At 37.5% G+C, this 144,179-nt stretch overlaps 5 protein-coding genes and 1 pseudogene across 12 annotated transcripts; 1 reads left to right on the forward strand and 5 right to left on the reverse strand.

The window, feature by feature from the left end:
• Positions 1-5,890: 5,890 nt before the first annotated feature.
• Positions 5,891-11,757, reverse strand: LOC148864002 (binding partner of ACD11 1-like). 5 transcript variants are annotated; one of them, XM_088979633.1, is made up of 7 exons: positions 11,537-11,757; positions 11,089-11,408; positions 10,046-10,120; positions 9,514-9,617; positions 9,359-9,434; positions 9,138-9,221; positions 5,891-6,672 (listed from the first exon to the last, which is right to left on the reverse strand). In XM_088979633.1, the coding sequence occupies exons 3-7, from the start codon at positions 10,112-10,114 to the stop codon at positions 6,100-6,102; spliced, it is 906 nt and encodes a 301-aa protein (XP_088835759.1). In that variant the 5' UTR covers positions 10,115-10,120; positions 11,089-11,408; positions 11,537-11,757; the 3' UTR covers positions 5,891-6,099. The 5 variants fall into 5 exon arrangements, with proteins under 5 accessions (XP_088835759.1, XP_088835758.1, XP_088835762.1 ...); XM_088979632.1 differs by lacking the exon at positions 11,089-11,408; XM_088979636.1 differs by lacking the exon at positions 11,089-11,408 and having other exon boundaries at positions 10,011-10,120; positions 11,537-11,756.
• Positions 11,758-15,081: 3,324 nt separating this feature from the next.
• Positions 15,082-18,186, reverse strand: LOC148864003 (uncharacterized; annotated as a pseudogene).
• A 1,897-nt stretch (positions 18,187-20,083) lies between these two features.
• Positions 20,084-22,831, forward strand: LOC148864004 (PHD finger protein MALE MEIOCYTE DEATH 1-like). Its single transcript, XM_088980244.1, has 3 exons — positions 20,084-20,541; positions 20,709-20,952; positions 21,053-22,831. Exons 1-3 carry the CDS (start codon positions 20,247-20,249, stop codon positions 22,533-22,535), a joined length of 2,022 nt encoding a protein of 673 aa, XP_088836370.1. The 5' UTR covers positions 20,084-20,246; the 3' UTR covers positions 22,536-22,831.
• A 9,768-nt stretch (positions 22,832-32,599) lies between these two features.
• On the reverse strand, positions 32,600-34,798 carry LOC148864005 (protein RGF1 INDUCIBLE TRANSCRIPTION FACTOR 1-like). Its single transcript, XM_088979287.1, has 4 exons — positions 34,607-34,798; positions 34,047-34,319; positions 33,289-33,432; positions 32,600-33,174 (listed from the first exon to the last, which is right to left on the reverse strand). The coding sequence occupies exons 1-4, from the start codon at positions 34,607-34,609 to the stop codon at positions 32,911-32,913; spliced, it is 684 nt and encodes a 227-aa protein (XP_088835413.1). The 5' UTR covers positions 34,610-34,798; the 3' UTR covers positions 32,600-32,910.
• A 9,355-nt stretch (positions 34,799-44,153) lies between these two features.
• LOC148864006 (protein POLLEN DEFECTIVE IN GUIDANCE 1-like) lies at positions 44,154-97,118 on the reverse strand. 3 transcript variants are annotated; one of them, XM_088980104.1, is made up of 13 exons: positions 96,889-97,118; positions 95,084-96,776; positions 90,581-90,732; positions 89,995-90,098; positions 85,515-85,603; positions 85,280-85,353; positions 85,012-85,162; positions 84,760-84,927; positions 47,966-48,063; positions 47,734-47,856; positions 44,857-44,925; positions 44,577-44,734; positions 44,154-44,475 (listed from the first exon to the last, which is right to left on the reverse strand). In XM_088980104.1, coding segments are annotated over exons 2-13 (1,854 nt in total). In that variant the 5' UTR covers positions 95,751-96,776; positions 96,889-97,118; the 3' UTR covers positions 44,154-44,474. The 3 variants fall into 3 exon arrangements, with proteins under 3 accessions (XP_088836230.1, XP_088836228.1, XP_088836229.1); XM_088980102.1 differs by having other exon boundaries at positions 44,154-44,734; XM_088980103.1 differs by lacking the exon at positions 96,889-97,118 and having other exon boundaries at positions 44,154-44,734; positions 95,084-96,110; positions 96,193-96,232.
• Positions 97,119-101,778: 4,660 nt separating this feature from the next.
• Positions 101,779-106,844, reverse strand: LOC148864007 (G-type lectin S-receptor-like serine/threonine-protein kinase At5g24080). Of its 2 annotated transcripts, none has more exons than XM_088980100.1 (2): positions 103,473-106,844; positions 101,779-102,098 (listed from the first exon to the last, which is right to left on the reverse strand). In XM_088980100.1, the coding sequence occupies exon 1, from the start codon at positions 106,285-106,287 to the stop codon at positions 103,882-103,884; it is 2,406 nt and encodes an 801-aa protein (XP_088836226.1). In that variant the 5' UTR covers positions 106,288-106,844; the 3' UTR covers positions 101,779-102,098; positions 103,473-103,881. The 2 variants fall into 2 exon arrangements, with proteins under 2 accessions (XP_088836226.1, XP_088836227.1); XM_088980101.1 differs by lacking the exon at positions 101,779-102,098 and adding an exon at positions 102,154-103,247.
• Between the last annotated feature and the right edge of the window lie 37,335 nt (positions 106,845-144,179).

Consider the following 144,179-nt stretch of genomic DNA (forward strand, 5'->3'; position numbering starts at 1 on the left):
TTCAAGGGAAAAGTACACACATATTAAAGGCATCATCTATTCCACATTACAATGGAGCATTTGGCAAATAGAGAAAGGTAGCTTCTCTGTCTCAGGTTATCCAACAAAGTCTAATATGATAACCAACAATCCAATCCAGATCTCCTACCCACGGGACACGGAACATCTTATAAATGTTAACATGTAAATACTGAAGATGTTCCCCAGCTGTAGTGTCCTGTGAGGGTAAGAGATCCGAGCTCGATAACCAATTCATCCAATTCCAATTAGGGTATGAGAGTCAACATAGAGGCCCACCAGAAAGGCATGCCAAACCATGTGAGTGATTGGACAAGAGAAGAGGTGGTCCAAAGATTTTTCAGCTTCATGGCATATAAACTGCATACTGGATCAATATGTGTATGTCTCTTAACAAGTTGATCAACACTAAACGAGAGAGAGAGAATGAATAATACATTGCCAAATGAATATATGAACCCTCGAAGGTATATGATTAAACTTCTAAAAGCATCACCAAGAAGTACCATAAAAAACTATTGAGTAGGGGTATAATTTGGGCAGGTTGGGCTGGGTTTATGGTTAATCCAGGCCCGGCCTTAAAACTTGGGTTTAAGGCCCGAGCCGAAGGTCAAGTCCGAATTTTCCAATTCAAGCCTAACTCGCACTGTAATTTGATGCACTCAGTTTGTATTTGGGCCCGGGCCTGCTTCAGGTTGATCAATGGATCCATTCTAAAATAATACATGTATATATAATATATAAATATGTGTGTGCGTGTGTGTAAATGTTTATGCAACATTTACATATATACACATATGTATGTATAAATGTATATAGTTGGATTGAGCTTAGGCCGGGTTTGAGCTACCTAAGGGCTAGGCCCAAACCCAACCCAAAAAATAAAAAATTCCGGCTTTTTGAACTTGAATCTAACCCGAAGACCAAAAATTTAAGCCCATCCTATGTAAAATTCTGGATTGAGCCAATTCGGACTCAGGCTGGGCCTGCCCATGTTACACCCTAGCATAGAGAAAGCCAAACTCTGTATAGATTGCTGCTTAAGGAGCTTGCATGTCGATGAAGGAGTAAATTTATCATAAGGGTTTCGCATTTCCAGACCAGGGTATCCTCCAAAACTTACCCTTGAGTTGGCAACACTAAGCAATAAATAGCTTCTAAAATCTAAGTGGTTAAGACTCCTCCAATAATCTCTTCTTCCATTGCATGGTATCATGGTCAATAAATTATGGAACCAACTCTACAACTAATAGTAACTCCAGTTTATTTCACCACCTTAGGATTCCAATCTTCAACCTATGGGTGCTCTAAAGCATGGATCAGCAATCCAAACCCAACTACCCATTGCAATTCAAAATTCCTTCATTTGACCTTTTGATGGATAAAGATTCAAATCCAACATCAACGATAAGAAAACAACAAAGAAACAAACAATGACAAATTAAACATTGGAAGGGAAAGAAAAACTGTGGTGGCTGAACTGAATTCGGATTAGCTGAACACTTAAGCTCTTCAGCCGGCTGTGGACCAATCATGAGGTTCTATGCTAATAATAAATTCATGGGCCCCACTATAAAAGATATGAGCCTCATGTATTTAAATACTGGCATGGAACTGCTAAAGCGTTCAGCTAAACTTTTCTTGGCTGAACCACCCTGCTATCACAAGCACTACCATCAACAACTAAGGGCGTCAATTGGACTGGATTTGGTCCAATCTGATCCAATCAGATGTGAGTCCATTTATAATGGACCAGATCCAATCCAATCCAATGAATGTTTTGGACCAATCCAATTTAACGTCTGGACCGTCCAATCTGTTCGAATTCATTTTGATTTAGATTGGTTTCAACCCAAACCTGATCAATTGACACATATATTCTTATCTTGTATCAATGGACCAGATATTGGCTTAATCTAACCCAATCAAATATAAATTTGTTACAGATAGACTAAGTCCAATCCAATCTAATAAATATTTTAAACTGGATTGGTCCAATCCAATTTGTCTTGTTGGTTCATCCAATCCGTCCAAATTAATTTTGAACTGGATGGGGTCCAATACAAAACTGGTCCATTGACACCCTTATCAACAACATCTAGAAGAGGAGCTAACCAAGGGGGGCTCCTCTAACTGAAACCAAACTTGAACTTCCTTTTACAACAAGATCATGAGTCACACAATTCAGAGTACAACTAAGAAAGATCAGCCTGACAATAGCATCTCTCAACATACTTAGCTGATTTGACCTTAAAAGGTCCATACCTAGCAACCAAAAAAGAACCAATTTCATTTCTAATCAAACAAGCAAAACCACTGAATCTAGACTTTGAGAAGCTGCCAGCAGAACTTGTTTTACAAAAAGACTTTAGATTGTTAGACCGCCCAACTATTTGATTAAGAAAGTCTTTAAGCTGAGAACAAACGACCGATTCTTGAAAGGAAATGGTCCTTGCTTCCTTCACTCACTTGTCCATAGATAACAAAGAAATAAGAAGATTAGGCTGAACTTCATTGAACATCATAACATTCCTTGCCTTCCAAATAATCCATAGAAAAAATGCAGAATATTCAATAACTAAATAGCCATCCTCTTTAATATTTGGAACTTGGTTCAATCACCAAGTCCACGAATCTGTAAAGGAGGAGAAATAATCCACATTACTGCCACACCAGGTTTAGACCTCTATTAGCCAAAACCTGGTGTGGCAGTAATGTGGATACATTTCTCTATTAGCCAAAACCTAATTCACAATAATACTGTTGTGTTGTGGAAACATTTCCAGATGAAATGCTTTACCTTTGGGGGACTTTTAGGTCCAAAATGTTCTTTCATTGACTCATGGCCAAGCTGCCTGAAACACATAAAATTCTGAAAAGAATTCAATTAGCCTGCCCTTAGGATCCAGTTAGGGTCCAAACCAGTTTATCTTCTCCCCTAACCTTGGGAGATCCAAGTCACAAATCAGAAAGGAAGCCCATCTAGCAGCCTTCCTAGATATCAACATTTTCCCCTCTTGTAATACTCTAGCATGCTTCTTCTTTCAAAATGTCCCTGCTAGCTATTAAAGTCCTAAAACCCCAAGAACTATTTTGTGGAGTTTTCAGGCTCCAAAAGTTTTTTATCCTTCAAATATTTCCCTTCTATAATTTTGACCCATAGGCCATCTTTGTTTATGATGAATCTCCAAGCCAATTTTGTTTGGAGAGCAAGGTTAAATGTTGTGGATGCCTAAAGCCTAAACCATAACAGAATTTACTCTTACAAATCTTCTGCTAACAAATCCAACTTATTTTCTTTTGATTTTTATTGTCACCCACTCACCCCACATGGATTTCCTTTGGGTTTTTGTTAACCGATTGCAAATCCTTTCAAAAACCTCAAAATAAATTATCCATCCCATCTCAACCATAAAATCATTTATTTTCTTCTAAAACAACTAGATTACATTTCAAGCCGTCTTATTAGTTGACAAGCCATCAGTCAGAATCCTAATATGAACTAAATCTCTTAATTCACCACTATGGATTACGAATCCATAATTTCCATTAGAATCTAGATGTTCAAAGATGTCCATACATCAAAACTCAACCCTAAACCTCCTCATTTAACCCATCATCAAGTAAATATTTTATTTCAATAAATCCTATTGGCTCAAGCCTATAATTTGTAGATTCCTACCGCAGAGACCTATTTTGATCAATCAAACTTCATGATTAAAGATCCAAAAAACATTAATACATTAAATTTCATGACTTAATTTCACCATTTGACAACTAAACTTGAAAGGTTCTATTTATGCGCATTGGATTAAAATTGACCTTGATCTACCCTAATCTAGGATTTCAAGATGGTAGGTATGATGCCAAGGCCCAACTTGGACCCCACTTGGACAAATTATAATATGCCTAATACACTTAAAACACCCATAACTCAAAGATTCCTTTACCTAAACCCTTGAAATTAAATAACAAAATGACCATTATGACTAGTTCAAAGTTACATTTTTTGCCACCGGGAGCCTTAAATTTGAGCTAGCCTTCTTTTGGCACATCAAAGACTTGGCGATAGAAACTCTATAAATTATTACAAATCAAGAGAGAATTGATTCATCTAGTACTCATTACACACTAAGGGTCCGTTTGGTTTGTAGACAGAATCGAAATCAAAATCCTCCGGAATCGGAACTGGAATGATCCATTCCTATAGTCTGTTTGGTTCAGACAGAAATGAGAATGAGAGTTAAAATAAGTAGGAATGGGATTTCATTCCCAAGAGAAGGGCAGGAAATGGCTATTCCCTCAAATGGGGGAATGCCATTCTAGCAAGAATGAGAATGGGATTCCAATTCCGCCCAACCAAACAGTTGGAATCGGAATAGCTCATTCTGATTTCAATTCTAGACCCCTATTCCTGCAAACCAAACAGACCCTAAAACATTCGATAATATCAATTTTTTTTGCAGTCCTGAAACCTTGGAAACATGTATAACAAATTTCATAACTTATTCCCTGATTTTCTCTACAAAATAGACCCTCATATCAAGCCAAAAGTATAAAAATAATCATCCTAGAACATCTCCAATCATCCAAGATAAAATCCATTTGGCAACCAAGTAGTTTTTGGTGAACTCTTTGAAGAAACTCAGAACAACGAAACCTTAATTCCAGTACGCGAAGAATCTATCCAAAGCAAAGTCCTTCATATGTTGCTTTGATTAGGCCAAAAGTACAGTGCAAACCTTTAAGATATTATTCATTGATTGGAAGCTTTTATTCTGTTGCTAAAGCACACCATTCCATCAATTCTTCACATTGAAATTTTTATAGGAATTAAGTCTCGACAAAACTCAAGGTTGGGTTGCTATTGCAACTTGGAAGAGGGGTGACTAACCCCTTCTCTCTCCCTAATCCAATTGGACCCTTGAATTTCTTGGTTGTTTCGTTAGGTAAATCTTAGAGGCATGAAACAATAAAAAATCCAACCAAAAATCAATGCTTTATTTCTAATTTGAGTCCGATAGCACCATCTTGTTTTGATCGCATTATTGAATCCTACTTCATATAATTGAATTTGTCCTTATCCAAGCAACCCCACCAAAAATTATATGATAATGCATTAATTTCCCTCCCACACTCTTGACAAAGAGATGTGGATAGAAAGTAATTGGGGAATGGCTTCAACAATGCTTTTTAACAATACACCTCTACCAAATTGAGGTAATAGCTTGGATTTCTAATTTTGCAACTTTTGGCTAATTTTATCAACTACAAAATCTTTGAACCTCAAAGCGGAATCCCAAGAATAGCATGAAAATTTGGATGGACATATGAGATTCTGTGAGAAGAAACATGAAAACCAGTTACAATTCCCAATTTCCCATATTGAGGACATGTGGCATAAAACCGTGAGCTGCTTGGGTTGTTTGTTAGTAGTTCGATCCAGACGCCCGAAATGGGTGAAGGTAGCTAGGTTAATGAAAGAAGGGGTAAGAAGAGAATATATAAAAAGAGGCTAAATTACAGATAGCCACCTGTACTTAGGGGAAGTGATAGCCCCCGAACTTTGTTTTGTGACAAAGATCCCCCAGACCTGGATGCCAACATTTTGCCCCCATTCGCATTCGGTCAATTAACTTCTCTCACATGTTTTTCTTAACTTCCTTTCATTGAAGTTCATCTTGAGAATACCTTGAGAATTATCAATTCATCAATGCCTTGAGAACAATTTGTGCTTTAGAATGGTTACTTTCACCACTATCGACTTAACCATCTGGTTTCTTTAGGAAAAGTATTCAGTTGAAGCAAGAACCATGTTCATTAAAATATGAAAAGGGAACTTGTAGCAGAAATTGTATACGGGCATTCCACATTACCGTTGGAATAATCAACTTGAAATATGATTCTGGGACAACCAAGCATTCTAAACAAAGTTCAATACCAATAGAAACAAATTTAACTAAAGAAGGTATCGTCAACCACTCCCCACCAGAGAAAAGATATACAACAAACTGGAAAAAAAAAAAAAAAAAAGAAAATGACATGGAACTGAGATAAAAAAAAAAAAAAACAACAGTGTGATTATATAATACCAAGTTTTGCATCATCAGGAGAAGAAATTGACACAACAGGAGACTCCCTAGCTGAAGGTTCATCAAGATGAATTTGTGAAAAATCATTAATAATCCCCGTCTTCTCTTGATGAATTGTCTCCTTCTCCTCCTCAGCCTTCTCAACTTTCTTCCTTGTCATCATGCTGACATCCTCTGCTGCCTTGGCAACCATGCTTAAGGCACTTGACACCCATAATGCCCCAATTGATACGTAAGGATTGCTCATGAGTGCAGACCCTGCACTGCTTGCCTTCTGTTCAACCAATGAAAGGGCTGACTTTGTCTTCTCAATCACTTGGAATCGCTCATCCACCTCCCTCACCTTCTCATTTACCACAGCAGTCCCAACACTTATTTTCACACTAAGGCCCATCTTCCGATCAAGGGATGCAACTGTGGCAGATGCATTTGATGTCAGCTGGAACCTCTCATCAAAGGCCTTGGCCTTGTTGATAGCATCCTTCCCCAGTATGAAGCCCTTGGCCAGCATGGTACTCATCACATCCTCAGCCTTTTTAACAGCAGAATTGGTACTAGAGGGCTTCAAGAACATTTTGAGATATCATTAGAAGGATTTAATCCGTCAATATGTGCAGAATTGACATCAAGCTTAAAATATAAATATGAATATGCAACCTACCTATTTAATACTTGCACAAATTTGAATATGAAATCAATAGTCAAAATCTACTAAAAATAATACTTACTCATGAGTCGTGACAGTACATAGGTGAAAAGTTTCAATTTCATTAACAAATCATATTTCCATCTAATAAGAAGAGATAGTTCCAAGCACAAGGCTTAGCACAACATGCTTCCATATAAATAAGTAAATGACAAATCCAAGAAACAATCAGAAATTGCATATGTATATGCTCTCTGATTAGTTTAAACTGTAAGAAGAAAGATCCTCAAAAACTCACTGGGACTTCAAAAACTCTAGAGCATTCAGAGTGGGAAAAGGAGATGAATAGGCTTTTGATAGGAGCTTTATTGTGGTGGCAGACTTCTTAGACAGGCCCCCTTTCTCTATCAAATGGTGGAAGAAAAATGCAACTTTTATGGATGGTTATGAGTTGATTATCAGTGAAGTTGTTTTAAGTTCAAAATTTTTTAGTCTTCACAATGACTGGGAAACTAATACCTTTTTTTTTTTTTTTTGTTCGGCAGAAACTAATACTTAGTTGGCTTATTAGCAAGGCTCTGCTGAAAATATATTTCCAAGAAAGTGAAGACACGAGACTATGATCAACTACATAGTGGTATTTTTTCTTTCAAATCCTTGTACAGCATGCTGATTGGGGTACATGGATCTTTTTTGGAAACAAATATGGTCTCCATATTTTCCATCAAGGATTACTACTTATGTGTGGACAATAATTTTTGAAAATTTCCTTATATCCCAATGAATATTGTATGGCGATTGCCTGATTCGCCTGAATTAGTATCATCAACCAAGTTAATTAATATTTCTAATGATAAAATGGCCAGGAAAACTAAAATAGAAGAACTATTCTCTGATCTGATACCAAATAATTTAATCAATAAAATAAATCCAGCAAACAACCAGAGTATTAAAGGAGAAAGAAAAGATAAAGTGAAGAAGAAGAAAAGAGAACAGTACTATTCTCTGATCTGATACCAAGTGATTGATAGTTGATGAAAGCCACCCTTTATTTTATGAACTCTGTAAGAATATCCTTTAATTTAGCTACTACCATCTCTATTCTATTTCTAGCATTGTCCATTTCTTCATGTAGTCATGTATCAAAAAACCTGTAGTGATAAAATTCCTTGCCTTTCCCATTAGCCTCTCATCTACCTTTTTTGTTACTCAAGACCAATTTTATGCTCTTTTATTTCAAGGTTCTTCAATCATGTGACAAGGGGAATCTTATTCTCAAAACCAAATCTATGACACTTTTCTAATCTGGTATAAGGACCATGGACTACTTATTGTAGTAATGCAACGAAGTCACAATGCTACTTATGGTCAATGCCCTGGTTACCCTTCCTGTTTCCTATTTTTCAGTACCTATTTTGTAAGGAACAGCACAAGCATGAGTGTATGGTGATGCATTGAGTTCAGTGCAGGTTGGGTTTACTCTTTGACCCTATTGGAGTCAATCTCAACCCTTAGCTGGCTCACTTCATCCCGTAATAAATTAGATGTTGCAATACCAGACCTGACCTACCAAGATGCTTACAGAAACTATTACCTCCACACCCAGTTGAAGATAAAATACCAAATAAAAAGGGAAAAGAATTGATAGACCTATGTAAGAGAAAGGAAAAAAATTACACTATTTAAACAAAAAAAAATGAGAAAGTGAACATGAGGGGAAGAGGTTGAGAGAGAACACTCATTCTGGTGTCCAGTATCCTACCAGAATTTGAGTGCTTCCACCCTTGAGAGACTCAGAATCCAGCATTTCTAGATTCCATACCCAATAACATTCAAAGGTACATAATCATATAAATTGGTGCATATAACTATGTACTATAGGATATACCGAAAGTGATATATAGAGAATATTAATGGAAATACATTAAAATACAAGCCAAGTCCTTTTCCTAATTAGTTTCATTAGCATTACTTTGGAAAGGAACATTCAGTATGACACATCATTATTATATGGGTTTTTCAAATAGAATGTTGTTGGGTTGGAAAATAGCTTTTGGGAGTTTAAAAAGAAAAACAATCAATTTCTTTGCCTACTTTATCCAAGTTGCAGTACCTTCAACTTAAAATTTGTTATCAGGTTTAGTTACCATCATGATATCTATAAATAATAGGCATTCAAGTGTTCTACAACCAGTTCCTTTTGTATCCACAAACTATACAACTATGGATCAAAATCATGTGCTGCTAACTTAAAAGACAACCAGATTCAATTACTTACCAAATATAACAACTGCAGCAACTTCAATATTTTTAAGTGACAGTACACTATAGATACAAAAAAAAAATATGACAACTATTTGACAGGAAGTCTAAGAATGTACCTCGTTTGGTGGAAAAGCTTCAGGAGGCAATTGGTAGTTTTCAACAGGTGTTATGGTGACAGAATGATCAATAACTGTGGCACCCTGAATCATGTAAATGTGGTAGTCAGAGAACTTCCAGAATAAGGGTTGTATATTCCTTTGCTTGAAAGTCATCAGAGAATTTTAACCATAAAATTCAAGGTCCAGATAAAACTTTCTATAGTAGAAAAGGTACAAACCGACAGAAGTATTGCTGTGTCTGCACCCTGTGAATCCATGAAAGTAACATATGCAAGCTGAGACCTTTCCGATTCACTGCAAGTAGAGATTCTAAATTAGAGTCGGTTACAATAAGGAAACAAGTAGTAGAGTTAAAACATGAAACAAAACAAACCTTTGCATTTCAATATATTGAATATCACCAGTGAAAGAGAAAAAATCTTTAATATCGTGTTCAGATGCAGCTAGTGAAATATTGCTCACCTTGACTGTTCTTATCTGTAATATAAAATAGTAAGCGTGATGAAAATTCAAATGATGCCATCAAGATTTTTTTTATTTTTTTCTTTTTTGTTTTGAACAGCCTTATAAAAACTCTAATACATAACAAAAGAAAAAAGTTAAAATGAAAAAAATTAGTTTTATTGAGATCAATGGATGCTTATGACATAATGGTTGTGTAAAGTGAAGCAGCAGACAATGCCAGTAACAGAATCAGCTAATTTGATTTTATATAGTATCTTCTCTCTTTGTGCATCAAAGCAGAGACTTTATAAGTCAATGGAGGTGCAAAAACATCTCCCTTTGTATTGAAGGATGGCATAGAGATTCTGCTGCATCACTAGTAAAAACCCAGCATGATCATGAATAGAAAGGTATAGTAATGTGCACCAACTAATAGAATTCCAAATAAGCTTTATCCTCACATCCGAAACATTGATTGTCCAATTTGATAATGGGAGATCTATTCCCATTCTTGGATCATGATGATCCATTGGGACCTGCACATGACAATGGCCAATTAGGTGATTCTCAGAGAGTAAAGTAAAACAATGAAGTAAGAAAGGCGAAGAAACAATGATAACAAGAATATGCTTAATTGAAATTGTGATACATGATTATTTGCCCCTATAAAACAACATAGCGGAAAAGATGTAGATAATCATCAACAATAACTGAACTTTCAGAGTGGAAAGAAGTCATCCCAAACAACAATGGTGGTACTTTAGCATTTTACAGTAAAGGTCACTTTGATTATAGCAATAATGAACCTACAGATTTGCTTAGAAGCTGCCTCAACCATCCACTGAAATGTTGGTCAAATCAGTCCAATATCCCCCATGTGACATGAAAAAAAAATGAAGAATGAACACTCTAATCTGGGAAGGTTCATGGTGGAACCAAGAATGTCAGAACATTCTCAGAAGCACCAAAACTTAAAACAATTTTACTATCTTCAGGCAACACCCTTTGTTATGCAAATTAATAAACAGTGGTCACCGACTCTGATTGTAATGAGCCTAAAAATTTGTTTACAATCTGCCTCAACCAACCACTGAAATATCAGCAAAACCAGTCCTAAAACCCCCCATGTGACACGAAGAGATTGAAGAATGAAAATTTTAATCTGGGAAGGCTCATGGTGGAACCAAGAATGTCAGAACATTCTCAGAAGCATCAAAACTTAAAACGATTCTGCTATCTTCAGGCATTGCCCCTTGTTCTGTAAATTGGTAAGCATTGGTCAACTTTCTGATTGCACCTCAAAACTTGAAACAATATCATTACCCCTGCCTTCCTCAAACTAACCTTCAACTCAACTGTAGCCTAAAATTCAAAACTCTCTCTCTCTCTCTCTCATTGATGCCACCCCTTTAAAATCAATATGAACATCTACAAACAATCATCTCAGATATTTGAACAATCTTATTCAATACAATGTACAGTCCTACAAATCCTGAAACAATACCTAAACATTACAGGGTGAACCCTTCCAAGAAACATACGGATTCATCAATTTACTGCTGCTAATCTCGAGGAAGAAACTGAAACCGTCTGTGGCGAACCTGTCAACTCTCTCCAGCTACAAAACAAAGAGCAATGCTTCTCGGCCTGATTATATTACAAACAACCCCACAGGAAACCTAAACACGGGTCTACAACCGATGAAGCATAATCATCTACCCATCAGAATCAACTCTTCCTCTACGAGCACGCAGAACACAACTAAACTCCCAGATCTCTAACAATGTACATGTCTAAACGATACATCAAAATTCAACTAGAAACCTGTTCGAAAACAATCAAACCCAATCTCACATGCTACACATGTAACAATATCCTGATTCGTGAAGTAATTTTCCAACATAGAGCATCTCTGAACCCAGAAAATAAGTATCGAGAAATCAACAACATACCGACATTTGAAGGGTATTGGCGGAATCCGCAGAAACAATGGCGATCTCTGAAGAAATGGTAATCGAAAGGGAAAATGCTGTAGAAGTGGGGAACGAGAAATCGGAGAATATCAGAAATAAAATTCTTCTGTTGAGACTGAGTAGCAGAGAGAGATGGGACGATGATGGAATGAGTGGTTTTTTCGTTTTAACTGACGACACGTTGGCAGCGAATTGTCTCAGCAACAACTTTGCCGCGCGCCCCCTAGAGAGAACTTTGGCCGTCCACGTTCGATAGCCTGGGCTGTCGATGGATTGTGTAACAGTATCGCTGCCAAACGTATTGTTAGGTTAGCTAATGTGTTAGACAAGGTTTTGAAAACCGGACTGAACCGGGAGTCGGACCGTTCGATTCGAGACCGGATAGATCACTAGATCCGATTTTGCTCTGGACCGTTAATTCTGAAAAAAAACGTTGAAATGGTAAGAGAACCGCTGACTCAGATGGTCAAACCATCAAACCGTTCGACAAACTATGCTGACCAGTCACCGGCGGTTTTGCAGCGGCAACGTACTATTCTTTCTCATTCTCTGTTTCTCACTTGAGTTGTCGAGCGGTCGAGACCATCTACCTCCGACCCCCAATGATATCCAAAGACTTACGACAACCTACAACGATCGGCGGTTTTGTAGCGACGACCTCCTTACTCAGTTTTTGGATTTTTTCCTCCTCCTCCGGTTCTACAGTGACGACCTCCTTTCTCATCAACTTTTTGATTTTTTCTCCTCCACCAGTTCTGCAGCGGCAACCTCCTTTCTTAGCTTTTGATTTTTTTTTCTCCTTTGCCAGTTTTGCAACGACGACCTCCTTTCTCAGTTTTGCAGCGGTTATTTTAATCTGCAACTAAACCACAACAGCATTCACCAACGGTTTCATTTCCCTCTCTCTGTGATTGTGACACTAGCGGTGACTTCTCTCAATTTTGTAATTTTCATTATTTTTTTATATTTGCTAAGTTTTATTTTTTTATATTTATATTTTTGGTTTTCCATGTGATTTTTTTTTTGCATTTTTTCCTTGTATTTTTTTTAAATTTTATGATAATTGTTGTTATTTTTAATTTTTTTGTTTTATTTTATTTATGACATTATAGGTTGAACCATTCGACTCAGACGATTGAATCACTGAACCAGAAAATAGTGATTAGAATGGTTTCATTTTCAATTTGATTTTTAAAAAATTAGTGTCAGAATCCTTCTTTTGACAGCCCAAGCTGTCAAACGTAGACAGCCAAAGTTCTCCTTAATTACCCAAAATAGCCCACAATTACCAATCACTTAACTGATAATTTTTTGCTAGGTAGCGGTAGAATGAATCAAGTTATCCGTGAGCCATTTAAGCTCGTCTAATAAAATGTGCAATTCAAGACCCAATATATAGCCTCAATTACTAAACGAGTCCAACTTAAATAGTACAAGTTTTGGTTTGTGAAGTTTCCTATCGAGCCTAATTGAACCTTTTTTGATACTCAGTTTTATGTTTTATTATCGTTGTAAAACAATACGAACTTGATGTTTTAGGCAGTAATTGTTCTACAACGTGTGAATGTTTATTTTTTTTTTCTGTTTATATTTGTTTTTGAAATTTCCAGAAAAAAATAATAACATGTTCTTCAATTGTATTATTTTAAAAAGGATTAACAAGATGATTTTATTTTAAAAAGCATTTCATGTTCTTGAAAAACAAAATCAAATTTTGAAGTACAGATATTGTGTAATTTATGAAAAATGGTGGCAAATGAAAACATGTTTTTCAACCCATTTTTGAAAATGAAAAATTTTGGATTTTAATCTCATTAAAGATTAAATCTAATGGGGTTTGCACACATGTTTTGAAAAATAGTTTTTTCTCTTATTAATATTAAAACCGATTTTTTAACTTGTCCCACATTGGAAAATTACAAGATTTGTTTTGGGTTTTTTAGTAGGAGATGATTTACACTTCTTAGATATAAAAAAGGAGAGTATGAGGGCTTGCGGTACATGTATAACGCATTGAGATGTTTTAGAGGTGCATTTTGTGCGCACTCGCGTGGTTCGCGAAGGGCAACTTTGGTTTTTGGTGTGAAGCTAATCATTGATGTGATCAACGGTCACAATTCGATCAAGAGGCACCATAAGAGTCTTTTCTAAACCAACACCTTTCTCTGCTCCATAGCTCTTCTACTCTCACATAGGAATGGATTTGGCTGTCTCATACGTGCTTTAGAGCTTCTCCTCCAAGTTTCAAGGACTCCACTTCCGAACATAAAAAAAATAACATACAACCACTAACATGTTTTCTATATATTTGTTGTTTCAAGGACCAATATGTTTTCAAATCAAATGATTTATTTTTAAAACTTATAACAAGAAAAAACAATTAATATCCAAGAACACTCACTTAAACGAGGTTTAAAATTTTATCATGTATTGGCCCGTATGGGTGGGTCGATATACCAAATAAGAAGAGTTGGTGAGTTTGGCCTATTTCAGGGGTCGACAGGCTTAAGACCTACCCTCTAACCTATTTTTGATTAAAAAAAAACTAAAAAAATAATGAGAGAATAACCCTCTCCCAAAAACAGATCATTCCCGGCTCATCTTAGCTAACAAATTTCCTTATCTAGCCTGGTTTTTCCCCTACAGCTAACCTGAAATCGGGTTTGCACCAGGACCAAAGAAAAAAGGTAAAATACAAAACCTTCTCCTGAAGTTTCTGACAATCATAAAAACCTCTCCTAAAGTTTCATTTTAGCAAAAACCTCCCTTCAATTTTTAAAGAATTCAACAAAAATCTTCCTTTCGTCAATGACAAAGACATTAGATCGATGAATCAAATTTTCAAAATACCTATTTACCCTTTTTACAAATTAGTTTGCATCTATTTTTATTGATACCATCACATGGTCGCTTGTTCTCCTCATCTATCAATGACACTTCTGTCATCACCGTCGAAATCAGTGTCCCCTTCACTGGCCACAAGATCGACCCACCCACCCACACTGTTGAAACCACCCCAAAGGAACTCCTTAGTTTTTTTAGAGACATGGCCATCATGCACTGTATGGAGATCGTTGCGGACTCACTCTACAAGGCTAAGGTCATCCACAATTTCTGTCATCTCTATGATGGCCAAGAAGCCATCTCTGTTGGCATGGGAGTTGCCATCACGAAGAATGACTGCACCATCACCGCCTACCGGGATCACTATATTTTCCTCGGCCGGAGCGGGACCCTTATTGAGTGCTTTGCTGAACTGATGGGTCGTCAAGGTGGTTGCTCTAAGGGAAAGGGAGGCTCCATGCATATCTACAAGGACTTTGGCTTCTATGGTGGGCATGGAATTGTTCGTGCAGAAGTACTCCAAAGATCATACTGTCACGTTCTCTATGTACGGTGATGGTGCAGCCAATCAAGGCCAGTTGTTCGAAGCACTCCATATGGCAGCTCTTTTGGATCTGCCCGCAATTTTGGTCTGTGAGAACAACCACCGTAAGTGAATGAGATAAAGAAGTAATACAATTTTACCTCGGTTGAAACTTGAAACTTTTCTTTCGTTGGTGGCTCTTATGCCGGCGGCGATTACTAACCTCCTCCCTTTTAGAATCCACAACATCATCAATACAAAGATCATTGTCAAATGAAGCCTGTAGTTCGTGCCAGCAAACTGGGCAAGAATTGTGAATTTGCAACCAGGGAACAATGCAGTCGCAATGGTAAACTCACTTACACGACATATCCCTAACTTCCTCATCAATCTTAAACTCCTCCTTACAAACTGGACAATGTGAATCATCCTTCAAATGGGTATCTATTATTTTCACTCTCGGCATGGCATCAATGGCTGAAGTAGGTGCTGGAGGCGGACCTAGTCAGTCATTCTGGGTCAATTCTTCAAGCAGCTCATTCAGCCTTAGCCCGACAAATTAATCTCTAGGGTCAGCAGCCCGGGAAAGCGGATTTTCCAGCGGGGACATGGTTCCAGTCGGATGAGGATGGTTAGTGGGTCAAACTATAACCAAATGTCTGGGCCAGTTCCGAAGTTCAACCTCCGGTTCCAAGCGAAATCTCCCGTCGAAATCATGAACAAGCCGACGCATAGGGGGGGTCAAGCATGAGAGACAGGGATTCCAATAACCGGGCCTTAGGAGAGGAATCAAAACCAGTGAGGTCAAGAACAAACCTACAGGGGCAACCTTGATTGTCCGTTGGCACTGGTAACAATAGTAAAGATGGTAACTCCTGATGCCATTGACTCTTACACGAGGAAGGCTAACACTAGCTTCCAAATTCAAATGGGATTTTGATTTTTTTCTGGGTTTTGGGTTTGTTTTGTTTGTGGAGAGAACACAATGAAGAGAGATTAATAGAAAGAAGGCATACGTGCATAAAGATCGGGAAGGAAGAGAGAAAGGAATGGCTTTTGGAGTGGTAGAAAGCGGTTCTCTATTTCCCTCACCTATCTGCCTTCCTGCTTAACCCTCCATCTTCGATCTCCTCCAACCAAAGGAAAGGATGAGTGAAGAACGATGCAGAGCCTTTTGAAAGCCCTTCTGTCGACGTACGGTAAAAATAGATGCAAACTAATTTGTAAAAGGGTAAAATATGTATTTTAAAAATCTGATTCATTGGTTTAACGTTTTCTGTCTTCGACATTGAAAATCTAGGGGAGGTTTTTTCTAAAATGAAACTTCAGGGAAGGTTTTTATAATTATCAGAAAATTGAGGGGAGGTTTTTGTATTTTACCCAAAAAAATGCAAGTTGAAATTGTACTCCCAACTTTTTGGTCAGTTCTGAAAACTTGAGTTCTTCCCTTGGAGTCTTGGACTTTGTCCCATGTAGGACTGAGCTTGGGCATATTTTTCAAGCCTAGAGTGCAGGCTGAGCCCACACCTATGTTAAACCCTTAGTCTATAATTGCTCATCCCATCGGCATCCTGTGCCAAGTCAATGATCACCCCTACCAAAACCCTAAAATTAGGGATAGAACCTGCAAATGGATTGAATTAAAATTCTGATAGGAGTAATATCTGAATCTGGTAGATAAATAAACCTATATTCAAATCCAATTCATTTAGAATATTAATAAATTTTTATACTTAATTTTTTTAAAGAATTTTAATACAAAAAAGGTACTTTTTATATGCAGTTATGATTGGGTTCAGATTGGATCAAGCAATATCCCAATTCGATTTAATTAATTTACACATTATATTGTAAAATCTAATTTGATCCGATAATCCTATGCCTTGAAATCTTGAATTGGTCAGAAGTATGCTTCATATACGCAACATCAAAATTTAAAACAGTAAAAAACTAAAACATATTAATCTATATTGTTCTCCAACATTGAAGAAATTTTGGTTATTTATTTTGTTATGCTCGAAAATCTCTCATAATATAATGTAATTTTAGATTTAATATAGACTATGTAAATTTTATACTTTAGAATGATGAATGATGGATCAAATGCAAAATTAATTAGGTTTATAGACAAATACCTTATAAACAATGGATTTCAAAATAAGGATTAAACAGAATATATACAATAAAAATTTACGCTTAGTTTTTTTTTTTTGGCATTGAACGCTTAGGTTTCGATGCCATGAGATGACTCAATGTAAATTTACCTTAGTTCAATAATCGGTATAAGGAAGAGATAATATTTATGGAGCACAAATAACACGCACAAAAATAGATTATATATAGCAGAAATGTGAATGAAAAATATAATTGCTTATCTTTATGGGGTGATAAAACAATGAATAGAAATATAATTTTGATTCTCATTATATTCCCTAAATTCTTAATTGAAAATTGGTGTTTTAAGATTGGCACTTCCTATTTCTGCTAAGAACACATTGCAACCAAGGATTTTATATCTGTTTAATGGGTTGAACTTGGCCATCCAGATGGTTTTTCTAGAGCCAAGCTCGGATTTGAACGTAACCAATTTGTCATATAATGAATCAGCGACGACCTTAATTAATTAGCATTGTACGATTTCATAGTTCCACGGCGTTTGAAATCTCATTTGCATAAATACAAATGCATAAGAATGTAAATCATCAGAAGGGTGTAAATTCTGGTTTAGTTTTATTTAATCGAGGTTTACACTAGTTACATGTCATAAATAAACAAGAAAAAGCAAAAATGGAAAACAAAAAGAAAAGAAAAGAAAAGAAACAAGACAGTTTGCAGTCATCAACTCATTTGCACTCACAGGCTTTTGCACCAGTGCAAATAAAGTTGATGGGCATCCTAAAACTTCTCTCTGTAGTACTACACCCTTTGTAGCAGGTCAGAGGAAGATGAAACCGGCAATGGCGGTAGCAACACCAGCGAAAGCGGAAGAGATCTCCAAGGCTGATGTAGCGCTTTTGGTGTCATTGGCAGAAGGCCCCGCAGCTGCTCCTGAAAGGGCCTCAGCTGCTGGTCCCAGTGATGCTGCTGCTTCCCCAGACAATGCACCAGCTGGCCCAGCACTTGAATTGGCAGACGCTTCCGGTGATAAGGATGCAGTTGCGTTGGCTCCTGCAGCCGGAGTGGACCCGGCGGGAGCTGTATCGGCAGCAACGCCGACGACGACGAAGAAGACAAGGGCCAACAAGACAATTTGACGCACCATCTCTATCAGATACTTTTACACAAATGAAAGACTTTATTGATTATGCAGTTATAAGACAGATGCCGCTGGCGAAAGTAGTGATGAAGAAGGTGATGAAGGTGGGTGTTTATATAGGGTGGGCGAGTGGAGGAGAGGATTTCTCGTTGTTGGTGCGGACTGATATCCAAATACCTTATAAGCAATCAACCAATATCATTGAAGTGGTAGCCAAACAATTGGTAATTTGGTATTGATCAAAATTTAAAGTTTTCCGACACATATGCATTTTTCAACGATATTTGTGTACTTTCCTTTCATCATTCACTCCTGACCTGGGCTTGGCCCCAATTTTTGCTGGGTTAAACTTGGATTGATGAGACTAAGTTGTAAGGCTCAGTTTGGAAGGAGTACAAATGCAAATATGTAAAATCTTATATTTTTGTACTATTTTGTAAGTATTTGCATTATATATATTTATTTTATACTCCTTCCAAACTGACCCTAAAGTAGAGTTTGACCTTGAGTTGGGCTTCACTTGACCTCAAACTTGGTTCAACCTGCCCAAATTACATTTCTAATCGGATTTAGTTGAGCATTTGTTAAATTTTGAATGGTCCTGAATATTAACCCAAACCTTTTATCCAGACAATCCAACTTGCATTCTTATCTTCACCTCAGCTCACCTAATAAAAAAGCCCAACTCAGTTAGATCTCAAAATCCACACCTCAAATTAAAGATCCATCTTTTCCATTAAAATTAGGACATTCAAAAAATGTTTATTTACTAAATTTCAACCCAAAATTTTATCATTCACTATCCATCAAACCAATATTCCATTTCAAAAATTCCCATTCATTAAAATATAACAATCGTAAATCTCCATCATAAAAAGCCCATCTAATCAATCAAACCTCACCATCAAATACTCAAAAAAATAAAAAACTATTATATCAATTTACATGGCCTAACTTCGCCATTTGATCGTTGAACCAAAAAGAATCCATTTATTCACACCAAATTAAATCGCACTTGATCTACCTTCTTTTAAGACTTCAAAAGAATTGGGGCTGATATTAGCACTCCACTTGAGAACTCAAACCACTTGGACCAATCAAATTACACTTAGAAGACCAAAAACAGTTTGAGTTCTCAAGTGGAGTGCTAATTTGATCGGTCCTGCTGCCGGTGAAAGCAGTTTAACTGTCCAAGATCTGGTCTTAATTTTGTCACTTAGTTCCCTGTAGCCTCCCCCGTCCCGTCTCCCTTCTTCCCACCTATAGTTTCGAGTCCAAATATTTGTCATTTGTTGACAGCCGATCCATTTGTAACCTTTGGGTCAAGAATCTTCTTTCGTCCGTGTACCCATTAATGTAAACTCCAATCAATAAAGCCACATATTGTTGATCCTAAGTGGCCGGAGTTAGCACTTATGACGAGGGCTATAACTCGGGCTTGGACCCAAGCTAGTTTTTGGGCCTATATATTTTATACAATTACAATAATATATATAAATATTTATGCATTTTATGCTATAGTTAATATAATATTATGTGCGTCATATTGTGGACCGGGCCGGGCTGGGCATTCGGGTCAGGCTAGAAATTATCACCCTCAATTATGAGAGAGCTACTTGAGTTTGCCAGCAATTGTGTCATCAACTGTCTATCTAACTACTAACTGAAATCTAACGGCCTTAATTAATTTCTTCTTGGCTGCGACTCGCCACTTCCTTGCTTGACACTCCACGCGCTCCGGCTTCCGGATTGCAGCGACAATGGCAAATAGACCAGAGTAAACTGAAAAATTCCTCATATTTACTTCACTACGTATCTTGCTCAGTAGGGGTAGTTACGTAAAATGACATCCCATTCGAAATTAAGAAAACGAGCGCGCGATGCAACTTGCAAGAGCTTAAGACATTCAGTTAGAAACCGCAGATTCAAGCTCTGCAACAAACTTCGATTCTCGAACCAATTGAATTCCAAAACTCTCTCTCTCTCTCTCTCTCTCTCTCTCTCTCTCTCTGTATGAGAAAGATTCAAGAAGGAAAGTCTTGGAGAAGAAAAGAGGAGCTTCTCCAATGGCGATAACAGTCCTTGATGCCTGCAAGAAGAGAAAACGCAAGCCCAAGCTCTATGGATTTCACACATTCGCCGATCCAGGATGCCCGATCATTCTCACCGGACCGTTCCGAGACAACATCCGTTCCTTCATTGAAGAATGCGGGGAGATTGAGGATTACAACGTGGAAGGTATGCCCACCTGGTCCACGTTGCTCGTAAACGAGAACAATGGCGTCGTCGTCCCTCTCTACACCATCGAAGAGAGCGTGAAGCACTCGTTGCACCCTTTCTGTGATCACTGCAGATGCGTCGGTAAGGAGGAAACAAAATTCGAATTTGATACGATTTTTTTTCTTCAATTTCTCTTCAGTTTGGTCTTCTGACTTCGCTGCTTTTGTTGATTTAGGGTTTATGGTTTTGAATTGGGGATTTGGGCTTGTTTTGATTCGTGCTAAGGTGCGTTCTTGATTTCATTGCAGGTTGGAGTCACCATTTTGTGTCGAAGAGAAGATATCATATGATAATCCCTGAGGATGCCGAGTGGAGCAAGCCTCTTGAAGGAAACGTTTTCGATCTTCACACCCATCTCTTGCACGGACTCATCCACTGTAATGGCTTTGGGCATCTTCTCTGCCTCAATGGAGTCGAAGGTGGATCGAAATATCTCTGTGGAAGAGAGATCATGGATCTTTGGGATCGAATCTGCACAACTCTCCGTGCCCGGTAAGCAAGAATCACCCAACAACAATGAGAAGAAGAGAAAGAAACCGATTCTAGATCTGAACTTAGTAGGGCTTTATTTTTATTTTTATGTTTTCTGTAGGAAAATTACAGTAGTGGATACATCGAAGAAGAGATCCATGGACCTCCGGCTACTCTACGGCGTCGCTTATGGACACACTTGGTTCGGGAGATGGGGTTACAGGTTCTGCCGGGGGAGCTTCGGTGTCACAGAAGAACAATACAACGACGCTCTCGAGATTCTCAGCTCACTGAATCTCGATCATATCATGGACGAGTTCGTCAGCACCAGCTATCACAAAAACATCATGCGAATCATTCGCAGCTACAGAGACGTAAGTGAAACCCAGTTGATTACCCTGCGAGATCTCTTCCGCTTCATGCTGGCTCTCAAATCTCGACCTCCCGTTCAGAGAAAATCCCTCATGGCAGCCGCTGCTGTAGGTCCTTCAAAATCCTCAATTAGCATCTACCGGCAACGAAAATCGCCGTCGAAGGACAAGCCAGTGAAGTACCGAAAATTCGCTCCTTTTGCTGCAAACATGGACAGCAGGTGGCCTGCGAAACGATTACAGTACGCCGCGGAGGTCATCGTCGAAGCCCTGAAAGAGAAGAAAGCGAGGAGCATTGGCCAACGTGGGATGTCTAGACAGGATGTTCGCGATGCGGCTCGGCTTCACATCGGCGACACTGGCTTGCTCGACTTCGTTTTGAAGTCCCTCAACAACTTCATCGTCGGCAATCACATCGTCCGTCGTACCGTTAACCCGGCGACGAGATTGTTGGAGTACACAATTCACGAAGTCTGCAGCGGTGAGAGCGCTGTCGACGAGTCACCGGAACCCACCGTCGAGGATCCCCCTCCGGATCCTGAACCGGGAGCCGACGTTTACGGCGACGTAGTGTTTTTGTACCAGAGAGTTCTGAAAGGGTTCCCGGAATCGGAATTGCTAGGGTTGGCGAGTCGGGTGGTGCTGGACGGGAAGCACTTCATGAAGGAGTGGCCGTTTAAAGATGAACAGGACGAGTTGCTGAGATTCGTGTGCCGTTTCATGCCGAGTGTGGGCGAGGTTGAGTCCGAATTGACTCGGCCGCTTCCACCGGGTGAGGTGGTGGTGGTCCCGCCGTATGCGACGGTTGGGGAGCTGAAAGTGGCAGCGGAGGAAGCACTGAGGGACACTTACGGCATGCTGGAGTGGTTCGTGGCGAAGGAGGTTGAAGGGGTGGGTGGAATGGAGGATGAGGAGGTGCTATTTGGCGCCTTGGAGTCGGGTGCGCACATATGGGTGGAGGGTTGCGGGGTGGACTTACGGACGGATTTGAGGTACGAGGGTGGGGCCGATAATTGGACGGTGGATTGCAGGTGTGGGGCCAGGGATGACGATGGGGAGAGGATGGTGGCCTGTGATGTGTGTGAGGTGTGGCAGCACACGCGGTGTGCTGGTATAGTCGATGATGAAGCTGTGCCAGCGCTGTTCGTCTGTGAGAGGTGCCGAGCTGACATGATTCCGCCCATGTCTGTGAACCTGTATTTAGAGCCAGAGGCAGAGTATGAGTATGCATGAAATTTGAATTGGGGGGCATATGGTGCTAGGATGCGCGGTAGGATGTTAGGAATTCTTATGACTATATGTTGGGAACTCGGTGGCAGCTGACAGCTGTGCAGTGCTATTGGTGTTGGTTGCATGGGAAGGGCAGTTCGTGCACCCAAGGTGCACATTAGAGAGAAATCAGGAGTTTCTTTCATCATTAATTCTTTTTTTTTTTTTTCACCTTTTTTGATCCGAACAAAACAAAGAAAACAAGGTCTTCCACTTAATTTTGCTTTTGTGCTCTCTAATCTCTTAAGTGATGCCATTCATTTCATTTGTCCTGTGCGTTCTAATACTAAGATTCAAAAAATAAAAATAAAAATAAAATATTTTCTGTTCTTTATTGCTCGGAAGCCGGAATTTTGTTAAATCGGTTTTCAGTTTATTTTTCAGGATTCTAATGGGCCTATTTGTGCAGCTCCAGGAATCCTAGTGGATGCAGCCCACCCACAAAACAAATCTGAAGTGCATCGACGCAGCCCAATTTAGGGATGTCAATGGGTCGGATTTGGCACGGGTTTCTCTCAATCTTAACCCGACGATACATTGTTTCAACCTGAACCTGATCCAATATGCTTTAAAATACATAATTTTCGAATTTGACCTTATAGGGTCTAACATGATATCAACCCGATTTAACCAGTAGCGTATTTTATTAACACATTTTGAAGACCTAAAATCCATTAATTTAAGTTAGGAATTCATTTTATAGAATCTAAGGTGTCACTTTTTCTATTAAAAAAAAAAGTAAAACCAATATATAAATAGGTCTTAAACTTTAAAGCTATAGAGTCAAAAATAAAAAAGTTACAAGAATATTTTGTATATATGCAGGGTATCATGACCCGACGGGGTAGATCAACCAAAACCTGGATCCGACTCAATTTGAAAAATCAAAACCCTAACCCGAGCTAGATTTACCATTTAACACGACCCATTGGCATCTCTATCCCAATTCGTCATCAAATAACTAATATATGCTTACTTTAAAAGTAGGTGAGACTATACTAAATGAGGTTGCAACTTGGGCTGGGTTGGCCCAAACCCAACCCAAAAAAGTTGGGTTGGGTTGATGTTCAGGTTAGGGTTAGGGTTGAAATTCATGAGCATGGTTTTACTTTGGGTTGGGTTAGGGTTGAACAGTTAGCCAATCTGACTCTATAGTACATGTCATATATAAATGGGTTCAACTATGATATGAAAAAGATATGATATCTAAAAAACTTTTGACCAGTCAATTGGAATCATAAACATGATAGCCAATTAGGTGTTGTTTATCAAAATTAATGGCTGGATTTTGATTGGTCAAAACTCTTCTCATACCATATCTTTTCTACATCATAGATTTTCCCTATATAAATATATGTTTTATGTAATATATAACATACATTGATTTGTTTAGATTCATGATATTTGTATAGCCCTCTCCACATAGTATCAAGTAATTCTTTTAAGATAATCACTTCACTTAATCCTAATTAGAAAGAGTAAAACCTTAATAACATTATTTTATGTTTTTTGAAAATTTTATTCTTCATCTCCTCTATGTTGTTTTCTGCCCAAAAAAGATCTATCATAAGTCATAACTCATAATAAATTATAGTCATTTCTAACACTTGTTTTTTCTGAATTTAAGAACAAAAAAAAAAAAAACGTTAACAAACAAATACTCATGAAACATAAGATTAATATATGTAGTGAAATTTGATTTTAAGATCTAAAATCAAGAAGTTCTATGAGGTTTTAAGGGATGGAAAACCCGAAATTGACTTCGGATTGGGTTGGGTTGGGTTAGGATAGGGTTGAAGAAATTTAGTTAGGATTAGGGTTAGGGTTGGGTTGGTCGGATTGGGTTAGGGTTAGGGTTGGAGTTTAGAACTTAGGATTGGCATCAACCCAATCTAACCCGGCCCAACTTGCAGCCCTAATACTAAACTACCAAAGGCCTGATCAATAGGTGGTACCAACATATAGTCATATTGATCACCCGGTGGGACCTACTTATATATAGGATAAAAAATGTGAATCCGGGACTACTGATTTAGAATTCACTTCCTTGTACAGAAAATTTTCTTTACTAAACCAATAGCAATATGCCATACGAGACTGTTATTCTGTTATTCTCATTTTCAAATTAAAGTGGACCTTTTTAAATGGTATAAGAGATTATTATTGGCCTGGTACAGTAAATTTTTTTGTACCAAGAGTACAAAAAAATAAGGGTTCAAAGGTTCAAAATATCAACACATGTAATACACTTTGAATGTGCATGAATAAGGTGAAAACAGAAAAGCCATTGCCATTTGACAGAAAACAGAGAAAAATGACCATTATTGGAGACTCCCAGTCCCAAATTCGCATAAATGCACCACAAATGCACCCAAACACGTGCCACAGCATATCTCAATCAATACACGTGCCACAGCATATCTCAAAGTAAGATGTGCATAGATAGAGATAGAGGGCATACTCTGTGGGGTGTCAATCTGAACTACCCAGTCCCAGCCTGATTGCCTCATAATGAAATTGCTGGCCCTGAGCAAGAGCCTCTAGGCCAGTAATGGCATTTAAAACACTTGTAAAGTGGATCTTGGGTTTTACAGTAGATGCCCACATATCTTCCTTCATCCAAATTTATGGCTTCCAGCATTTTACTTAACCACTGTGGGCATACTTTGAGGTCATGATGTTCCATTCTACAACATTGGTATTGGGCATTTCGTCAAATAAACAGCATGCATTGTCATATATGCCTAACTAAACTAAAACAAGCGGTTGATACAATGCAAATATAACCTGGTTCTGGTTTGTTATACGACGACCTAACTGCTGCAATTCGTTGAAAAGTTTGAGTGCTCCATCCAACAAATCAATCACAACATAACCAGCAGCAATCATGGCTGTCCAAGAACTCGTATTAGGGTCTGTAACTCTATAAATGTTTTTCTGATATGAATAAAACAATCACATTTAACCTACATGTTGAACAAAGAACCCCCCATATAGTTTGAATCCCATCTTACTAACATTGTAGTGAGCTTACTTCCCAAAATGAACAGCCCTCATCTGTTTGTTACAAGAAACAAAACGAAAGAAATAAGTGAACTTATTCATAAGCCAACCTATTTCTATCATCACGTGTATAAAAAGGTCAAATGTGCAAAGTCCAAATCCCCACGTAACCAGGAAGTTTCCCATAGCTTCTTCCCTTTCAATCCAAATGCAAATTTTAGATGTTGGGCATCTATAGTTTTGAGCTTGCGTCAGACCAAATCAGCCCCCCCATAACCTTCCACAGCACATCCCCGCCGTGTATTAGGAATATCCCCCAATGATGATATCCTCATTTTTTATATTATCATCGGGAGATATTCCCAATACACGACAGGTACGTGCTATGGGACGTTGTGGGGGGCTGATTTGGACTCAGCTTGCGTGCTATTTCTTGCTAAGATTGAACTGGATTGCATTCTCATGAGCAGACTTTCAGGAGATAATTGTATATGTGATGCTCAAGAGTTCGCCTAACCTAATCTTTCAATTCATCTCTTTGGTTGCTTCTGAGAGGGTTTGCAATTTGAATATGACAAAGGGGATTGGATTTGGTTTACCTAGGTTTATGTTTTGCAGAGGGGGAAGAGGAGCATCACCAAGTCATGATCTACCAGCATTTACAAATTACAAATACCTCTTCAGTCTTCACATTCACAGTGAGATAGCTAGGGGTGATCAGTTATGACCGATCGAGCCCAGCCCACAAATTTCTAATCTCAAACTTCCTATTTCTGGCCCATGCCCATGATCATGCCTACAGTCGAAGATAAATATGATTGAAATGGGGGATTGTAAAGTGAGGAACATGAAATAAGGGAAAGAAACATATCAGAGACAATTTTTGTACGTAGTTTGATTACAGTTTTTGTATGTATGCATGCATACAAACAATACAAAGAAAATGCTAAACGCCATCCATCGGCTATCAAAACTGACTTATGCATACATACATTCAATAATACATTTTTTGTTCAATCCGATGAACTTAATAGATGTCCAAATTCAACTTAATTCATAGGATTGGAACAACATCAAATCCATTGACAGGCACAGCCATGACTGTAGCCCCTCAACAGAATGGTCCACAAAGATCGCAATCCTACTTTAAATTCTTGATCAATCTATCAAAATTCCAATTTTAACCTAAGACTGCACTTATTTTTTTTTTTACAAAAATTATTGAAATTGGAAAAGATAAAAAATCTTTAAGACTGTGTCAATTTTATTTACACTAGTGCAAATTCTTATTTAATTTTGTTTTGAATTTTACTTTATTCTGTTTCATGTCTTAATTTACTTCATTTATACTACAATCAAACAAAATAAGCAAATATTTGAAACAAAAATAGTTCAGAATTTACAGTCAAATCATTTGCACTGCCATGGTTTTGCATCAGTTCATATTCATTTGCATTGCAACCAAACACAGCTTTAAGGGATACAACTTTTCCAATACCAAGGTTCTCAGAAATAGCCTAATGGGAGTATCTTTGACTATCATATAATGAATACAAATATGCCTGTCTTTTTTGCATATATATTCCGTGTATGAGTAGTCGGGTTATTCCGTCAGAGAATATAGTAGGGACACGGGTAGGGATAGAACGGGGAGCATGTGAGACCCAGTGGCGATACTAGGAAGAACATATGAGATCATGCACCGTACTGTGAAGCTTATGGGATTTTCGCCCTTCAGTACTGAAGAAGCTGCAGCTGCTGGAGGGAAAGCACTTTCAGGATAAGTCTAGAGCTAGAGTGCTAATGATGCAAACCCACACAAGTTTTCTTCATCGTATTCTTAATGGGCCTTATATGCACCTTGAGTAAGTGAAATCAATCAAGGCCATTCTGCATTAGAATGCTAATTTGTGGGATTTGAAAGAAAGTTAATACCTCATGCCTCTCAATTTTGGTCGGACAAGTTGTAGGACAAAGCTCAAGATCTATACATTACCATTAGAATATTTCCATTGCTCTTTTGAATTAAAGTACAATTTACATACTTTTAAGGGTTGTAAGTCAACATGATTTTGATGATGTGATGGTAGTTGCTTTTATGTTGAAAAACAAATCCATGAATACCTTAGGTGTTGATGATGTAGCAATATAAGAAAAAAAATGCTTCCAAATGATTAGATGTAGAGAACCATTTCAGAGGTCAGCACTGACTTATGTAGCAAATAGTATATTTGTTTGCACATTGAAGGGGCAAGAAAAGCTTGGGGTAGGGGTGAATAAACAGTATATGTGGTTATAAAACCAAATCGAATAAATCAAAATTGAAATTTTCTGTTAAAACCGCAGATAGATAATAAATTAATTCAGTTTTTTTTTTTTGTTAATCAAATTTCTAAACCTAAAAATCAAAACCAAAACCAAATTTTTTAGTTCGATTTTTCAGTTTTAACTACCTAACTTGGGATAGACAAAAAAGAATATGGATAGAAATAGTAAGAAATTAAATGATTTAAGCACTAATAATTTAATATTATTATTATTAATAGTTGAAATAAGGTTTTGAGTTAAGGTTGTTTTACATAGTGTTAGAACTTAGAAACCCCCTAGAACTAGATGCACCCCATCTGCGTGAGGCCATGAGCCCATAAGACGCTTTGATAAAGGCACTCTTTGTGAGGTTACTAATTGCTTCCCCAATATAAGTCTCCTTAACGAGAAACATTTTCTCAGCAAGGACTAGGAAATCGTATCTACCGCTCATAAAAGCTCATCAATATATATGTTTGAGGTAGAGAGAGGGGTCCACTTGTTGCTAAATTTCAAGAAAGGGATATATTATGATTTCGGAGGCATCATGCTATGATGGATTTTATCATATATATTATCGTTATTTTGATTTTCTCTTTTCAACCAACACATACCCCACTCTGATTAATGAATTCAGAGGCCACATATCCCACCCATGACCCGTCAAGGCTCACGGGCCCATCAAGGAAATGGATCAAGATCAGCCAGTTGGTGGGCCTTTTCTATTGTGGTTCAAAAACCCATGATTTCATTAAGGGTTGTTGGGTGCAAAATGATGTCCAGAATTTTCCCTTCTGCCTCTTATATTCATGAATGAAATGATCCAGGCCTAAACCCTTTTCACATTAAGTGCTTGGAAGCAGACATAGGAAAGGTTAATTAGGAATGTCCCATCTTTGCTGAAATAAGAAAAGTAGTATGCAGGCCTAAACCCTTTTCACTCTTGCTATCAGAAAACAAAAATGAGAACTTATCACATTCGAAGCAAACAGATTGGGTAAAACTAGGCATCTCCATCCTAGCAGAAAGAAAAAACTGCTCCTCTATCTTACGTGATGCATCTGATGTCTCTCCGCTATCTCAAATAACTAGCCGAAAGAACCAGCAAAACAAGTTTGTCATTCATTCGAGATTGGCATCAGTCAGTGCAAGACCTGTTCGAATGGTGAACAGCCTTTACAGCCTTGTATTAAGAATATCTCTGTACTTCTATGCTTTATTTTATGGGAAAATATTCTTGATACAAGAATATAAAAGCTGTTCAAACAGGCCTTGCACTAACTGAATCCCATTTCCATTCATTAATACATTATTCCCTTTTTCCTTGAACAAGTCGTCTTTAAACCATTTTTCTCTTGGGTTGGGAAGTGGGTAGAGATTTTTTAAGACAATGAAAATGGTTTTGCTTTTCTAACTAATTATGTAGAAGGCTATCTAATGACTAACATTCAATGTATGGACTCTCTATATTTCCTTAATCCTTGACACTTTGTTAAGTAAGACAATATAAGATTATTTCTCAATAAATCTAAATTTGCAACAGTAGGCTATTTTTGGATTTATGAAAATTTAAAAGTATACCACAATAATATTCTATTAAGGTCTTGTTAAGAAAATATATGCAATAGGAGATTTGTAAGCCTATTTTCCCAAGGTAGGGGAAGTTTGAATCACTTTCAAAAAATATATGGGAAATTTGAATATTTTTTCCACTATTCATAATAAAATGAACATTAATCTTGCAGAAGAGTAACTTCATCCCCGAATTCCAATTTTTAAATGAAAGTAGAAAATCCCAGATTGGATATTCAAAGCTAATGGTACAAAATTTGCACCAATTTCCTCCTACCCCCGTTCCCTCATATAAAATAGAGACCATATAATCTTGTTGCCTACGACATACTTCCAAACAAATAACCTTCCTCCTATTTCCGTTCTCTTTTATCTATATATATATATATATATATTCAGAGATCACAAGAAAAACCAAAATTTACACTCAGTCTATTTGCACTCTTATGCATTTTACCAATGCTACAAATAAACTGAAACCAAAAGGCCTAGGTCTGATGCAAATGAAATTCTTCAATTAGGACACCCGGACTTAAACTATTAATAGTAATAACTAATAACAGGTGCTGCTCTCTATGACCATCTAAGAGGAACAAAATCCAAGGACCCTGGGTGCATGTGGGGACCCAAAACTGTCACATTTTGAATGTTTTGGGCCTAGATTTCCACTTTCATATGGGCCTACTTGAATTATTGTTTGGGCCAATAATTGTACAAATTGGTATATATCAGTGAATTTTGTAGATAACTACATATAAAAGAGAAGACCTGTATAAATAACTTGAAATTATGGACAGATAGTCTTTGGACTACAGATGTAAACCATAATAGTAAAATCCACAAATAATTTCACGAATCCAATATGTGCAATTTGTAATTCATATGTCAGCTTTTTTTTTCACTAAAAATCAATTCAATTGAATGAGCTAACCAATTTCAAGATTTAATCCTATTTGAATAAAAAAAAATAACGATGGTACACTTTGAAAATTATCCAAAATATTTTGTAGTTAAAGATATTCAATTTATGTTATTTTTTATTTACATTTAATCTGAAAGATCTACAATATTAGGTTTTCAGAGTATAATATTTATAATTTAATTTCGAAGATTCGATTATGATAACAAAAAAAATTATAACCAATCAACTCATATCACAGAAGTGGTGGTGGTATATTTATCAAAGTTCACAGCGGGGGTTTTAATTGGTCAACAAGGCTGTCAGCGTGGGGTGTGATTCAGAACATACTGTATTAGTCTTGAACTGGTTATTTAATCCGGACAAAACATAGAACCAGAGCCGTTCTGATTAAATAATAATGACTGACATACATAATTACTTTATGTAAATAATAATGACTGACATATATAATTATACTAACATATATAATTACTTTATGTAAATAATAATTTAAAACTTGATTTTTGATAATATAACTTTAACAAAAATAACAGTAAAATAATAATGTTTGTATGTTAATAAATCAAGTGTTCTTAATCAAAATTATTTAATTATATTATCACTCAAATTTATTTTTCTAGACAATATAATAAAAATTATAAAAAAAAATAGAATACCTTTGTATATTAATAACAAAATATGATCAATTCGAAGTCTGAATCGAATCAGAACAACCAAGAACCAGAAATGAGGAAACTATTAATGTAGACAATATGGCAACCAGATAAAATAAAACCAAAAGCCACAAGAAGAAAAACCTACCCTCCATATGGCTTCCTCCTCAGCCCCCAACCGGTGTGAAGGGGGAACACGATCAGAACAGGTGTTGGCACAACCAGCCAGCCTAGACACTTTTGCCAGCTAAGCATGCTAGCTGGCACCTTCGTAGGGCCAACGATTTGATTAAAAAGTTGAATAATTGAATTGATTTTTGTTGAAGTCAAGTTAATGGCTGGTCTGATCCTTGAAACATCCAAGAGGTGGCAATTTTTAGGGACCAGATCCATATTACCAATCCAGTTCAGTGTCTCGAGATCCAAGACAAATAGACAATCACTTTCTGTTCTCTCTCTCTCGAGTCCGGATCTGCTCTTGACACTGCCCGCCTCACACCGACCTCTCAGCATGTCGAGGCGTGCTATGTGAGGGGCAGATCCCAGTTCCTCTCCTCTTACCTAACAAAGGGCTCATTAGAAAGGAAGAAGCTATTCACCAGCCGGGTGGGCCGATTCAGCAATTTTTTACTGGGCAGCATAATAAGAAAAATACAAAATGGGGAGTAATACTTACTCAAACAGTACCACCCTGATTCAGTTTTGCATCTATTTCATATTATGATTTGCACTTTTATTTGATGTAAAAGTTAACACTTTTTTTTTTTATCTTGTTTGCATTTATTAGCAATGCAAATTTTGCATATAAAATATTAATGCAAATATTACATTTCATTCTAATAAAGATTGTGACCTTGGTCGCATGTGACACCAATGAATGCACCAGCATTTGAAATGAAAAAATCAGTTGATAGTGATGTTATCTCTGGTGCATTCATATTTCATTGGGGGTTGCATGCAACCATTGTAGGAGCAGATATACAAATCTCAATTCGCTTCCTACCTACCTTACTCCCCTAAATAAATAACCTTTCCTCTCCATCATTACACTTCCATACAAACAAACAAAATAAGGTCAAAATCTAAAGCAAAAAATAACCAATATTTACGGTCAGTCCATTTGCACTTGAATGCATTTGCACTGCAATCAAACCAACAGTGTGGAATTCCACTGATCACATCACCGCCGGTTTCAGGTTTCTGGCCTCCGTATTCTCTCAAAGTTTCTGAGTTCTCACCTCTTTTTGTCTGGCCATTCCGCTCCTCCGAACTGACTTAAACAACCTAATTGACCATACATAAACAATGTTTATTAATTCTTAAATTAATACTACTGGGTTGGACTCCATTCCTTTCCGACATATCAGCCAAAAGACCGAGAAGATTATTTTTTTATCACACGGCCGACCGACAAAGATCGCGACAACACTCACAATCCACGATGAACGAAAGCCTTTCAACAGTCTCCACTCTTCCCCACATCACATATTTCCATGTCATAACAAAACAAAAGCGACGAATCATTCAGACCCGTCTACATCCAAACACTTCTTAATTAATACTCAAAAGTATTTGAAGAAGCAAAATCAACAGGATTTTCTTTATTAGACAAGGGAATAATTCATCTCTCATACACAACTTCTTTTCCTACGCTACCCGAAAAGAGAAAGAAAAAAAAAATCTGAATACCCACCACCATTCTCCACCTCCCCCCCCCCGGGCCTTCCCAACGCTGTACAAACAACCCACATCTCTACTCGACAATGGTGAAGCACAATGTGTTGGGTTCCAACTAGAGAGTGATTTCCTTCTCTGAATTATATATAATACTATTGCCACTGAAAAAATAGCTTGAAATGAAGAAAATAAAAAATGTGGGAGTCTAGAACAGAGGAGATCTCCGGGGGGTGCTTTTCCTTTTATGCAATTGCCTCCTTGGCTTCAATGCTGAATTGAACCAGGATATTTGATGATTGTTCTCCTCGCTTGACTCGGTTGTCAAATTCGATGACTCGTCTTCTTTCAGATTAGGTTCCAAGTTTTGATTTTGTTTAGCTGATAAATCACTGAATTCCGGAATTGGGAAGGTGAGATATGGCGGGCTCTGGTCCCTCCTTGAATTCTGTTTCGCCATTAAAATTGAAACCTGCTTCCATTTCATCACAGCAATGTAAGCATTTCGGGATTTATTCTGTACACCCGTGAAGGAAAACAGTTCTTATTTTTTTCGAAAACCCCATTTCGGAAATGAGGCTTTTACCTTGCAAGCGATAGAACAGAAGCAATTTGGTTCTGTTAAACCTCTCTCGCAGGCCAAACAGGAGGCGCCACTAGTCGATTTGGAAGGCTTGGATTGTGGCCGTGGATTCAGAAATACGACCTTTGCGCCATTAATTGTATATGGCTACAAGATAACAACCATAATTGCAGAAAAATCGTGTTAACAAAGAAAACAAAAGAAACTCTAGAATTTTCAATGGAAACTAGTTAATTTGTTGAAAAAATGGTTATTGACTTTTTGGTATTTTCTATTGACTAATTTATTATAATTTGAGCTAATCACGGATTAAACATGCTTTAATTGACCCAACAGCTAAGCAAGGAATTAAGTTCAGGAATTACTGGAAAAGTCTACAAATAAGGAACTAAATGAATTCTTATAAATTAAATGTTCAATAAAGAAATTAATTGGTGCAATTGAATGGAAATTAGGGGCAGAAATGGTTTCTTTCCTCGTCCATTACTCCTAGAAAATAATTGAAACAACTGCATATAAAATTAAGGGAAAATATAAGCAATAACCAGTAAATAATCAGCTTAATGTTCAATGCAAGAAGCCATTTTAGTCTTTTCAACTACACAGAAAAACCCAGGATAGAAAACCCCTAATTGATTCTGTAATTAATTAAAGACCAATAATACCAACTACAAATTCAAATAAGATGAAAATCCCAAATTAGCTTGAGAATTATTCCAAGTAATAAGCTTTGAAATTGCAGAGGGAATTGTAGGACTAACCTGAACTTTAGAACAGTCAAGGTGTTTCTGCATGTCGTGGAGGCGGACGACGTCGTTATAGACATATCTGCGGATCTGAAGTAGTACATGAAGGTAATGTGCTGAAGAGGAGAGGCAGTGCTGGCAGACGCATTGGTTACAGTTGACACAGTACACATTCATCTCGTTCTTCTTGAGGTCTTGATGATCGAAGCAAGGACCGAAGAATTTGCTCTTCAGAAGCAACTCCAGCCACTCTGGCTTTTTTTTCTTCAACCGAATCGTTAATCCAACCTGTGGATGAAGGACAAGAAATGTGAGCGAGTGAAGCCACTAAAACACTAAAATTCCAACCCCGATCAACAACGAAAACAAACTGAAACCGAAATTCACGGATGTAACCACTACAAAACCCTAAAAAAACAAGAAATTTCATCGAAAAAACAGATGACACGAGAAAAAGATAAGCCACATCGAAATTCACAACTGTAGGCCAGAAGAAAATGCTAGAAAACCCAGTTCCTATCAAAACAGAGCAAATTCTATGTCCAGAAACCAAAAGAAGACGAAAAAAAACTTACCATTTTTTATGCTTCCAAACCGCTTCTGCCTTGATTCCGTCAAGTAAATGAATTGCAGAGAAGAAATGCTGAATTCGACAATGAAAATCTCTTATTTTCAGGGGTAGAGAGGAAGAGAGAGAAGGTTGTTGGTGAATTGGTAAGAACTGAGAAGACGGCTGAAATCAGAGCGACAAAATAAACAGAAACTCTGGTCTCATCCTCTGGGTTCCCACTTATAACAAACCCACTCATGGGCGGGAACACGAGGTCGCTCAGCCAATTAGATCCGTCGGATGGTAACGAGATACACGGTAAAGATGGAATAAGCAATTGGGAAGTTTGAGAGATCAGGGCCGTCAGATGCGGATCTGATCTCTCGGATTCTAAAGTGGGCCGTGGTCGGAATTCATAAACCCAAACCCTAGGAAACGCAAGAAGCCAAAAGCCAAGAAGGAAGATGAGGTACGTCAATCTGCGCTGCCAACTCAATAACTGGAGAAAAGCTACATACTTACGCCACGTGGCAGTACTCGCGGCTGTACCCGATTCCTGAATCCTGAGTCCTAGAGTTCCTACTCACGTCTCTTCCCGCCAAATTCTACCGGGATCTCCGGGATCTTCGAAAGCCGTTTCTTTTAGGTGATGGCGGGACGCGCCGCTTTTAACTTACCCTTTTCTAAATTAAATTCCATAATCACTTGAAATGCCAAATATACCCCCGTCATTCCCTCCATAAATACTTTGAACCACGTGGAAAAAAGTATTACTATGGAGACTGGAATGCAACTCAGAAAGCTTCATCTTAACACGTGAGGTGAAAAACTGGTAATAGAATAGTTTTTTACTTTTAAATGTGGTAAAAAGGTAAATATTGTGTGTTTTAACTTTTAACCAAGAAAAGCAAATATTGCTTTGTACAGAAAATCTATACATTCATTCTATCAGCTTTGTCAAGAAAATTGGAAAAAAGGTTACCAAAAAAATAAGAGAAAATTTGAAGAAAGTGAAACTCTCGTATTCTCATTTTATCGTTTTTGAATTATCGGCATCGTGTATCATATCCGATAAGTCGGGTATAGATATAGATATGTTTTAAAAAAGCATAGATACGATATACGCTAATGAAATGCATATAAATACATAATACATTAATCATACTAAACTAAAAGCTGAATTATATATGAATAAGATATAAACACATGAGAAATGCATACTTTAATAGATTATATGAATAGAAATATTACAATAAACAATACCGGGACTCTAAAACATTCAAATATTGTATAATAATTATCACTATTTCAATTTTATAATTATAATTTTTAATTTTATTAATTTTTTGGAATATTTATTAATTTAGTATTTTATTTAAATAACAACTATTTTTTTAAATAATGAATATAGTTTCGATTTTAACATTTAATGTTTTTATTTAACACATAATTGTAAAAAAACAAATTAATCATTTAAGGTAGATAAAATAAATTATATTTAATTTTCAGTCTTATTAAAGTTTTTGGGAAAATTAAATCTTAATTTATTCGTTTCAGTTTTTATAATTACAATTTTCTTTTTTCATTAATTTTGTTGGGAAAAATTATTTATTTAGTATTTTTATATGATAACTTTATTTTTTCAAATAATAACTATGTTTTCATTTTTAATATATAATTATGTGTAAAATAAAATATATAAATCATCTAAGGTAGATGAAATATATTATTTTTATAATTTTTAGTTTTTATTAAATTTTTTGGAAAAAAATAAATCTTAAATTATTTATTTCTGTTTTAATAATACTATTTTTTAACTTGTATTAAAGATGAAAAACAATCCAAAAGTATTCAATGTACAATATTATCAAACTAGACATGGATACACCTCCATGTTGGTGTGTATTGGACCATATCCATTGATACGATGCGATACGGCTCGATAGGGAGGTGTACCATACCGATACACACAATTCGTAGGATACGTATCCAATCGTAGCGTATCCTGAATCCATGATCATGGATACATATACGATACGCCCTGTACCAGGGTACTGTATCGATACCTTAATCCTTGGTTCTATCCAAGTTAAATTCGATCATTATTTTGTAAGTTGTTTTTATTGATCTAACCACAATTCAACTTGCGCCTTAATAAGAGTGGCCAAATATTGTATTATTTTTTATTATTTTCAAATAAATTTAAATAGAATTCAATTTAATAAAAGCAACTCTAAAATTAATACACTTTCATTAATAATAGTTTTTATTAATATGAATTTAAAATTATTTTAAAAAAATATTGACATAATTATTTTAAATGGACTTTAATTAATAAAAATAATTAAAAATCTTATTAGTTTACATTATAAAATTAATTTTATTAATAATTTTTATTCATTTTATTAATTTTAATTAAATTGATTTAAATTTTACAAGTAGTAAATATTAGAAGGTTATATAATTAACATGTTAACTCCCATTCTCCCTCCTTAGATCCTTCAGTTGAATTGTTTTTTTTTTTTGTTTCTAAAGTTTACTAATTAAATCTATACCCAATCATTTTGAAAAATACAAAACCTATATGTTCTCGTTTTTTTGGTATTCAATGCTATGCACCATTAATAACTTCCCCTTGACCCCTTTTTCTCTAAAGTGTTGGTTGTTGGATTTGATTCCACGTCAACGCTGGAACAAACCAGCTAACACACCAACGAGCTAGCCCTTGGTCAGTAGCCTATGTGTTCAAACCCAACATGAAAACCACCTTTTTGCCTTTGTGTTAGGTACATACTTCAATTATTTGGGTCAATGGGTCAACCCATGGTCTCGTAATTAAATACTAATGGTTTAAAAATAAATAAAAATTACAAGAGAATGAACATCTTTAAAATTATATATTCATCATGTTAAACAAAATTAAATAAGATAAATAAGAAGCATTTTTATTAATGATGGAAATAAAATACAAATTTTAAAATTGGCCTAGAATTAAATTAGCCAACCCACATTGTTGTAATCGAATAACAAAATTTTTAAAAAATAGATAGGAACAAAAATTGTTAAAGATTTACAAAAGAAAAATGCAGAAAAACATTGGGGTACGTCTGTAATATTATGAATTTCATCATATTAAACAAAATAAGTGTGATAAATAAGAGGTATTATTGTTAATCATGGAAATAGAATAGAAAAACTAACTAAAAAAGAAAACTATTTTTTCATCTAATTGGTGGTTAGTGCCCATATGGGTGCAAATTTGGCAGGCTAAGTTTGAGCCTGAACAAACCCAACTTGCAATTGTAGATGATTTGTGTTGAATTTTTGGTTCTCAAGTTGGGCTTGGGCCTAGGCCCAAAAGTTTGGTTTTCAATTTTTTGAGTTGTGTCTAAGCTTAGCTTTAGGTATCTCAAGCCTGACCTTACTACATACATACATACATACATACATACATACATACATATTTGCATACATGTACGTATATACACATACATTTATGTCAAATTTTAGCATGGGATGGTTAACCAATCCAAGCCCGAGCCCAAACTTGAGTGCATAAAATTTCAACATAGGTTGGGCTTAACTTGGATAGATCAAGCTTGATCTTGAGCTTGAGCCTTAGACCCAATGCATAGAGTTGGGCCTAGGTTGAGCACAAACTTGGCCTAACCTACACAACTTGCACCCTAACGGTCCAACCATTTAGCTGAAATGGGTAAACCAATGATGCCATAATTAAATACTGAAAATAAAAATAGATAGAATTATAGAAAACAAAAACATAGAAAATTTATAGAAAAATTTGACATATCTCAAATACTAAAATTCTGTCATATTAAGCAAAGATAAGTGTGATAAACAAGAATTGTTTTTACAATTAATTATGGAAATGGAATAAAAAATTAAAATTTTCCAAAAATGAGATTGTTTTCTCTTTGGAGTCAAATAGGTCAAGACATGATTCTATAATTATATAATGAAAACTCTAAAAATAGATAGAGTGTCTTGACTATGGGGCAGGGACATGGATGGGGTGCCCCACCCTGAACCCACCATGTTGTCATTCCTATATAATGTTAATTATTAGTGAAATTAATAAAAATGTTAGCTTTTGTAATTAATTTTATTTATTTAAAGCTAATCAATTTTTCATTTAAAAATAATAACAATTATTAAAATTACTACAAATTATTAATAAAACTAAATTTATTAAAAAATATTTATTCATATTAAATTAACAATAATTATTTTCTGTAAATCAACATTAAATAAAAAATACAATTATTAAAATTTTAGATATTAACAATAACTTTGAATACTTTTAGTTAATAAACAAAAAATTTTGATTATTAATTTAGTATTAATTAATAGTAAATAAAATTATTAAATCTTTCAGATTTTCCTATGCATTGCACGGGTCCCCACTGGTAAACCTAATAACTGCTAGAGGTCCCCTCACCTAAGAAGACGAACCAAATGTGCTTAAGTCATCACACAAGTAGGCCAAATTTGCTATAAATAAACAAACTACTTTTAATTACTTTGCAGTGTTGTGCTAAAACAACGAAATCAACACCTTTGATGTATTGCTATGGCCCCACCTTGAATTAGATGAAGAGACATCTTGGTGGACTGGAGTCATTGTAATAGATCAAAGGCCTTGATTTTTTGTTTTAGCCCTAATAGTGTCCAAGCAAAAGTAAATTCATAAATAAATGGGTTATTTACTAAAACACACCCTATAGTTTTATGGATTTACTAAAACCTACCTTATAGTTTATGCTTTACTAAAACTCTCCTTATAGTTTGCAACAAATTTACTTAATCCACCTTCTATCAAAAATCTTTTATATTGTTGTCTGAAAATGGTATGTTGACCACCTATACTAAGGCTGTGTTTGGTTTGAAGGAAAAAGTAGGGGAAGAAAGGGAAAGGTAGGGAAACCTTTACAAACCAAACATAGCCTAAGTGAAAACTGTTCAAGCACATGGGCTATGCTATTTTATTCCAAAATCCCTAATACATCATATTGAGCTTTTAAAATGAACCATTGTTTGATTTTCAGATCTATCACACAATGATTTCTATAAAATTAAGAAGGGAGAAGAACATTGCATACCAGGTTATTAGTTAATTTGCAACAATATGTCTTCCTTCTTCAACTAGAGAATAAAATTGATCCAAAAGAATTGTTGCCCATGTTTTACTAGGGGCAAGAGTGACATTTCCTTTTTTAGGTACAATGTATTGGTCCAAACAGATCCTAAGGTCAAAACTGTCATTTTCCACTTCAACATAATGGAAGGTCGGTTAAGTAAATCAGTTGTGAATTATAGGGGGTGTTTTAATAAAACGCAAACTATAACGTAGGTTTTAATATAAATCCATAAAACTATAAGGGGTCTACGAGTAAATGACCCTAAATAAAATTTGTACAAGACCATGTAATTCAATGCCCAAACAAACTACCTGACTAGGCCTTTCCAGGTGGGTCCTATATGAGTATATGGATAGCCTTTAAACTATGTATGGAGAAAAATCAAAGAGCCCAAAGTGATTGTCAAACAGTCATTTTTTGGGCTGTCCACTTCAGTTTCTTTAGATAGCTTAGTCAGAGCTCCTCAAAGCAACCAAACCAGTTTATTTGACTCTTCAGCTCAGCCCTCCCAAAGGCGCCCTGGTTAATTATTGGGCTATATACCTCATTTGTGGGATAGGTAGATGGGCTTGCCCATAGGCTCAGGCTCGGGCTTTTGTACATAAGCCCAGCCAAATAATATTATATATAAATAAAAATGTATATTAGCAAATAGTAATATATGGTTAGCATTTACTAATACATATATATTAGTAATCTCTATCTATATATTAAAATTGGGCATGCATGTCAGCTTGCCTCTCGTTTTAGAAAAATCTATTTATTTAGCTTTCTCTTTTTTATATCTTTCTTATTTTCTTTTGCTTTAAAAATATAAAAAATAATCATTGTCAATTTTGATTATCATGTTATTAATAAAGTTGCACACTATTATTAAGATTAATTGGGCATGCAATTAAGAGAGAGTGAATGAGAGGGATATTATATTAATATGGGGGAGAGAGAGAGAGAGAGAGGAGGGAATAGTAATTCAACATTATACAATAAAATATTAATAAATAAAATAATCTAAATACGTTGAGGTTAAACACTAAAACATAAAACAACATAAATAAAAATATTATTCTAAAAAGTATTAATTTAAAATTCACTAACATCCACTTAAAAATAATTATTGATAAAACTTAGTAAAAATTAAAACACATCTATCTTATAGTTAATAAAAGTTAGGAAATTTGGTTTCCTTACAATGTTAATTAAAAATATTTCAATTCCATTTAAAAATCAAACTTAATAAGTACTAACAAAAATAAAAAGCTTATATAAAAATATTAATTGATAGTTTAATAATATTATGATTCAAAATCCATCAAACCTAAACACTACATAAGAGTAGACTTATATAAAATAGAGAACCCATAAAAAATAATTTAAAAATAAAAATTAATGAAAATTTAAAAACCCTTTAAATTCCATTTAAAAAACTTAGGCTAAACTTGGACCATCTCAGCTCAAATGGGAATCTTAAATCCTTTCAGATTTTATGACCCAATTTCAAATTACCTATATCATGAAATAGGGGCCGGTATATGTAACATGTACAATACAATGCAAGGGACCAAGGTGCAACTTGGCCCAACCCAAGATTGAACTGGCCCAACCCGCATTTTGCATGGGTTGGGCATTGATTTTCTGTCCTCAGGTTGAGCTTAAGCCAAAAACCCTGTGCTTTTTTATTTTTGGTGTTAGGCTTGGCACTAGCCACTAGGTAGCTCTACTTCAACTTAAACCCAACTTGACCTAATCTGAGCCTAACCCTACACAAGCAATATTTTAGTGACCTTACCAAACTTAAACCTAACATGAATGCATGGTGCATACTCAAAATTCCTATCTAAAGTTTTAAATTAGTGATGATAAATAGGTTCATGCAACTTCTTTTTTTTTTTTTTTTTTCATTGAGCCTAATAGGCCCATTTAATCCAACCTGAAGAATATGTCAATATTTAGTTCAAGGCTTCAAACTAGGGTTGGGTTGGAAAGATTGTGCTTGACCACATGTTCAATTAGGGCTCAAGCCTTTGGTTCAATATCTAGAGTTAGGCCCAAAACCCCAGGCTTTTTTTTTTTATTTTTTTTTATTTTTACTTTTTAACTTTGTGTTGGGCTCAAAGCTAGCCTCTAGGTAGCCCTAGAGTAGGGTTTCAATCTTTTTTAACTTTTTTAACTTTGTGTTGCATTACATATATAGGGTTACAAGAAGGGGACCGATCACGAGTAGGGTTTCAATCGATTTCAATTTTCAACCTTTGTGCATTATGTGATTCCTCCGTGAAGAAACAATCATCTCTGATTCTATATCAAGAACCCTCAGCGCTGGTTTTGATTCCGAGACAAGAAACAAAGATCCTCCTGGAACCCAACAGCCGCCTCCTTCAACTACCTCATGAACCCCTCCATCTTCTAGCAGCATCCATTCTTATCCTTGGACACAAACGCTACTGTGAATATTGAGTCCACAATCATGACAACATTTCTACATTGTCACCACCATGATCACTATTGCAACAAAAATCAAAATCTGTTGGCCCTATCACAATCTTTTCCCAGCTAACATCCGTTTACATTAATTATTCGCACCACAACCCTCGGTCGCAATTGCTTTAGATAGGATTCACTAATTTTCATGCTTACTTGACACAGAAAAGACACCACCTGAGACAGATGTTGCCACTTGCAACTGATCATCAAATTCTGGTCAAATTAAACAAATTCGGGATCACTAATCCAGCACTATCATATCTTGTGAATGTGCAGAACTATTAGTAGATGTAAAGATTCAAGGAGAAGTTTCAGTTCGTGATTGCACTTTATTTACAATTAGAATATATTAATATTGCAAACGGTGCTTTGTATTGTCTATTGAAATTTTGTAACAGTAGACATATTGAATTTTGGAAAAAGCATGATGTTAAGCGGTAGCACTATGCATCCGAAGGATCAAAGATGCAATCGATCATCATCATCGCCATCACTGTCCAAGTTTTGCCCTACATGAACCCTGTTTCATCATTCCACCGAAGTCCTTTTGGTCTGCCCCTAACTCTCCTTGCCCCTTCAACTTCTAACAAATCTTTTTTTTTTTTTTTTCCGTAAAAAAGGCAATAATTTCATTGAAGCGGAAAACTAAGAAAATACAAACAGACAACAAAGACTCGAACACAACAGCAAACTAACCAACTAGTGCCACTACTACGAGCACAACTACAATAACTACTAGAATTCGAATTCATCTAAACTTCGACATCAGAAAAATAAAGAATTCACCAACCAAACAGGAGGACGAGGTCCCCAACAACCATAACTTTGTAACAAATCACTTTTCCTAATAAGTGTAATAGATGGTCTTTTATTATGCATGTAATCAAACCATCTCAATCATGATTTTTAAAACTGAACTGGTCAGGGGTTCAGTTACGGGGTTGAACAGTCTGATCATTCAAACCGAACGCTTGGCCCATTCTGACAAAAAATAAAAAAATTCAAGAAAAAAAGATCAAAACCGTTCGAATGGTTAACTGCCCGATTCAACAGTTCATTGACCAAAATCAACAGTTTTGGAGGGAAATCCGACTTTTGGGGAAAACAGTACCGTTCACCTGACTGGTTTCCAGTTTTTTCCGGTCCAATTTTGAAAACCATGATCTCAATCTACTTTTTTACATTTTATTATCTATTGGAGCTGTTCGGTTTATTCGTATTAATTCATTTCTAACCCTGTCCTTTCTAGATTTTACCATTTATCCATGTAAGCATTCATTTCTGTCATACCCATTTTTGGACATGTTTATTAACCGTCCAACATTCTGTTCCATACAATATAATTGACCTTATAGAATTTTCCTTGAAGCTGAAGTCTTATCCACGTATCATATAAAACTCCAGATGCACCCTTCCATTTGCATCTCTTCTACGAGTGACATCCTCCTTGATCGCTTCTTTTTTATTTGAAAAAAGGTAACAGAATAGGTCACATTGAATTATCTTTAGTCTCCAATCTAGAGTGTACTCCGGTTTGCACTCCTTTTATTATTAAATTTACATTGCATATATTCTGTTTCAGTTATACTTATTTTAAAACTTCTTGCCATAAATCAAATTTTGCATTTAATCCACAACTAGTTTCATCAATTGATATTATGTCATCAGCAAACATTAGGCACCACAAAACCTCCTCTTGAATATGTTAGCCAATTAACACGGCCAATATAATACACCCCGTTAGTAATTACATTGGATTACCTATATAGAGATGGATTCCGAAATGGACATGTAGATATATGTAAACCTAATTTATCAAATCAGAAGCTGGAGCTCTTCAAAAAAAATGTTAGCAGCCGGTTCCTTTTGTAATTAATTATCTTACATTTTGCATAAATTAGAACAGACTGAACACTTTCTGCCAAGACATCATAAACATAGAAATAGGACAATTTATATAATAGATTTAGTGAGTTTGAAGATTTACAAACTTTGTTGTACCGACAGAGCTGTAGGAATTAACATCTCTTTTCTTTTCCTTTTAGCAGAATTGGAAAGAAGATTTATGTTAAGGTCAAAATTTGATAGCAGATTGGACCCACCACAGTAAGTACGCATCCAGCAAGTGGTCCAAGCAAGATGAGCTTCTACTTCACTTTTCAGTGAGGGTTTCTGGTGCAAAACTGTCGGAGCCTTAGCCCTTACTGACCAGAAGACTCAGTCAGGTATGTCAGGTCAGTATTAGTGAATTAATCTGGGTGCACCAAAGATCCAAGCCAGGCTTTATTTATTATTCTCATATTAAGTTAGTCTGAATGGAGGTGGTGTTTTCTTTTCAGGCACCTATTAACGTACCAAATGGCGAATCTTTGGAGGCCCATTCCAATCAACACCTTGAGGCTTGCAAGCATGATATAAGTCGTAGTTGACAAGAGAAAGATCCAAAACAGCCTCCACAGAAAGGGAGCATAGGGAAGATGAACTCCATAGACTGGAGTCAACATCCGGATAACCTGAAAATGGTCAAAAACAGAATTTAGACACTAAATATTATGCTTCACTGACAACATAAACAACAGGAACCACAGAAAAATAAAATGAGCTTGCCCAAACAACAAAACAAACAATGTCTTACCACACATGCTGGTGCCAGAGGAACAAAAGTAAGGTTTTTCTTCCTATCCTCTGGTGTAAATTTCAGAACCTGAGTGGAGAAAGAAGAAAGCATCAAAGACAAATTATCACTGTTTGTGTACAGAAGTATCTCAATGAAAGCATCCTTTATCAGCCCATTATTCTTTTAGAGCTTTTATCTTCTCAAGTCTTATTATTTGGGAAGAAGTGAGAGTATCGTTTATAAACATGTGAGGGAGAGAGTCTTGTCAGAAAACCAATGTAAGCAAGGGGGATCTCATTAGTCAAATGAATTTGGATCATCCAATGGATGAGCCCAAGATGGTGGAATTCAACCAAAAAGAACAAGAAAAAGGAATAACAGAATCAGATGAAATTATCCGTTGTATAAGCATAGACTTCTCTGGACAATCACTTGTATTTATTTATTCTTTTTAATAGTTCATAAAAGCTATCACTATTGATCAATGGTAGCACTCAGTTGGACTTGCTTAAGGAATTCAGATCTACCCACAAGAATCCTACCCACATGATACTACAGCTGTATATTGGGAACATCTCCCCATGAATGGTAACATGCAAATATGGGAGATGTTCTCAATGTACAGCTGTGGTGAGGCGTGGGTAGGTGTGGGTAGGATTCTTGTGGGTAGGAGATCCAAACTATCGTTTAAGGTCCCCATCTACCAACCAAATGCACATCTTGAACAAACATGCATATTGTACATATAATACATAGTAGAGACCCATGTCATAATACAACAATTAGGCTTCTGAATTTAACTTTTTCCACTTGGAGAAGGTAGTCTAGACCAATTTTCAAGAATTTTATCTCAGACTAACACACTAGCACATCAGATATTGATGAAAGAAGAAAGAATAGTTCAGAAATATGCCATTGACTTAGCATCAAATTGGTAAACCATTGTGTGTACATCATCATGACAATACATTATTCATGCAATCCATGTTCACCAAAGGGAGAAATTAAGATCAATTTTGAATAGAGCTCTCTTGGGAACCCAGATTCCTCAGCAGTAGGAGGTACACTTGTTGGAGGAAGTTTGTTTTCTTGGATCAGCAAAAAATGATCAGTGATTGCTCATTGGGTCCATTGATTACAGGCAATCTACCTTTGGGTCATCATCATTATCATCATCCACACCTTATCCCAACTATATAGGGTCGGCTACATGAATCCTGTTTTGCCAATCCGTTCTATTCAATGCCACATTCACTGTTAAATTATTAGTGCATAAATCATTTACTACTTCTGCCCATGTTCTTTTTGGTCTACCATGAGATCTTCTAGCTCCTTCAATGTGTTACAAATCACTTCATCTAACTGGCACAGTTGATGGTCTTCTATACATGTGCCCAAACCATCTTAGTCTACTCTCTCTCATTTTATCACTTATTGAAGCTACTCCTAGTTTCCTACAAATAACTCCATTCCTAATCGAGTCCTTTCTAGTTTCCTACAAATAACTTCAATACATTCATTTTCTAGAAATGTTGTTTCTTGACTTCCCAACACTCTGTTCCATACAACATAGTTGGCCTTAAAACCGCTTTATAGAGTTCTCCTTTTAATCTAAATGGTATTTTCCTATCACATAAAAGTCCAGATGCACCCCTCCATTTTTCCCATCATACTTTAATTCTTTGGGTGATGTCCTCCTCGATCTCTCCCTTGTTATGAATTATTGAAAAAGGTACTGGAAATGGTCACATTGAATTATCTCTTGGTCTCCAATCCTAAGTCTTAGAAAGTTTATTATATAGTATGCTGTTATGTTTTCATAGACAGTTCTAGTAGTTATTTCATGTCTGTTCTATCTAATATTTTTATTGACCGACAGTTCTAATAGTTATTTTGTGTCTGTTCTCTCCTTGTACTTCTATTTTTCTTCTTTGTACTGCTATTTAGAATCTGTTTGCAGGTCATTCATTTGATTAAATTGAAGGTTTTGATTGGCCATTTCCAGCATTTTTTTTCTTGATTAATAAAGTTATCAGTTAATTACAAATAAAAAAATCCAGAAGTTAACATATAAGATAGTGTGGGGCTCACAATGGATCCCACGATTGGGGTGTTCTCCCTCCATTATTGCTCTCCTTCCTCTTCTTTCTCACTTCTCTAATCTTGCTATTTTCTTCCTTCTTGATTACTAAATTTCATTCAATTTTTCTGATTATTATTGCTGATTTTGACAAGTTTAACATTGTATAAGTCATAAAACAGATATTAAGATTGAAATGCTAAAACAGAAAAACAATGTATTAAAACAATGGAAGCAATACTTTTTCTATTTTGCAGCATCTAATTAAGTGATATTCTAGATCAGAACATAATAAATGCTTACAAACAATAATCTTACCATACATGTATAAATGAATGTAAAATAAAATGATAAAACAGTTCTAAAGGTGCACCCATTCCCAACATTTCTTGTACTTTTGTTGCCTCTAAGTAATGGATTTATCTTTCTATAGAATGACTACATAAAAGAGGGTGAATGAATGAGACTATATTGTAAGGGTAAGTTTCCTCTCAGACATGTTTTGCCCATAATATACTGGAAGAATTGTCAACGTGTAGAGAAATTCATGTAAAATGTGCTACAGATGAAACTGCTAACATCATGGATCTGATAAATGTATCAATATTATCAGTGTGAACTGTGAATTGATGTAAAGCACCTTCTTTTGGAGGAAAAAAGAGCAGTATAGAAAACTCTGCTAGTTCGGTGTAATACAGTGCTGAGGTCATTCTAGTTTATTCTGTTTTCTTAGCAGTAGAATTGCAACCAGTACAAAGAAGCAAAGAGGTTGTAACCTTGACACTGAATGTAGTCATAACGTTACAGAATAATACCTGTTTGCAGAGGTCTTCCAGAAACTCTGAGAATGCAATGGGTTTTATTTCATTGAACTTTGCAACAAATGAATGCTTGATTATGTCAACAGACATTTCACATATGTAAACTAGGAGAGCATTCTTCCTCATCCACAAAAAGAAAGAAAGTCATTAGTACTTTATAATGGAAGTGCTTTCTAATTTTTATTACTAAGAATGCTGCAGTCAGATACTTTTCCAGTGAACTTACAGAAAGAAAATTTCCAAGCCAGGGACCTTCAGCCTCCAGAATATTTTGAGCTAGCACGAATAAGAGAAATGAAGAAATATGAAACCTCTCCACTGAATCTGGTCATACGCAGGTGAAAAAAAGAATATTAGGCCAATAATAGAAAGACGTGAAGTAATCAATGAAAAAGGTAACATTATGAATGAAAGTACAACCGACCACTGAAAGGCATCAATTTGAAGAGATAATCTTTCCATTTTTTTTCAAATCTTCATCCATATACTTGCCCTCAAAATGAAGTGTGGTTATTTATTTTTTTAGTTTCCTTTCTTCTTATCTATTGTTTGTTTCCCTTTTTTTCCATCAGAAGGTAAAAATGAGATTGAACCTTTACAAGGTCAGCATTGTATGGATCATTTTCATACTGAGCCATAAGTTCCAACAACAAAGCCCAGAATGGGATTGGGTATTTATAAGGACCAAATTTTAGAATCATCCCGTGGTTTATTTATGAATACAGGGGTGTGTGTGTGTGTGTGTGTGTGTGTGTTTCAGCATGTGTCACTTTGGAGCGCACAGCTCAGAAGTCAACCATGCTTTGACATCTTAACCCAAGATTGCTAAGGTTCCTTTTTGAGGGTACTCCCAAGAAGAGATCCATCATCCAATGGAGATAGAGTGGCACCCGTAGATAAGAGGATTAGAGCACATGGCTATTAACAATGGACTCAGGGGTTCAGTCCCTCCTTGGCAATAATTGACTCAACAGGGGAGAACCCTTACCTCTGCCAGTAGGAAAATCATGCTTGTGTGTATGTGCTAAGCTTCAAAATCTCCACATCCACCCCATCAAGAAAGTCATGCTATATGAGAGACCAAAAATCCCTATCATTGTGAGGAAACCTTAGATTTAATAGTGACTGCCAGGGGTGGTAGATTCTTGAAACAATGTGGAAAATACGACTCTTTTTTTTTATAGAGATGTGGAAAATACAACTCTAAGTATAGTAGTTTTCAAAGAATAAGAAAATAAAACCCAGAATGTACATGTGCAAGAAAATCAGAACAACGCTGGATTACACAAGGCAAAGTATGGAATAAAGCAACTAAAAGGGGCTACTGCTAGCATCACATTCAGCACTTTTTTGGGTTGCTTAAAAATCTAGGCTGGTGGAACCTAGCCTTTATTTATATTAGGGCAATAGTACAACTTAAGGTAAAAAGACTAAAGTGCCCCTGCAGCACATACTAACATAATTACAACACTCTCCCTCAAGTTGGGTCATAGATATCAATCATGCCCAACTTGTCACATAGTTCATTATGCCACAAACAGTGTAGGCCCTTTGTAAGGATATCAGCAAGCTGCTCCTTGGACAAAATAATATGGAGTACATACTTCACCTCATTCAAGCTTTGTTTTTATATCAGTACACCTCTTTCAAGCTTTTCTCTAATGAAATGCTTGTCAACTTCAATGTGTTTAGTTTTGTCATGAATAACTAGGTGGGCTGCTATGTTGATGGTTGCTTTATTGTCATAGTAAAGTGACATGGGGCTGCTTACTACAAAGCCCAATTCTCGCAACAAGTTTTTTATCCAAAGCAAACGAATCTTGCAACTGGGTTGGCTTCCATGTGCCATGGCCTTGTATTCATGACGCTGGATCTTGCAAATAAACTCTACTTCATGTAGCATTCAGACTGAATGACTATGAAATAACGTTGATACTTCCACATATTACAGGTAACGTAGGAGACATCTCTATTTTCCCCTAGGGGATCTTTAGAATTACCACTGCTTAGCTTTCAATTCACCTCTGGCCATTTTAATTTTGTTTTTTTGTTGTTTTAGGGGCTACATAATGGGGGATAACCCTTTCCCCCATCCCCTAAACCTTCCCAAGGTGGCAGCGGGAATAGATCCCACATCTCCGCAATGCCCAAGCCATGAACGTACCAGCTGAGCCACCAACCAGATGGTGATATGAGAAACTTTGTTTCACTATTTAACAAACCAATCAACAATTAATTAAATGAATATAAAGAATTTATAAATAGCGGAATTGATAAAATTATAAATTATTAAATATTTTTAAAGAATTGAAATTTTATTAATTAATTAATAAGTATTTAAAAGAAATAATTACAAATTATTAATAAAATAATTAAATAAAACATATATAATTAATAAAAGAATAATAATTTCTAAAAGCTACTTCATTATAAATATTATATTGTTGTTGTTGTTGTTGTTGTATAGGGTCATCATAGCATTCGTAAAAGGAGTATCTTTTGGGGGTACATTTGGAAAACAAAAATGAGCATTATTGCTAGTATACATGATGTGCGGTACATTAAGGCTGAAAGTAAAATGGGAATTGAATGCTCTTAATGCCTCTTAGTGGTAATAAGAGAAAAGAGATAAGATGCATTAAGAGCAAACAAACAGACACTAAATTTCCTCCTACAAAGGTGTAGTACCCATTAGTAGACTTTCTACCATCCACTAATCCAGCTCAATCAATACCAATGTAGGCTTCAACCTTCATGTGGCCATGTTTCTTAAACAGAAAATGTATCCATGGATATTTTTTTTAACCACTTGAGAACTTTTTCTACAACTTCAAGATTAGGAGCCTTAGGAGTATGCATGAACTGACCAAGAACCTTCACGACATAGGAAATATCAACTCAAGTCATTGACAAATATAGCAATCTTCCTATCAGCCTCTGTAACTACTTAACATCTTTCATAGTTTCTCCATCACAGTCACTAAGCGTCTAAGCCTATAATTAACATCAATGGGTGTGTCAACCAGCTTTGCCCCTAGGTTTCTTGTATCCTATACCTTTGAGAAAAGAAAATGCCCTTTCATGCTCCTCAATTCCAAGGAAATAACACAGGGCTCCTATATCCTTCACTTCAAACTACATAGCCAAGAAATCCTTCAACTTCTATATCTTAAAGTCCTAGTTTCCAATGATAATAATGTTGAAGAAAATTGAAGAGAGGAGAGTTTGAGATCGGCAATGAGGGTCTGAGAATGAGAGTTTCGAACCTACTCTCTCTCAGCACCCTAACACTATTTTATTAAGATATATTTGAATAATTACAAGGAGGCCCTTAGTTGGGCAAGAAGTTACAAAGAACTTAATATAGACAGGATGGGCCCAGAATAAGGCCCATTACAGAAAAACATAAATAACAAGAAAGAATAAACAACCTATGGGCCATTCGGCCCATCTTCTCTACACTCCCCCTCAAGCTAAGCATAGATGTCAATCATGCCAAGCTTGCTGGTATCATGCTAAAGTTTTGCCTTGGGAATGCCTTTGGTGAGAAAATCTACCAACTGTCCTTCAAATGTGATGAAAGGAAAACACACTTCACCCGAAGAGACCCTTTCCCTAATGAAGTGTCAATCAACTTCAATATGCTTGGTTCTATCATGTTGCACTGGGTTGTGAGCAATGTTGATGGCATCCTGATTATCACAGTACAACATCATTGGCTTGTCATATTCAACTCCAAGTTCTTCCATCAATAATTTTAGACATAATAATTCAGAAACTCCATGTGCCATGGCCTTGTATTTTGCTTCAGTAGAAGACCGAGCAACAACCGATTGTTTCTTGCTTCTCCAAGAAACAACATTACCAGCCACCTGCAATACCCAGAAGTAGTCCTTCTGTCATCAATGTTTCCGGCCCAGTCAGCATCGGTGTAGGCTTCAAGTTTCATATGACCATGCTTGGCAAACAGAATACCCTTTCCTAGGGAGCCCTTCAAATAACATAGGATTCTCTCTGCTACTACCATATGAGTGTCTCGGGGAGCATGCATGAATTGGCTAATGCAACTGACTGCATATGCAATATCTGGCCGAGTCATGCATAGGTACAAAAGTTTCCCAAGAAGTCTCTGAAAGATTCCTTTGTCTTCTAACAATGTCCCTTCTGAGGCTGAGAGTTTATGACTCATATCAATAGGAGTAGCAACTGGTCTAGCACCCGTTTTTTCAGTTTCAGAGAGCAAGTCAAGAACATATTTCCTTTGGGAGATAAAAATCCCATCCTTGGATCGAGCTACTTCTATGCCAAGAAAGTATCTCAATTCCCCCAAATCTTTAATCTCAAACTCTGTATGGAGAAAAGATTTTAGATCATGAATTCCTGAAACATCATTACCAGTCACTACAATATCATCTACATACACAATGAGGTATACTACTAGAGGTCCACTCCTCTTCACAAAAAGAGTATGATCGGACTGTGTCTGCACATAACCAAAGTTAACAAGTGTTGTTCTAAATCTCTCAAACCATGCTCTAGGGGACTGTTTTAGTCCATAAGGAGATTTCTTCAGCCTGCATACCTTCCCTTTCATACCAGTTCCATACATCCCTGGAGGAAGAGACATATAGACCTCCTCATGTAATTCACCATTCAGAAATGCATTCTTCACATCCAATTGATAAAGGGGCTAGTCAAAGTGAGCAGCTAAAGATAGAAGAACCCTCACAGATGTCATCTTGGCAACAGGTGCAAAGGTCTCTAAATAATCAATCCCATATGTTTGTGTATAGCCTTTTGCAACCAGCCTGGCCTTGTACCTTTCAATGGTGCCATCAGCTGGTATTTGATAGTAAAGACCCACTTGCAACCGACTGGATCCTTCCCTTCAGGCAAATCCACCACTTCCCATGTGTCATTCTTTTGTAGGGCATCAATTTCAAATCTCATAGCATCCCTCCATTCTGGAATCTTAAGAGCTTCTGACACAGACCTGGGAATAGGATGAGAAGCAACAGAAGAGAGAGAGGCAAAGTATGAAGGTGAAAGCAAACTATAAGAAAGGTTCTTGGAAATGCAGTGTGCAGTGCACTTCCGTTTTCCTTTCCTAACAGCAATGGGAATATCAAGGTTAGGGAAGGATGACTCCAAAGGTGCTGAAACAGTACCTGTTGTCTCTTCTGTGACTGGAAGTGTATGAGGCTCATGTGTTGTAGGAGAAACAACCTGCACATTTCTGGATCATTGCCTTTGATACACCTTGGGACTGAGGATAGGACGAGGAAGTAGAGTACTAGGACAAGGAGAATGGAACGACTGATTCACCCTTGATACATTTGAAGGAGAAGCAGACACATCAAGAGACTCAACAGGGACAGGAAGAGGAAGAGCAAACACCTGTGACAAATCCTCCCCCTGTGGACAATGTCCTTCTGGACAGGAACCATAAAAGGGGGAAAGCTCATCAAATGTAACATCCATTGAGACATACCGATTGCCAGACTTTGGATCAAAACAACAATAACCCTTCTGTGTGGGGGAATAACCAAGGAAGATACACTTTTGAGCTTTGGGTTCAAATTTATGCCTTTGGACACTTAGAACATGTACATAACAGGTGCAGCCAAAGACACGAATAGGAACAGGAAAAAGGTCCTTGTCCGGATGAAGAAGATTGAAGGGAGACTTAAACCCCAAAACCCTGGATGGCATACGGTTTATAAGGTAGGTAGTAGTAAGAACAATATCACCCCAAAACTTAGTAAGAACATGTGAGGCAAATAAGATACTTCTTGCAACTTCAACAATATGCCTATTTTTCCTCTCAACAACCCCATTCTGTTCTGGGGTCCTAGCACATGAGCTTTGATGAATAACCCCCATGTCAGAGAGATAGCATGATAGGTTTTTCTCAAAGTATTCTTTTGTATGGTCAGATCTGAAGATTTTAATCTTTGTATCAAACTAGGTTAGAACAAATTCATGGAATTGTCTTACAAGTCTTGGAACTTCATCATAGGATTTCATCAGGAATATCCAAGTGAACCGAGAAAAGTCATCAATAAACAGGATAAAATATTTGTAGCCACCCATGGAGGGTAAGTGGTAAGGCCCCCACACATCAGAATGCACAATATTAAAAGGAAAAGAAGATCTTTTATTGCTCAAAGGATAATTGTTTCTACAATGCTTTGACAATTCACAAGACTCACAATGAAGACTGGACAAATTAATTCCCTTAAACAGTTCAGGGAATAGATGACTCAAGGCAGAAAAAGACAGATGATCAAAACGACGATGACACAACATAATCCGACTAACAGACTCTAAAGAGACAGATCCGAGAGCAACATTCCCAAGATGATCAGTGCATTGTCTGGGAGTATCAAGCAAGTATATTCCGTTCGCCTAATGGCCACTCCCAATCACCTTCTGAGACTCCAGATCCTGAAAAACACAGTAGGAAGGAAAAAAATGTTACACAACAATTTAGTGACTTGGTTAAACTACTCACAGACAACAGATTTGTATTTTGTTTAGGTACATGGAGGGTAGAAGGTAGGAACAAGGAATCCGTAGCCTTGATGGTTCCCTTACCAGAAATAGGGGCAAGTGAACCATCAACTAAAGTGATTTTATCACGTCCAGGAAGCAAGTCATATGAAACAAACAAGGTAGACAGATTGGTCATATGGTCAGAAGCTCTTGAGTCAATAATCTAAGGGATCTTGAGATTACCTGAAGTGGTAGCATGATTGGCAAAAGCCCTTATACCTGAATGAGAAAATGCTGAAGCAGCAGAATTTCCTGAAGGGTTGGAAGGAGAGGTCACATTACTCAGCTGACTGATCATCTTCCCAAACTTTTCATATTCTGCTCTCATGGCTGCCAACTGTGCAGAAGTAGACATCTCTTCACTATCTGGCCCGGCAACTACATTTGCACTTCCGGATCTTTTACTATCATGTTTTTTTCTGAAACCGAATGGTAACAAGATTAGGATGTAATTTCCAACACTTGTCTTTGGTGTGCTTCGGCTTTTTGCAGCACTCACATATAACTTCTTTCTTTCCTGTGCCACCAGAAGTTCCAGCATTTCCTTTAGGTTTAATCCCCATATTGGCAAAGTGATCATTAATATCAGCCCCTTGAACCTGGACAACCCTTCTACTCTCTTCACTACTCACCAATGCATAAGCTTGTGACAAAGAGACACACTCCTTGGAAAGAATATTCTGTTTTGTGATATCATATTCTGGGTTTAGTCCAGTTAAGAACTCAAATACCCTGTTCCTTTCAATCAATTTTCTGTAGGTCTCTGCATCATTGGTGGTGTCCCAAGTTACAGCTTCTATTAGGTCAATCTCTTGCCATAGGGACTTCAGGGTTGAGAAATATTCAGCAAGAGGTTTCTCCCCTTGCCTTAAATTCTTTGCATCACTTCTCAATTTATATGCCCGGGCCACATTGAGTTTTTGGGAATAGGTTTCTGCAACACTGCCCTAAATTTCTTTTGCTGAATTCATCCATAGGTAGTGTTGGCTGATTTGTAGCTGCATTGAGTTCACAAGCCACCCAATGACAGTGTAATTTTCTTGCATCCACTTCTCATAGGATGGATCATCTTCTGGGGGAGCTTTCTTACTCCCCGAAATGAACCCCCACTTTCCTCTACCACATACATGAATCTTTACTGATTGTGACCATGCCAGATAATTAGTTCCATCTAGTTTAACTATGGTCACAGTCAATAAGAAATCACTTGGAGTCCCCTAAACCAGTCCATATTCAGCACCACTTTTGTTTTCAAACTCTGAGGAGTACATCATGTAAACACTCCAAATATGATTTCAGATGACTTCTACAAGTATATAGAATGAGGACAAGCAAGAACAGAGTTTAGCCGACCACAAGAAGGCAACACACAGAGTTCAGCCAACCACAAGAAGGCAATACACTGAGTTCAGCCTTCAAGAAGTAAACAGAAACTTCTAGGCACTCAGCCGAAGAACCTTTTCAAATCTGGACTTCAAGGTAAATACCACTTGGTATTGCTGAAATAGCCCTTTTTACAAACACAGTGTGGGCAATAGAGACAACCCCACTGTCAAAAAGAAAAAAAGGCCTCAAGAACAGTTCGTACAACCCCCCAAAACAGCCAAATATAAGTAACAATCCACAGCCTTGTTATTGACAGTCCAAGGAGTGAAAAAACAGCCCAGAAATTTTTGGGTTAAACCAGATTCAATGGCAGCCGAAGGTAGTACAGAACAACCAGAGTTTTCGGACACTTCAATAGTCCAAACACAGCCGAGAGTAATACAAAACAACTAGAGATTTTCGAACACTTCAACAGTCCAAACACAGTCGAAAGTCATACAGAACAACCAGAAAACTGAGCACAACTTACAGTTCGAGCTTCAAAACAGAACCGAGCTGTTCCCCTTCCTTTTTTTTTCTCTGATTCTTCCTGGCCACCGAACCACTTCTCCAAGAGATTCTAGTCTTGGGCACTTCCAATGACCTCCAAGAATCAGGCAATACGAGCCAAGCTTCCAACCCTAGAATATTGAAGTTCGGGTATGCTCTGATACCATGAAGAAAACTGAAGAGAGGAGAGCTTGAGAGTTCGGCAATGAGGGTTTGAGAATGAGAGCTCTGAACCTACTCTCTCTCAGCACCCTAACACTATTTTATTAAGATATATTTGAATAATTACAAGGAGGCCCTTAGTTGGGCAAGAATTTACAAAGAACTTAATATAGACAGGATGGGCCCAGAATAAGGCCCATTACAGAAAAACATAAATAACAAGAAAGAATAAACAACCTATGGGCCATTCGGCCCATCTTCTCTACAAATGTCATCAACATAAACTATCAAAACTGCAACTTTCTCCTGATCTCTTTTAACAAAAAGAGAATGGTGTCTGATTGGCACTACTTGAACCCCATCTACTGTACAACCATATGCAACTTGCAGAACCAGGCTCTAGATGACTATTTTAACCCATACAAAGACTTTTTTCAACATACATAACTTGTGTATACCCTTTTGCCACCATCCTAGTTTTGTATCTTTCCATTGTCCCATCTACCTCATGCTTCACTAAGAACACCTATTTACACCCTACTAGCTCTTTACCATTAGGAACATCCACCAAGTCCCAAGTATTATTTTTGTGAAGAGCACTAATTTCTTCCTTCATTACATTTGTCCATTCAGGTACTATTAATGCTTTTGTAACATTCTTATAAATGGAAACATTGTTAATGGCATGCAAGAAAGTATAGAAGAAAGGTCAGGATTTTTTTGTAGGGCAAGTAATGGGCAATAGGATGTTTAATAGTACACAACCTAACACCCTTTCTTTTTGCTATAAGAATGTTAATATCATCAACAATAATAGGATCAAGGACATCAATGGGAATAAGAGTATTTGGCTGAGAGGGATATGCCTTTAGAGAATCGAATGTTGTTGGTGGCACAATTTTAGGTTGCTCAACATCCTTTGAACTCTATTGGTTCCTATGGCGCTATCACAGGAAAACATAGAAAGGAGCATGATCTGGGAAAGAAGGAAGCTGGAGATACCAAACTTGCTTCATAGTGTAGAGGAATAGCAGGTATGACAGGTCCAAGTTTGGTACCTTAACCCCACCATTAATGTAACCAGCCTTCTCCCTACTAGTAATATGCAATTTAATGCTTGTGGACCATTCTAAGTAATTCAACCCATCCAAAGAAACAATAGCCATAGGGAAGTTCATATTATCTAGTCCTCCATTCAGTACTCCTTGAGAAAGTGTTACCTCTAGTGTAGTGTTACCCATCCCGCCACAACAACACTCAGTTGGAGTGTCAAATTTGAAGGGGATAGAATTTAATGTGGATATGGATTTAAATAGAATGAATTGGATAAATAGGATTCATGTAGCGACCCCATATAGCTGGGATAAGGCATGGGCGATGATGATGGTGATACCTATTATGTTCATGTTTTCAGCCCTTATAGGTCTTAGTTTGACCCAACAGCCACTAAGCATTTTTTTCTTGGATATGCTTCCACTCAAAAGGGATTCTATTGTTTTAATCCTATTAGCAAGGAAATATTTGTTTCCATTGATGTGACCTTCTTGGAGTTTGTTACCTACTCTCTTGTTGCTGCTAAAGGGGACAATATTATTTTTTCTACAATTCCTCTTTCATATCTTGTCTCTCCTCTTTCTATTGATACTTCATACTTCTCATGAGCAATGCTCTAAAAATCAGAATCATATTATAAATTGTAGAGAAAGTTGAAGCAAATCGAATCATGAAATGTACCATAAGTCTAAAAATAATTTTGTTTTTTTACAATTGACAAAAAATATAAAATGGATATAATAAAAATCTAAGTATATATAGAAAAGTGAATTTACCTTATTAATCCATGCCTACTATATATGTACCTAAAAATTAGAGCTTACCACTTGAACAATAGAAGCCTAAGATGATATGTTCAAATTTGACTTGAAAGTCAAATAATGCACATACAATGGCTCTTTAACCTACATATGATGGAAAATAAACTTATCATTTATAAAAGGTCTTAAATAACCTAAATAAATCATTTTGTACTGTGGGCATTAAAACAATTCCTCCTTGACAAACTAAATAAAAAAGGAATGACAAAAGTAGAGAACTAATTCTTAATTGGATCATTTTGAATCACATGAATCATATAAATCATAAGATTAATGAATCTTATTGTAGAATACTAGAATTTATACAAAATAGTATGATATTTCGAAAAGATTATGACTTAAAACAAGTGTATCAAAGAACCAATCTGGCTATGCTAGGGAGACCAACGTGGAAGCTATATTTCTTTTGAGATGATTGATACAAAAGTTTAGAGAAAAGAAGAAAGATCTCCACATGGTGTCCACTGATCTAGAAAAGGCATATGATAGAGTTCCTAGAGAGATAATATGGAGGGTCTTGGAAAAGAAAGGGGTTCAAAATAGGTATATAGACCTAATTAAGGATATATATGAGGGGGAAACAACCAATGTTAGAACACCAGTGGGTGGACTTCATATTTTATAGTTTTTATGGGTCTTCACCAAGGTTCAGAACTTATCCCTTATCTATTTGCACTGATCATAGATTAATTGACTAAACATATTTTAGGAGGAAGTTCCATGGTGCATGTTGTTTGTGGATGGCATTGTTTTAAGGGCAAATTTCTTATAGTACCCTTATGGTTTAGGAAATTGACAAACTGTACCCCTACTGTTTACATATTGTCATAAAGTACCATCGTTATTAATGTCTATTAACGGAGATATAAAAAGACTAAATTACCCTCCGCTCTTTTTTAAACTTTCAAAAGTATGCTCATCTTCGTCTCCTCCGTTCTACCTCCTCTATCTCCGAAAACATTACACTGGCTCACCCAAATCCAACAACATCATTGAACTCCCCCTCTTCCCTCCTCATTCTCTTCCATGGTGGGTGCAGTAGCAGTCTTTTTGGAAAAAAAGAAGCTTGGATCCATGAAACAATAGAAATCAGTTTCATTGGAAATTGCAGCGGTAAAGAATTTGGAGAATGGAAGCCTATAAAAATTTCATTGAGAAGGGGACAAAATGACCGGAATGGAACGAAACAGTAGGCTCAGCCGAACCAGCGCTACCTTAATGGAAATCTCCCACAAACCCTTGGGGTTTCACAGCCTCCACCTCCCTTCCTCCTCATCCTCCTCTAGATTCAATAATCCCGCCACCGCCGACATTATTCTTCGTCTACCTCAAACCCTCTCCCTTCGATCCTGAGCTCTGTCTCTACCTCAAACTCTCTCCCTTCGATCCCAATCCCGGTCTAATTTCCTTTGTCAGAAAGCACACCACTTCAAATATCAAGTACCGGACTGATCATCTTTAATTAGTTCAGCAGTGAAGTGCCAATAAAGTGGTGGGCCTACAATGTATCCAGCCATTATAGTGGCGCTGCTGATTTACAGCCACATCTCTTTCTTATGAAAAGTGAAGAGGATCGTGACTAGAAAAATCTCTTGAGAACAACAACCTCCTCTTTCTGCTTCATTTTTTCCTAGTTAATGGCTCCACATACGAGAGAGAGAGAGAGAGAGAGAGAGAGAGAGAGAGAGAGAGAGTTTGGTTAAAGAAAGAAGGAAAAAAAGAACTTGGGTTACCTGTTTTCCATGACGAAATGTGGGCAATCGGCGTATTGTAGCAGAGCCGGTTTCACCGGTAGGGAGAGGGACCGCCAGATTACTGAATTTAAAAGGAATGGCAGTTCCTGTATCCAACAACAAAGACAGAATGGTTGCTTCCTTGGGGCTTGCTGTCGGTGCCAGGCACGAAGAAATTGCTTGATGAGAATGGAATGGCGTCAAATGCAGTGCTGATGGGCCCATGCGTGCCATTGCCTTGAATCAGGACACAGCTCTGGTTCAGTTACAACCACTTCTGAAATGAAGGGTGATGTTATAGATGACAAAATTGTGAAAGTTATCGACACTCGTAGTATGCCTATATCAGCTCTCTTTTGCTTTAATGATCTCTGTCTATGTCTGGTTTACCTCGACAGTACTCCGGCTACACCTATACTATTGAAAATTTCTTTGATCATACTCTTAATTTTTGTGAATATGATTGTTAGTAAACCCTAGAAGATTCTAGGTTGAAGTAGAGAAGAAGAAAGAAAAGAGAAAGAAGAAGAAGAAAGAAAGGTTCGGCCAGACTAGAAGAGAGTAAAAAATCACTCTTCCCTAGCTGACCCACTTGTATTTATTCAAAAACATAGAGTTACAAGAAAGACCATTTTGTCCCTCATAGAAGATGGGACACATAACTTAAACTCAGATACAATAGACCTTTCACTCTCAAGAAGATAATCTAGAATGACCAAAATACCCCTGACTCGAGCATTCTAACACTCCCCCTCAAGCTGGAGAGTATATATCATATAGTCCCAACTTGTTACAAATGTAATCTATTCTTCCCCGAGACAATCCCTTTGTGAGAAGATCTGCCCACTGATTTCCTGAGCTCACATGAGATGTGGTTATCACCCCACTTATCACTTTATCTCTTACAAAGTGACAATCAACCTCAATATGCTTAGTTCTCTCATGAAAGACGGGATTCGAAGAGATGTGAACAACAACTTGGTTATCACAGTATAGTTTCATGGGTTTGTCAAATGAGAATCCCATCTCTTGAAGCAAGTTCTTCAACCATACTAGCTCACATGTGGTATGGGCCATAGCCCTGTACTCTGCTTCTGCACTACTTGCCACCACTGTTTGTTTCTTGCTCTTCCAAGTTACAAGATTGCCACCAAGGAAGGTACAATACCCTGTAGTTGATCTCCTATCTGATATAGAACCAGCCCAGTCAGCATTTGTGTACCCTACTATCTCAAGAGTTCCTCCACTTTGGTATAACAAACCACGACCTGGAGCACCTTTTAGGTACCTAACAATTCTCAGAATAGCTTCCCAGTCAGGAACCTGAGGATGTTGCATAAACTGGCTCACCACACTCACAGCAAATGATATATCTGGTCGGGTAATGGTCAGGTAGTTCAATTTGCCCACAAACCTTCAGTATCTTCCAGGATCATCAAACTCTTCACCCGCATCAACACTCAGCTTGGCATTGAGTTCCATAGGAGTCTCTACTGGTTTAGCACCTAACAACCCTGTTTCTTCAAGTAGATCAAGAACATATTTTCTCTGGCATAGGTTGATCCCATGTTTTGACCTTGCAACCTCTATTCCCAGGAAATATTTCAGCTTCCCCAGATCTTTCGTATTGAAGTGATCCTGTAAGAATTTCTTCAACCTGTTGATTCCATTGCTATCACTCCCAGTTATGACAATATCATCCACGTACACGACTAGCAAGATTTTCCCATCCTTTGAGTTATAGTTGAATACAGAATGATCAACCTGACATTGTTTCATCCCAAAGGTTTTCATCACTTCACTGAACCTGCCAAACCAAGCATGTGGAGATTGTTTCAGTCCATAAATTGCCTTTTTGAGCCTACACACTTTGCCAGACTCCCCCTGAGCAACAAACCCAACCTGCCAAACCAAGCACGTGGAGATTGTTTTAGTCCATAAATTGCCTTTTTGAGCCTACACACTTTGCCAGACTCCCCCTGAGCAACAAACCCTGGTGGTTGCTCCATATACACCTCCTCAACTAGATCACCATGCAGGAAGGCATTTTTTATATCAAGTTGTACAAGAGGCCAATCATACATAGCAGCTAATGAAATCAGCACCTGAACTGAACCAATCTTAGCCACAGGAGAATGTCTCCATTTAGTCCACACCATACATCTGAGAATAACCCTTGGCCACCAACCTCACTTTCAATCGCTCCACATTGCCATTAGGAAGAAGCTTCACTGTGTAGACCCATTTACACCCAACTGTGTGCTTACCGGAAGGAAGAGCGGTGAGTTCCCATGTGTGATTATGTTGTAGAGCAGAGAGTTCTTCTTCCATGGCTTGCCGCCACCCTAGGGAGGCAAGAGCTTCCTGGACAGTCTTGGGAATGGGAACAGATGAGAGTAATGATATAAATTTGCAATGAGAAGCAAAAAGGTGAGCAGTAGAAACATAGTGTGAAATGGGGTGAGAAGTACAAGTATGTTTACCTTTTTGCAGAGCAATAGGAAGATCAGGATCTGAAGGAGAAGGAGCAGTAGCAGGATCTATCGATAGGGGCTGAAGTGGAGGAGGGCCCAATGCACTTCTGCGGGTATACACTTGAGTGATTGGCGGCTTCTCAGTAGTAACAGGCATAGGATGTGCATCTGCAGTAGAAACAGGTGCTACTGGAAGGATGTCCACAACAGGTACAGGAAGGGGAACCACAGAGGGAGAGGAAGAGACCCCAACATCTGAGAAGAACGGAACTGACCCAAAGAAAGTGACATCAGAGCACACAAACGATTTATAGGATTTTGGGTTATAACACTTATACCCTTTCTGAGTCCTTGAGTAGCCAAGAAAGATACACTTAGTAGCTCGAGCATCTAGCTTGTCTAACCCAGGCCCCAAGTGTTGAACAAAACAAACACAACCAAAGATTCTTGGGGTAAGAGGAAATGGAGATAAAGTGGGAAACAACACGGAGAAAGGGGATTGACTTCCAAGGATTGACATGGGCATCCGATTGATCAGAAAACAGGATGTGAGAACATCACTCCAAAAATGTTTTGAGACATTCATATTAATCATCAAGGATCGAGCAGTTTCAAGATGTCGATTTTTTCGTTCAGCTACACCGTTCTGTTGTGGGGTGTAGGCACAAGAAGTTTGATGAATGATCCCATGATGTTCTAGGTATTGCTGAAATGGTGAGGAGTTGTATTCTTTGGCATTATCGGAGCGAAGAATTTTAATATGAACACCAAATTAAGTGCGTATTTCAGCATAAAATTTTTGAAAAATAGAGAACAACTCACTATGATCTTTCATAAGATAAATCCATGTCATCCTTGAAAAGTCATCAACAAAGATTACAAAATACTTATACCCATTGTATGACACCACTTTAATTGGACCCCATACATCGGAATGAACTAAAGAGAAAGGACTTGAGACACGACTATCAACTCTTGGACTAAATGAGACTCATGATGTTTACCCAATTGACATGACTCACAGTCTAATGATGAAAGATGACTCAAGGAAGGAACCAGTAACTTCAAGGCCTTGAGAGAAGGATGACCAAGTCTGCAGTGCCATTGAAGAGGAGTAAGAGATGACTGAAAAGCTACTGGAGGACCACCACCATCAAGGTAATATAATCCACCTGCTTCATGCCCTCCACCAATCTTCCTCTCCGTCTTGAGATCCTGAAACACACAAGAAGAAGGGTAGAAGGTTACAGAACAATTAAGAGACTTGGTTAATCTGCTGACAGACATAAGGTTAAAAGGAAACTTAGAAACATATAAAACAGATGATAAAGGCAAGGAGGAGAAATTAACATCACCAACACCACAGATAGGAGATGTAGAACCATTAGCAAGTGTAACTGTTTGAGGTGTGGAGGAGTGGGAAAGGGAAGAAAATACATCATGAGTCCCAGACATATGGTCCGAGGCCCCGGAGTCAATGATCCAGTGTGAGTCTTTGGAAGCTAAGCAAGCCATACCTGAATGGGCAAGTGTAGCGGTGTTCTGCTGAGATGTTTGAATGAACTGCTCATATACTTCACGTGGTACACTCACCATTTCCTTCTCAGAAGCACAAGTAGATGTGGAGAGGATTGGGTCAGTTTGCTGACTTTCAATAATTGTGTCACTACCCTTAGTCCTAGCATGGTTAGCCCAAGTGTTGGGTGCACCACGCAAATCATAGCAGAAATTAATTGTGTGCCCCTCTAAACCACAATGTGTATACTTTCTCTGAGTATTACTCCTTCCTCTTCCTGGACCTCCCCCTAAGTCTCGGCCTCCAGTCCGGCCACTAGCCCTGCTAAACATGTGACCACCACGGTTGCTTGGGAGTCCCCTCCTGACACCACCACTTCTATTTCCATGACCACCCCCTTTAGTCACTACCAAACCAGATCTGTCAGAGAGAGAAGAATGTTCTCCCGACTCAATAGATGTCCTCTTAAGACAAGCAAAGACTTCTTCAAGTGAGGGAAGAGCAGATCCTCCCAATATTTGTGCTCTAACAGGCTCATACTCAGCCTTCAACCCCACAAGAAACCTTGTCACATCAAGCTGTTCACGTTGTTGTTGTTGGATCAGAACATTTGATGTTAGAGGATGATACACATTAAGCTCATTACGAATGTTCCTCAAACTTGCATAGTACTCTTCTAAGCTTTGACTCCCTTGCTTCAAATTGAAATACTCTTAGTACAACTGATACACCTAGTTGTATTGTCTTGTCCAGAGTATAACTTCTTAGCATGATCCCAGATTTCCTTAGCTGTATCTAGGAACATGAAGTTCACACTAATCTTTGGTTCCATGCTGTTCCAGAGCCATGTCATTATTTGTGCATCTACTTGTTCCCAATCACTGAACCCAGGGGAATCAGAGGGAGGTTTCTCCTCTCTTACATGTTTTACCTTCCTCTTGGCCTTCAAGAACACCTCCATAGATTTTGCCCATGGTACATAATTCTCACCATTCAACTTGATGGATGTCATTTGAACACTTAAATAGTCTAGAGAAAGCATGACACCTGTTTTGTTATCATCCCCATTTTCAAATGAAGCCATCTTAATTATTTCACCTTCAAATATACAACACAACCTCACACTCTTTCACAAGACTTATCTCACTTATAACACCACCAATTCCAGCTTCTTTAAATACACATTACACACCACACACTAAGGCTGAAATCACTCAGTCTTCACATCAAACACCTGGGCTGCACACTGCAGAACCATTCACCATCAACACACTAAGACTGAAATCACTCAGTCCTCACATCAAACACTTGGGCTGCACACTGCAGAACTGATTACACACAAGGTATAGGAGATCACTTTTAAATATTTTGAAACATAGATACACCAATCACCACGACACAACCACCACCAATCTACTGCTGTTGTGAACTTCAGCAGTCGGCAACTCTTCTTTCAACATATATACGAAGAGAAATGCAGAGGAACACGACTGAGATGCATATCAGTCACACTGAGCACCACCACAACCAACTTTTGAAACAAAAGGAAACATTTGCAGTTCCTTACTTGGACAAACAACAGTAGTGTTCATACCTGTCCACATTCAGCCCTCTTCGATACTGAATAGAGGGTTTAGTATACCACTCCAACAACCACCACAGCAACGACCGGAGGCATCCTCACCTCCAGGCCCACAAAACGACAGCTCCTTTTCAGCTCCTTATCGAACCTCCACTCAGGTCAGTTGAAAAGGAAGAAGATGACTGTGAAAGTTGGCGGCGAACCCAGAGAGAGAACAACAGCAAGAAAGAAATGAGGATACGACCTTACAGCTCTGATACCATGTTAGTAAACCCTAGCAGATTCTAGGTTGAAGTAGAGAAGAAAGAAAAGAGAAAGAAGAAGAAGAAGAAAGAAAGGTTCGGCCAGACTAGAAGAGAGTCAAAAATCACTCTTCCCTAGCTGACCCACTTGTATTTATTCAAAAACATAGAGTTACAGGAAAGACCATTTTGTCCCTCATAGAAGATGGGACACATAACTTGAACTCAGATACAATAAACCTTTCACTCTCAAGAAGATAATCCAGAATGACCAAAATACCCCTGACTCGAGCATTCTAACAATGATGTTGAATTTACCTCTCTAATATCCATGGAAGAAAACACTTCGTTTTCTAAGTTGTTTTACCTTTTTCTCTGGGATTTCAGATATGCTTGGAGAGTTGATAGGCAGAAAATTGAGCTGATTGGATCCTTGAACATTACAAAATCGTATCCATTAGATTTTCAAGTGTTCTTATCAGTGATCACCACAGTTTTATCACCACAGTTTTTTGGATCTCTCCAAACTGCTCAAAATAGCGCCCCATCGTTTCTTAGTGAGTCTCCCAAGCCAACCCAGCAACGAAGATCTTTGTATATGTTGTATCTCTGAACTGCCCAGCATATGAACAAAGTGTGCCCACCATAAAACCTCCCTTGTCATTGGGGAGTAGATTTCATGTTGGAACCGCTTCCACCATTCTCTTGAGTTTGGGATTGCGAAAAACGACACCATCATCAGTGGCAGCTGCAATGATGACAGAAACACTAGCATCCTCTCCCATAAAGATGAAGAGCAACGTTGGGAGAGAAGGAGGAGAAAGCGATGCACCATGGACGTTCTGAGAGGAAATGGAATAGGTTTAGACAATTTGTCAGAAAAGGGTATTTTAGGAAGTTTTAGAAAATATATCAATCACGTGATGTCCCATGTGGAGTGTGACAGAAAGTTATGATAAGGGAGTTTTAGACAATTGTTAGAAAACTTGGGGGTACTTTTAAGACAATATATAAACAATAAGGGTAGAGTTAGTCAATTAGCTAAACCATAAGGGTAGTTTAAGAAATTTTCCCTTGTTTTAATTGATGAAACTAATGAAGGATTAAATGCAAAAGTAATTCATAACAAGAGGAGTGTAAATCAAGATACACTTAGAATTGGAAACGAAGAGAAGTCAATGTGACCATTTCCGGTACCTTGGTTCAATAATTCATAACAAGGGAGAGAATGAGGAGGATGTCACCCAAAGAATTAGAGCAGGATGGGCAAAATGGAGAAGTGCATCAGGACTTTTATGTGATAGGAAGATACCACTTAGATTAAAAGGAAAATTCTATAAAACAGTTGTAAGGTCAGCTATGTTGTATGGAGCATAGTGTTGGGCAGTCAAGAAACAATATGTCCAGAAAATGAATGTGGCAGAAATGCGAAAGGTGAATGTGTGGAAAAACTAGAAATGATAGAATTAGGAATGAAGTTATCTGTAGGAACCTAGGAGTAGCTCTAATAGGTGATAAAATGAGAGAGAATAGACTAAGATGGTTTGGGCATTTGCATACAAAACCACCAACTACGCTAATTAGAAGAAGTGATTTGTTACACATTGAAGAGGCTAGAAGAGCTTGGGGTAGATCAAAAAGGACATAGGTAGAGCTAGTAAGCAATGACTTAGGCACTAATAATTTAACAATGGATATGAATTTAAATAGAATGTATTGGTTAAACAAGGTTCATGTACCTGATCCCATATAGTTGGGATAAGGCATGGATGATGATGATGATGAGTAATATATTTGGAAAGAAAAAAAATCAGACATAAGATTCAAATCAATACCCTTTGAATTCATGATTCAAAGGGACCCTGGTGTATTGGAGGAGAATTTAATGTAATCTAGTTCACAATGAAACCAATAACTCTAGACAAAGGGTGACTAGCATGAGTAGCTTTAATAGCTTGGTGGACACCCTTCAGCTTAAAGAGATCCCTTTAAATGCATAATAACTTCACATGGTCCAACCTTTAAGCTAACCCAGTTTGTTCTAAATTGGATAGATTCATGTTCTCTTTAAATTGGGAGAACATTGGGGTGAACTGATCTTGAGAGCACTAATGGTCCAACCTTTAAGCTAACCCAATTTGTTCTGAATTGAATAGATTCATGTTCTCTTTTGATTAGGAAGAACATTGGGGTGGACTGATCTTGAGAGCACTCCCAAGGGTAACATCAAATCATTGGCCAATAGTGATCAATAATGAAATACTAAGGAATTCTGGTCCTTCTCTGTACCGGTTTGAATACATGTGGCTTATACACCCAGATTTCATTCAGAAGGTTAAGGATTGATGGAGGGAGAGTAACCCTAGAGTGGAGTGGAAAGGAATGAGTTTCATAAGAAGCTTCAATACTTGAAAGAGAGAATTAGGGAATGGAATTTGGTAAAGTTTGGGAGATTAGAGGACAGGAAGATTATCTTGTGGATCAAATTGAGGAGATTGGTCAGAATGAAGAAAATGGGAGCCTAGAGGAAAGAGATATGGAACAAATATGGAATTTAAGAAAGTAGTTGGAGGATATTTTGTTCAAAGAAGAGATTAGTTGGAAGCAAAAATCGAGGTGTAAATGGATCAAGGAGGGTGATAGGAATACAAAATTCTTTCATGCCCTAACAAATGGGAGAAGAAGAAAAAGCTGTGTTTCCAAGCTGGAAGTGGATGGCTCTACTACAAGTCAACAAAATGAAATAGTAGAGGCTTTTGCAAATCATTTAAGATCAATTTTTAAGAAGCCTCTGAATGCGAGAGTGTGGGTTGAAGGTTTTGAGTGGCCTAGGCTGAACTCCAAGGTTAGAGTTTAGTTGGAAAGAAAGTTTGACTTGGAAGAAATTGTAGTGATACAGTGGACCAGACCTGATATATTTACTTGTGGTCCTATAAGTTCAGTTTTTGTTGCTTATTTTTGCTTTTTGTCCTTTTACCTAATGTTATGTTAAACACATATAAATAATACTGCTTAGGGTGGCAGTAATAGAACATTCCGCCCATTCCTCTCCTATTCTTCTTCTCTTTTTCTTCTCTTTTCTCTCTTCTTCTCTTTCGATTTCTAGGTTACTTTTCAACCTAAAAGTTCTGCTAACAGCAGTAACTTCAAGTGAAATCAAAGAGGCAGTTTCTATATGGACCGCTCCAAAACTCCTGGATCAGATGGATTCACATTGGCCTTTTATCAAGATGTAAAATCCCTATTCGATTCTAGGTTAAAGTAGAGAAGAAGGGAAGAAGAAGAAGGAGAAGAAGGGTTCGGCCAGATGAGGAAAAATCAGTCACTCCTCTAGTCGACCCACTTGTATTTATCTCAAATAACATAGTTACAAGAAAGACTATATTGTCCCTTATAAGTGATGGGACAAATAACTTAAACTTAGATAAAATAGACCTTTCACTCTCAAATAGATAAACCCAAATGACCAAAATACCCCTGATTTGTGTACTCTAACATTCCCCCTCAAGCTGGAGAGTATATGTCATATAGTCCCAACTTGCCACAAATATAATCTACTCTGCCCCAAGACAATCCCTTTGTAAAGAGATCTGCCCACTGATTTCCTGAGCTCACATGAGATGTGGTTATCACTCCACTTATCACTTTCTCCCTCACAAAGTGACAATCGACCTCAATATGCTTAGTTCTCTCATGGAAAACTGGGTTGGAAGAGATGTGAACAGCAGCTTGGTTATCACAGTATAGTCTCATGGGTTTGTCAACCGAAAACCCCATCTCTTGTAGCAAGTTCTTCAACCATACTAGTTCACATGTGGTATGAGCCATAGCTTTGTACTCAGCTTTTGCACTACTCCTTGCCACCACTGTTTGTTTCTTGCTCTTCCAAGTTACAAGATTGCCACCAAGGAAGGTACAATACCCTGTAGCTGATCTCCTGTCTGATATAGAACCAGCCCAATCAACATCTGTATACCCTACTATTTCAAGAGTCCCTCCACTTTGGTATAGAAAACCACGACCTGGAGCACCCTTCAGGTACCTAACAATCCTTAGAACTGCTTCCCAATGAGGAATCCGAGGATGTTGAATAAACTGACTCACCATACTCACAACAAATGATATATCTGGTCGGGTAATAGTCAGATAATTCAACTTTCCCACCAACCTCATGTATCTTCTAGGATCATCAAACTCTTCACCTGCATCAACACTCAACTTGACATTAAGTTCCATAGGAGTCTCTACTGGTTTAGCACCTAACAGTCCTGTTCCTTCAAGTAGGTCAAGAACATATATCCTTTGACAAAAGTTAATTCCATGCCTTGACCTTGTAACTTCTATTCCCAAGAAGTACTTCAGCTTACCCAAATCTTTCGTATTGAAGTGGTCTTGTAGGAATTTCTTCAACCCATCAATCTCGTTACTGTCACTCCCAGTTATGACAATATCATGCACATACACCACTAGCAAGATTTTCCCATCTTTTGAGTCATGGCTGAACACAGAATGGTCTACCAGACAATGTTTCATCCCAAAGTCTTTCACTACTTCACTGAACCTACCAAACCATGCGCGTGGAGATTGTTTCAGTCCATAAATTGCCTTTTTGAGTCTACAAACTTTACCATCCCCCCCCTGAGCAACAAACCCTGGCGGTTGCTCCATATACACTTCCTCAATGAGATCACCATGTAGGAAAGCATTTTTTATGTCAAGTTGCACAAGAGGCCAATCATACATAGCGGCTAATGAAATCAACACCCGAACTGAACCAATTTTAGCCACAAGAGCTGAGAATAGCCCTTGGCCACTAACCTGGCCTTCAATCGCTCCATGCTGCCATCTGGAAGATACTTCACTGTGTTGACCCACTTACACCCAACAACATGCTTACTAGGACAAAGAGCAGTGAGTTCCCACGTGTGATTGTGTTGTAGAGCAGAGAGTTCCTCTTCCATGGCTTGCCACCACCCTGGGGAGGTAAGGGCTTCCTGGACAGTCTTGGGAATGGAAACATATGATAGCAATGATACAAAGTTGCGATGAGAAGCAGAAAGGTGAGCAGTTGAAACATAGTGTGAAATAGGATGAGAAGTACAAGTGCGTTTACCTTTTCGCAAGGTAATAGGAAGATCAAGGTCTAAGGGAGAAGAAGCAATGATAGGATCTGTCGACGAGGGCTGAATTGGAGGGGGGCCTGGTGCTTTTCTGTGAGTATACACTTGTTTGATTGGTGGCCTCTCAGTAGTAACTAGCATGGGAGGTGAATCTGCAACTGGAATGGGAACCATGGGAAGGGGATCCGCAATAGGGACGGGAAGAGGAACTACAGGGGAAGGAGAAGAAACCACAGTATCCGAGAAAAAAGGAACTGATTCAAAGAAGGTGACATCGGAGCACACAAATGACTTATGGGAGTTAGGGTTATAGTACTTATACCCTTTCTGAGTCCTTGAGTAGCCAAGGAAGATACATTTAGTAGTGCGTGCATCTAACTTGTCTAAACCGGGCCCCAAGTTTTGAACAAAACAAACACATCCAAAGACTCTTGGGGTGAGAGGAAACGGAGACAAGGTGGGAAACAACACTGAGAAGGGGGATTGACTTCCAAGGATGGACATGGGCATCCAATTGATGAGAAAACAGGATATGAGGACAGCATCACTCCAAAAATGCTTAGGGACATTCATATTAAGCATCAAAGACCGAGCAGTTTCAAGGAGATGTCGATTTTTCCGTTCAGTTACACCGTTCTATTGTGGGGTGTAGGCACAATAAGTTTGATGAATTATCCCATGGTGATCTAAGTATTGCTGAAATGGTATTGAGATGTACTCTTTGGCATTATCGGAGCGAAGAATTTTAATATGAACACCAAATTGGGTACGTATTTCAGCATAAAATTTTTGAAAAATAGAAAACAATTCACTGCGATCTTTCATAAGATAAATCCATGTCATCGTTGAAAAGTCATCAACAAAAATTACAAAATACTTATAGCCATTGTATGACATCACTTTGATCGGACCCCAGACATCAGAATGAACTAAAGAAAAAGGACTCAAGACACGACTATTAACTATTGAACTAAAAGAGACTCTGTGATGTTTCCCAAGCTGACATGACTCACAATCCAAAGATGAAAGATGACTCAAGGAAGGAACCATCAACTTCAGAGCCTTGAGAGAAGGATGACCAAGCCTGCAGTGCCATTGAAGTGGAGTAAGAGACGACTGAAAAGCTACTAGAGGGCCACCACCACCAAGGTAATACAATCCACCTACCTCATGTCCTCCACCAATCTTCATCCCCGTATTGAGATCCTAAACACACAAGAAGAGGGATAAAAGGTTATGGAACAATTAAGTGACTTGGTTAATCTACTAACAGACATAAGGTTAAAGGGGAACTTGGGAACATATAAAACAGATGATAAAGACAAGGAGGAGAGATCAACATCACCAACTCCACAGATGGGAGATGTAGAACCATTAGCAAGAGTAACTGTTTGAGATGTGGAGGACCAAGAAATTGAAGAAAATACATTAGGAGTCCCAGACATATGGTCCGAGGCTCCGGAGTCAATGATCCAGTGTGAAGGCTTGAAAGCCAAGCAAGCCATACTTGAATGGGCAAGGGTAGCTGTGTTCTGCTGAGATGTCTGAAGGAATTGCTCATATACTACATGGGGTACACCCACCATCTCCTTCCCAGAAGCACCAGTAGATGTGGAGGGGATTGGGTCAGTTTGCTAACTTTCAGTAATTGTACCACTACCCTTAGTCACAGCATGGTTAGCCCAAGTGTTGGGTGGACCATGTAAATCATAGCAGAAATTAACCGTGTGCCCCTCTAATCCACAATATGTACACTTCCTAGGGGCATTACTTCTCCCTTTACCACGACCTCCCCCTGAGTCCCGACCTCCACTCCGGCCACCAACACGATTAAACATGAGACCCACACGGTTACCTGGAAGTCCACGACCACTACCACCACCTCTATTTCCATGGCCTCCCCCTCTAGTCACCACAAAACCAGATCTGTCTGAGAGAGAAGAATGCTCTATAGACTCAATAGATGTCCTCCTAAGACGGGCAAAAACTTCTTCAAGTGAGGGAAGAGCAGACCCCCCCAGTATTTGTGCTCGGACAGGCTCATATTCAGCCTTCAAACCCACCAGAAACCTTGTCACATCAAGTTGCTAGCGCTGTTGTTGCTGAATCAGAACATCCTGTGTCAGAGGATGATACACATTGAGCTCATTTCGGATATTCCTCAGACTTGCATAGTATTCCTCCAAGCTTTGACTGCCTTGCTTCAAATTAAAGTACTCTTGGTACAACTGATACACCCTAGTTGTATTGTCTTGCCTAGAATACAGTTTCTTAGCATGATCCCAGATTTCTTTAGCTGTATCTAGGAACATAAAGTTCATGCTAATTTTTGGTTCCATGCTATTCCACAGCCATGTCATTATTTGTGCATCTTCCTGTTCCCAATCACTAAACCCCTGAGAATCAGAGGAGGGTTTCTCCTCTCTCACATGTTTTACTTTTTTTCTTGGCTTTTAAAAACACCTCCACAGATTTTTCCCACGTATAGATGTCATTTGAACATTTAGGTAATCTGGAGAAATCATAACGCCTGTTTTATTGTCATTCCCATCTCCAATCGATGCCATCTTAACTAATTCACCTTCAAATATTCAGCACAACCTCATGCACTTCCACAAAACTTATCTCACTTTCAGCACCACCAACTTCTTCAAATACACATTGCACATCAAATACAAAAGCTGAAATCACTCTGTCATTAAATCAAACACCTGTACTGCACACTGCAGAACCACTCACACACCAACTACAAGGGCTGAAGTCACTCAGCCATTAAACCAAACACAAAAATCAATATGAACACCACCACACGACACAAGGTTTTACTTTCACTTATTCAGAATCATCCACACACCATTCACCACAGTATAACCACCACTACACCACTGCTGTCGTGAACTGTCCACAAACAGCCCTCTTCATATCACAGAATAGAGGGCATCTAGTACACAACCTCAATGACCACCACCACAGTAACTGAAGGCATACTCACCTCCAAAACCACAAAACAACTACTCCTTTTTGGCCTCTTGTCGAGCTTCCACTCAGGCTAGAAGAAAATCGAAGAAAGCTGAAATGGTTGGCAGCGAACCTAGGAAGAAGACAAACAGTGAGGAAAGAAGAAAAAAAGGGAAAAGAGAATTAGGTTTTATTGCTCTGATACCATGTAAAATCCCTATTCAATTCTAGGTTAAAGTAGAGAAGAAGAAGAAGAGAAGAAGAAGAAGAAGAAGGGTTCGACCAGATAAGGAAAAATCAGTCACTCCTCTAGTCGACCCACTTGTTTTTATCTCAAATAACATCGTTACAAGAAAGACTATATTGTCCCTCATAAGTGATGGGACACATAACTTAAACTTAGATAAAATAGACCCACTCTCAAATAGATAAACCCAAATGACCAAAATACCCCCGATTTGTATACTCTAACAGAATATATTGAAGCAAGACATTTTGGGAGTGTTTGAGGGATTATATAGAAGGGGAATAATTAATCCTGGGTTGAATTCCACCTTTGTTGCCTTAATCCTCAAGAAGAAAGAAGCCATTCACCCAAGAGATTTCAGACCGATTAGCCTAGTGAATAGTCTATATAAGGTCATAGCAAAGGTGTTGGCATGTAAGATTAGGAAAGCCCTCCCTAATTTTATTGAACCAAACCAAGGAGCCTTTGTGGAGGGAAGACAGATTATTGATCAAATTCTAATATCAAATGAAAGTGCAAAGGATTTCCAGAGATCTGGGGAGAGAGGTGTGATGTGTAAATTGGACTTGGAAAAAGGCTTATGATTTGGTGGAGTGGTCATTTTTTCTCCAGGTAATGATGACCTTTGGATTTAGAGATAGATGGTGCAAGTGGGTGATGGGGTGTGTTAGAACCTGTCACCATTCCATTTCGGTGAATGGGATAGTAGTGGATTTCTTCCCAGCTTTAAGGGGAACAAGGCAAGGAGATCCCCTCTCTCCTTTTTTGTCTACCTTGATAGTAGACATCTTGGGAAGATTAGTCACTAGAGCAGACTCTAGGAATCTAATAAAAGGCTAGAGAGTTGGTAAGGGTTGGATACCTCTAACTCATCTACAATTTGTGGATGATACGGTTCTTTTTTGTGAAGATGGCGATTGTAGGTGGTTCAGGAATTTGCAACTTACCATACAAATGTTTGAGAAAATGTCAAACCTAAAAGTGAACTTCGACAAAAGCTGTATAGTAAGGGTGAACCTAGAGAGAGAGGTGGAAGATTGTACAGGCATATTAGGGTGTGTGGTATCCAATTGGCCAATGAAGTTCTTGGGGTTGCCTCTTGGGGATAATTCAATGAGACAAAACTTTTGGGATCCGGTAGTAGAAAGATTTGAAAAGCGGCTAGCTTCTTGGAAGAGATTATTTATCTCTAGGGGGGAGAGCCACTTTGATAAAATCTACCCTTGCCAACCTTCCGATATACTTTATGTCAATTTTTAAAGTGCCAAGGAGGATTTCTAGGAGGTTGGAAATGTTAATGAAGGTTTTTCTGTGGGGACCCAAGTGAGGAGAAAAAGGACCATAGGATTAGGTGGGACCTAGTGAGCAGAAGTAAAGAGTGTGGAGGCCTAGGCTTAGGAAATATTCAAAAGAGGAATGTGGCATTGTTAGGTAAGTGGCTATGGAGGTTGCCCCTAGAGAAAGAGAAATTGTGGACAAAGATTGTGGTGAGCATTCATGGACTCACAAGCAATGGATGGGATGTTGGAATCGGCTAGGACTATAAGAGCTTCTCCATGGAAAGCCATTAGGGAGTCAAAACTGAATAGTACCTTGGCTCTTCTTAATATTCTTGAAGGAATTTTTTTTATACCCCACTAAATCAGATAAAAGGGTATGGACTTTGTCAGCCTCTGGGATTTTTTCTTGTGCTTTACACTTCAAAGCTCTAGTCCCTCCATCGGGTCAGTTAAGGAAGCCTTTTTCAGTAAAGGAAGTCTGGTGCACACCTATTCCTCCAAGGGTTGGGAGCTTCTGTTGGGAAGCAATCCTGGAAAGAGCCAACACTTGTGATCTACTTCAGAAAAAGAGGCCTAAGAGTTGTTTATCTCCTCACTGGTGTGTTCTTTGCAAGGCTGAAGGTGATACTGGTTACCATTTACTGATCTTATGCTCTGTTAGTAACCACATTTGGGAGTGGTGCTTATTATCTTTGTTTGGGTGAAAATGGTCACCTCCACTAGATGCGCAGAGCCTATTTGCTCCCTCCACATTTAGCTGGTCAAAAAAAAGAGGAAGAGTCATGTGGAGATGTATCAGGGTTGCTGCATGCTAGACAATTTGGGAAGAAAGGAATGGGAGAGTTTTCTCAGAAAGGGAAAGAAGTCTGCCAGGAATTCTGGAGTTGATTCAGATAAGAGTGGTGCATTAGCTGAAGTCTTTGGATCTGTTCAAAGACTTTTCAGCAAATGATTTGTTCAGAAACTGGAAGGAAATTGCAAGATCAGCTCCTATTAAAGACACATCCTTACCTACATGGACTCCTCCTAGTGGTTTTATCAAACTTAACTTTGATGGAAGTAGCATGGGTAATCCAGGTCCATGTAAGGGGTATTCTAAGAAATGAGGAGGGTGTGGTAATTGCTCTCTTTCCAGGGCCAATTGGAATGGGTGATTCTCTCAGAGCTGAGAGTGCAATTGTAATTGAAGGAATTCAAAGGGCAATTGAACTGAACATCACTAAATTGGTCATAGAGGGTGACTTAAATTGGTAGTGGATTGGTTGAAAGATGATACTGCTAATTTTTGGATCTACAGCAATGAGAAGAGGAAACTCAAATGGTTAACTAAGGAGATTGAGGTCAATATGAACTGGGTTAAAAGAAGTGCTAACTCCTTTACCAATGGGTTAGCTAAACAAGGGTCAACTAGGGACTCTTTATTCTGGGCTATCTTGTAAATTTTTTCTCGTCTTCTTGTTTTGGATGGGTGAGATAAGAGAGCTTATCTCCCCTATCCTTGTGCCTTTGTAACTTTTCTCTCTAATTTAATGAAAGTTTCGAGTTATTGATAAAAAAAAAAAAAATCATAAGATTTTGATAACATTAGTCATGTGTCTAATAATCTTTCTTCTTTGTCCTTCAAAAGAGTTACAAGTTTACTGTAGCCACAACTACACAAGAAAGTTGTTCCCCATTGCTAAGCCTCTTATGCCACATCTAGCCGCCTTTGAGATGGCAGGTTTTGATCCTTCATCACCTACCCTGTTGTTTAATCTAACCTAGATTTGTCCATTGCCTTATGAAAAGGTAAACAACATTCTTCTACTACTTAATGTATCTCTGAATACTTATCTTATGATGATTTGTCTCCTTCCTATAAATCTCTTTTGCTTCTATTTTCATTGTGTATATCCCTAGAAATGTGATAGAAGCATTATATTTTCCTTAAGAATAAAATTTTTGTATATTGTTGATTTACCTGATGTGAAGAAGCTTGTTAGCACAGGTGTATACAATTAAAAACAAATTGCACTATTGAAAGGAATAAGAAAGTGTAGTAGTCAAGGTCTACACCTAGACATATGGGATAGATTACTTTGGGACTTTTGCACCAATGGCAAAGATGAAATCAGTTCGAGTTTTATTTTTCTCCTCCTCTCCATGAGGAATATTCTTCAATGCCTTTTAAAACCCTGTTCTAAACCCTACCAAACTTTTTTGCCCTTTAAAACTATCCATTCAAAATCTATATACAAAATTTTGTTGAGAAATTCCAATCTTAGAACTATTTTTCTCTAATTGAAAATTTTGTAGGATTGGAATGACCCAAAAGTGTGTCTAGAAGGGTAATGGTGGGATATTTTTCTCTAAGACCCATCTAAACCGACTAATCTCTACCTTTAGCCCTAAAACCATCCCTTAGCCCTTCCTAGCCCACCATTACCCTTCTAGACATACTCTTGGGTCATTCCGATCCTACATCAGTTGGAGCACTTGGTCCTACATTGGGTTATTGGAGGCAAGTAGACTATGCATAGAAAAACACAAGTGTAGCTTAACAAAGAGAACCATACGTGACTATGAGCAGCACATAAAACTTGTGCATCTCTCTAGCCTATCCCCATCCCAAAAGCAAACTAACTGGACAAGTTAACTCTTGAATCATCTATTTCATATTAGAAAGTAATGTAGGTCCATCTCAGAATCTCATGTCTAACCCGACTAGACAAACCCAATCATCCCCTTTTAGGTCCTAAGCCTTCTTTTCTGGGCCAATCTCACCACTTGAGGCCAGTGAACCTCTCAGCCCGACCATGTTTAAGTTGAGGTTTGGAACTAGAATAGAAGAAGCTAGAAAAGAATATTCTAAGAATATGTACAAGATATTTTTATGTTTCCATCTGTTATTTATTAGGTAGCATCAATAGAAAATAAGGTTTGGGTTTTTTGTATCTCTATAAATAGTTGTATCATATTTCTTCTTCGAATTGATGAATAATGCTTTGAATGAAGTTGGTTTTTCTGCAACTCTTGGTTTTAATGCATTGCAATGTTCTCTTTCCCTCAAATTCGGGATGACTTCCCATGGGAAAGTTTGCAATCAAGAAGAGAAAAAAACAGAATTTTTGGGTGGAGAGTAGATGCTAGCCTATGTGGCATGGAGGGTACTTCACACTTTCATGTACATGTATATCTAATAGCACTATTAATCTTCTTTATCCCATTTCTTTTTCTTGCTTTTCTTTGGTGAAAATGTTCCATTTCTTCCTTTTCTTGTGAAACTTCCACAAGGTTCTGAACAGACCCCTTCCTCAGGGGTCATGCTGCACCAAAGAGCCTGAAGAGACAGTCAAAAGAATTAGGGGTGCAAGTTAGCCAGGTTACATCAGGTTGAGGTCAAATCTAACCCAACCCTAGTTGTTGAAACCTCAACCTAACTTTTCAGATCGCATTCAGGTTGGTCTGGTTTCTTCACTTCATTTTGTTAAATTGTTCTCCTTTAATAAACCTAAGATTGGCAGATTAAAGATAATACTGATTTTAGCATTACTATATGTACAAGGAAGAAGTTCTAGTACTTAAGAGTAATATGTTTGTATTAGACTAGAAAAATTTTATTTGCATTCTGTTAGCGTAGGGGTATTTCTGTCCTTATACCCAGATTAAGGTTGCTGATCTGTAATGTTGTGTTAGAACCAGTGCTCCTTCCTTAAATAAGGGCACATATGTCTTTTCAATTATTTTAATAATAAAAAGCACTGTCTGGTCGAATGGGAGTTATGTTCTTGAGACTTCCAGTTCGAACCAGACTTTCTCCTTTTCTCTTTCTCTCTTTCTCTTTTTCTTCCACCTTTCTACCTCTTTCTACATAATTGATCTCAGACAAATAGCACTCCAAGGCAGGCCGAATCATAACATGGTATCAGAGCCACTTGAATCTGCTTAGATTTCTGTCTGCCTAGATTTCTATTCTCTGTGCACCCTATCTAGGGTTTCTCTTGATTTTTCTGCATTCAACTGGAGATAAGGGAAAGGGCTGAAAAGGAGTAATCGCCCTCTTCCTTTGGAGGTTTCTATGCCTCTAGTCGGGTTTTGTGTGGTCGGTTGCTGTGGTTTCTAAGATCGCCCTCCCCTAATCGAGGAAGAATAGAGGGCCGGTCCATGTGGTGCAGTGGCTATCTTGTGTGGACTGATTTCCTGCTCGTGTGGTTGTTCCTTCAGTGATAAGGTAAATGATTTCTGTGCATGATATCTGTTATGGATCAAATAGGAAGTGTGTTTCAGATCATATGCTGGGATTTCAGACAGTAGCGTGCTAGGGTTTATGCTGTTTTTGTGTATTTTGAAGGAAGAGTTGTGATCATATAGTGGTGAGATTTTAGGTAGCCGTAGGAGTAGGGTTTGTGGTGTAAAGAGCACACTTTTCAGCAATAACAAGAGCTGAAATCAGTGTGACGAGTGTGATCTAGTCATGTGCAGTGTGCAGAATTCAGTGGTAATAGAATTCAGCAAGTGTGCAGAATCGGTGATAATAGAATGGGAGATAACAGTGATTGTAAACCTAATGTGATGGTGTCTACAGACTACCTGAATGTTCAGATGACCATTAAACTAACTGGAGAGAATTATGTGCCTTGGGCTAAATCCGTCGAAGTCTTTTTGAAGGCAAAGAAGAAGGTAAAACACATAAGAGAGGAGAAACCCTCCACTGACTCTCACGAGTATGAAGACTGGGAGCAAGAGGATGCTCAGATCATCACATGGTTGTGGAATAGTATGGAACTCAGGATTAGTGTAAACTTCATGTTTCTTGACACTGCCAAAGATGTGTGGGACCATGCGAAGAAATTGTATTCGGGACAGGACAATACAACCAGAGTGTATCAGTTGTATCAGGAGTACTTTAATCTGCAACAGGGCAATCAGAGTCTTGAGGAGTACTATGCCAGCACGAGAAACATACGTAATGAGTTGAATGTCTATAACCCTCTCACTTCTGATGTCAAGATTCAGCAACAACAGAGAGAACAGCTTGATGTGACTAGATTTTTGGTGGGACTGAAGTCTGAATATGAACCAGTACGGGCTCAGATATTAGGAGGATCAGCTCTCCCCTCTTTAGAAGAGGTATTTGCTCAACTCCGGAGGATTTCTATCGGATCTAATGAGAACTCTAATATCTCCGATAGGTCTGCCTTTGCTGTATCAAGAGGCCATGGTGCTAGAGGTGGAGCTCAGGGAGCTCAGTTTGGCCATGGTGGTAGTAGTGGTCCTATGTATGGCCGAAGTGGCAATGGTGGGCCCACTTATAATCGTGGTGGTGGTCCTACTGGGGGCAGAGATTCAGAGGGAGCTTGTGGTAGAGGACGTGGTTCAAGCCTAAGGAAGTGCACTCATTGTGGTATGGATGGACATACCATTAACTATTGTTATTTTCTACATGATCCACCCTCAACCTGGGCCAATCATGCCGCGACTAGTGACTCCAGTTCCAACTTTAGACAGGAGAATCATTCATCTGATCAGATACCTCCTACATCCACAGATGGTCCCGTGAATGAGATGGTGAGTGTTCCCCGTGATGAATATGAGAGGTTTATCCAATCACAACAGAACACGATGACTTTCGCTCACTCAGGTATGGCTTGTCTAACATCCACACCCAATCCTTGGATCATTGACTCTGGAGCCTCCGATCACATGACTGGAACTCCAGGTGTGTTTTCTTCTTTATCTCATTGCTCAACATCACAATCTGTCACCCTTGCTAATGGTTCCACATCCTCAATTTGTGGTGTTGGTAATGTTGACCTAGACCCCGTATCCCTCTCCTCAGTTTTGTATATTCCTAAATTACCTTTTAATCTTGTCTGTTAGTAAGCTGACCAAATCACTTAACTGCTCCATTACTTTTTATCCTTCTATGTGTGTTTTTCAAGATCTCAAGACAGGGATGAAGATTGGTGGAGGGCATGAAGCTGGTGGACTGTATTATCTTGACAGTGGTGGCAAAACTTCAACAGCTCTCCAGTCATCCCTTTCTCCTCTCCAGTGGCACTGCCGATTTGGTCATCCGTCGCTAAAAGTTTTGAAGTCTTTGGTTCCGTCTTTGAGTCAAATTTCTGTTTTGGATTGTGTTGTGTCAGTTTGGGAAACACCATCGTTTTCCCTTTAGTTCTAGGGTTGATAACCGTGTGTCGAGTCATTTTTCTTTAATTCATTCCGATGTTTGGGTTCCTTATAAAGTGATGTCATATAATGGATATAGATATTTTGTCATTTTTGTAGATGATTTTTCAAGGATGACGTGGCTCTCTACCTACACCCCACAACAAAACGGGGTGGCTGAGAGAAAGAATCGCCATCTCCTGGAAACAGCATGATCCCTAATGCATCACATGAATGTTCCTAAACACTTTTGGAGTGATGCAGTGCTTACCTCTTGCTTTCTGATTAATCGGATGCCCACATTCATCCTTGATGGTCATTCTCCGTTTACGGTCTTGTTTCCCGCTTTGTCTCCATTTCCTCTTACGCCTAGGGTATTTGGGTGTGTCTGCTTCGTCCATAATCTGGGTCCCGGGAATGACAAGTTTGATGCCCGCTCTCTCAAGTGCATCTTCCTTGGCTATTCTTGGACCCAGAAAGGGTATAGGTGTTACCATCCTAGTTCTCGACAGTCCTTTGTGTGTGATGATGTCACATTCTTTGAGTCTACTCCGTTCTTTTTGGGGTCCGGTGATGCTTCTTCCTCCTCATCACCTCCTCCTCTTCCACTTCCCGTTGCCGGCCCTCTTCCCCTTGTTCCAGCCATGACCAAACCCTTGCCTCCGGTGCCACCACCTGTTGAACACCCGCCTATCCGTCATGTGTATACACATCGCCCACGCGTACCAGCTACTACTCCTCTGGCTACATCTCCGTCGACAGATCCAGCACCAGACCCGCACTCAGCATCTGAGCTTGATCTCCCCATTGCCTTGTGAAAAGGTAAATGTACTTGCACCCTTCATCCTATTTCTAATTATGTTTCACTTACTCACCTTTCCGCCTCCCATTGCCAGTTTGTCACCTTGTTATCATCAGTTGTTGTCCCTAAGGATGTCCAGGAAGCCCTTGCCTCTCCAGGGTGGTGCCGAGCGATGGAAGAAGAACTCTTTGCCCTTCATCATAATCATACTTGGGACCTCACCGCTCTTCCTCCTGGGAAGCAAAGCTGTTGAGTGTAAATGGGTTTATACGGTTAAGTATCTGCCTGATGGTAGTGTTGAACGCTTGAAAGCGCGATTCGTTGCAAAAGGGTACTACCAAACCTATGGTATTGACTACACAAAGACCTTCTCACCGGTTGCTAAGATAGGGTCAGTTCGTGTTGTGATCTCTCTTGCAGCCATGTATGATTGGCCGCTATATTAGCTTGATATCAAGAATGCCTTTTTGCATAGTGACTTACTCGAGGAGGTCTACATGGAGCAACCTCCAGGGTTTGTTGCTCAGGGGGAGGATGGTAAGGTGTGCAGACTAAGGAAGGCTATATATGGGCTTAAACAATCTCCTCGAGCATGGTTTGGTAGGTTCAGTGAGGTAGTAAAGAAGTTTGGTATGAAACAGTGCAAAGTTGATCATTCTGTATTTAGTCATGACTCTCCGAGAGGAAAAATACTGTTGGTGGTGTATGTAGATGATATTGTTAATACCGGGAATGATAACATGGGTATTGACAAGCTGAAGACTTATCTGCATGATCATTTTCAGACAAAGGATCTTGGTAAACTGAAATATTTCTTGGGGATAGAGGTAGCAAGATCCAAGTATGGTATTAATCTGTGCCAGAGGAAATGTGTGCTTGATTTGCTGGAAGAAACAGGCTTGTTGGGTGCTAAACCAACTGAAACACCTATGGACACAAATACCAGGCTAAGCAGTGATATGGGTGAAGTGTTTGAAAACCCTGGCGGATACCGACGACTTGTGGGTAAACTGAATTACCTAACCATTACTAGACCAGACATCTCATTTGCGGTTAGTGTGGTAAGCCAGTTCATGCAGAAACCTCCGATTCCTCATTGGAATGCAGTTATGAGAATTGTGAGGTATTTAAAAGGGGCTCCAAGTCGCAGTCTGATATACAAGAGTGGTAGAAAACTTGAAATAGAAGGGTATTCTAATGCTGACTAGGCCGGTTCTTTGTTTGATAGGCGGTCTACCATAGGCTATTGCACTTTCCTGGGAGGTAACCTGGTGACATGGAAAAGTAAGAAGCAGACGGTCGTGGCAAGAAGTAGTGCAGAAGCAGAATATAGGGCTATGGCGCACATTGCTTGTGAATTAGTTTGGCTAAGGAACCTTCTACAGGAAGTAGGGTACAACATCAATACTCCAATGAAGCTCTATTGTGACAATCAGGTTGCAGTTCATATTTCCTCTAATCCGGTGTTTCATGAAAGAATCAAGCACATTGAAGTTGACTGTCACTTTGTGAGGGAGAAGGTGCTGAATGGAGAGCTAGACACTACATATGTTAATACAGGAAACTAGTGGGCTGACTTATTTACAAAAGGCTTGAGTCGGGGAAGAGTGGACTACATATGTAACAAGCTGGGAGTATATGATATATACTCACCAGATCATATACTCACCAGCTTGAGGGGGAGTGTTAGCGTAGGGGTATTTCTGTCCTTATACCCAGATTAAGGTTGCTGATCTGTAATGTTGTGTTAGAACCAGTGATCCTTCCTTAAATAAGGGCACATATGTCTTTTTAATTATTTTAATAATAAAAAGCACTGTCTAGCCGAATGGGAGTTATGTTCTTGAGACTTCCAGTTCGAACCAGACTTTCTCCTTTTCTCTTTCTCTCTTTCTTCCACCTTTCTACCTCTTCCTACATAATCAATCTCAGACAAATAGAACTCCAAGGCAGGCCGAATCATAACACATTCAAACTTAAACTTGCTGATGCATATATAAAAATACATATTTTCTTGGAAGCATAGTTGCATGCATGCATGCATACATACATACATGCATGTTTATATAGTATTTATACATACAAATATGAAGAAATTTCAGGTTCAAGTTCAGTCAGGGTGCCCAAGGCCTCAACCCTAACCCAACCCAAAGTTAAGTTGGGTTCATATTTTCAACCCTAACCCCAACCCAACTTTTTGGGTTTGGGTGTGAGCCAGCCTGACCAACTTGCAACTCTAAGAACTGTCACTGTATATTTTACTTTTAGCCTGATGCATAAAATGTGATTTGAGTAGGATTGAGGACAGTTTTGGCAGGTTTATAGTGTGTTAAGTTTTCTGAATATCAGTAGACCTACATTATATTCAATAGTGAAAAAGCAAGCACATGGCAGTAGCATATAACCAATATCAAATAAGAAGAGATCAACATAGAAAAATACGAACTCACCAGAGTATACTAGACTGTGAATATTGTCCTTGCTAAAACGTTTGAAAACATTGCTCTTAATCTCGGCAAAGTTATTTGATACCAGCAACGCAAGGAGTGCATTATTGTGGGCAACAATACAGGTGGAAAAAGTGATTGCCTGTGCTAATAAGATGAATGAATGACCAAGTACGACTAGCTAAGGAAAACTAAAAGGAAAATACAAGATTACAATGATGAACGGTGTATAAATAAGCAGGAAAAAAAGGATATTAGATGCAAAAATGGCTAACGCTTCATCAGAAATGAATCTCCATAGCCAAAAGCTCATATTCTCTGGTGAAGAACTTGCAAGCCCCTCTGCTGAACTGAACAGAGTTTGCAAAATGTCTCCACCAAAATTTTGGAATATTCTATCAAATATCTGTCACAGGTTCAAGTATCAGATTGAATAAATTTTTAGTTCAGGTAGTCAAACATTCAATTTCAATAAGCAACCAATGTGCCAAAAATTTGACAGTCAAATAATACATTTGCTTACCTCTAAGACATTGTACACGACATAGAGTTTGACTGTTCCTTGACCACGGATCATGTGATATATTAGGCTGATATCTGATTCAAGAAAAAAGGTACCATAAAGAAAAGTCCTCTTTTCCAAATCAGAATACACACTTTCATGCTCCAAATTTTCAAGCCAATAGCTAACTAATATAGTGGAAATTGGAGGGAGATTACTAATGTGATTAAGAACTAAGAAGTTCCATGCACTCCACCTGTTTCCTGTAGAAGAGTGACTCCAAGGACCAACACAATAAAACAACCAAAATCAGACAGTTCTGATGCAGATGGTCTCTGGAACAGCCTGCAACATGCATTGTTAAGTTACTTTAAAACATTACATGTCTCCATGATTAAATCGTGCATAAATACATATATGAAAAGATGGAAGTAGATAAGCACAAAATTGCATGCCAACCAGAATCTAGGTTTCAGTTTCACCTCCAACTACCTAGCCAAAATAATTAAGTAGAAATTTAGAATAACGATTTTCAACTATTTGGGCACACTCAACACCTATCATGCTACAAGAAATACCAAGTTCTAGTGCAGAGTAATAGCATAAGAACTTACCAGCAGCCAACCACAGTCACTTCAAGAATAGATGTAATGCAGGGCAATCCCAGAATCCCAAACCTTGCCCAATTGGGAAAATCCATATATATCTTTTAGGGCATATGCCTCTTTTGGGTCCAATCTCCTCACTTAAGGGCAATGGGCCTCTCGGCCTGGCCCATGTTTGAGCCTAGAAATGGAACCAGAACAGAAAGTGGCATAAGAGAATGTTCCAATAATGTACAAATAAGTATTTTGTGTTTTTTATTTGTTGTTTTATTAGATATCTTGAGTAACAAGTAGGGTTATGGAAGGCAAGAAATTATGAAACTAATTTGAAACATAACCCTAAACTTACTCCAAGATATATGATAAAACAACAAATAGGAGTCACAATTGATCTCTCTCCATCTCCCTTCCACCTATTCTCTTCTTGTTCTCTTCACTTTCTCCATTGGTTTCTTCTCCTTTTCTGTGAAAGTTCTTCAATGTGCTGAACCAACCCCCCTTCACTTATAAGTCTGTCACACCAAGATGATAAGCATCTTAAAAGAAATAGAACTGTAATGTTCAGACAATTGGATAGAAATTGAATTGAATTGAATTGAATTCCATATTTCCACCCCAATCCCAGGGAATATAAATTATTACCCTCAGCCTTAATACAAGGATTCTTAAAACAGCAGATATTTCAAATTTAAAATATTACTTTATAATTTTTTTGCCATTAAACAACTAGTAGAATCTGAAAACTTATTATTGAAAGTGGCTGATTCCATTCCAACCACCAAATGCTACAATCCAAACATAGCCCCAGAGAAAGCATGCAGACTACAGATTGACGAGCACAAGAACACAGATTTGAAAGTAAGAGCTGCCACTTTACGCAAAAGAAAAAAAAAAACAAGGGTTAGTTCTGTATCCAGTCCACCCCTTCCAAGACCCCAAATAGTTGGGACCAACATTGAGTAAAGGCCTTTTCTTAGACACTAAAGATATTAAAAATAGCACAGTCATAGAAGTGGACATTTCCTTCTTTCTCTTATGCTAGACAAGTTGGTTTCCAATTGCTTCTAAAAATGAGCACAAGGAAGTTCCTTACATAAATTAAACATTGTTTACTCTACCCTTTGTTATCTAATTAATTATAAAATGCATAAACATTGTGTTTCACTCTTTTAATCATTAATAAATTTATCCTTATTAATAAAAGGAAGCCATAAACAATGTGTAAAGATGCATGCATGCCTAACAATGTTTAAAAAGTAAACCCCAATATTTTGTGATTTAAGTTTATTCAGAAGATAAAGCTCAAAGCAGGGTCCAAAGTATCACAAAGGCAATTTTAAGAGACACATTGGGATACACATGGATACAAATGAAAAATCAAGATATACATGGATACGATCCAAATAAATCCTTAAAATATATTAATAATAATAAATATGAGTTTTAAATGACTACAATTAAGTTACTTAAACATAAAACCACATTTTAATGGTTTATATAAAGTGTGAGATATTGCAACATAATTGGCAACCATTGAAAAATAATGGAAGAACTAAAATGTGTGCTCACGTGTGTGTGTGTATATATATATATATATATAACATATATATAATCAATATAATTTGTGTTAATATTTATTATTATATAAATTTTAATAATCAATTTTTAACATTTAATGATAAACATCCACTAAGAGGAGAAAGATTACTTAAGAATCAAAATACATATTTTTAAGACAATCAATCAGGGTATGGTGCAATGGTAGACTTATGGTCATTACAAATGAATGACTAGGGTTCATATTTTCCTACCTTCTATTTATGGTTTTTAACAAACTATGTCAAATTCGAATTTGAATTAAGCGCCATATTTAAGTGGCACGTAATGGCATTCAAATCTGAACTTTGGCCTTTAATGGCGTGTCAAATTCAAAAGCTTAATTAAAGGAGGGAAATTAAATTTTAATTTGAAAAGTTTCCAAAATTGAGAGAAAGAGAGGGAATATTAAAATTCAGATTGTATAGGCCAATACATAGTATCGGTCCATATCGGGCTTGTATGGCCAATACAAACCCAAAACAACCTGATATGGGCCCTATCAGCCAGAAACAAATGAAAACATATGAAATAATCAAATTCTATACATTGAGAAATTTTAAACCTTGGCTCAAAGTTCTATAAACCACAGAGCTCCCTTATGTATCCTTCTATTTATAGTGTTCAACTTACTATATTAATTCTGCTTTTATTATTTTATAATAAATTATATAGTTCCCCAACAAAAGCAAATCTACTTCTTAAAGAAGATTAACAATACAATTCAGAACCAAGATTTAGTTAAAGGAAAAAACAGTAAATTTTTTATAGCTGCTACATAGGCAATCCAGGCCCATGTGGACTTGGAGCGTGGAGTGTTTTTAGAGGTTAAATGGAAGTAGTCTGATAAGCTATTCAGAGCCAGTGAGTTAAGGAACCTGTCTGAGGGCTAATCTCCTAATCCTTATCCAGGGATTAAAAGTAGCATTATCTACAAAGTTATCCAATTTCATTGTCAAAGGTGACTGCTCAGTGGTTATTTTTGTTTTCCCATAGGACTATGGCCATGGGACTCTCAAACACCTGAAAAAGGAAGCCAAGGCCTTGGCATCCAGAGTCATAATGGTTCCCAAGGTTTCCAACAGTCCAATAGAATCTGTAACAATGTAAGGAGTAAATAGAGTGGATCTTCCTTAGGGAATACCAGGCCCTGGGACAGATCTATAAAGTTGTATTATTGAGAGATATATTGTATTTGGTTGTATTTGTAATATTGATAAGTTATGAGGACCTATATGTGCTTATGTTAGAAAAAGGGGCTTATGCATAATCCTGATGTATTTCGGTCTTTTGCTTATTGAAGCAAGTGGTTGTGTGAGATTAGAGAGTGAGGAAGAGAGGAAGAGTGTGTGTGTGTGTGTGAGAGAGAGAGAGAGAGAGTTGTATCTCTTGTTCTCATAGTGGATATGTTTCCTCTCCTCCCGTCGATGTAGGCTACCAAGCCAAACCACATTAAACCTAGGTGTTTCTCTATTTCTTCTTCTTGTTTCCTCCTTGAGTTTCTATTCTATTTTATGTTGGTTGACATGGTATCAAAGTTATTTTATATTGTGAAGGTGTTCCGGTTGCTACGAAGGTGTTTCGGTTGCTGCAAAGGTGCTCTAGTTGTTGTGAAGGTGTTCTAATTGCTGTGAAGATGTTCAGGTTGTTGTGAATGTCTTCCAGTTGTTGTGAAGGTGTTCTAGTTGCTATGAAGGTGTTCCGATTGTTATTAAGAGTTTAGTAGTGGTGTGGTAAGTGATTTTGTGAGCTGTGAAGGTGTTCCGGTTGTTGCTATTTCATGTCCAATTGAGGTAGTAGTTGACTACTATGAAATCTCTTTGTATAGTAGTCGATTACTAGGAGCAGGATACTGATAGTAGTCAACTACTACGAAATCTCTTCGTGTAGTAGTCGACTACTAGCCTCAGATTGCAGTTTGTGAGTTGGTGGTGGTTTCATGAGTTGGAAAAGAGGCTTTGATGCCTCAAGTTGTGGTTGTTTGTGAATTTGTCAGTTGAAAAAAGGGGCATTGATGCATCGAAGTTGTGGTTGCTTGTGAGTTGGTGAGTTGGAAAAGAGGCTGTGATGCCTCAAGTTGTGGTTGTTTGTGAGTTGATGATGGTTTTGTGAGTTGAAAAAGGGGTTTTGATGCCTCAAGTTGTGGTTGTCCTAAAACTAGCATAAGAATAACATACTTGGAAAATATGAATAATATACTTGGAAAGTTTAGCCTTTCCCTCAAATGTTATAGAAGGTCAAGGTGCATTCTACCAATCGATTGTTTACTTGCAAGGATCTGATAGAAAAAAACTGGTTAAATTCAGTCCCTTTTTATCTTTTTATATTTTTTACAGCCAAAAAATGGACATTTTTACTGATCAGAAAGAAAAAAACAAAATTGGAATTTACAAGCATCTACTAGTCAATTATTAGATAACCCTTCGTAAGCACATTTTATCAATCAACTAACAATATGAATCTTAGTTCATCTAGTTTTGATTGACTAATATTTTCTCAAATCAATCAACTTGCATTAAAAGTCATACATCTCACCCGCCATTCAGAAACCTCCTCAAGGTCATAAGGAGCCTTGCTGGCGTGATAGTTAGCAATGACAGAAACGAGTCCAGACAGACAAAGAAGCCAACATTAACAAGCTGCAAAATGAAGTTAGTACCTGAGAATCTCCATCACAAAACTAATGAGGCCATGACAGATGAAACATTAAGTTAAGGTATCCAAAAGCAACTCAACCACAAAAACTGTTACAGAAATTGAACTACAATAAGTGTTTGTAATAGGCACACTCTAGTACTAGGTGAAAGTAAGAAGATACAACTATACCCTTTACTCTACTCCAGTAAAGTTGGACATAAGAAAAATATGACAAACAATTAATGCACATTGTGTAGATATACTGACATAAAAATCCTGATACCAGCAAGAACATTTCAATCCATATTTTAACTAAACAAAAAAGGCATGAATTGCTACCTTAGCAGTTAGCACAATGAAAATGAAAAATATTTGCACCAATTGAGTGGATGTGATCTTATTTGTGTTTTAATCAATATAGAGGTAAGTTTATAATACTCAAAAGCACTTTCTGTAAAAGACCATAAGGAGGGGTTAAGTTTACCAGTTCACATCTCCATGGTAAACGGAAGATGGTATCATAAACTATCTCTCGTTCTTTTTCATTTCCAATGGTTGTTGTGCTATGCAAGGAGTTTCCACTATGCATTTCTCCCATAAAAAATTTAACTGGTGACTTCTCCACAGAGAAGAGATCTGATCACATAATTATATCTCAAAGTCAGTAAGATAGGATAACAAAACAATGTTTCCAAATGTAATGACATGCAACTTATATTTGTACTCAGAGCTGATACTAGTTCATGGATCTTAGTATTTTCAACGTGAAATAAATTACCTCCCTTAACTAATGTCTTCTTCATTATAAAAACTTAACCTTAGAAAGAATATCATGATCACAAAAATATTGAATTTTATATAAACTGGCTTTTCAACAACGACTTTTTTATGGTAAAATGAAATTTCATATAAGGCTCAGTTTGGAAGGAGTACAAATGCAAATATGCAGAGTGCAAAACCTTATTTTTGCATTATTTTGTATGTCTTTGCACAGTTCATATTTGCATTTGTACTCTTTCCAAACACAGCCTAAAGAAAATAGGAAAGGCATATAACAAGTGAGAAGAATCATTTACAAACACAATAACAAAAATACCCACATTCATCACCCTCTCAATACATCAATTCCCCCCTCTTGTTGGCTTTCTAATATGTTTCTGATTCTTCTGTTGCACTGCCTTTGGGCCTAAGAGAACCTCTCCCTCCTTTTCAGTTTTAATATAAAGTAATCAATTATCTATAAAACACATCAACACCCCCCCACCCCAGATAAAACAAAGTCAAGAAATCCAAAAACAAAATAAAATACAACCCTTTGGCACCAAAATCCCAAACCCAAATATATGGCAGTTTATCAAATAGATAATGCAAACCACTTAAAGACCCAAACCACCTTATTTAGATCCATTTTATTGCAGTACTAATAAACCTTCTCCACCTTCTTACCCCTTTGGCCTCCAACACTTTACTATTCCCATCTACTTAGCTTTTCTAACTGACGCTTCTGAGACATCAGCAACAAGTCATGTTCTGAACTTCATCCTTTGAGACCCATCACCCCCTATTACATCCTCAGAATTTATCTATGAATCTATCATGACATAACACAACTTAAGGGTTTCCAAATCAAGTTCATACCTTGACACTCATAATCCTTTAATCCACTCAGTACTTACTGTAGCCAGTCTTACAGCTCCTGTTTAATCAGTCAAAGAGGAAACAGCTAGTGAATCCTCACAAAGGCCTGCTCTTAAATGAGAAAAAAATCTTTGTGAAGTGAACCAATCTTTGGTTCTTTTAACCCTTCAAAGGCCTGTTCTTTTAACACTTCCTATTGCTATTATTTTTATCTTTCCCCACAATCCTTCTTTTTTTATCAGTCCTTTCCCCACAGAATCTTCAAGAGCTGCATCCTGCAACTTGAGTATATCACACTCAGAAATAGTCCTTGAACATTGCTCCTTCTACAGCCCAGATAAACCCCTATCATTCTTATTGAAACTTTAGAATAAGCCCCCTTATGTTGAACAATGAATGCCCTACGGATCCAATGATGATGTAAATCTTTTATTATGAATAAAAAGAATTTTCTCGTACAATCCCATGCTATGGATATTAGTTTCTACCCTCATCTCTAATCTATTTCTATTTTTTTTTAGGATTACGTCAATTTACTGGTTGATCCCACTAACTTATAGAAATGACATAATCAGTATATAGACACCAACAAAGGTTCTCAACCAATGGTCAACCTAGGAGAGTTGACCTGAGAAGGTTTACATGTGTGGGTATCTGTATCAACAAACAATGAATTGGACCCCAACTTAGATACTTGTAGTTTCTGATTTGTGATCTCCAACTATTTCTTCTGAACATCAGACCTGATCTGCAATTATTGCTTGGGCTTGTCCTGGATCTATTTAGCTTTCACATTATCAAAAAAGTGAAGCCTGATTGTGGGATATACCCAAGTGTGTTGGAAAATTCAAAGAAAAGATAAAGGCTGTGACGGGATTCACCCCTCCAATAGTTGGAGTAAATACTATATATATGGGTCTTACAGGTGGTTAGGCCTAATATACTCAATTTGTAATATATGACACTAAACACAACGGTATGATTATCCAAACAACTATACAGAAAATTGGGTTGCGATAAGGCTCGTCAAACTGCCCTGTTATTAGTATAACACTCGGTCCAATTGAATTTGAACCAAGTTAAGTTGCCATTTGATTTGGGAATCCTATGGGTCATCAACAAATTGAATAGCCCCATCTCAATGACCTAGGAACAAGGTTTTGATCATGATTTGTAATTTTGATAATCAATGGACATTTCACCATGCAAATAAGGGAAAATTTTAGGGATATTCCACTAGTTTTGCTAAAAAAAGCTGCCCAATACACGAGGCTCCCGCAAATGTGGAGTCTATGGAGGGAGAGAATACACAGAGAGGCTGTTATCAAGATTTAAACCCTGCTCACCTAGGTTGCAATGGAGCAACCCAACCATTATGCAAAGGCCCATTTTCACTGAGATATTTGGAAATTTAAAAAAAAAAATCAAGGAAATTTTCTATAAAATATGGAATTAGTTAATAAACCTTTAAGAAATTGTTAGAAGTACAATGGAGCTTCCCAAAATTGATATGCTTGAAATTGCTATGAATATCAAGAGACAATAAGAAAGAAAACATTGAATCCCCTCTTGTGAAGAGAATTCAACACTAGGATCAAGGAGAAATTGCTCCTCATTGTCTCTTATATCTAAGGCATGTGATTTGGGAAATTCAACTGTAAACACCATTGAAGGTTTCTGCACTTGTGAACTACATTTAACATGTATTTTTCCAGTTAATCCTGGTAAATTGATTAAATTCCTAAGGGATAAGATTCAAGGTAAAGTTCTCTCGGCCTAAAGAAAACTCTAGGTAAAGATATTCACTCTTTAGAAGAGAAAATCAAATGACATCAGTAAACATTTTAAGAAATTCTGTTTGCCTTTCTCTATTTATGTTTTCTTTCAACAAGTTCTTCCAATGCCATCATTTGATTACAAACATCCAACTCCTATGCAACCTCAGATTGAACACTTACCCTACTTGAATTAGAGGCTACTACTTGTAGAAACAAACTAGATTTATCACATTCCCAGCTATCACCAGATCTGTCAAGAGAAGAAGACTTGACCCTATCAACATCGTCCTCAATGATATCAGTAACTCCACCTAAAATTCCTGTTGCTTTGTCGCTGACCACCTCCCTATTGATTTTAAACATGCTAATATTCTCCCAAGTACTATAATCATTTTCAAGCCATCTACATTCAATACTTCATCATCTCAAGGACAAAACCCATCTCATGCACCTGTCATCAATGTATGTATATGTATATATATATATATATTGCCAACCTCCACATGGCATAATCTACTTCAACCCGTGCCTGCCATTCATATCTCAAGCAAGCTAGCATACAAGAATCCACTTTGTTATTCAACAGTCATAAAAGCTTTCTCTTTATTTTGTACTGGTTTTGAGATCTATAGTGATTTCATAGTCTATGTTCTATATGAAGCCATTTTAGGATTGGAAGGTCAATTTCAAAATATCCATGGACAGAATGTTTAACTAACCTTGGTACTATTCTAGGCCATGAGGTGAAAAATTAGCTCCTTGAATATTTGGGGTTTAGAGGAAATCCTAGACATGTAAACTTTATTGTTGGATTAATTTACAAAAAGCATATTTACAAGCAGAATACATGTAAAACAAGTTGCTATAAAACATGTTCCCTTTCATCCCTCAAAACATTAAAAAAATAGAAACAAAGCTAACAAGAGAAATTTTGATTGGTGCATACTAGCCCTACAGTTATCTTAGTGCAGTTTCCTTTTGTCTAGATCAATTCCTTAGAGCAAATGGAAAGCTCACAAGCTCACTGCATTTGATTAGTTCAATCCCATCATTTCATTCCGTATCTCTGACTCCGTCCTTTATAAATCAGCTAAAAGAGAACCACTTGTTATATAAATCTATAGAACATTAATCAGCATTTCTAGAAATTGGCAACTACTAAATGAAAATGAACAAGGCGCATTACAGGAGCTTGTGAAGGAATCGGTACAAAAAAATCTTATTGCATTTCAGAAAAATGCAGAGTGTAGCCCCTGGTCACCTTTATTGAGATGACAAAATGCAAACCACCAAGCAAAATTCAATTCAAACCAACAATTGTAATCACTGCAAGTCTGCAATCACATACTGGATAAGAGCAAGAAGGAAACAGAAACTAGATCATCATCATCATCATCATCTAAGCCTTGTCCCATTTCAATTCGTGAACCGAAAAGTTCATCAAAAATATTAATATGCTACACAGTGAAATTATAAATTTCTTACGTTACATGGTGGTATATCTAAAAAATGGCCAAAAGAAGTATTATTGTAGAGAAAAGAAGATTAAAATGTCATGGAGATTGACTTACAGTTTGGATCTTCAGCCATGAGCTTCTTCCAGTCCAGCGATTCCGACGTCTCTAATTTTCTCGTTACAACACTTCCGTTAGGCTGAGTACTCCATTGCCCCAATGACGAATTTAATCCCACGTTACTCTCCACTTTAGCAGGCCCATCCGCCGGCGACAATGAATCATCACACTGACAGCACCCATTCACGCTCCTCTGCCTGAATTCCCCAGGCTGATGACTTTCCCCGTGCAAGTTGTGAAAATCATGCTCGTCCACCTGATGCAGAGTCCTAATACTCGTGGCGTTCTCTTCTGGAACCGTAATTTCCTCACAGACAACAGTTTGAATCGTGTAACTCCGGTGATCCGATTCCATTCCATTCTCACAAGAAGCGTTCTCATAGAAAGACGGTTTCCGATCATCAAAAACCGAATCGACACTCTTATCAATGATCTGATCCTCATCGATAGGACTATCAATATCAACCTTCTTCTTCTTCTTTGAGCCTTTGTTCTTCCGTTTTCGACGGTTCGTCTTGCCTGCAGGGTCCACACGACCTACGTCTCCACTATCTGCTCGACCTGGCGCGGAATTTGACCGATAAAAGGGAAATTCGTCGTTGATGGAACCATCACTTCTGAGGATATCGAAAGAGAGCTTTCTCCCGCCAGATCTCAAAGCCATGGGTCCGGGTAGAAGCAGGTGAAGAATCAGAAGTTGAAGTTAGCGCGAAAACCTGCCTTGGCGTTTCAGGCGAAGGGATCCATGGATTCGCAAGGCTAGGAGTTTGGAGGAAATCGGAAAGGAGGAGACGGGTGAGAGAGAAGAAGACATCGAATTCGGAGGATCTGAAGCACTTGGCAGTTGCCAAATGCCAACACTACCAACGTTTTTTCTCTACGTCTCGTCGAGTAGGATTTGAAAGAGTGGAATGGAATGGGCCCCACTACGAAAAAAGGAAGGAATAGTCTGGTCTCTGTCGGGAGAGATCGGGTTCCATAAGGGTAAACCTGTGCCCACACCGATTTAACAGCTTTTCCTAACCTGACATTGAGAATAACTCCCCATGAAATAAAGTATATTAATACGGAAATATTCTAAAGGCTGCTCGGATGGGGCAAATTACCCTGACTGAAGCCGAACTTCGGGCGATCGGGCCAACTCCAAATAGATGGGCCTATGAGTTTCGATCTTCAAATAGTACTTGATCTCTAAGAACACTAGATAGACATTGTCCCTGATTCGTTCTTCTTCTTTTTTTGCTCTGACTTATATTAAATTCCTTCACATCTTATATTTCAATTCTTCCTCGGACCTTTCTTCCGAACCCAACAACTACCGTCAAAAACAACACAAACCCACAAACAACAACGCCTACAACAGATAGAGAGATAAAGCAAAGCAATACCGATAACTGAGAGAAATAGCTCGATAATACAGAGATAAAGCAATACCGAAGAGAATGACACTGTATTGGGTTAAGTGGGTTGTCTGAAATCTCAATTCTTATATGAATGTGTGTTTTGGTGTCGCCACATAGAAGTGCAGCAGGATAGGCGCCGCGTGTTGCGTCCTTGAAAGGTGATGGGTAGTGTCTACTTCTTTATATCAGGACTAAAGTCCTCCCTCCCTTCTCCACTGGTTGTAATCATATTTTCGGCGGTCATCTGCGAGATGAGAATCTGGAAATAGTCCGTCAATGGGAGTACTCTGTAGTTTAAAAAGAGAAAAACAAAAAACCCCCATCATGAGAGAGATTTCTCAACAGCCTTTTATTCTTAGGATTTTGGGAGAGATTGATTTGATTCGTCGGAATCAATACCTTGGTGTCTACTTTCGCCGGTGAGACTAATTCCTGCCGGAGTGATGAGAGGTTTGGGTCCTAACCTGAAGAAAAAAGGTTTCGTGAAGAGAAAATAACAGGGGTGAGAGATTTGGACAGGTAAAAAAGAAAATAAAAAACAGAATCGCAGGAGTCTCGTCTCATTGGTGACCGCCGGAGATGTAATTGCAACCGGTGGAGGGAGGGAGGGCTTCAGTCTTTACCTGAACAGAGCAGATGCGGGGGTGAATGTGATTACTACAGTTAATGACGCATGCTCCCCCTCCGCTCGTGTTTTGCTCCCACACGAACCCGGAGATGCGTGGCGCAACCAGCTCTTGTGAGGACGGTGTGAGGCGCCCGTTGTGAGGAGCAGATCCGGACTCGGGCGTATTATCAATGTATCCTTCATAATCACAAAAGGACAAGATAACACGCATGATAGATACCTACGTGTCTCTGACTCTGCACAATGCTCCTTGACGTACAAATAGACCTGTTCATGGGCCGGATAGCCTAATGGCCCGGCCCGGCCCGCACCCTTATCGGGCTTGTTCATGTAATTAGGCCCGTGGGCCTGACCTCGGGCCTAACACAGTAAGTTCGACTGTGTTATGGGCCGGGCTTGGGATTTGTCAAAAAACCCAGCCCAAGCTCGGCCTGACCCGACTCAGCATTATATATTTTATAAAATATATAATATGTATTTTATATATTATATAAAATATATAAATAATATAATATTTATTGGAATGTATATATTTATAATTTAATATATATATATATATATATATATATATATATATTTTATAATTTTTTTCTCTCTCTCTCTATTCAGCCACTTCAGCAGTAGTAATAATATGGGCTAAATTTCAGGCTTTTTATGAGGGCCGGGTTTGGGCCCAAATTGTAGGCCCAATGGTTAAGCAGAGCTCAGGCTCGAACCTTAAAAAATCTGTTAATATAAAGTGAAAGCCCAGCCCAGCCCAGCCCATGAACATGTCTACGTACAAGCCCGTAATCCAGAATCCACACTTCAGTGAAATCCGCGTAAGATCTACGTGCACCTTCACTTCAGCCTTCTGATCTTTGCTTATATTCTCTTTTGCACCTTCACTTCAGCCTTCTGATCTTTGCTTATATTCTCTTTTTCCTCAGAAGACAAAAAGATCCTCTAATTGTAATAGAAGATAAATTATTTTATGAGGGCAATTTGGTCTTCTTGGGTCAACTTTAAACGGGAAGGTTTGCATTTTTTTAATGGAAACTTTTTTTGTTTCCACTCCATAATTTTTTACTGATATTGAATTAAATATAAGTGTGTGTGCCATTGTGTGTGTGGAGAGAGAATCAACTAATTGAAAATTAAAGCCATTGACATTAAACCCCATTAAGATATGATTTCATTTTCAAGGAAGAAGTGCACGCATGAGGCACTACATCATCTATCATCTAAGTCCATCTTGAAGATTATTAAAACCAAATCTGAAATGATACGGCTGCTTCTGATTCATAAAGGCTGAAATGGCTGAACTGAAATTACTTATTGGTTTGTCTTTTAGTGGTCAAAGTAGTCATAATAAAATATTTAGGGGTAATAATCAACCTAACATACAATTCAGTCATTCAGAAATTAGAGACCCACAACTTATGACTTATCCATTAAGCAGTTTGTCATTCAGTCCAGCCACTTCAGTTGTTAATAAAGGGTCCTAAATTATCTATTTGTATTATGGTTAGAGCCCTCAGACTAAAAATCAATCTGACTTCTAATGGACATCTCTTAGTGCAGATAAATAATTAATAATCTTAAGAAGAAGAAGAAGAATGAGTCAAGAAATGTATTCCGAACCATGGTTTAAAATGTCCTTAATTTCCCTAATATTTTCATTTTCATTGGTAGTGATACGAAATTTTACTAGAATCGACATTTTTCCCAATGAACACTATCAAACCTACATGGAGTACAAGTATCCACCACATATTTCCATTTTCACTTCCATGAGTAGCAACATGAAATTTTACTAGAATTGACATATCTCTAGTAAACACTACCAATACTATGTGGAGTACAGGAGATAGTATCATAACATAAGTTGGTGACAATATTGTAGATATGTGAAGTAACATGATATTGTCCACCTAACTTACATGATTACAACTTTGAGATAGCTCAATATTCATTTCAAATATGAAGTTAAATAATGGTTTTTATTTCTATAGTAGATTATTTGGTTGATCTATTACAACCATTTACATTTTTTGAGTTTAAATTTTGCTTTAACTAATTCTATCATAAAGTTCTAAAGCTTAAGGTTTACAGGGCAACTTCAGAACATATTCTTTTGTCTATAACCTTAGTTTCTTAGTTTTGTTTAATAATTTGGAACAAGATAATAATTTAAAAAGGTGTGCCTATGCTTCTTTTGTCATTTAATAAAATATCATTCTATATTTTGCATATTTTACAATGTTTCCACCATGTCTATAATTTCTACAATATTTTCATATGATATTTTTGACATTTCCAACATGTTTATTATATTTGGATAACCGATATTTCCACCGACATTGACATTTTAAACATTGCTCTAAACTAACTAGTGATAAATAGTGTATAAAATGCAAGAGCACTAATCGGTTCATAGTCATCTCTAGAAAAAATCAATTAAGGGGTGATTCGATTGGTATGTTAGCTGGTTTTCTACAGCATAGACACGGATTCTATTCCCACAACCACCAAATTTGGAGAGGGGGTTATTAGTGATGTGTATCGCAAAATATCAAAAAAGTCATCAATAAGAAAAAAAAAAAAAGAAAGAGCAGGCAATTATCACTCCTTATATGGTGAGCACTATAATGTACAGTCAAGCATTATGGCAATGTGATCCACCAATATCTTACAATATATTGTCCACATGTCTATATCACCAAATCACAGCCTCGAAGCGTAGCAGGATCAGGGATGTCAATGTAGTACCAAATTAGAGAACCTCCAAACTTTTTGAGCATCATTAGAGAGTTTGGTTGATTTATATGTTGGAAACCAAATACAATCAGGAAAAAATGCAGGAAGAGAAAAGTCAGATAATCCCAGCATCCCACATTAGTTAAGGAGAAAAACTTTAGCAGGCAAAGGAGTTAATGAAACACTCAAAAAGACCCTCTTTTTCATGGAAATTTATGGATTTATCCTGAATATATGCAATCCATGGTTTCAAGATTATAAACGACTGCAACTTAGAGCATGAATGCTTCGATAAGTAAACAGTTCTGGTGACTAAGTCATATTCTTAAGAATGTGAGTTCTTTTTTATCTGAGCTCATATTCAACATTCCCAAATAACTGAAAATTTGACCACCAAAGCCAACATGATCGGAACATTTTTATGAGATCAGAAGGGAACAACATCGTTTAAAAAAAAATGTCAATTGTTTTTTTTATGAACAGAAACAAGTATCCAACTTCTCTTTGAACTTCACATAAGAGATCCCCGAGATAGGAATTGCAAATTGTACAGTTTCAAGTTAGAAGGAAAATGCACAATTGTCACACATAAGGTAGCACGAGCACCATACTAAAACAAATCCTAATTTTGCAAGGTGCTTCTCCATATTTCTTCCTTAGAGGAATATGGTCACATTTATGCATAGTCTTCTTGAACATCATCTCAGTACAAAGATTTTAATATAATAGGAAAAGTTCTTTTTCATGAACCTAGAAGAAAGCTTACCAGCATAAAGGTATAAGCATATCTAGAGAAATGGCATTCGATGTTCATTTTGGAATACATTCGGCAGGAAGTTGAGATGCATGGAGCTTCAGGTAGATGTACTTGAGAATGCTGCATAGAGCTTCAGAAGAGCATAAAATGAAAAGGGAGATTGTAGGAAAGGTAAAACAAAGCAATCACATTAAGAATTTCTACACTCGGAATAGAAAGAAGAGCACCAATTGCATAGCCAATAATATCCAGGCCAATGACTGTTGACTCAGGAAATACAACCATTGAAAGTACAATTAGAATACATCTCTTCAAAGCGCCAGCAATGCATATGGTGACTACTCAAATTTCAGAAGTTGAACCGAATCTGAAACCTCCATCCTAGGCATCTCTAGTAAATACCAAGGAACAAACAAAAAACAGAAAATAGCAAGAAGTAAAATATAGGGAAGTAAAAACCTCAGATGAATAGAAAAGAACAATTCAATCCAAGCCCACCAAAATGGATACCACAGCACATAATGGTCACGAGAAGATGTATGGTTGAGGGAGAATACATCTTCCGAAGAGAAATGGGGATCAAAATTGTTAATACAGAATTGGTACCTTGCTCCTGTTTACAGATTCTTTACTTTGGCCATATCCTTTGTTTTATCAGAACAGAACTATGATTTAATTCAAAATTGCACAGGCAGCAGAACTTTACAATAGTGAAGATAGATAGCGGACCAGTTACAAAAAGAGTATAGTTGCACAATAAAATTTCTATTGCCAACATAATATGGTTTTTTTGTCGTATCCAGCCAAACTCATTAATGCTTATTGCTAAATGGTTTAAAAAACTTAAGGAAATATTCACAAAATATAAGCGATGAGAAGAATTATCAATGAGAAAAAAATATTCGAGGAGACATCTAGAACTGGTTCTATTTCAGATTAGACAACCAATCCATTATATATTGTTAGCAGTCTTCATTCTATGTTATTATCAATATGATTAGTAGAGTCAGAGCAATTTTAATCACAAGTATTAAAATCAATCCATTTTACATTGGCAAAAGCCTTCATTTTAAGTTGTTATTAATATGACTAGTAGAGCCAAAGAAGTTTTCATGGAAAGTCTGTTGTGATAACTATGATCTTACCTGGTAAAGAATTTAAACTGTTGCAGTAAACATGAGTTTATCAATGAATCATATCAGACCAAGTTAAACACGAATGACCTAGAACCTCCAATGACATTGCCCAATAAACCATATAACAAGTTCAATAGTTAATTCATTTTCAAGTGCATATCTTGATAACCTTAACTGGGACAATGAGAAACACTTCCAATGTGTAATGTCCTGAAGGGAAAGTACAAGGATAAACTCAGATGATCAATTAGAATTAACACTTCCAATGTTCAAAAAAAAAAAAAAAAAAAGAACTGTATACCTACACCACCTAGCAGCAGATGGCCTTAATTGAATAATCCACTTCAACCTATGGTGTAAAAGGAATGCACCTGTCAGTCGATACTACATTACAAGAGCTGACATCAGATAATTCAGTAGAAATAATAAATAACTATCTAAAACTTAACATTCTTCAAACCCTTTCTTAATTTTCTCTATCTGCATTAGTTTTCAAAAACTAGGATTTACATGATATTGAATTAACAAAATCCTAGAAAACTCATAGGGAACCAAAGTCACAGAGAAACTAATACTAAATTACACTATGAATTTACATTTGGGCTAGGACAGATCAATAAACAGTGATTTTAGGAAAAACCAAACTATCTTCCCATCTCTTGGGTTTAAATTGCAGACTTCAAACCCATGGTACTCAAGCCAGGTTTGATTTGTGCATTTCCAACCTGAACTCGGACTTGAACTTATCATCTTCATTACCATCCCTATATAAGAGTAAGCTTTCATATATTTGAAGGGGAAAACATATTGATTTAACCGCATATGATAGATTCCCCCTTTAATATAAAATTACCTTAACCAGCCAGTTGCAAATTAATATGCTTTGTTATGTTCTAATTAATATGCTCTTCCCTCATATAACTAATCTGGCAGTAGAATGCAACTTAACTTTCAAAGAGTCTAGTCTTAAGAATCTGCTAGAGTCAGTTGTTTCTTTCATTCCATCAACCTAGATCCTTGTCATAGATGGACCTCCTCTTCAACAATCCATGGGCTGCATATGACTACTGAGATGTGGGGCCTGTTTGGGAGGGCTGTTTTGTTGGTTGAGATCCTTTCACTGCGCTGTTTTGGGCTTTCCAGGGTTTCCGCCTATCATGGCTTATAGGCTTTCTAGGTGGGGCCCACATTGCATAGCCAGAGGCCACTGCATGAAAGCCTTCCCAAACCAGCACGCAGTCTCTCAACAAGTTGCTTCCAAGATGCATCCTATCAAGGATTAGCAATCTTCCTGTCATCCTTTCATAAAGCTTTCAAAGGGGAAAAAATTCATTATCTTCAACTTTAAAGATGTAAGGTTGCTGGGCATCCCATATACATGACCCAGATCATAAAAACACAAAGGCTTTTACCGGTTTACACTAGCTATCCTGTTAACATAATCTGCAGTTTGCTCCACCGACGAAAACAGTGTAGTATTCGAGATTAACAGCAATTCCTGAAGAGCAAATCAACATGGGGCAGATTGAAGAACAACCAGAACTTTCACATGATTAATTTAGCAAGCTGAAGTAAAACAAGATGTACAAAATTATTAATCTTAAACCTACTCTATCCTAAGCTCTCTTAGAACTAAGATTTCATAGCAGGAATTGGCACTAGTCCTTAAAAAAATTTCAGATGATCAACTGATAATGAATTGATAATGAAATTTATCTTAAACCTTCATGCTCCATTTCAGTCCAATCTAGATCATGTGCACTCCCTCGTCATCGTGTGCTTCCACCAGGTGACCAAAGCTTCATAAATTGATAATGAAATGTATCTGCAGCGTCTTCATCCTTCTTCATCAATTGCATTGGAATTCTACTTAAATCACATTTGTTATTGATATGGTCTTCACTACCGTCAAACCTCCAACCCAGTTTTGATTCAAACCAGATAGACTGCATTACAGCAGAGTACAAGAAAGGTAAAACACATATATCATTTAAGCATAGGAATAGGTCACTTCCTAAGCAGAAAATTGCTAGTTTTTCTGGTTCCTCCATGATCTAAAGTCTAAACCACCTTTCCAGTCTACCATCTCTAGCCAACCCTGAAGGCATAAAATGAAAATGGCCTTCAAGATATCATAAAACTTTAGGATCTTCTGGTCCCAAATGCCCATTCTCATTTCCCAAATAGAAAATTGTAGGCTTTCCTGGTTCTGTGATCTCAACCGTCCCCTCCAACATCTTGGCCACTTTCCCCATAGACGGTCTCAACTCTGCTCGATCCTGGAGGCACCACATGGCCGTCTTCACCATCCGATCCACCATATCATAGTGTTGCCGACTATCATAACAATGCATGATCTGCCTGTCCAAAATGTCCTCCACTCTCTTCTGCTGGTACACCTTCTCAAACGCCCAGCAGGGGAAGTACCAGTCCTCGCTTTGCAGCGACGATCGCCGGAAATCAAAGTTCCTGGTGCCACTGACGATCTCTAACAGCACCATCCCAAAGCTATACACATCTGCCTTCGCAGTGATGGGCTCATTCTTCACCCACTCCGGTGCCAAGTAGCCGCGAGTGCCTCGAATACGCGACATGGTGACCTTATCTTCTTTCTTGGCTAGCTTTGCCAGGCCAAAATCTGAAACTTTGGGGCAAAAATCATCTTCGAGGAGGATGTTTTCTGGTTTGATGTCACAGTGAATGACCCATTCCAGACACTCCTCGTGAAGGTACGCGATGGCCCTGGCTACACCCAGAGCGATCCTGTATCGAACACTCCAGTCGAGAATTGGTCTCGTCTCAACACTTTCTCCCTCGTTTCCATCTTCTGATTTTACGAGTGAAGGGTTGGGGAAGAGGAATTTGGCAAGAGAACCATTTGGCACGTACTCGTATACCAACATCTTGTGAGATTTCTCGGCGCAAAATCCCCACATTCGGACTAGGTTGAGATGGTGCATTCGGGCGATAATTGTGACCTCCGCCCAGAATTCTGCCTCTCCGCCACCGACGTTTTTAAGGCGTTTCACGGCGATAACTCGCTGATCTGGGAGAACCCCTTTATAGACGATGCCGAAGCCGCCATGTCCAATGACGTCGTTGAAGTCTTTGGTGGCGTCCTTGAGCTCGGCGTAGGTGAATCGCTTAGGCCCACCCAAGGGGAGTAGCTCAAGACCTAGTGTGTGAGCCATGTCTCGGTATTTGATGTATTTCTTCACGAAAGCCCAGAAGAAGAGAGCTCCAGTGCTGAGCTCGATTACGAAGAGAGTGATGAGGATGGCGAGATTCCTGGCTGTGGTATTGGATTCATCAGGTGGGAGAGGAAGGGTTATGTTGACGGGACAGATTGTCTCGATTCTGGTTGTCATACCTGTAAAGTTAGATTCATCCGTCTCGGTTTTCACCACACGGAGAAACATGGCCATCTCGTTCGCCGGTGACCAGTACCCATAGAGGAGGCGATCGAGCTGGTGCACGCAGTATTGCTTCCCTGTGAACTTGTACCCGAAGCCGAGGCAACTGGGGTTGGCGAGGCATCCAGACTCACAGACTGTGAAATTGAGAGCTTGCCTGTCGGTCTGGTTCGACCCGCCGCTGAAGTTGACGTAATCCAGCCGGAGGAACTTGCTGTCTTCTGGCCCTGTAAATGGAATTTTCCTCTTACATTCGCCGGTGATGTTCTGAAACCCCGGTGGACAGACACAGTAAGGAGAATTCCTTTCACTGCCCATGCAGATAGAGTTCGGACCGCATGTTCCGTAAATGGTGCAGGGTTCTTGTACCGCTTTCCAAACAACTCTCCACGTATCGTTAACGGAAGGATCGAGGCTGTAAACTCTAAGATTCCCGTCGTCATCGAGAGTAAACCGCCGCAAGTGGGATGCGCCTTGGTCGGCCGACATCCATGAAGCAGAGTTATCCTTAACCAAAGTCCCATCAGAAGTCAGACGCTGAAACTTAATGGACCAATACACATCGGTTTCATTGAAGATTAAGTCCTTGGAGTTATTAAATATGTACTTCCCATTCCTTGACACCAACGTGTTATTGTTCATCGACTGGTTGGGGAGAAACGTATCAGTCGGAAAATTGAAGCTTTCCCAGTTCTCGAAAACCAAGTTACCATCGTCTCGTAGGACTAGACTGGGAGAATTGGATTTCCCGACGGCTACCGACGGAAACAAGTTCTTGCCGGTGGAGTCGTTCAGTTGGAGAGCACCCGAAGGTGTGATGACGAGAGAGGAAGAGGGGCTAAAAGTTGAATTGCGTCCGAGAGACCAGACGATGGTTCTGTCGGTAATGTTTCGGTACCAGATGGCGAAAATATAGAGCTGTTGAGAGGTGGATAGCTGTCGGAATCCGGCGGCGAAGGTTCGGTTATTAGAGGAGACAAGGATTCGGTTCTGGGTTGGTGTCCATGGTGAGTTCGAGATGTTGAAGGCGGAGAAACTTTGTTCCTGTTGTTGTTGGGCCGTAGACGGAGAAGGGTTACAGAGGAAGAAGGAGAAAAAGAGAAGTAGAAGATAAAAGATAGACATGATCGAAATCGAACTCTTCTGATTTGCGAAAGAGAGGAAGAAGATCTGCAAATATGGATCCAAGAATCAAGAGTACAAGACTACGAGACTGTTCAAAATGGTAGACGACGACTTCAGGTCAACAATGTGTTAGAAAAAATGGAACTCCTTGACCGTCGGATCAAAGGTGGAAAATTGTTGGACGGGTAAGATATGTCTTACGTAGTATAGAAATCAGAGATATTGACTAGACAGTTTATCCAGTCGAGCAAGGCAGAAGGAGAAATAAAAAAATGAAAGAAAATGTAAAAATCTACTTTTAGACCATTCGACTTGTTAGGGTCGGATCGCCTGGACGGTTAGACCATTCGACCGATCGTATTTGAAAACGAGAGATGTGACTGTACAGCCTGTACTGCCGTGGCTGATTTGGTTGGACCGGACCGCCTGGACGGTTAGACCGTTCAACGGACCGCATTTGAAATTAGCGTGGCCGATGGGTGACGTTCGTGTGATGACGTACTGACATTTGTTGTTTAGCGCGTTTTCATCAAAATTGACGGGAGGTTGTGATTGGTCAAAATCATACCGGTATCATGCCTTTCCGGCATAATGGATTTTTGGGAAAAGTACTCTGGGCTAGATTTTTCCCTCTTTTTTATAGTCTTAAAACAGTTGGTTTGAACTTGAACTTGAACAAAAACTATGCACAAATCATTATCAAGGTGTATGCTGAAAAGATTATAATTGGGAAAAATATTGGTATGGAAAAAGAGTTTGTACGAATCCAAACACATCCATGAATTTTGATAAATTTTATGATTCTGAATAATTGGTCAATTATTTTTAGGAAATCATTATGGCGGGCAATGTTGATCCCAACCCATTTGACCATCCAATTGGTGGGTCAATATGGGTTGAATAATTCATTTGGGTGAGTGGAAAAGGGTAAGGTGGATTGGGTAAGGAACCTATTAGGGTTGGAATGGATTGGTCGTACATGTTAGGATGGATTGAGTCAAAGTCAATTCTATTTATATTCATCAAATCTCAAGCCTCCTAGTAATGTTCACATTTCATTACAATTCCAAACCATCATACCACATTTCATTTAGAGATTAAAAGTGAAATAAAATATATTTTATTAACTTACGTGTTCATATGCAATTTTACACAAACACTTTTATAAAAGTATTTTTACACCAAAGTACTTCTACAAAAATACTTTTACAAAATCACTTTATGAAAGAGCTTTTATGAAAGCATAAAAGTACATTTATGAAAGCACTTTACAAAAGTACTTTTACATGAAGTCACTTTTATGAAATTACTTTTATGAAAGTGCTTTTATGAAAACACTTTTATGAAAGCATAAAAGCATAAAAGCACTATTATAAAAGTACTTTTACATAAGCACTTTTACAAAATTGCTTTTACACGAAAACACTTTTACATGAAAGCACTTTTATAAAAGTACTTTTATGAAAGCACTTTTATGATAGCATAAAAGCACACTTATATAAAAGTGCTTTTATGAAAGCACTTTTCAAAAGTACTTTTATGAAAGAGCTTTTACAGAAGTACCTATATAGAAGTACTTTTATAAAAGCACTTTTGTGAAAGCACTTTTACGAAAGCACTTTTATAAAAATTATGCATTTTTTGCAATTTTTTTGGTATTTTTCTTCATTTTTTGGTGTTTTTTTGCATTTTCTACAAATGTTTGGTGTTTTTTTACATAATTTTTGCATTTATTTGGTGTTTTTTCATACATTTTCTGGTATTTTTTACATATCTTTTTATTTTTCTACAAAGTTTCTGAATTTTCTACAATTTTTAGTATTTTTTCATTTTCATAATTTTTATGGTATTTTTTTTGTATTTTTCTGAATTTTTAAAATATTTGGGTATTTTTTGCATTTTTTGTAATTTTCTACTATTTGCTGCGTTTATCAATAATTTTTGCATTTTGGGTATACGGATTGACCTGACTTGTTTTTTTCACGTGACAGTCTTGAGAGAGAGACTATTCTCTCAAAAGTTATTATTTCGGATATACGAACCGTTCTACTCCATTTTTATATTTATAGGTGAGGGTAGGTGGATTAATATAGGTGAGGATGATTAAGGGTTAATGGTTCAAGTGGGTTAATATGGGTGGGTTAGGGTGGGCTATGACCCTCTAACAAGGATTGATGATGGATCATGGTGGGTTAGAGAGTCAATATGGGTCGATTGGTATTCAACACTTACCCAATCCAACCCAACCCACCCATTAACACCCATAGATATCATATATTTTCCATACCATAGTTGATCCCTTATCATTGTAACAAGGATTTTATAATTTGGAGAATTTATGCACCAACCCTTTAGAAATATTTTATCGTCAAAAGTATTGTAGGAGAATTGAAATATTCCCATTTTCTCAAATGGGGATATTAAAACTCAATTCACTCCACCGGCCCATTCACGAAATGTCATGCCATTCATATTTTTGAAATATCTAAAATGCTCATCAAGAGATGCCATCTCATTTCATATTATGTAATATCCAAAATGCCCATTTCACACGTGACCTGTAATTTTTATCTTTCCTCTTCCATTGATCATCCCCATCTTCATTTTCACCTCCTTCGAATAGTTTGAATGCAATCGACGAAAAATCTACATTACAATTCCTTTGATCCTCTTCATTAGCACACATCGATGGAAGCAAAGATATAATCCCTTCCTTCCTTTATTGTGTCTTCTGTGTTGAACCCTAGTAGACAATAAGCATTAGAAGTGTGAGCCATTGTAATTAGAAGTCGAAGTATTTGAAATTGCTGCCACATAAGGTTTATGTAGATAGTTTTAATTAATTTATACTTAGATGAGATGTACCGAATGGTATCTGTGGTACTCTCACGGGACTGGAAATACTTTCGATACCAGACTCAGGTCATAATAGTCATTTCTGAGCAATCAGTCAAAAAGGGAACAAATCCCATTCCAAATGAGAGAATAAAAAAAATTACGTAAAAATGAGGGGCATGTTGAAGGCTATCACAAATGACTTGAGTCTCAAAGTTCTGGTGAAGCCTATCTCGAAAGGAAAGGAGTCTCATATACGTGTCTAACCAATCCTTCATTTTAGGTGTTTAAAATATCTATTGGATTCAAATATATGCTCCATGTTTGATTTTTGGCGTGAATTGTGCATTTCGTCATCAATGAAATGAATTTGTTATTCAGCCAAGTGGTGTTCACCCAATGTATATTGCTCATCTCTATTTCTTCTATTGAATTCTTGTCCATGGAAGCTAATGTAAAATAAGCAAGATATGTCTATAGTAGTTTCAGTGACTAGAATGCATTACAAAATTTTCATTGACCATGACCTTAGGCACATGAATTCTGAAATTTAAGTCAAGTTATACTTTGAAGTTAATGGCAGCCACTATGTTTTATACATAATATGAATTTGCCCAACAATAAAAACCATCTTTATAATTGAATTTATATTCTTTTTGTTCCAAGCTATAACAGATGATAATATAGGGATATTTATATGAATTTATATTATTTTACTCCAACCTGTCATAGATGATAATATGGAAAAATGTGTTCATATGTCTTGTGTAATGTTGGAATTTATTTGTACCCTGCATGACAATGATACAACCGGTTCTAAACCCGTGCAACGAGGCGTAAAATGATACAAACAGTTGCTTAAACTCCCCCTCATTATCCATCATGTACCATAAGATCTAGGATTGGAATCGAGCAACTTACCACATAACCATGGAAACCACTTGTATGAGTCATCATCAGCCTCGTTTATCATAAATCAAGCCACTTCCTTACCCCTCTATTCCTGTTGATAAGTTAACTGCATGGCATAATCGTGTCAAAAGTCTTTCATTATTTTAATGGGTGCATATTTCGAATTATCACACACCTTGTCTACAATTAATTCAATGTGCGTATCTCATCACGATGTTGTGCTGAATGGGTCAAATAAACCCCACTTGCCACACCTAATATCCTATAGGAAGCATTGGAGGTGAATCAATGCTAGAGGAATCAAATTAAGTGAAAGCTAAATGTACATAAAATTTTGCACTAGTAATATGATTTTGTGAACACTATCTACCACCATCTGCGTGTATTCTGACTCGGTGTTGTGACAAACGGGTCACTAAACCTCACTTACTATGACAAAAGCCTCTTAAAAGCATTGGAGGTGAATCCATGCCAGAGGAATCAATTTAAGTAGGGAGGGGAACTACACGTATGTAAAATTTTGCATCAATAGTCTGAATTTGTGAGCATTGTCCGACATCGTCTGACGCCTTTCATGCATATCCCGCTCTGGGGTTGTAATGACTGAGTCATGTAAACCCCACTTACCACCCCCATATCCTCTCTGAAGTATTGTAGGTGAATCCATGCCAGAGGAATAAGATTAAGTGAAAGTTGAGTGTATGTAAAATTCCAACTGATTATGCGAGCGTCATCTATCGTTGTTCGTGTGTATCGCCATAGGGTTGTGATAAACAGGAGAAGTAAACTCCGCTTACCTTGCTTCACTTATCCTTATGTCTTGATGAATTTATATGTACACTTTCTTTTTCGTATGGTTTTTTTTTTTTTTTGTTTTGGGTAAATTTCTTAAACTCTTATGGTTTAGCTAATTGACTAAGTGTACCCTTACTATTTGAAATTTGACTAAGACTACCCTTACTATTTCTGACAATTGACTAATACTTCCCTTACTGTTAGCGCCTGTTAACAGAAAGACAAAAAGATGATTTTACCATTTATTCTTCTTCAAATTTTCAAAATAAAACAAAAAACTAGTACATCAAAACCCTAACCACATTTATGGAAACAACGGAGATCCCAAGTTGGCTGTGTCTGCGGCTGAACATTAGAATCATTCTGAGCTTAGAAATATCACCGCCACTACAATAGGGTTTCTAGGAAAAGGGCGACCGGTGGCGGTCTAAGCCCAACAGCCAATAGGAGAGAGAGAGGGGAGGGGGGGAGGGAGAGGAGATTGTGGTGGGAAAGGAGTTGCAGTCGTGTGGGGCAGTCATTACAAGACAAAAGCTTCAACATACTAACCCAGTCAAGAATTATTCCCTTATGAATCTAACTAAACATTTCTTAGTGGAAGATCTAAAAAGACTTCTCTTCATCATGAGACTGATCAGATATTCTGTAGACACTCGAGAGACCTCAAATAAGTACACTGCAATGCACCTTTCCTTGGTTAGTAAACCAAAGAGGCAAAGGCTATCGGACAAGGCCCTACCCGGATGGTAACCACTGCACCGCTATAGATACTATATCTCTTAGCCGAACTCCCTTAATTGAATTCTAGGAGGAGAAGAGAAAGGCCTTCAATGAGGAAAAAATTGGACAATTATGCCATTCGAAAGAAATCTTCTACAGAGGGAAAAGCCCCTTGCATCCAATGCCTTATGCCCTATTAAGAGTTCTAAAAGTAATATTCCAAATCCAAACACATTAGTTTTCTCAGAGGACTACCCTATAGAAAGATACTCTAGGGCAATGTGTTCCACAGTACCCCCGTATTGCAGTTGTGACATGTGAATCCCTCAGATCTAAAAGCTTTGCCAAACCAAAATCTCCAACTACAGCTTCAAATTTTTCACCAAGTAAAATATTTGCAGCCTTCACATCCCTGTGAATAATTTTTGGATTGCATTGTTCATGCAAGTATAACAGTCCACAGGCAGCTTCAAGAGCAATTTGCACGTTTATTGCAATCCAAAGATGTTCACGAGGAGGTTTGAACATGATAGTAAGCTTTTTTTCTTAATGTTGTAGTGGTTACCGATGTTTGGAACTTCAGATAGCTCTAGCAAGACAAAGAACACGGTGACCCCTTCCTCCTTGAGCTGATTCTCATGTCCTATTACTCTGTGCCTGAACCCAATAGGAAAAAGAAGGGGAGAGAGAAAAAGAGGGGGAGAGAGGTGAAAGGTAAAATTGGGTTTTAAAAAAGAATATATATCATGTACAAATGAGTTTTGACGGAATATTAGCAGACCTTAACGGTAAGGGTATAGTTAGTCAATTGTTAGAAACAGTAGGGGTGCATTAGTCAATTTTCACACAGTAAGGGCACACTTAGTCAATTAACTAAACCACAAGGGTAGTTTAAGAAATTTACCCTTTTGTTTTTTATGTAAACAATGAGGCAACCAAGTATGGTTGACGAATTCGCATCAGGCTCCCCACATGCACATCGTGTTATGCATTGGGAACATATGTAGGGCACGTGTGGGAGTCAATGCGATATGGGTTGTGTTAGCTCAATAGACACATTTCAATTTGACCCTATTATATTAGACTATATAAGATGCGGATTGGAAACTACTTTTACCATTCAATTAAGACCTAAATGTAATTAATATTGTATATTACTTTGATCAAATTTAGTTTATTTTACTTATACTATTCATAATCTGATTTGTATGTGACAAATCTTATTGATAAGATGTGATATGAATATAAGACCCTCCACCTTCCCAACTTATTTGCTAACTTGAGAACCTACGAAAGTGTTAAGAAAGATTTATTAAAACAATTAGGAAAGAAACATCAAATTCATGAAAGATGGGAAAGTGATTATGATGACTTCTGAAACAATTGTTCGACAACGGCTGAAATTGTTTAATTAAAAGGCTCATTGCTTTTTATCTTTTTTAGTTGACAAATTTATTAATGCTATGTTTGATGCATCTTTTCGCGTGGGCTGTTGGTTTTTTAGAAGTTCGGAAGCCCTCGTTTTGGTCTTTTTCCATTTGGTTGGGAAAAGATCTATCTGTCAAAAGTTGCAGTCCTGAAAAAACATGAAAAACCCATTTCAGACTATTTTCGAGAAGCTCCTAATGGAGCTTTTCACCTTTTTTCAATTCATATTTGTGCGGAAAGACGAGCGGATAGACACACCTTAACCAAATGGTCTTCAAGATGTTAAGATCTTGATGCAAAAACTCACATCCTCTTTTGACTGTGCTCTTCCAGAAGATCTTTCAAAAAAGACTTGCCAAATGCCCCCTAAATAACTTAACCAAGGCTAAGTTAATGACATGACTACTAAGTTGGTACCAAGCTTTATATTTTTTTGGATGAATAAATATATTGATTCATTTAATTATTAGAAAAAACAGAGTCCAAGCTTACAAAACCAAATGATGGATTGTTTTAATAGACCAAGAAAAAAGTTTGGCTCATTGGACTATAGTATGAGCCAAAACATTAATTGTTTTAGAAATATACGAAAAAGTCAACAACAACAATAATAATAATAATAATAATAATAATAATAATAATAATAATAATAATAATAATAATAATAATAATAATAATAATAATAATAGTTCTTAATATTGTCTAGCCAATGCCAAGTAGAACATGGTATCCCCTTATCCCTTCATTTTAGATCAACAACAACAATCAAAGACTCTAATTCAATGCTAAGGATTTCCAACCTGATAATAAAGAAAAGAACACCATTGTACATAACTCCCTAACTCCAACATTACAACCTGAAGCCACCAAAAAAATTACTCCTATTACTAAATACACAAACCATAAGAGCAAATTTTTTCTTTCCTTGATCCACCACCACATAGAATTCTAAAACAAAACACTAAATTAATCACCTGATCATCTATGAGATTAAAGCCAGCTCTATCAGAGGAATTAGGAGTATCAAGCACATTATCAAACTTCAAATTAATAGAGATTATTTGCATTGTATGATTAAAAATCCAGTCATAAGAACAAGAAATATTATTAAATAAGAGGATCATAAGCAATATTCACACAACTCAACTACTTTATATATATATATATATATATATGCCATGGAGAGCAGAGCACATCGAACCAATGGAAGCCACTCACGCTTCTATGCCCATTGTCCAACTATGGTCCAATAAAGAAGACACGACAAAGGAATGAAGGGATATATCAATGCTTTCATTAGTGAAGAGGATCGAAGGCACTACGCTATAGATTTTTTAGGGAAGATGTTCAGGTTGTTCAATGATGGTGAAAACGAAGGTGGGAGTGAACAAGGGGAAAAGGGAAGGGAAATTACCAGTCACATGTGAAATGGGCATTTTGGGTATTTCAGAATATGGGGTGAGGGGGCATTCTTGATGGGAATTTTAGGTATTTTGAAAAATATGGATGAAGTGACATTTTTGTAAGTGGGGTAGTGGAGTGAATTAAGTTTTAACTAGCGGGGACCCATGCGATGCATGGGATTTATTAAGCGAAAGTTAAATAATAGAAAGGGTCATTTACTAAAATACCTCTTATAGTTTCATGGATTTACTAAAATCTACCCTATAGTTAGCATTTTACTAAAACACTACTTATAATTTGCAATGGATTTAATCAATCTTCCATTAGATGACAGTGGAAAATGACAGTGTTGACCCCCTAATGTTCATTTAAATAAATTTAATCAAAAGAAAATAAAAATAAAATACCATTTTTTGCAAGCAACCACTATATTAGCTATATTTGTTCAATTTTGTTTTCTATACAAAAAAGTGTTAAGGGTATTTTTTGGATAAAAAATCATGGGTTTAATGGCAAAACAAGCACTCCTTAATGAAGTGTTGATTAAGTAAATAAGTTGTAAATTATATGGAATGTTTTAGTATAATGAAAACTATAAGGTAGGTTTAAGTAAATATGTAAAATTATAAGGTGTGTAGGAATGGCATTGGGGCAGGGATCATATTCCCCGTTCCCGACCTTGATTTTGAAACTAACCCCCATCCTTGATCCCCAACGGGGATGAGCTCCCTGTGGGGACCCAAATCCCCAAAATGTTTTCAAATAATAGTATTTCTTAAAAGATAAATAAAAATTTTAAATTACAAATAATGTTTTAAATATGTTTATATATATAATATAAATAATATAATAATATATTTAATATAGATAACATTTAATATATATATATATAATCGAGGTCGAGGCAGGGACCTCAATCCTCATCCCCAACCCTGATTGGGGATTCCTACTAATCCTCGTCCCAGCCCTCGCCCCCGCCCTTCCAAAACAATCCCCATCCCCGGCTCCATCGGGTCAGGGAAGTTGGGTCCCCGTCGAGGATGGGGAAAATTGTCATCTCAAAAGGTGTGTTCTAGTAAATGATCCTAATAGAAACGCATAAAGAGTATACAAATGTTTTATATTTTCAACTTTTTAAATAATTAATAATTATTCATATTTTATATACTACTTTTAATAAATTTTTCGTAATACAAATATAACAATAATTAATTTCAGTTAAATTGATAAAATCGACCAACCTGATCAACTCGACTTGAGTTGCTCGGTTTTCTAGTATTTTAGGTTGGCTTTGGTTCAAAATTTCCCCAATTCGACCAAGTTGGATTAGTTTCACTTTGGCCATTTGTAAATTGACCAAAATCGAACGACCTAACCATGGCTATATTAATATTTTATATTTCAAATATATTTTTTAATATGAAAAAGTGAGAAATCCCCCATATTTCTTAGACTAAAATGTTTTATATCATAAATCTAATTTTTAAATTTATTTTTTAATAATTACTCTAATTTTTAATATTAAATTAAATTTAAGTTTAAATCTTTTGAACCGACTGACCAAACCAAAAAATTGACCCAAACCGATACAACTTGAGTGGGTCAGGTTTCACAAAAGGTCAATCAGGTTTAGCTAACCAACTCCCCAACCTAACCAAGTCAATTTGGTTGGCCAAATAGCCCCCGAATCGAACCAACTCATGAACACTCATAATTTCAGCTAAATTAATAGTCTCATCTTTGATAAATAAGAATAGTTTTATCTCCAATAATTATTGAAAATTTATAGTGAAAATACACAATTATTGAAAATATATTGGTAATGAAAAAAATACAATAATTATAAAAATACAATAAGTACTAAAAATATATTAACTTAGTCAATAAATAGTATTATCTCAAATAATAGTTTAATTTATAATAAAAATTAATCAATAAGTTATAGCAAAAATATAATAAATACAATAAGTACAATAAATTAAATTTAAAATTTTCAATAATAGTAGTTTAATCTCCAATAATTATTAAAAGTTTTTTGTTAAATAGCAAAACAAAATCAATTTATACATAATCATTGAAAATACATTTATCACAAAAAACAATAATAATTACTGAAGTACAAGAAATATTCATTTTAGTATATATAATTATATAATAAATACAGATTAAGAGTTTAAAATTATTATAAATAAATATTATTTTTTGAAAGTTAGTTTCTCAAATTATTACTTGATATGAGTAAAATTAGTTACTTACAATATTATGTAAAAATATTAAATAATTATTAATTTCAATATTATGTTATAATTATTTTTCTATTTTTCATGATTTTTTTTAAATTTATTACATAATTTCTTTATTTTAACTATCTAAAATCTAGTTATGTTAAATATTTTTTATCTAAAATAACTATTTATTTAAATACTTAAATAATATGTAAAATATTTAAATTTTAAAATATGAATTATTTATTGAATTTAATTATCCATAAAATCATAATTTATACTATTTTTACATAATTCATTACTAATTTTGTAATATATTAAATTATTATTAATTTCAATCTTATGTTATTAATATTGTTCTATTTTGAAGAAATTTTTTAAATTTATTACATAATTTTATTATTTTAACTATTTAAAATCTAGTTATGATAAATATTTAAACAATCTCTAAAATATTTAAAATATTTTTTTATTTGAATTTTATTTATTTAAAGCTATTACATATTATTAAATATTTAAAAAACATTTAAATTGATAGTGCAAAAAACATAATTTAAATTGTTAGTACATAATTTTGTGATATATTTTATAAAAATATAAACTTATTTTTTGTGTTTTTAATAAATATTTTAAAGTTATTATATAATTTTGTTAGAATGTTTAATTAATTCTTAATTTTTTTAATCTAAGCTTTCTTTAGATAGATATAGATAAAAAGTAGGGGAGAGGATAAATAGAAATTAGAGATAATTTAGGAGAGAAACTCTCTACTAAATCAGAGATAACTTTGGAGATATATAGGAATTAGAGATAATTGTTGAGAAAATAGGGGATATTGGGGTAGGTAGTTTAGGAGAAATTTTAGGAGAAGAGATTATTTAGGTTATTGGGAAAGTGCATCTAATTGGTTGTCTTAAAAATTACATGAAATAAAAAAATAAAAAATTCAAAAAAAAACTGAAAATTTCTTGATTGATTCATTTTAATATATATATATATATATATATAGATATATATATATATATATATATATATATATATATATATATAGATATCCCCATTCATGGAATGGGGATATTTCAATTCTCATACACCGCTTTCAATGATAAATATTTATGTAGGTGCTTGGTGCGTAAATTTCCCTTTTAATTTTTCCAATCACTACTCAACTTCCCCGACCCATTGAGGTCATGGATAGAGATTGTTGTGGAGGATATGGGGATTGGTAGTGATACCACCAAGGATTAAGGTATTGGTATGATATGCCCAATACGAGGCGTATCGTATCAGTATCAAAAGGCACTGATACAAGATACATATGACTATGTATTCAACTTGTTCATGGGATGGGCTAAAGCTTAACTTTTGCCAAAATTTGAATGAGGCCTGGCCCGAAGCCCGAACCCAACATAGTGTAAGCTAGGCCCGAATCTTGGCTCATGAATAGGCCGGTCTACTATGCATCGACTCGATAAACCATTGTATTGGTGTTTATCGTGTAATATCGACTGATATGGTTTGATACTCATCAATATGGAGGTATATTGAGGGTGTATCAAATAACACACTATAAAAATTAGAGGTTAACATGATTCAAACCTAAGACACCAACACTAAACAATTAATTGTGTCATTACCCACTGATGAAGAAAGATTTGGCCCGACCTCTTGACCACCCAACATGTGGAAGCAACCGAGGGTGACCTGGCAGAAGCAACAGCTCAGCACGGCAGTACGCTCAAGATGCAAGCTCCGAGAGGAGGAACCAGCGATCCGAGCTCCCCAAAAGGAACCCGAACTCTCCCTTTGACCCTGAGCCTTATGAGGAGCGCAAAGGGCAACAACCTGAACTGGTCCACCCCAGAGCAGCTCCGGCCACACTTCTATCCGAACTCAAGACTTCACCTCGCACACCACTCCAGCACTTTGTCTCCAAGCCGCCGAACTAAACAATCGTACCTGACACCAAAGGAGTCTGTATCTTGAGGTGGCGCACCTGACTAACTTAGGATCTGTCGCTTGACAGCCACACTTCAACGGCCACCTGCCACTGCCACCTCCAGTCACAGAGACGACTCCGACAAAGAGAGCAGTGGTAGTTGTCTGCCCCAGCAAAGGTGATGACACCCAAACTGGCAGAAGTGCAGAGGTAATGATACCCGACCTGACAGGAGCTTGGGAGTGAGTGCGCAAAGTGGTTATAAAAGGCCCTCTTCCCCCTAAGAAGGAAGGCACGTGATAACTTTGCGTCATCTAGTTTCTTATCTTGCCTTTGAGAGAATACTAATTTGAGCTTCGGAGCACTCTCACTAGGTTCCTCCCCGGAGACTACTCGCTTTCTTCCCCGTTTTAGGCACCTTTTGCTCCAGTCAGAGGCAAGATCATTGACAGCTAGGACCGACCGGATTGCGCTCCATCACCCACTAAGCCAACACTTATTTAATGATAATAAATGAAATACATTAACTTTTATTCAATTTAATGTCTACAACCAATTCAAATGAATAACATATATTATACTCAAACACCCCAACTATATATTAAAAGGAATAATATTTAAAAGTAATATTTTATAAACTAATAGAACAAATAATCTATCGAATCCACATTTATATCAAATAAATGATTTTTAATCTCAAGAAATCTATACAAATAAAAATAATAATAATAAAATCATTATTTTAGTACTTAAAATTTATAAATTTGAACATGATATGTATCTTAAAAATTTTATAAATTATTACTTCAAATTTTAATTTGTATTAAATAACAATATATTTATTATTTAAAAAAATAAAATATTATTGACAAATTATTTGAGAATATAGTATAAATTGAATCTATCAAATACAACAATCTACATTTATATCAAAATATTTATAATTTAAATAAATAAAAATATTAATAATGAAATAATTATTTTACTAATTAAAAATTATATTTTAAGATTAATACATTTTTGTAAATTATTATTTGATATTTTAATATATATATATATATATATATATATTATAATAACATATTTATTGTTTATAAAAATAAAAAATGTTAATTACCAAACATTTGAGAATTAAACTTTTAGTTGACCTTTTTTGTTAATTATAAAAATAAATATAAAATAATTGATATAATAATTCAAATTATATAATACCCACTGATGGGATGGGATGGGAAGTGAATTTTCCACCTTGCTCCATTCGAATTGGGATCTACTCCTCACAGAGCACTCTCTATACCAACCTCACAGTCACATCCCACCATTTATTGAGAACATTATCCCATGAATAATAAAATACAAGTATGGGAGATGTTCCCAATGTGCAGCTAGGACATGATGTGAGGTTGGTGTAAGGGATGTTCGGTGAGGAGCAGATGTAGACTCTCCCATTCATATTTCCTACTTTGATGAAGTAAATGTATTTTTTTAACATGATTTTAATTTAAAAATTTTGGGAATTCAGGTCCTTGACAAGAAACCCATCTCCATTGGGTATAAAGGATCAAAAGTTTCCTAATTCTCAAAGTGTTGTCAACTCTCAAGATATTTGTTGAAAGAAAGTTAAGAGCAAAGACTTGGGATTTTAGAAAAACTGGTTAAAAATGTTGTAACCAAAAAGCTTAAGGGGTTTTGTTGCAAAGCAAGTTCAGGGGAGGCTAGGTGTTACTTTGGCTTCATTCTCCTCTAAATCATTTACCTAGGTAAAGGCACTTATCCGAGCAAGTGTTTCATAAGAAACATTTACCGAGATAAGTCACTTACCAATGTTCTTTTATTCCCAAGTCCCAAGGTAAAGTTATACAATGATTGTTTTAAAGTGAAGGATAATATTATCCCATCACGTATTAATAATTTTTTGTGTGGATTTGTTAGTGGTTTACCCAAGTCTTAGGAGGGTACTACATACCCGGGTAAATGAATTGCCCGGGAATATTCTATTTTGCAGGATCCACTTATACCAAAATATGAACACAGGTTTATTTCTTTTCCATGTGATCCATCAACTTACTTGCTTTCACTTCCCTAAAAAATGGAGGCCTTTGTCACAACCCCTTAGGTACATGGTTATTCTTTGAACTTTGTCCTTCTAAATTAATGTTCACTGTATTTGGTTCAAGATAATTTGCAACTGCCATGGTGATGAAAATTAAAGAATTGACACATTAGGATTGATAACCAACCGAGGGCTGGCTCTTTGGTGTGTTAACTGGTATGCTCTAGCGTTGATGTGCAATTGAACCTTGCAACCAGCACTTTGGCAAAAAAGGGGTCAATGGGGAAGTTATTAATGGTGCATGGCATTGAATGCCATGAAAAAAGACACATTAGGATTGATAATCAAGGCAGTGTTTTACAATTAGAATGTGTTTTTGTTTTCCCTTGTTCTCAAATTTGCCATGTCAGTAAAAATAATAGGGAATGAATATGTTTATATTTTGGGGGTAAATCACAAATATCATTTTTCTTTAACATGTCTTATTGATCCATCCAATCCATCCAAATTGATTTTGATTTGTACCAACCCATTGATGCCTCTATATTCTAGTTGACTCAATCCATTACAAACGCTTGTAGTCATTGAACATCATTGTGCCTTACTTTCCAGATCTACTATTTCAGATTCAAACACTAACAGTGTTCACTCTCAAATCAGCACGGATCCTCCGCCGATTCAGAGGTGGATCAAGCCTCCTACTGGAGTCATTAAAATTAATACAGATGGGGCGTGGAGTGATTCTTGCTCGGCTTTTGGAATTGTTATCAGAGATCACAATGGCTATTTCATACTGGGTAGATGTGCTCCCCTCCATTGTTCTTCCCCAACAGAAGCTGAAGCCTCAGCAATTTTGGAAGGTCTGAGGTGTGCCATTGCAATGGACCTTGTGGCTCTCATCATTGAAAGTGATGCAAAACACATCATCGACATTCTCTCTTCAGGTGCAGACCCTCCCTAGATATTACATTCTACTATTCTAGAATGTAGGCATCTTGCTTCTGGCTGTATCAACCAGTTTTATTCATACATCTCGATCTTGTAATCGCTTAGCTCATGGGCTAACAAATCATGCTATGACCGGATCAACTCCTCCAGATTTCATCAGGTCTATATTTCTAGATGAGATGTAACCTGTTGTTTTGAAATAATTTTTTGCCTCTCGCTTCAAAAAAAACATAACTCTTCTTTAGAATCACATATGGGCAGGCCTCAAGGAAAATGGTCATAAATTTACTAAACCATTGAATGTTGTTTCACTAATAATGGTAACTCCTATAATCATGCACGGAGTCCTAGTTTCAACCTTAATGAGCTCACACCGAAGGTTGTGTCTTAAATTAGGTAATCATTTCAAATCATGCTGATTATGATGAACCACAATTTAGGTCACAACCTAATTATTGGTTCTTATAATCTCCCACTTGGCTAGAATAATAGACAATGCTAGTATACATATTTAAAATATAACGCTTAGGCAATTGCTAAATATGACATGACTCATGGCAGAAACCCTCACAAAAAACGCTTCCTATACATCATGATTCATGATGTCATACATCACAATTGTCGGTGTAAAATAAGACCCCACGGTTTCTTTCCTAATACATTTGTCTTTAACAATATGTATACATTTCTCAGAAGTCAGAATGTGATATTTGATAAAAAAAAAAAAAAATTGACAGATTTATTCTTCACATGCAAGGCTAAGTCCAGGCCTCTAAAACCCAGATTAATAAGAAACACCTCCTCCATTCTATAAAATGGTCACCTTCCAAAAGCGAATGAAATTCGAATCTAACACACCAATTGGTATTATGTTATAAAAAATAATCGCAATCTGCAGGATACACATGCCATTAACAAATAATAATAATAATAATCGCAATTAGGATTTATCCTTTGAGCATTTAACCCTAATATTATCAATATAATTGTGTTACCTAGAAGTGTTTTATACCTATGGGCATTTGAAACAACCCAATTCTATGTAATACGCTAGTCAAAGAGCATTCCACAATTAGACCCAAGATTTCTTACCTTTGGGCCCACACAACCATATGTCCAATTGCTAAATGCCACAAATTGGAACAAACCCTATCAAATGTTAACCTATGTTTATTTGGCAACTCCTAGGCGTGTAAGAAGTTATTTTTGTGCCTAAATTCAATGAGTCAATTGAAACTGAGTTTAGCTTGCACGAATCAAATTCAATAGAAATTGCATTGTTGTTTTAGAAAAAAATAAAAAATACATCATACCTCCTCCAAAAGTCGTTGCCACACAACCATTGATGTTGTTGTTTGTAACAACAAATCTCTTTGGTCTAATGATCCGTACCAAGGGACAGACGATGTGACTTCTATGAAAGAGGTGAGTGATAGGAACTCTGTCTTTATCATTTACTATATCATATGAGAAACCATATGATATCCTGATTGCGACTATTTCCTTTGGCAGCACCTATTGATGTCTTAGATCTGAACTCCATTCCCCTTTTGGAAGGCGACTATTTTCTAGATTTGAAGAAGATGTTTTTTTGGTAATCAAGAGAAACTACCATAGAATTACAAGCACAAGGAATGTGAGAGAATTCACAGGCTTCAGAAGACCTGGTTAAACAAAAAATGTCATACCAGCTGATAACACCGATCGAAAGGACAAAAAGAGCTTTGGCTAGCCATCCAGAAATCACAAAGAGAAGAGACCACTGCTTAATTTGACGTCTGATTTAAAGATAAATTTTCCTCTTCTCCAGCTAGAGGCTTCAGCACAACCAAGGTGCAGACCCAAAGCTTTCGCCATGAAGGCAAAGCAGCATAAAATTTTCCTGGCTCTGCCGGAAATGATCAAACCAGAGTTATCTCTAATAATGCAAGCAATGGAGGCCGATCCTGAACCCATGGAGAAGCTCGCATCAGCATTCACTTTGAACCACCTTGAAGAGGCTAGGGGAGAGACCAGGATATATAGCAGATGAGGGCTAGTAAGGGGGCTGTCACCTGTCTCATGTACGTAGCTCCACACCAACAGTCATCGCCCTCAGCTCTACAGAAAGAAAGTTACGTACCATTTTGCACAACCTACATGGGTCAGGGAAAAATTGCTTCCTCTAAAAAGGAAAGCATTCCTAGCTTTCCAAAGCTCCCAACAAATGATCACGAAGTCCTGTAGCCACTCACTCTAGTGCAAAGGAGAGTCATGGTCTCGGAATTCCTCTAACATCCAACTTGCAAGGGAATTTTGAGCAATGTCATCTGATTTTAGGAAGTCGCTCTAGCAAACGGGAATTTAAAAAGCAAATGCAGGACAGATTCCTCATCAGAGGAGCAATGAGGATAGTAAGAATTTGACACAATTCTTTTCTTCGCAAGGAGAGAATTCACAACTATTGCATCTGAAATGGCATGCCAGAAAAAAGTTTTTTTTTTTTTTAATCTTGGGGGGAACATAAACTCTCCAAAGCTTTTTCCACAATGGATTAGGCAAATGGGGGCAATTATCCTACTTAGAAGAACATTCCGGGCACTGGTTAGCTTGATCAAGGCCTCTCGCCAAGTGATATCCACTTTTCACTGAATATTTTCCATTCCCTGTAATACCCCAAATAATCTTGTCATCGACTTCATGAAGGCTAGCTGAGAGGAATTTTTTGAATGGTAGCAACTTCAAGGAGGGAAAAGAGCCGACGGACGACCATGAGGTTCCATTAATGGGGATTGGATAGAATGAGGTCATGAACCTTATGATTTTCACAACCATGAGGTTTCTATTTTGCGGAAAGGTGAGAATCCACTTATCAATCCAAATGTTAATCTATAAGTGGCCATAAAGAAGACTTCGCCAAGCCCAAGAAGGCTTTCTTCCCAATGGCGAAGTCTTCTTTATGGCCTAAGATTGTTAGACTAAGGTTTAATTTGGCGGGTAGGAGATGGCAAACAGATTGACATCTGGCCTGATAAGTGGATCCACCTTGCTGCAAAATAAAATTACAACAGAGAAGCTCATGGTTGTGAATATCATAAGGTTCATGACCTCATTCTATCTAACCCCGTCGATGGAACCTCGTGGTCCTCCGTTGACTCTTCTCCCCCTTGAAGTTGTTGCCATTCAAAAAATTCCTCTCAGCCTTCATCAAATCAGTAAAAACATAAGAGGTGCAGTCCCATAAAATTTTTTTAGTATTTATCTTATGCCTGAATCTCTAATAGGGGTTGTAATTCTTTTTTCTTTCTTCCTCTTTTTCAGAATAACACACAGCATCACACTAATAATAATCCTGCTCCAAAGTTGGTGGTAACTAGTGGGGTTCAAATCTGCATCTCGGCTCGAACAAATTAACTAATGTGCCAACTGATCCATCATAAATCTATATCTATATCTATATTACTTTAAAAAGTACGAATGGCACCAAAAATATTTCTGGAATTTCTTAAAGATAATACTTACCCCTCTATATTTAAATTTAATGATAAAAAAAATGAGGGCAAATAGGGTAATTGGTTCTTGATATTAAATGAGTTGAAAATAGGTAATTTAAAGATATTCAATGCATTCAATCATCTATCATTAAATCCAACATTTAAATTATTAACTTGCATTCATGGTCATTGAATCATATATTTAAGTCATTTTTATTTTTTCTCATCATTAAGTTCTATTAATTAAATCCATACTTAATAAATTAATAATTTTAATGACATAAAAGCTTATACCTTTAAAATCTACCTAGCAAAAACAGTGTTTTCATCTAAGTGATGGTAAGAAATTAAATCATTTTGGGTCAAATGGGTTAATCCATACTGCCATGATTAAATAATAAAATTAAAAATAGATAAAATAAAAAAAATTGGGAACATTCTTAACATATATATTAAACAATAATAAGTATATTAAATAAGAAATGTTTTTATTAATGATGAAAATTGAATGTAAAATTTAAAACCAATTGAAAAAAAAATATTTTTCTATTCTCTCTCATTAAATCATATATTTAAAATATATTTTACTCATCATTAAATTATTGTAATTAAATCCATAATATTAATTTTAATAGTATAAAATAAATATTTTGAAAAGTAATTTAAAAACAAAACCATTTTCTTCCCTCCCGGTGGTGGGTAAGTAATTTGACCATTTGGGGTCAAATGGATTAATAAATAATGCCATAATTATATAATAATAAATTAAAATAAATAACTATGAAATGTAAGAAGTATTTTTATTAATGATGAAAATGGAAAGCCAAGTTCAAAATCTACCTACAAATTAAATGATGTCATAGTCAAATAATAAAATTTTTAATAATAGAAAATACAAAGAATCACAAAAAAAAGAGAAAATTTTTTGTACATATCTAATGTTATATATTTATAAAAAATAGAATATTTGGTACATCTCTAATATTGTACATTCATTATATTGAACAAAAATAAGTTTTATACATAAGAAATAATTTTATCAATAAAAGAAATGTAATACAAAATTTAATGTCAACCTAGAAATCAAACAATTTTTATTTTTAGATGGTGGGTTAGTGGTTTGAGTAAAATGATACCATAGACAAACAAAATTTAAGTGTGATAAGTAAAAAAATATTTTATATAATGTAAATGAAATATATAATTTAAACGAAAAATTATAGTGAAAGTCAGTTGTACATTTAAAATTAGGTTGAAGGTTGGTCTAGAAACCAACCAAACTTTGAAAACCAACTCTACATTTCAAATTATAAAAAACCCCACCATGTCATTGGAAGCTTATGTGGCTGTTGCCAACAAGGGGCTCTTATTCCATGTTGGACACAGTAGAAAACCTATATCGAAAATAGGTTTTCAGTTTCTCTCCCACTCCCTCTGTCTATCAATCTCCCTCCCTTCTCTCTCATTCTCATAGTCATCTTTCGATCTCCCACTCCCTCTGTCTCTCCCACTCTCTCTGCTTCGGTCTCTAGCCAAATCAAAACCTCTCTATCTATTGTTCTTCTTCAATCTTTCTCATTCTTCTCCCTCACTCTCCCTCTCGGTCAAAATCTCCTTCTCCCTCAATCTCTATCATTCTCCAATTGGTGTAAATTTCATAGCCAAGAGTTTCTTGTGAATTTTATCAAATTGGTGCAATAATTTTTTAACCATACCAAGTTGGTATCATGTTCTTTTATACAATCTAATTAATATCATATAAGTGTATAAGAAAATAAGAAAATAAAAAAAAATGAGAGAGTGAGAGGGAGTGAAACTGAGGGAGAATGATAGAAATTAAGGGAGAATGAGAGATCGACCGAGAAAGAAAATGAGAGAGATTGAGAGAGAACAATAGGTAGAGAGAGAGAATGAGAGAAATTGATATAGAGAACGTAAATACAAAAACCAAAAACCGTTTTTATTTATTTTCAAATCACATGGTCATTGAGTAGATAAAGATGACTAGAAATGAAAGAGTGTGAGGGAGATTGAGAGAGAGAGAGAGAGATAGAGAGAGACTATAAACCCTTTTTTTTATTTTCCAATTACCCAACATTAAAGGGCAATTTCAGTATAAGCTTTTTATTATGTCCAATATGGATTAAGAGTCCCATTTTGGCAATAGCCACATAACCCTTCGATGACATAGTGAGGGATTTTATAACTTGAAATGTAGAGCCGTTTGTTAGAGTTTTGTTGGTTTATGGACCAACTTGTAACCAAATTTTAAATGTACAACCGACTCCGACTATAATTCCCCTAATTTAAAACTAATCCAAAAGCAATGCTATTTCTTATCTAGATGGTGGGTAAATGATCCAACTTAAAAAAAAATGCATGATGTCATAATTGAATAATAAATATTTAAGTATTTTTAATTATATTGTTACTTTTTTTTTTAATTTTCAATTTCTATCTTAACTATGATATATCTAAAATTCAAGTAATTAATATGAAGAAAAATTTCTCATATGCAAAACATGTGCTTAATTACTAGTGAATATATAATTTCTAAATATCTCATAGCCATTAAGGAATAATTTATAGCTTCAAAGAAGATTCCCTCACAAACACTTCTCAATAAATTGATGAATTTGAAGTCCAACCAATTTAAATCGATTAGGGAATACATCTTTGAAATGCAAGACATGAGTGACAAATTAAACAACCTAGGAGTGAGGATCATAGATTCATTGCCATGAGCCTAGTGTTACTCAATTTTAGGGCAAGAAGATCTCCTCAACTCCTCACTCCTTAGGAAAGAGCCCAAAGCTAAAGCTATCAATAAGGCAGGTATGGTTGGGGATAGAGTGGACCAATGTGGTTCCACAAAATAAACATAGAACGAAACCAATCATTAATCAGGATAATCAAATCAGCTCTAATCCAATTATACTTGACATATAATTACCTATGATAATAACAATTTAGAACTTCATCTTTGATAGTATAATCTTAATAAAAATAAGGGAAATCTCCATATTAGTACCCTATACTTTGGGGGTAGTCTCAGTTTAGTATCCAAACTTCGCCATTGTAGTACTTGAACTCTCAAAAGCTATAAATTTAGTCCAAAGTTATCAACAGACATTAAGTGATATGTGAAAGGACAAAAATGCCCTTCATGTATCATCTAATTTTCTTTATCTACCACTCCTACATAAACCAACTTAAACAAATGTTGGGGATCTAACAGCGAATCCATAGGCAACATTGGTATACACAAAGGTTAATTCGATTCTCAAAATCGTATGACCCCTTTGTTATATTAGTAGTCTTCTGCCTAGATATTGCAAAATGAAGTTGTTGAAGAATCAAAAGTTAATAATGGTGTCGAGTTAACAATGTTGGTTGTTATTGACAGAATAATGAGGGTGGATGAACATAAGAGTCATTTAACTCTTCATCAGTTTATTAGGTTCCTAAAAAAGTAAAAAAGATGGCCGACATAGTCAAATTGGGACATCGTTACAAAGATGGAACATAGATAGAAGTCTTCAATATGAGCGTAAAACGATCAGAGTTTCCATGATTAATACTAAGAGAGTGAAATATGATCAAAGTTTCAAGACTAATAGTGAAAAAAGTCTTATAGTATTCTTTTGTTCTATGTGAAGAAGACCATGATCAGTATACTGATCATCAAGCACGTTGCATGTTTCTCTTCTAGTTTAGTCTTAAGGTAGAAGATAATAAATAGTGTCTTCTTTTGAATAGTAGTTTTGATATTTTTAAAAGTTTTAAGTCACATGTGTCATCACATGATACAGGTAACTGACAAACCGCTAACGGCAATGACTAAATTTACAGTTTTTGAGAGTTCAGGTACATGCAGCATGCTTGATGAATTGAGGCTACCCTTAAAATACAGGGTAGTTTAAAATACAGTGGCACGTTTTGAACTTCATGTACTAAATTGAGACTACCCTTAAAATACAAGGTACTAATATAGAATTTTTCCTAAAAATAAAATAGTAAATTATTGAAATATTTATAGTATACTAATAAAATAAAATAATTATTTTTAATTATTATTTTTTTGTGAAAATACTGATCATATTCCAAACAAAGCAGAAGGAAACATACAACAAAGACAGACACCAAATAAACAGGCTCCCGAACTAATAGACAACCAAACAAAGAAAGAAAAACAGAAAGAAAAAAACAAACTATTCTACTAAGGCCGATTACAGAAGGCCAAGTCCATGTTTACTACATACAACAAAAGACAGACACCAAATAAACAGGCTCCCGAACTAATAGACAACCAAACAAAAAAAGAAAAAAACAAACTATTCTACTAAGGCCGATTACAAAAGGCCAAGTCCATGTTTAACAAAGAGGATTTGCATAATTTGATTTAAAATTCCCAGAATAACCACATTTGGCTGCCATATGAGCTACTTGATTTGCTTCCCTCGGATAGAATTGAATCTTGTACTTCCTGTTGTTGATGATTGATTGAATATCCTTGCAACAAAAGAGGATATCTGAATCTTCATAACCTTCTGAATCATTGATCATTTTAATCTCTGCTGACTTGGTGGTATCCAAAAAAATCACCATCAACATTGAATTTCATTATCCCCTGACTTGGTGGTAACAAAAAAGAAGTCTTCTTGAGTTTACTAGTCTTGGAAGAGCCTTCTAATCTCTGCTGCCAGAGATGAGATCTCTCCACTATTGACATGCAAATAAAGGAGATAACTACAATGGGACTTGAATTTTCATTTTCAAAATAACAAGAATTTTTATCATTCCAAATTCCCCATAACACTAAAAAAATTTCAACTAATTTGTCTGGATGGGTCTTCCCTAGTTGAAGGATAATATTCATTAACCACTCTTTGAAATCTAAAAATTCTGGCCATAATTTGGGTTGATGCCACAGCTCAAGTCCAACCAAATACATCTTGACTTATCACATAGTAGCAAAGTATATAGAATGGACTAAGTGTCTTATATACAAATTATAAAATTAAACTTATCGTTTTAATTATAAATAGGAAAATTCCCAATTAGTACCCTGTACTTTGGGCCTAGTGTCACTTTGGTCCTTGAATTTTAAAACGTGACAATTCAATACCTGAATTTTCAAAACATGCCAATTTAATAACTATCGTTAATCAACCGTTAAGTGGCATTTGAAAAGACACAAATGCCCTTTGCGTATCGTCTCATTTTCTCTATCAACCATCCGTTCAAATCAAAGTCAACTGTCAAATTTTTTATCCCTTTTAACTTTTCCCTGAAAAATCAAATCCTTTTTCGGCAGTCACAGCTGAAAAAGATTTGAGCGATTGTCTGTTTTAAGCCTGTAAATTAGTTCTAAAGCGTATTCTTGCTTCCAAAGGCTCGGAAATTGGGTAATGATGACAAAGTGCTACGTGGAATGAAAAGCCCATCAGAATATCTCAATGATATTAGTCCTCTTAAGCCTGGAATATGGGGCTGATAGGTTCTCCTCCAATGATTAATTCTTTGTTTTTTTGTTAAACATAATAATAAAAACATACCAACTGGTAATACTGTAAACAGAAATTCCAAAACCACCTCAAGCATCAAACCTTGAAACAAATATTAGGAAAAAAGCACGAATAATATTAATAGTAATAATAATAATAATAATAGAAAAAACAAAACAGAAAGAAAATGAATTGTCAATGTGGCGAACAAAATTCAAAATTCATCCAAACAGCTGTTCTAACTCTCGGCATTTGACAATACATAGGTTAGAACTGCTAGAGTATTGTAGCCAGATTCACACGGGAGTTAAGGTATGAGTTGAGCAAAAAAATATACAGAATATAAAAATAGAAATAGTATTACCTAGTGGGTGTTTGGCATCGGTGTTGGGAACACAGCACTGGTCATGTCTGAGTTGTAAGCATGTTTTCTTAAACAACGGTGCTTATATTTTGTTTGGAAGCGGTGCTGTTACATAGGCTGTTAATTTTATGGGAAAATAGCATTGGTTTTCTTTGGTACCAGTGTTGTAGAACTGTTTTCAGCATTGATCATATTATCCAATGTCCAAAATAATGCCACATCATTGCACCGTTGACAGCAAGTGGCAGTTTTTTGAGAAAATATTGCATTTGGCATTTCATTAGACCACACTTTTTTCGATTTCCAAGGTGTGGCCTAAAGCAACATTTTTTTGGACAAACGGTACCAAATGAGGTTTTCTAAAGCGCCATTTTTTCTAATGTTACGCCGTTTCCTCAGAAAATGACATTGATGCCAAACACTGCCCTAATTATTACTGTTCCTGGGGCTAAATATTACCATTGGCAACATTTTTTTGGACTTTGAAACTGAATGGTCTTTGAAAAATAACCAAAACAGGGGGACCACCTCTCTAGCTAATGAGTGGGTGAGATGGGTTGAACAGAAGTTTCAAATGAGATTGGTTATTTTCTTCCCTAAGTCCATGTTTGGTTCGTAGGAATAGAGGTCTGGAATCAGAACCGGAATGGGCTATTCCGATTCCAATTGTTTGGTTGGGCAGAATCAAAATTTCATTCCCATTCCTGTTGGAATGGCATTCCCCCATTTGAGGGAATGGCCATTCCCTGCCCCTCCCTTGAGAATGAAATCCAATTCCTATTGGTTCCAATTCACATTCCCATTCCTGTCTAAACCAAACAGACTATAGGAGTGGACTATTCCAATTCCGATTGTGAACCAAACAGGCCCTAAGTTTTCTCTTTTTCAAAAGAAAAGTTCAAGTTTCTCCAAAAAATTTAGGTTGCCAAAGAAGCAAATATTGAAGGAATGGTTTTGCTTTTCATAAGCGGGTTTCGGTGCTTGTGACAAAGAGTTTTGACTCTGTTTCATCTTCTTGAGGAAGAAGATGGTGAATAATGTCTTATTTTCAGGTGTAATTTTAACATTATCAAAAGTCTTAAGTCGCACATGGTGTCACATGATACACATAACTGACGGTCCGTTATCGATAAGTATTGGATTGGCACATTTTGAAAGGCCAGGTACTGAATTGCCGCGTTTTAAAGTTCACGGACCAAAGTGGCAAGATGGTCCACATCACCATGCCTCTCCTTGCTTCATTACCCCAACCCTGCATTCTCCTTAACTCCCTCTCCTCTCCCCTTCCCACCTCTCCTATTAAGCCAACTCAGCACCCTCCATCTCTGTTTCCTAATTAGCTCAATATATTTTACCTAAAATCTCTCTCTCTCTCTCTCTCTCTCTCTCTCTCTCTCTCACTATTCGATCCATTAAACTAAATTGATGTGATTTATTGGAACAGGTATGGTTTGGTTTTTATTAATCCAACCCATTTACTTTGAATGGTATATTACCTATTGTTTATAATTAATAATTTCATTTTATTTTATTATAACTCATACCAAAATAAATAATTATTTTCAAGATTAATTAAAAATTCCCAAACAATATTACTATTTTTAATAATTAATAATTTTCATTTTAGAACATTTTTGGGATTAATTACTAATATTGTCAACAATTTACTAATAGTTTACCAAAATTAATTAATTATTTTTAGGACTAATTGAAAAATACCAAAATTCACTTAAAGTCTATTATTTATATCCATGATTTATCAAAAATTTCCAAAATTTAATACCAAAATATATTACTATTTTTAGTAATTAATATTAGTGATGTAATAATAATTCATTATTAATTAAATAGTGATATATTACCAATAAAAATTAATTATTTTATTAATATTAAAATTTGAAAAATAATAATTGTTTCATGAATAATTAAGTTGATTATTAAATTAACTATTATCACTGTTAATAATAGTAATATTTTTATAAATTAAGAATTTTAAAATTTATTAATTCATAATTAATAATTATTAACTATAATTATAAATATGTTAATAATTTTTAAATATTAATTATAAAATTTAAAAATAATTATTAACTATTTTAGCGAATAATTAAAAAAACCATAAAACATTACTATTCTTAGTAACTAATATTACTATTAGTAACTATAAATTAAAATTGGTGCTATTAATTATTAGCGGGGACCCTGTGATGCACGAGTTTTGTTAAAACAATTTGAGACAAAAGGAGTTATGGGTGTACATTGGGTTAGGTGGGCCTAACTTGAACCTAACCCAATTCAACCCAACCTTTTGCACAAGTTAGGCTTGAGTTTTTGAACTTCAAGGTAGGTTTAGGCCAAAAAACTTAAGGCTAACCTAAACTCAGGTTGGGTTTGGGTTGAGGCCTTAGGTAGTTTAAGCTCGATCCAACCCAATTTGAGCATGTGCCAACATTTTCTGATATACATATCTACATATTATCAATATACTCTACTTGGAAATTGGACTATAAAGCTCAATACGTTCAAGATGTTAGGTTAAGCTCAAGTTGGGCCTAAGTTGGTAAATTCGGGCTTGAGTAAGTAAATTATTAATAATTATTGTTATTCTATTTTTGTTATATATTAATAAATTATCAGTAATTACTTAAAATTACTATTCTCTTACTAACCTAGGCCTAACTCAAGCGTTAACCCAACATCTTGAATTAGGCTTGGGATTGGAGGTGTTGAACTTTATAACCCAATTTCTAGGTAAAATATATTGATAATGTTGGGCGATCTCAAATTAATTGAATCGGAGTTGGGTAGACCTACTCAAATTGCATCCCTAACTCCTTTTGCCTCGAGTTATTTTAACAAAACCCATGTCGACATTACAACTCGCACGAGGTCTAAATTGGGATACAACTACACAACCTACAGAACCAAAACCGACATATATAATCGGTTCGCCTGTTCCGTTATATCAGATAGACCCGACCCATTGACAATAACGGTCATGGGTCCCACTCCTTTGCTCCAACGGTTGGTTATCTTTCATTTATATAAACATAAATAAAACAATAGAAACGTTAAATTGAAGAAGCCGATATTAGAGAAATAAATAACAAGAAAAAAGAAACACCCCAGATCTTCTAAATTCTGTCCATCCAATTAATATATAAAGACTGATCGACCAACAAAATTTCATTCCGTTGGAGTCTCTCTTGTGATTATTTCTTATAGACAGAGGGAGGAAGAATAAGGAGAGAGCACACAAGTCAATAATGAATTGGAGCCGAAAGACGATGGCAGTTGGGCTGCTTCTCCTGATGTTGGTGGCGATTGAGCTGCCGACGATGGGACAGTCGGCCGGAAACCGGCGAGCACTAGCAGAACCTTGTGAGGAAGAGTGCAAATTCTTCAAGAACGTGGACTTCTCCATAGGGACATTTGCAGGGTGGGTACTGAAGTATTTCCAGGGAAAATTCTGGGAGGTTGCCGTGAAGCTGACTCAGTGGTGGGCGAAGCTTCACACATGGGTGTTCGGCGACCATGTGCCCGACGAGCCCATCGACGGGAGGAGCTGGAGGCAGTGGATGGCTTGGTTCAAATACTTTGTTTGGAACATCAAGGACGGATTCCCAAAGGATTTGGTAGACCGGAGCAGGTATCTGAACTGTGTCCGCGCAGGGTGGCACGATTGCTTTGGGTATGTGGGCAGAAACGCTGTCCTAGCTGGGACCTGGTGCCCGATTGTGGTGCGATGGGAGTGCGAGTACTCCTTCTTCTATGGCAGACGCAAATGGGTAGCTCCTGAACCCTTCGACAGCATAATGTAGGGTGGAGCAAGCCTCTTATCTCCCACGAGCAAATTCACTACTAACAAAAAAACAAACACGACTTTATATTGCCAGTACCTTCTGAATAAATGTGAAGAATTGAATTAATGCCGATTCTAAGTTTAATACTTTAATATTACGTGGGTTTTCTGGCTCCTCTTGCTTTAAAGAAGTAAAAGAACAACATTTTATTTGCAATGCAATCTTATTACATTAGTACAAATGCGTAATTTGAAATTGCAAAATGGAAAAGTGTAAATTCTGATTCAGTTTTTCTTTGAAATTTACTTTTCTTCAAGTTTTATTTTATATTTTTATTATTTATTTTTTTGGCAAAAGACAAGAGAACTTCATTCATCCATTGGATCAATATTTGATGTGATGGACTGAATTAATCTCAAAGGATTATGTAAACCCAGATTTCCTACTCACTTTTCCTACTGTCCTACCTGCTCTCTATATATAATAGACATGTGTGGCTGCAATTCATGATGGATGGAGAGTGACTAGGAAATCCCATTAATTATTTTATTGGGGTCTTGGTTAATGAGATTTTGGTTTACATTGATCAAAAAATCTATGTTCTTTTTTTTTAGATTTATTATAGATTTATATGAATCCACTGAAAATGAGTAACTTTCTCAATTGAGGGAAGTTATCAACATTTGAATGAAATAAAATTATTTCTTTTAATAATGATTTTTTATGACTAAAATGGTTATTGTCTTATTTACCTAAAAAATAAAAGAATGTAGATAAATGCATTTATCTTGATAAATGTTTTCTAAAAAATACGTATCTAAGAAAATAATTTATCGAAAAGCTACCAAGACATAAAACTGGAATGCACATGGTCCAATGGGTTAGTTAAACGATTAGTAAAAACTGTAATTTAATCAGGACCTAGAAAGGTAATTGGATCACTGCTTCTACCATCCAATTTGATCCGGATCTTACAACACCGGTTTTAAGTGTAGTCTATGCATAATAACTAACCCTCCCCACTGGCCACTCCCAAGCAAAATGGGAGAGGTGGCAACTAGAAAAAATTCTGGAGTTAGTAAAATTCTGCAGGAAGCAAAAACAAGGTACCCGCAGATAGAAAAAATTGTCTACGCACTAGTGATATCAGCTCGGAAACTCCGCCCGTACTTCTAAGCTCACACCGTCGTTGTCTTAACCGACAAACCCCTAAGACAAGTTTTGCTGAAGCTCGAGGTCTCCGGTAGGCTAACGAACTGGGCCATCGAACTCAACGAGTACGATCTCCAGTACAAACCCCGGACCGTAATTAAGGCCCAAGCTCTGGTAGATTTTATCGTCGAGTGCACTTTCAGCCACGAAGCCCTACAGGTCGAGCCTGAGGTCCCCAGTTCGGGTGAACCCAGAGCTCCTGAGCCAATAGAGTCTGAACCCCGTGAAGTAGCAGCCAATGTGGCACCTCTCCTGGTCAGGCGAAACGCGAACTGGGATGAGGAGCCTTGGATCCTTCACGTGGATGGTTCCTCAAACCAGCAAGGCAGCGGGGCTGGAATAGTCTTATGCGGCCCGGGCGGCACAAAATTAGAATAAGCACTACGCTTTGAGTTCGCGGCATCCAACAACGAGGCAGAGTACGAAGCACTGATAGCCGGGCTGAACTTAGCGCGAAAGGTAAAGGCAAAGCACTTGGTCATCTGCAGCGATTCCCAGGTCGTAGTCAACCAAGTTACGGGCGAGTATGAAGCACGCGAGCTCTCCATGATCGCATATTTGGCGAAAGTAAAAGAGGCCCTGCTCAACTTCCAGTCACACTTCATCAGGCAAATCCCGAGGTCAGAGAACACTGAGGCCGACGCTCTGTCCCGGTTAGCCAGCACAAGTCACAACAACGTGAGAACCGTGTACATAGAGGATTTACCTCATCCTAGTATTCTCGAGGGGGCAGAGGAGGTCGCTCCCGTCATCGAAGCAGAGCCGAGTTGGATCGACCCACTCGCGAGCTTCCTAATAGACGGAACCCTCCTTGAAGAACGCAATGTGGCCAAGAGGGTGCAGCGCCAGGCAGCCAAATACGTCATAATAGATGAACGGTTATACCGACGGTCCTACACGCTCCCCTACTTGCGTTGCCTGCGACCTGCCGAAGCCGAGTTCGTACTCCGTGACACTCATGAAGGCCTGTGCGGCGAACACTTGGGGGGCAGAGCACTCACCCAAAAAGCACTTCGACAAGGATACTACTAGCCAACGATGAAGGCAGAAGCTGTCGAACTCGTCAGAAAATGCGACAAGTGTCAGAAACACGCCAATATCCACCATCAGCCTGCTTCTGATCTCAAATACCTCGCCAGCCCGTGGCCCTTTGCACAATCGGGTATCGACCTCCTGGGACCATTCCCGCTAGCAACAGGCAGAAGATAATTTTTAGTTGTTGCAGTAGATTACTTCACGAAGTGGATAAAAGTCGAACCTCTAGCAACTGTTACGGCCCGGAACATACAGAACTTCTTTTGGAAGAACATAGTATGTCATTTTGGGTTACCTCGGGTACTAATTTCCGACAACGGCAAACAGTTCGAGGCTATCAAGTTCCAAGAGTGGTGCCAGAACATGGGGATTCGGCAAAACTTCACATCAGTCGCGCACTCGCAAGCAAATGGTCAGACGGAAGTAATGAACAGAGCCATCCTGCGCGGACTGAAATCACGTCTGGATCGAGCTAAGGGACTGTGGGCCGAAGAGCTACCAAGTGTCTTGTGGGCTCACCGAACTACAGAAAAAACCGCCATGGGAGAAACCCCCTTCAACCTCACCTACGGCACTGAAGCAGTGATCCCGGCAGAAATCGAAGTACCAACATTGCAACTAGAAACGTACGATGATCGAACAAACGGAGATGAGTTACGTACCAACCTTGACCTACTGGACGAGGTAAGGGACCTCGCGCATATCCAGACAGCGGCCTACCAGTAGCAGGTAGCTCGCTACTACAATGCCAGAGTAAAGCAACGAAGCTTCCGAGTCGGCGACCTGGTCCTTCGTAAGATTATGGTGCCCGAACCCAGCGTGGGAAAACTTGGACCAAACTGGGAAGGGCCCTATAAAGTAAAGAGAGCGCTCGGGGGTGCATAGGAGCTCGAAACCTTGGAAGGCAAACAAGTACCTCGAGTGTGGAACATCGTGAACTTAAAGTGATACTACCTATAAACCGCCAAGCGAAGTGGACGAAATCAGGTCCTATGGGCCACGATGCAGAGCCAAGAGGAACATCGGCGTAAACAAACAAAGAAAAGTCGGGCATATTATTAGCTCGGCAAAAAATCAAATCACTGCAAAAGACTCGCGGCAAAACAGGTCGCAGAAGTATAATAACCCGGACAAGTGGCATATTATCAGCTCGACAAAGAAACAGTTCGGGAAAAAGGAACATGTGGGCAAAAAGATTATCTATTCCGTTGCAAGAAACAGTACATTGGCCATCAGAAGGCACTTACAAAATATATATATATATATTTTACATGCCCGGAGCTACTTCTTCGCCATCAGAAGGCACTTCAACAACACCCGAAGGCCCTGCCTCTCCTTCAAAGTCCGGCTCGCCATCGGCAGCATTGGCCATCTCCTAAGTTATACGCGAAGTGGATATGGCACTAACATCAAGGTCGGGGTACGTGTTCCAGATCATCCATCGGCTCAGTTTGAACCCCCTCCTGTAAGAATCCACCATCAGATCGTCAAAACGTGGAGAGGCAATGTAGTCTTCAACGGCCTTCTTCTTGGCGTCTTCAATTCCTTGGGAAAAAATCTGCATTTTCTCCCTGATGTCCTCCTGAAGATATTCGACTTGATGCTGCAAACCAACTTCAAGTCTGCCATGTGCTTGACAACGACCCCCATGGCCTCGGCATCACGCTAAGACCTCGCCTGCCTTGCCATTGCGACGCGAGCAGCCTCTTCGGCAGCATTAGCGGCCGCCTCAACAGCTCGGGTATTCGCCTCTGCAGCACAAAAAGCCTCTTCAGCAGCATGAGCGGCAGCCTCAGCAGCTCGCGCCTATCGCGAGCTCCTCTCCACTTGGGCTGCTAAAGCATGAATTGAAGAATTCACCTACCAAAAGAAACAAGTGAGTAATGACAGCAAAAGCGACAGAAAATGAAAAAGGCAAACGAAATCTGACTTACCACCATAACATGTATTACGACGCGGCAGGCGACCTGGTTCAAAGGAAGATCGGTCCACGCCGCGATCTCCTCAGGGAAAGTAGCCTCCCTACTCTTCTGAAGAGCGTAGTTCGGCGTCAACACGCTCCTGAACTCCCCTTGAGCTCCCGAACCCGAGGGCCCAGGCTGCGTATGAGCGGACCCAGAGTGAGCAGGAGCACTTGAGTATGCAGGAGCGCCCGTATAAGTGGTCTCAGCGTAAGGCGCCCCGGCAGCTTCATGCATCGGTGGAGTCACCTCGGGCTCCCTGGGCAGATCCTCCGGCGTGTTTTCTGGAACTTGAGGCTCCTCTTCCGGGGGCAGCTCGGTACGAGTTTGCTTGGCAACCCGCTTCCTCCTCTTCATACCTTGGAACAGATGCCCCCCCACGAGTTCTCTCCGCGTCCATCACACCTGTAGAAAATGAGTTCGACATCAGAAAAAATAAAGGAACAAAGCAACAAGAAACCTACTCGAACTCAGGTCGACCGCAATAAGCTTGGCCTCCGTTAAGTAGTAATGGCACTTCAAACCTTGTCGTGCCCATTGCCGGAGGCCCTTCACCGTCTCTTTGTCGAGAGTAACACCTGAATCAGGAGCAGCCTCACCCCACCCGGTCTGAAAGGCCCATCCTTGTGCACTTCACACACCGAAGTAGTCCCGCTTCCACGCCGGGACTTTATTAGGAAGATTGTGCAGAAGCTTAAAGCCCGGGCGAGGAGAAAGGTAATACGCCCGTCTTCCCCCAGGAAGAGAACACGCCTGTCTCTTGAGCATCAAGATGGAGGAGAATATCTCTAAGTCTAAAGAGAAATTCTACTCGCAAAAAGGGAGACTGTCCCCACCAGGTTCCGAATAGAGTTCGAATGAAGTTGGCCAATGGTGACACCGAAGTTGTTTATGACTTCGATGAGAAGGGGGTGGAAAGGAAGTCGCAACCCCGCAGCGAGCTGCTCTCGAAAAATCACGATCTCATCAGGACCGTGTTCCCAAGGAAAGCTACCCGAATGAATAAAATATGTATACCCCTCAGGTAGATTGTATGACACAAGTATAGATTGAAGCCCCTCAGGCATTATGGTTGAGGGACCAAACCTGTCTAGCATCCGACCTCGGCAAGAGGTAGACGCCAAACTGCCCAAAGCGGCTCGGCCTACTGGTTCATAGTCCTCGAGTTCCACCTCAGGATCACTGAGGCAGTCGAGGGATACGGCTCGGTTTGTAGAACCTACGTCAGTCCTACTTGAAGAGTCGTCTGAGCTATCACAGCTAAACATTGAGGAAAAGAGGTGGATTCAGGAAAGTACTCACCGGAAGAAAGTTTTGAAGGCTCCGGAGATGGGAACAAGCCAAAAAACCTTGGAGGCTATGTAACCAGCCTAGACACGAGCTGAAGAAACTTGGACGCGAGCTGAAAAGTTCGACGCGAGCTCAATAGGCAAATCGTAGAAGTGACAAATCAACCGGGGTCCCCCACTATTTATAGCTACAGTAACCAAGAACTGACCGTGCAAATCAAAGACGATCCGACGGCCCACATTCGCACTGACCGCACGTCCCCGGAGGTCGAGACGTGATTGGCGCACGTCTTTTTGAAAAAAGTGAAACGTCAGCGCACATCTTTTTGAAACCGACGTCGCGCTGACGCACGTCTTTCTGAAACTGACCACGCCGCACGTCTCCCTGACAAATGCCAGTGCATGTCTAGTAGTGGCGCGCCTTTTTCTGACTCGCTGTCACGTCCCAGCGGCGCGAATTTTTGAAATTCAAAATGCGCCGTCAGTTCCTTCTCGGAAACCGAAGAAGCCTCGCAAAAGCAACTCGCGCAGTCAAGATTCAAAGGACGGGACAAATCCACCTACCACCTCGCAAAACTCCCCGCACCAAGGCAAGACCCTTGGCACGAGGAGTGGGGGGCAATTGATGAAGGAAGATTTGGCCCGACCTCACAGTTATGCGACACGTGGCAAAAACAACAGCTCGACACAAAAGCAAGCCTAAAGCGCGAACACCAAGGGGACACCAGCGGACCGAACTCCCTACTGGGGACCCGAACTCACCCTTGGCCCCAAACCAGAAGGTAATCCGAGCTGGCCTACCTTGTAATAGTTCGGAATACACCTCGTCGAACTGGCCAACCTTGTAACAGTTCGGGAAACACCTCGCCGAACTGGCCAACCTTGTAACAGTTCAGGATACACCTCGCCGAACTGGCCAACCTTGTAAACAGTTCGGGATACACGCCGAACTGGCCTACCTTATTAATTTGAGATATACCTCGCCGAACTGGCCAACCTTGTAACAGTTCGGGATACACCTCGTCGAACTGGCCCGCCCTATACATACCTCCGAACTCAAGACTTCGCCTCGTTCACCACTCCGCATCACCTTCTGGGCACCAAAACCAAACAAGTCGTACCATGCCTGACACTGAGGAAGTTCGTACCCGAGGGCTCCGCACCCGACTGACTTGGGACCTGACGCTTGACGGCCGCACTCTAAAACGGCCACCTGCCACCGCCACCTGACACCGCCATCTCCAGTTTGAGAGACGGTTAGGCAGTGGCGGTTATGTCCCAACAGAAAGGACGACGGCCGAATTGACAGACGCAAGAGTAATCATACCCAACCTGACAAGGGCCTCGGAGCGAGTGCGCGAAGTGATTATAAGAACCCCCTGCCCCCAACAAACAAGGTATGTGAACTTTGCGCTATCTGGTCTACACTTTGCCTTTGAGAGATTACTGACTTGAGATTTGGAGTTATCACACCGGGTTCCACCCGAAGCTCTCTTCTTTCCCGTTTCAGGCTCCCCGATGCTCCAGCTTAGAGGCGAGTTTGTTGACAGCTAAGACCGGCCGGATTGCACTCCATCACTATGCATATATAGTTATGTACGAACTAATGAGTAAACAATTTATATGTTGGGAAAAGAAATGCTTTTAACAAAAAATATCTTATGTATGACCTATGAAATTTACCCTTTTGGGTAGACCTGTTCATAGGTCGGGTGGCTCGACCCCCAGACAGGCTTGAACAGACTTTTTAGCCTACGGGCTTAACCTCGGGCCAAAAAGCTCGGCCAGCATAAAATTCGAGCCTGGCTCAAACTTTGCCAAAATAGCCCAGCCCGGCCCGACCTATAGTTAAATCTAAGTAAACCTGGCCCGACCTATAGTTAAACCTAAGTAAAAACCCTATGTGATGTCCATTTGAATAAAATTTTTGATTTGAGAAAGTTGTTGATTCACTTGTAGGCCCATTGTTCATTTAAATAGGGGGAAAAACATCTGAATTAAGATAGATAATGTCTATTTGAATAGGGAAAATTTTGAATTTTTTTATTAGGTCGGGCCAGGCTCGGGCTCGGGCCTAACATTTTTTTGTCAATAAAAAGTCAAAGCCCGGCCCAAACCTGGCCCGGGCCGGCCCATGAACAGGTCTATTTTTGGGCATAGAATATAATAAAAATTACAAGAAAAATAAGAAGCTTTAAATATTATTAATTACATAATCAATTCGATCGAAACAACAAAAACCGGTTCAGTACTATCAGTTAGACCTGAACCATTGGCAGCTCAATTGCATTTATGCATGCATGGTCCAATCCGCAACCAACCCAACCCACCTAAGACCAACCCTATCCGGGGAAAAAAACAGATTGGGTTGGGTTAAATTTTGGGTTAGGGCGGGCGGTTATGGTTGGAAGATGATAACCCAAAATAAAGTTGGCTTGGGTCTTGGGTTAAATGATAAATGACAGAAGTAAATAACGAGTAATGAGTTAATTAAATCCAAGACCAACATCCTATCTTAGTAACGGATCCTAGGCTAATGATAGGTCTGTAACGTCTGTTGATCCCATTGGGTTCTTCATCTCTGAACAAGTTCATGTTCGACACACACCGTATAAAACTTTGAAGCTTAATTGAACGAACGGTATTTCCCATTTGTCCACAATTATCCATCCCTCGCAAAGAAGAGTTGCGAGTATGAGTGATAAATTGATTTGGAGCTACACTCCCAGCTCCAGCTGTGGAAAGCTCACTTCATCGTCAGCATATATATAGAGATGTCTTAAATACTCTTCCTTCTAGTGATGCCATCTCTCGGTTTATCGGTTTATCTCCTCTTGACGTTATGTGCCCGATGTTTGAACAAGCTGCTCCGATGATTCCTCATTTGTTCTTCGAGTTCAATGGCGAAAGGCTACCTGCTTGGCAGGTGGAGGGAGGTGGTATTAAGGGAAATTGTCTAAAACTCGCTATGAATTTTTAATATTTTCTTTAAATTTATCATAATTTTTCAAAATGTTTAAAACTCACCATGTCAGTAAGTTTTTATTTTCCAAAACTTACCTTCCATTGATGCTACTTAACAGATGTGTCCATGTTAGTATAAATAACAATTTTCATGACCAAATTACCCTTGAATGGCGAGTTAGAGGAAAAATAGTATTTTTCAATTTTCAATTTTCTTGTTTTTTTTTTCATTTTTAGTATTTTGTTATAATTTTCAATGCTTTTTTTATAATTTCTGTTTTTAACATTTTCTATTTTCTACAATGTATAAATTTCCCTGTACTTTTTTTTTTATTTATTTGTAATTTCTGTGTTTTTCTATAATTTTTGGTGTTTTCTACACTTTTTATTTTCTGGTTTTGTTTTTCAATTTATATAGTTTTATAATTAATAATTTTTTATTATGTTTGAAATTTATATAATTTTTAATATTTTTTGTAATTTCTATGTTTTTATACATTTTATATTTGAAAATATTTTTTGAACTTTTTCCTTTTTTTCATGTCTAAATATTAAAATGGTAATATATTAACACCCGTTAATTTGTTTTGTATATATTTTATATTTTTCTATGAAGGTTAAAATGATAATATATTAACACCAATTAATCTGTTTAATGTCAATTGTAGACATTTTGAAAAGTTGTGATGAATTTAAGAGAAATGTTAAAAACTTATGATGAGTTTTAGACCATATTCATTTTATTAATAGAGTAATAGGGAAGTCACACACTCACACCTGTTTGGGCCTTACTGTTCAACCTATGTCAGCTGTGGACTGCTGGAAACAAGTGGATATTAATTTGTATGAAGGGTAAGCAGCCCAACCCAGTTGCTATAATTTCAATAGCCCATTATCTCAGTTGGAACTTGCAAGAGGTCCTCAAGCATATAACCATATTATGGAGAGACTCAGGCCTGGTTCGGTATCCATGAGAGAAGTATTTAGCTGACAGAAACCACCTCATGGCCTGGATAAAGCTCATG

The sequence above is a fragment of the Nelumbo lutea genome, chromosome 3 (genome assembly GCF_056320005.1).
Source record: "Nelumbo lutea isolate HS-2025 chromosome 3, American lotus-T2T, whole genome shotgun sequence".
Lineage (NCBI taxonomy): Eukaryota > Viridiplantae > Streptophyta > Magnoliopsida > Proteales > Nelumbonaceae > Nelumbo > Nelumbo lutea.

What these genes read in the sequence shown, in the direction of transcription:
- LOC148864002 (XM_088979632.1), bottom strand. An exon ending in GGACAATCAATGTTTCGGAT is followed by an intron (nt 9,618 to 10,045) that starts GTGAGGATAAAG and finishes TTTATATTACAG; the next exon opens with ATAAGAACAGTCAAGGTGAG. An exon ending in ACACAGCAATACTTCTGTCG is followed by an intron (nt 9,222 to 9,358) that starts GTTTGTACCTTT and finishes TACATGATTCAG; the next exon opens with GGTGCCACAGTTATTGATCA.
- LOC148864004 (XM_088980244.1), top strand. Translation starts at nt 20,247, where the DNA reads ATGGCGATAACAGTCCTTGATGCCTGCAAGAAGAGAAAACGCAAGCCC. An exon ending in TGATCACTGCAGATGCGTCG is followed by an intron (nt 20,542 to 20,708) that starts GTAAGGAGGAAA and finishes ATTTCATTGCAG; the next exon opens with GTTGGAGTCACCATTTTGTG. An exon ending in TGCACAACTCTCCGTGCCCG is followed by an intron (nt 20,953 to 21,052) that starts GTAAGCAAGAAT and finishes TGTTTTCTGTAG; the next exon opens with GAAAATTACAGTAGTGGATA.
- LOC148864005 (XM_088979287.1), bottom strand. An exon ending in TTGACTGTTCTAAAGTTCAG is followed by an intron (nt 33,433 to 34,046) that starts GTTAGTCCTACA and finishes GTTATCTTGTAG; the next exon opens with CCATATACAATTAATGGCGC. An exon ending in TCTGTTCTATCGCTTGCAAG is followed by an intron (nt 33,175 to 33,288) that starts GTAAAAGCCTCA and finishes AAATGGAAGCAG; the next exon opens with GTTTCAATTTTAATGGCGAA.
- LOC148864006 (XM_088980102.1), bottom strand. Translation starts at nt 95,750, where the DNA reads ATGGCTTTGAGATCTGGCGGGAGAAAGCTCTCTTTCGATATCCTCAGA. An exon ending in GTTAGCCATTTTTGCATCTA is followed by an intron (nt 84,928 to 85,011) that starts ATATCCTTTTTT and finishes AGCTAGTCGTAC; the next exon opens with TTGGTCATTCATTCATCTTA. An exon ending in CTCTGGCACCAGCATGTGTG is followed by an intron (nt 44,735 to 44,856) that starts GTAAGACATTGT and finishes GACCATTTTCAG; the next exon opens with GTTATCCGGATGTTGACTCC.
- LOC148864007 (XM_088980100.1), bottom strand. Translation starts at nt 106,287, where the DNA reads ATGTCTATCTTTTATCTTCTACTTCTCTTTTTCTCCTTCTTCCTCTGT.